This window comes from Mchenga conophoros, linkage group LG22 (assembly GCF_057382185.1).
Source record: "Mchenga conophoros isolate Kocher_MC1m ecotype Shallow Benthic linkage group LG22, M_conophoros_male_GT1.1, whole genome shotgun sequence".
In the NCBI taxonomy this organism is placed as follows: Eukaryota; Metazoa; Chordata; class Actinopteri; order Cichliformes; family Cichlidae; genus Mchenga; species Mchenga conophoros.
The window spans coordinates 20093089-20234565 of record NC_140546.1 but is presented as its reverse complement, the minus strand read 5'-3'; the positions used below and the strand labels follow the sequence as shown (position 1 = coordinate 20234565).

The 141477-nt window shown below is 41.2% G+C and overlaps 10 protein-coding genes and 1 long non-coding RNA gene across 14 annotated transcripts in view; 7 read left to right on the top strand and 4 right to left on the bottom strand.

Annotated features, from left to right (window-relative positions):
- The window catches only part of tinagl1 (tubulointerstitial nephritis antigen-like 1), a 24556-nt gene extending 1542 nt beyond the window's left edge, over positions 1–23014 (top strand). Inside the window, exons 2-12 of the mRNA XM_085262372.1 lie at positions 1244–1554; positions 3293–3359; positions 9275–9367; positions 9460–9574; positions 13108–13234; positions 13429–13579; positions 13665–13851; positions 14774–14819; positions 15613–15736; positions 18533–18578; positions 19437–23014. Of these exons, the coding sequence (XP_085118498.1) occupies positions 1251–1554; positions 3293–3359; positions 9275–9367; positions 9460–9574; positions 13108–13234; positions 13429–13579; positions 13665–13851; positions 14774–14819; positions 15613–15736; positions 18533–18578; positions 19437–19604 (1428 nt within the window). The 5' untranslated portion in view covers positions 1244–1250 and the 3' untranslated portion in view covers positions 19605–23014. The remainder of the gene's footprint in view (positions 1–1243; positions 1555–3292; positions 3360–9274; positions 9368–9459; positions 9575–13107; positions 13235–13428; positions 13580–13664; positions 13852–14773; positions 14820–15612; positions 15737–18532; positions 18579–19436) is intronic.
- Positions 23015–24879: 1865 nt separating this feature from the next.
- On the bottom strand, positions 24880–26852 carry LOC146549364 (lens fiber membrane intrinsic protein-like). 2 transcript variants are annotated; one of them, XM_085262014.1, is made up of 5 exons: positions 26700–26852; positions 25874–26082; positions 25522–25671; positions 25289–25423; positions 24880–25172 (listed from the first exon to the last, which is right to left on the bottom strand). In XM_085262014.1, exons 2-5 carry the CDS (start codon positions 26046–26048, stop codon positions 25111–25113), a joined length of 522 nt encoding a protein of 173 aa, XP_085118140.1. In that variant the 5' UTR covers positions 26049–26082; positions 26700–26852; the 3' UTR covers positions 24880–25110. The 2 variants fall into 2 exon arrangements, with proteins under 2 accessions (XP_085118140.1, XP_085118139.1); XM_085262013.1 differs by lacking the exon at positions 26700–26852 and adding an exon at positions 26515–26648.
- Positions 26853–29153: 2301 nt separating this feature from the next.
- ubqln4 (ubiquilin 4) lies at positions 29154–37750 on the top strand. The gene is made up of 11 exons (XM_085262457.1): positions 29154–29409; positions 30826–30977; positions 31155–31303; positions 31403–31665; positions 31824–31982; positions 32145–32367; positions 32523–32662; positions 33094–33177; positions 34741–34856; positions 34935–35100; positions 36307–37750. The coding sequence occupies exons 1-11, from the start codon at positions 29266–29268 to the stop codon at positions 36457–36459; spliced, it is 1749 nt and encodes a 582-aa protein (XP_085118583.1). The 5' UTR covers positions 29154–29265; the 3' UTR covers positions 36460–37750.
- A 2203-nt stretch (positions 37751–39953) lies between these two features.
- On the top strand, positions 39954–42312 carry LOC146549362 (ras-related protein Rab-25-like). Its single transcript, XM_085262368.1, has 5 exons — positions 39954–40225; positions 40760–40955; positions 41184–41377; positions 41556–41636; positions 41725–42312. The coding sequence occupies exons 1-5, from the start codon at positions 40189–40191 to the stop codon at positions 41847–41849; spliced, it is 633 nt and encodes a 210-aa protein (XP_085118494.1). The 5' UTR covers positions 39954–40188; the 3' UTR covers positions 41850–42312.
- Positions 42313–48579: 6267 nt separating this feature from the next.
- LOC146549360 (zinc finger protein 385D-like) lies at positions 48580–80206 on the top strand. Its single transcript, XM_085263139.1, has 8 exons — positions 48580–48700; positions 50822–50937; positions 69761–69868; positions 70404–70566; positions 72027–72275; positions 72362–72543; positions 74288–74389; positions 74732–80206. The coding sequence occupies exons 1-8, from the start codon at positions 48691–48693 to the stop codon at positions 74972–74974; spliced, it is 1173 nt and encodes a 390-aa protein (XP_085119265.1). The 5' UTR covers positions 48580–48690; the 3' UTR covers positions 74975–80206.
- Positions 55123–60821, bottom strand: LOC146549361 (uncharacterized). The gene is made up of 5 exons (XR_014890517.1): positions 60385–60821; positions 58674–58744; positions 58518–58555; positions 58274–58435; positions 55123–56053 (listed from the first exon to the last, which is right to left on the bottom strand). It is a non-coding gene; the product is annotated as an uncharacterized LOC146549361 (long non-coding RNA).
- Positions 80207–80477: 271 nt separating the features above from the next.
- Positions 80478–84708, top strand: sgo1 (shugoshin 1). 2 transcript variants are annotated; one of them, XM_085263138.1, is made up of 9 exons: positions 80478–80993; positions 81534–81742; positions 81891–81934; positions 82026–82087; positions 82313–83179; positions 83308–83439; positions 83587–83757; positions 84048–84162; positions 84254–84708. In XM_085263138.1, exons 1-9 carry the CDS (start codon positions 80849–80851, stop codon positions 84402–84404), a joined length of 1896 nt encoding a protein of 631 aa, XP_085119264.1. In that variant the 5' UTR covers positions 80478–80848; the 3' UTR covers positions 84405–84708. The 2 variants fall into 2 exon arrangements, with proteins under 2 accessions (XP_085119264.1, XP_085119263.1); XM_085263137.1 differs by having other exon boundaries at positions 80480–80993; positions 83979–84162.
- A 242-nt stretch (positions 84709–84950) lies between these two features.
- kat2b (K(lysine) acetyltransferase 2B) lies at positions 84951–94157 on the bottom strand. The gene is made up of 18 exons (XM_085263135.1): positions 93458–94157; positions 92508–92634; positions 92268–92413; positions 92090–92176; positions 91807–91988; positions 91525–91716; positions 91254–91357; positions 90994–91119; positions 90108–90241; positions 88961–89169; positions 88741–88867; positions 88531–88641; positions 88294–88437; positions 88078–88192; positions 87110–87140; positions 86841–86904; positions 86665–86749; positions 84951–86402 (listed from the first exon to the last, which is right to left on the bottom strand). Exons 1-18 carry the CDS (start codon positions 93656–93658, stop codon positions 86209–86211), a joined length of 2379 nt encoding a protein of 792 aa, XP_085119261.1. The 5' UTR covers positions 93659–94157; the 3' UTR covers positions 84951–86208.
- Positions 94158–94294: 137 nt separating this feature from the next.
- Positions 94295–102171, bottom strand: LOC146549357 (ras-related protein Rab-5A). Of its 2 annotated transcripts, none has more exons than XM_085263140.1 (6): positions 101999–102171; positions 98559–98779; positions 98177–98328; positions 97939–98061; positions 97364–97457; positions 94295–96932 (listed from the first exon to the last, which is right to left on the bottom strand). In XM_085263140.1, exons 2-6 carry the CDS (start codon positions 98722–98724, stop codon positions 96817–96819), a joined length of 651 nt encoding a protein of 216 aa, XP_085119266.1. In that variant the 5' UTR covers positions 98725–98779; positions 101999–102171; the 3' UTR covers positions 94295–96816. The 2 variants fall into 2 exon arrangements, with proteins under 2 accessions (XP_085119266.1, XP_085119268.1); XM_085263142.1 differs by having other exon boundaries at positions 98559–98776.
- A 917-nt stretch (positions 102172–103088) lies between these two features.
- On the top strand, positions 103089–108404 carry otud6b (OTU deubiquitinase 6B). The gene is made up of 8 exons (XM_085262967.1): positions 103089–103351; positions 104478–104626; positions 105987–106088; positions 106329–106529; positions 107019–107139; positions 107231–107292; positions 107403–107509; positions 107772–108404. The coding sequence occupies exons 1-8, from the start codon at positions 103282–103284 to the stop codon at positions 107854–107856; spliced, it is 897 nt and encodes a 298-aa protein (XP_085119093.1). The 5' UTR covers positions 103089–103281; the 3' UTR covers positions 107857–108404.
- A 268-nt stretch (positions 108405–108672) lies between these two features.
- lrrc69 (leucine rich repeat containing 69) lies at positions 108673–111079 on the top strand. The gene is given in 9 exon segments (XM_085262594.1): positions 108673–108877; positions 109011–109137; positions 109274–109343; positions 109480–109639; positions 109642–109720; positions 109975–110072; positions 110162–110251; positions 110253–110342; positions 110530–111079. Coding segments are annotated over 9 exon segments (1017 nt in total). The 5' UTR covers positions 108673–108682; the 3' UTR covers positions 110638–111079.
- The last annotated feature ends 30398 nt before the right edge of the window (positions 111080–141477 follow it).

The following is a 141477-nucleotide window of genomic DNA, read 5'->3' as shown; positions in this document are numbered from 1 at the left end:
ACAGTAATATGGACTAAATCTATAAATACTGTCTCATTTAAGTAAGCAATTGAGCAAAATACTTTCTTATCGCTTAACAATCTAATCTAATATGTGAAAAGAAGCTACAGATGATAAAGAAGAGCCTCTGAAGACAACTGCATTATGATCTCTGCAGAAGTGGGTTTTTTTAGCTTTAGATTGACCTAAAGACATCACCAGCATGATGAGCACACTGGCTGGTGTTTTATTGCACTGCTGCTCAAAGTCTGACACAACAAAACACTTGTGTAAAGGACAAGACCTGCCCATCCCATGCTGCCATATGTTACTGTGTGTGTGTGTGTGTGTGTGTGTGTGTGTGTGTGTGTGTGTGTGTGTGTGTGTGTGTGTGTGTGTGTGTGTGTGTGTGTGCGCGTGTGCGTGCACCAAGTAAAGGCACAGTCATGCAGAAAACAGCAGAGCAAAGGCCTTTTCCAGAGCTGTGCTTTATGTGCACAGGGTCCATTGTGCCGAGAGATCTGATTGGATAATTAATGATGCTGTTTATGTAAGCAGCGGGGGCGAGCCCTCCTCTTGGTCCGACCCTGCAGAGACTCCCCTATCCAGTGACCTGAGACCAACACAAACAAAAAAACAATGCGTGGGATTGTTTGACCTTTAATAATCCCGAGACCTTGAGCAGGGACAAACAAACTAAACGTGGGCATTGAGGATATTACATGTGCATATAGACATGTCAGAGAACCTGCCCATCATGCACCGTTCAACATATTTGATAACATAACTTTTGCCACTGAGACGATGTTCTCCATCACGCTGTGTGTATTTTCATATTTAGCTGCTGTTAGTCTTGGCGGTTTAAAAGGAAAGTTGAGGAAATAAATAGACAATCTCCAAGGATCACATGGGTTTCTATTTAAACCATGTGCTGCCAAGTCTGTTTAAACTTATCTGGTGTGTGTGTGTGTGTGTGTGTGTGTGTGTGTGTGTGTGTGTGTGTGTGTGTGTGTGTGTGTGTGTGTGTGTGTGTGTGTGTGTGTGTGTGTGTGTGTGTGTGTGTCTGCCTCATTGTTTATATGAACTGCTCAGAAGTTGGCAGCAGTAATGCCCAATTCCTCTGCTACACTCTGCTGCTCTTCCCCCTGCAGAGTGGAGCATTTTAAGTGTGTCTTCTTGAGCATCATACAGAGGTATGCCTTGGATAACACTGGCTTTATCCACAACTCTTAAATGTTTAATTTCTGTCGCCTCCCTGTCGCAGGTTTATCATGAAGCTCATCCTGTTGACTGTGACCGTGCTACTCCTGGTGGTGGGAGAAGGCACTGCAGACAGAATCCTTTCCAGAAGGACCAAGAGGGAGCTTGCCAGTCCACTTCATGTTGGCGGCATCAGAGACCCATTCGGCTCCTACTGCCAGAGACGAGGAGGCTGCTGTCCTGGCAGGGACGACCTGTGCACCGTGCCGTACCTGGACACGATCTGCTACTGTGACCTGTTCTGCAACCGCACGGTGTCCGACTGCTGCCCCGACTTCTGGGGTCACTGTCTTGGCGTGCAGCCGCCTTTCATTGGTATGTGAAGGTACAAATGTGTTTTGGGGGGCATCAGAAAGTGTTGCAGCCATGTGTGTGAGCGTGTGGGCATGTCTTTGTTAGTTAAACTCTGTCAGAGAGCTGCAGGAAACCCCACTGACAAGCTCCACGCTGGGCCACGATGGAAAGCAGCGTGACGCCCCTAATATGCTGAAAATGGATTAGAATTGCATACCTGCTTTTAAAAGCTTCAGCTTGTTACTGCATTTATATGAAGTGATCATACCAATGTTTCTTACTTGGACAGAAACCTTTGATCTTTCTAATGTCTCTTTGATTTCTTCTGTGTGATTAATCACAGAGTTACAGGGTAAACAACAGTATTAATATAATGGATTTAATAATAATAATAATAATAATAATAGAAAGTCAAACTATATTTCAGCATACATAATGATTATCTGTACGTTCCCTGTCCCTTAAATCATCTACATATAGCATCTGATTGTATTGCAGATTAAACTCCTGTTCGTTCACCTGTGTTACTGGTTGGTTGACTACATTTGGACTCCCTCACAGTTCTAGCACCATCCTCTCTGCCGAAGTGTGAAATGTGCCAGCAAAGGCAAAGGGCTACCTGAGAGCAGCGTAGGGAACAGTAGGCTTCTTATTAACCGAGACGGTGGGAGGAGGGGTGTGTAGAGGGATGAATGGAGGTCAGGAGAAAGAATGTGGGGTATGCGGCCAGACAATGGGTACAGGACTACAAAGTTAGAGAGGTCGATGCAGGTATGTGGGCCGTGCTCGATAAGGTTTGGCACTCAGGAGGTCCGACGTACAAGCATGTGCACGCAAGCATGTTTGATCACACAGTCAGCGGAGGGAAGCCACTGAAAGACAGCTTGTTATGATAGGTCTTTCCTCTTAACTGCTACTGTTTTTTCACTCGGTCTGCGCTGAAGGAATGCTATACAAAAAATGTCACGGTAACCATTGCATATGTTCAGTCTGCACACATTCCTTCTGTATTAATGTGTAACTTGCCACTTGCCGAAGCTCTGCAGTAATTTGAATTACGATAGACCGGGCGAGACAGCTGTGAGAGCATCAGTCATAGATCACACTGTCAGCACGGGGCCTCACACCAGAGGCCGGGAAAACCTGCTCACACTGTAAATTCTCAGCCAGATTATGCCTTAAATTCCACATGGAGTCCCCTCTGACAGCATCTTCCACTTTACGTAAGCTTGTCACCAAAACACCAACGTTTTAACAGTCGAGTAAGATGGGCCACTTTTGGGGTCGTGACAGCGCAGGGTGTGCAACTCACAAATTTTGTAAAATTTTTGATGTTTAATTATAGATGGAAGTGGGGGCTTTCCATGCTATCTCAGTAGAGTTGGTGCAGTGGGGCGTAAGCTGGTTAAAGCATGACGAGAGCCCGGGAAGCCTGGGAAGGCAGGAAAGAAGCTAACGCCACATTCCTACACAGGATTACTGGCTTAGAGCTCCTTAGACCTCACATATTCTGTGTGTTAATACTAAGACTAGTTGCTGTTAACTTTTACTGTGGTTGCAAGTGAAGGAATGTGGTTACTGTGTTATTAATATCAAGTGTGTATGTGTGCTTTTAAGCCTCCGTGTACAGCATGTGTCTCATTTGTGTCTCAGTGATTGAGACTGTGTGTAGCTTTTGTTGAGATTAGCGATAGGATCTTTATTGTTTAGCCACATCAAACCTGCGTATATTAAATTGCCACTCTTTGTCTTTTCTCAGGCACCTGTGAAAGAAATGGAAACACGTTCTTGACGGGGCAAACATACAAAGAAAATTGCAATTTATGGTATGTACACCCCGCCTTTTCCATGCATTCTTTCTGCCTTTTTAAATCAAGGGTTTTCCCTTTAATTTCCCCCTGAAGTATCTTTAAGTTCGAACATTTTCAGGTTCCCAGTTTGTTTTTTTTACCTGTGTAAACACTAAGCATTATATAAATATGCATCTAATATTTTTTTATAATTTGGAGGGGTATTTTTTTTTATGGATTTGGCTTTACAAAAGCTGAAAAATCTGTTTTTACCATCAAGTTTCTCTGACTCCCTCTCTGACGTACAGCGCTTGGTATTCCTAAAAGCTGTGGGGATTTGCACAGTTTAAAATGAAGCTGTAGGTTGCAAAATGTGCCTTTGCACAGCATGTGTTTCTAACTATGCTGGTGGCTTTGTGGAGTAATGTTCATTATTCATTTTTATATCCTTGTTTTGAGTGAAAATCTTTCGCTGATCACATGATCCTTACTCACATATGAGCTTTAGTCACCTGCACCTGAAACTCTGTCTGCCTCCTTCTGCCCAGCTCTGCGTGCATAATTTTGTTGAGTTTTTTAAATGCCTGTAAGAAATGTGCAGGTATAGATAAGATAAGATGACAGATAAGCCGTGTTAGTTTGTCCAAATAGGAGAAATTACTTTAGGCCTGAAAAATAAAATATCTCAGCTCATTATGATATTTTGTTTAGAGATCATTTCCACTTTAGGATTCCTTGTAATAACTTCTGGTGATTCTCCATCACACCTCCATCATAAACTGTATATAAAAGATGGCTGTAGCCTCTGGGGCTGAAATGTGAATCTGTGTTTTAATGCTGCATTCTGTCTAATGGCCAGCAGGGGGTGACTGCTCTGGCTGCAAATCCGGTTGTTCAGTGATGACGCGACGAATCCTACTTCCGGGTCTAAAGTAGTCTGCGTTTAATATGGCTTTTGTGTTGTTAACATGTTTAATGTTATGTATTTTCTTCTATTTGATCTCAAAAAGCTCCTAAAACAGTCAGTGATCCCTGTTGACCTCCCTCGGCTTTTATTACCACTAATCATTTATTTAAGCTCAGTTTTTAAAACCTTAGGATGTAACTACAGCCCAGCCCATGCAGCAGTATATGAATGACTAACCTCGTATTGTGGATGGATTATCTCAGTTGTTCTCCTGGCTGAAGTTTGGTCCTTTTACAGCATCCTGCCATGTGATTACATTTGTTTCTGACCACCGAGAACACTCACGTTAACTTTTATCCAGTGGAAAAAAGTTAGCTTGTTTATATTATGCTAACATAGCTGTGTCGCTAGCGGTCACGTAGCACATCATTATATACCAGCTAGCCCAACTTCAGTTACCCTACAAACGTCACTGCTGTTTAGTTTTCTGTCTTCATTTATGCTGGAAGTGATAACAGAGCTGTACGTTTTAATTTGTTTCCAAAACCCCGCAGTCAGGACATGCTATATTGTATTTAGATAGAAGCTAGCGAGCTAACTCCCTGCTAACTTCTAACTCCGTTAAATGTCATAAATTCCGTTTTCATGGATGCCTGGATGTTAAACTCAATTGTTACACCTGGTAGAGCAGAACGCTGATCATTTTATTAAAGATGAAAGACTTTAGACAGTTTTTCAACTCTCAGTAATGCCACAGTGATCGTTTGATATATGGACCTGCAGCGGAGTTTAGGTCCAGACACGGCTAGTGACGTCAGACTGAACAACCGGATAGAAGCCCAGTTGTAGAGATGTCTGTCTTGTTGTTCAACTTCAGATTTTACTCTCAATCCCTCGCTTAAAGTGTTACTTGATACCAAAAGCAGTTTATTTTGTAAATTTTGGTCCCATCTGGTGGAAAATAGTAGAAAAAGCAGGGTATTTTTAGGCTACTTGGTCTATTGACACCTCTCAGTCAAACCAAAGGATTTCATGGTGTTCATCTTTTGTATATAGTCTACAAACCACACCTGCTAAGCACTCTGTTACACACTCAGAAATGTATTTATGCCCCAAAATGCTGACTTTAAATAATTTGATAACATGTAAATTTCCCATGTAATTTTGTACGTGAGCACAAAAGATAATTAACTCGATTGCTGTAGCTGAGTGTATACCAAGCATTTTTTCCCTTAATGATTAATTATTTGAATAAATACACCTTTGATTTTATATATTTGAGTTGCATTTTACTCAAAATCATTGCTTTATGTCATGTTTTTGAGGTGTAGATCCTTGTTCTCAAACTTTCTACTGCCTGTCCTCCAAAGGCTTTTCTGTTATTATAAATTATAGGATAGCCTAGTGGTAAGCTTAGACAGCCCTTATGCGAATTATTTTTCTCCCTAGGGAAGAAGAGAGGTTTGCATTTGCCTTTCTACGTGACTTGATAGACTGAATCTGAACTGAAACAGTTTTCCAGTTGAGTTTGAGTCTACTTCAATAGAGATAGAAAACCACTCTGCTTGAATACATTATAATAAGTCTGTACACTGTAATACAGCTCTCTGTAATTGACTCCTTGAGTAAATCTCCTTGGCAGTCCTGCATTATTTTTCCAATTCAGTGTGTTTCTAATTCACTTTACTACCGTGACATGAAGTCAAGAGCTTCTACAAAGAGCATTGTGGATTAACTCTAAGTGACAGGAAAGTATCTCTGTCTCAGTGATTTTCAGCACCCTGAGGGGAACAGAGCCCGTGTGCGACGGCTGCCATTTTTCTGCATGACATAAGCTGCAGTCAAGGAGCTGTGTAGTAGTTCCCAAGAGTCTGGAGGGAGGTTAAGTGAGTGAAAGCAGGAGCAGCGGAAATTGAATTCCGCATCTGTCCTCCACGCTGGTTTCTCACGTCTGTGTCAATTGTTGCTCTTTAAAGTGTGTGTGTGTGTGTGTGTGTGTGTGTGTGTGTGTGTGTGTGTGTGTGTGTGTGTGTGTGTGTGTGTGTGTGTGTGTGTGTGTGTGTGTGTGTGTGTGTCACTCAGTCTTATCACGGGAGCAATTAAGAAAGGAATACAGTTGATGGAAGTTGATAAAGGGCGGGAGTCCTATTTTTATCTTGAGGAAAGACTTGTGGAGGTTGTTTAAAAATAGCCTCTGGTGTTCCAGTTCCTAAAAACCAACAATAATGTCCTAACTCCCCCGTTCGCTCTGAAAACAAGAGAGTCTCGGTATCACGTGCTCTCACACGTGCTTATCAAACCAATACACACAGGAGTTTGAAAATTTGCGCCACAACTTAGGCTCGGACGGATACACGCGGACATGCTTCTCCTACTCCCACTCCCTCCACTTATTAATTTCCCAAATGCGTGTCCTCCCAGCTCTTTCAGAAATCGGCTCTCGCCCTTTTCCCCCTCCCGAGGCTCTCATTAGCAGCGCCCCTGCACTCTCTTATCTGTACCGCCTATGTTTCTTTACTGATTTGAACAGGAAAGGGAAACTGTTCTAATGACTAACTGGTTTAACAGCTGCACTTAATGCACTTTGACATCAGCACCACAATCAGTATAAACGTCATCTGTCTGTGCAGCACAAAATTAATCATCCGCAGATTGGTTTTTAGAACAGACTAAGTGTCGTGTATTCAGCCTGCGCTTATATTTACTGTTGTGAGTGTTAACGTGTAATACAGTATGTGTCAGCTTTTTGTCTTGTTAATGGGATTTCTAGCTAATTTGGTTATTTACAGATCTGCTGCCATCCCGATAACATGTTATCTGTCCCGAAAGATCTGAACCTCGGCGACTTCTCCTTTCAAAGATGGTCTCTGGGGTAGCAGTCTGAAGGAACAGTTGATCTCTAATTTGATTTGGCAGCTGCTTTCGTCTGTTGGCTCGTTATGTCAGATGGGACAACAGCCAATGCCAGCATAGACTTTCTAAGTTTATTTATTTGCTCAGATATTGTAGATGCGCCGTATCTTCAGACACACACACACAAACATGGCTCTGCTCCGACTGATCTGGAAGCATCAATGGCCAGATATGGTGAGATACTACACCTTGTGTTGTCTAGCTGTTATCCATGCTCTCTCAGGCGAGTAGATCTTAAATTGGGACTGTGACGGGGAATGTTAAATATGTCCTCACATCCCTTATATTTTATATTCAGTCCCACTCTGTCCCTCAATCTCCATAAATCAAGCCTATCCCTGTGTGTTTATCGCAGACCTACTGGCACTGTGCTGCTGCATGCCTGTATTCCTGCTGGAGGGTGGAAGAGGTGAAAGGTCACAGTTGCTTTGAACCAATCAAAAGCCATCAGATGGTCCCTGTAGGATGCTGAGCAGAAACACACTGGTGTAACCTTTTAATGTAACATGAACGTGGCACATGTGTCCCAGCAGGAAAGTGAGCCATTTGAGAGGGGAATACCATCCATGGGTTTCTGTGTGACTGAGGAGGTCAAATTCCTCTTCAGTCACACACATCGCATTTGTTTAGTGATGGTCCTGGGTAGTAAAACATTTCATGCACAATTCATGCTAGCTACATAATTATCTGAGAAACACCCCTGTTATTGTTTGGCTCACATCCTCAACACTGCTGCTGATCATGTGACTGTTAAAAACAAAAATATAGTCACTTTATACACAAACTCATTCTTCTTTCTGTTTCAATTTGACTTTAAGATCACATTGTTTCACTTCTGTTGGCTTTACTTACATCCCTCTGTCTTGTTTCACTGTGTCTTATCACCTAATTACCTGTCTGTCTCATACGCTTCCGCTGTTCCCTGCCAGACTAGCAGTTGAACTTTAGCTGCTTTAGCTTTATGTTCCTGGTTTTGTTTTAATGTATATGTCACCTAGGTTTAAATTAAGTGTCTAGATTTTACCGTCTACTCATGTGTGGATCCGTCTGTTTAAAATTGCACAGGCAGTTTATAGTTTTAGCACATTTGATGTATTTTTAAAACTGAGTTTGTCACAAGAACAAAAAAACGAGTAAGCTCAATGTGTTGTATGCTACACAGAGCTATTTATAGCATGTATAAAACAAGGTTTGCACAAAACAGGCAATGGTTCTAAGACATATAAAGTGTGTTTAATATTAATAAGTAGCAATAATACATTTATCATTGAAAATCTGCAATACATTTGAGAATGCGTTTCTTTTTTGTGCTTTTCTATGTTTCATAGGGAAATGTGAAGTTGTTTTCTCCGTTTCATTTATGCAGGATTTGTGCGGGGGTTTTCTGTTTAAAATAATAATCTGAAACATGTCATGTGCATGAAAATATATTAGAAATAACTAAAACACCCACTGGTGCATACTGGATGTACAAGTAAAAAGATAATGCAGAGTGGATCTGTTTAGTGTTATCTCAGCTTTGAGGCAAGTGATTGAAGCGATAACCCAGTGAGAAATACTGCTGACTGAGGTATGATTGGGGTGGAGGGGAGCACACATACAGGAGGGCTACCTGTGCATTGCAAATTGTCAACTATAATACGCGTGATAGCGATGGGGACTGCTTGTGTGTATATATGTGTGTTTGTTTTTTTTAAAGCCTTTCCATTCTGATGTTGTATTACCACACACACAAACACACAAAGGCACACTTCTCGGCAGTGAGTCATCAGAAAGTAAATCCTCTGTTTCTGAGCATCTCCAAAGTAAACATCTGTGTGTCATCGTTAATATCCTGCTCACTTATTTTCCGTTTTGCCGAATAAAAACGGATCTGCATTCTGCAGCCTTAAAAGGCTGAATAATCTAAGCTTTTTATTTTTAACCATCCCACTCCATAATTTCTCCAGCCTTTTCCGGCTGCTAACATTCTTCTTTCAATTTATGTCTTATTTGGGAAATCCACTCAGCCTCTGCTCACTTGCCTTTGTTTAATAGACTTTAGTGACTGTAGCATAAAAATACACATTTTTTCAGGCACTTGTAGTTTCTTTGAATGTCCCCTACTAACTTTTTTTTCTCTCTCCTGTAGCACATGTGGGACTTCTGGACGTTGGGAGTGTGAGCAGAACGCCTGTCTCATTGAGCCGGACATTATCCAAGCTGTCAACAGAGGAAACTATGGGTAAGAAACAAATAAATATAGACACGTACTTACAATACTCTGTTTGTAGTTAAAAACACATATGATTTCTGCCTCTTTCATATTGTTTTTAGGTGGAGGGCAGCTAACCACAGTGAGTTGTATGGCATGACTTTAAACGAAGGCATCCGCTACCGACTGGGCACACAAAGACCATCAAGAACAGTCATGAACATGAATGAGATTCAGGTACAGGACTCTTCGTTCATTGAATCATCAAATCATCGTTAGAAAATAAATATATGGGTGAACTTTCTAAAGGCTTAGATACAAAACTTCACTGATTGGACTCCTTATTTAAATCTCTCACCTGTAGTCTGGCTCTTGTCCTGCCTCTCTCTGCCCTTTCTTCTTTTTCCTCTCTCCTCCAATTAGTTGCAGCAGATTTCCGCCCCTCCCTGAGCCTGGTTCTGCCAGAGGTTTCTTCCTGTTAAAAGGGAGTTTTTCCTTCCCACTTTCACCAGATGCTTGCTCATAGAAGGTTGTGTGATTGCTAGGATTTCTTTCTAATATTGTAGGATCTTTACTTTGCAATATAAAACACATTGAGCTGTTGGCTGAGTTTTACATAAAATTAAATTAAATTCACTTAGGTGCCCTTGATATATCCATACAGGAAGTGTAAGAATATAACTGTACTGGTCGCCACTAGGTGTAACTTCTTAAACTCTGTTTCCACTTAAAAACGACAAAAGGCATAACATACGGATAACATATCATTCATCTCCTGTTTCCACTAATACTACAACTATGGAGAGAAAACCAAAATGATGTCTTTAGATATTTTCAGAATTGTACGATGGAGTGATTTGATAACCAAGTGGTTGGCGTGCATACTCAGGTTCCCTGAGCAGTGACTCGTTGGATTACCGGTTGGCTGGACCATCATGTCTTTCTTCACTCATGAATAGCAGGAAAAAAGTAACATAGAGATTTACATTCATGGGAAATAATATTCAACAGAAATCATTGGTATTGTATACATCTGCTTTTGCTTATTTTTGTATTTAAACACAGACATTTGAAATATTACATAGAAATAGTTTTTAAAATCAGAGTATATGAAATTTGATCAACGCTGAATTTAAAGAACTATTGTTTCTATTCTGTAGTCACGATAGGAACATATGCTGAATTAGTCACAAACTGTTTCCCACTTGTGTGAGTGTATGACATAAAGAGGAGAGATGTGGGTGGAAGCAGGAAGTTTTACAGACAGGTGAGAATAAAAAGAAAAAGTTACTCATATCTTTACTTTTCAACTTTTCTTTTTTTACAAGCTCTTGCACGCTTGAAACCTATTACAAACAAGTGAGCACTGATCAAAACCTGCTTCACTTAATTATGGTGGCCTGCTGGTATGTAACGGCCTCTCTGTTTGGAGACCTCAGCCTGCTCTGTCTTTGTTTACATTTTTACCCCAGAAAGATTACATAAGACGCAACCAAAACATCACATAGAGAAGACGGAAAGGATGGTGGCGGCTTTGAGAATAAAGACAAGACTTCCTCTTGGGTCTGCGCATCCCCACTTTGCCCTGCGTGCATTCATTCCACCTCGAAATTTTGTAACACCCCCTACTCCTTCCGCCGTCAGCGTGTCCCTGCCTGTGCCACAAATCAGATCACAGCCCATTCACAAAACTCTCAGTCTCTCCCCTTTCCTGTTGTTTCTGCAGACTCGTGTCAAATGCACTTAATGCAACATTTTAGATGCCTTTTGGATCAGGTGCTTTTTTTTGCACTTTGACCTGCCAGAGCTCCAAATCTCTGAGCAGCAGCACATTCCTTAAGATAAGATAAGATAACTCTTTATTGTCATTGCACAGTCATACATAGTACAGTAGTACAATGAAATTGGAAAAACTGTCCTACGTCGGCACTACATATAACACAACACGACACGATATGACACATCACAACGTAACAAACAACACAACACAGTATATTAACTTAGTATAAAAAAGAAGAATAAGTGTATGTGTATTACACACTGTTATTATTGCACATTAATTATTATTGCACCTTGTTATAAATATAAATATTATTGTTATCGTTTTAAACATTGTTACCTCCCCCTAAAAAGTCCAGGGAGGTATCCAGTCAGGTCAGCTATTTACATTGATCAGGGCTATTGCCCTGTTGTAAAAGCTGTCCTTGAGTCTATTTGTTCGGGACCTCAGCAGCCTGAACCTCCTGCCAGACGGCAGCAGCTTAAACACCCGGTGTCCTGGGTGTGTGCAGTCCCGTAGGATGCTGCGTGCCCTCTTGAGACAGCGAGTGCTGTACAGGTCCTTCAGGGAGGGAAGAGGATGTCCAATGATTTTTTGGGCCATGTTGATGACCCTCTGGAGTGCCTTTCTGTGTGCTGTGGTGCAGCTGGAGAACCACACACCGATGCAATATGTCAGCACACTTTCAATGGAGCAGCGGTAGAAGACGGTCAGCAGCTCCTTCTTCAGGTCCATTTTTCTGAGGATTCTCAGAAAGTGGAGACGCTGTTGGGCCTTCTTTAAGACCGCAGAGGTGTTAGAGCTCCATTGGAGGTCTGTGTCTATGTGCACACCCAGAAACTTGAAACTGGAGACCCTTTCCACGCACTCCCCGTTGATGCTGACAGGCTGCAGCTCGGACTTCCTCCTTCTGAAGTCAACTACCAGTTCTTTTGTTTTGGTGGTATTGAGGTCCAGGTTGTTGTCTGCACACCAATCTGACAGCCTCTGAACTTCAGCTCTGTATGCAGTCTCATCTCCCCCTGAGATGAGCCCCACCACAGTGGTATCATCTGCAAACTTGATGACTGTGTTGTCTGGGTGGGAACTAACACAGTCATGTGTGTACAGAGTGTACAGTAGGGGACTCAGTACACAGCCTTGTGGAGAGCCGGTGTTGAGGCTGAGGGCTGAGGAAAGATGAGGCCCCACTCTAACTCTCTGTACACGGTCTGAGAGGAAGTCTCTGATCTTAGTGATGTATCAGGTGGCCGTCTGTGCTCTGAATGCTTCACTATTAAGCAGTGGAATGCACCGCGGGCAGCCAGAGTCTTTGTCAGAGAGAGAGAGATGAAGCTATCTGTAGTGTATGTTCATCACATAATACCAGGAGATATGAATAGAGTATCCGACAATAGCTGGCGATTAAATGATGGAGCACGTCTGAGTGAAAGCGCTCTATCAGGGAGACAGTTACACTCTATAACAGAAGTTTACCATCATGATGAAACCCTAATATAACCAAAGAGACTTGTTGTTTCACAAAGAGGAGTGGCTTCAGAGGGTCCTGTCTATTCTGCAACGTTAGAAATGGATTCTGGTTCAAATGGTTGTAAAGAAATCCTCTTTTTTTTTTTTTTTTTTTTTTCTTTTTTTTTAAATGTGGCCTTTGATTAGTAGACTTATGTAATCTGCCCATGATCCAAGCTTGTATTACGAAGCTGCCCACAAGTATTTTAATTGCACCCTTCAGTTTGTGTTCTGCTGTGGCCAAACAGTTGCACTACACTACCTGACACCACATTCAAGCAACCCGTGCTGCTGCACGTAAATGTTAGCCTGTTTTTAAATACCGTTTCCTTTCTTTTCCCTATAAATTCATGTCACACATCTTGGACTGTCAGTTGGTAATAATGACTGTTTTTACTGAGAACTATAAATGTTTTCTTCGTGGGTTGCTGCAAAAGATGGAGTTGAAGCAAGAACGAACAAACTTCTTTCCCTCTTGCAGATGAACATGGATCCTCAGACCGACAATCTGCCGCCCTACTTCAATTCAGCAGAGAAGTGGCCGGGGAAGATTCATGAACCGCTGGATCAGGGCAACTGCGCTGCTTCCTGGGCCTTCTCAACAGCAGGTGCTGTCTTAGGGAAAATGACATCTGTAGGGCTAATGGGGGAACTGTAGGGAAATATCCTTAAAATGTGTCACATGCAAACGTGCATGAACTCTAGGAAATAGAAGTTCTTTAGTTCTCAAGTTTCTTCTTGAAGTGAAGCTTCCACCATGAAATTTTAGTTACGTGTTTATGCGTTTGCTTTGTTGCCACAGCTGTGGCATCAGACAGAATCTCCATCCAGTCTATGGGCCACATGACTCCTCGGCTGTCTCCCCAAAATCTTATTTCCTGTGACACACGCAACCAGGGAGGCTGTGCCGGAGGACGCATAGATGGAGCCTGGTGGTATCTTCGGCGTAGGGGGTAAGCCCCCCTTCATCTCAGACAAAGTTATTACTGCTCGTGAATGAATGATGGGTGACTTACATCTTCCCATCCCTCCCGACAGAGTTGTGACAGAAGACTGTTACCCATATCAACCTCCGCAGCAAACGCCGGCAGAGGTGGGTCGCTGCATGATGCAGAGCCGCTCGGTTGGACGGGGGAAGAGGCAAGCCACGCAGCGATGTCCCAACACGCAAAACTACCACAACGACATCTACCAGTCCACGCCGCCCTACAGGCTCTCATCCAATGTAAGTGAAAGAAAGCTGCACAAGTGTACACAAAAACGTCCACTCTCGCTCACAAAACTACACTGATCAGCCATGGTGTGCCTGGCTCACCTGGGAATGAGTCTGAGATTGTAGAAGGGCAGTGGGATGTGCTTTTTTTTTTTTTTTTTGTTTTGTTTTTTACCCACTTGTTTTCCATATCTCAGGAGGTAGGATTCAGGACTGAGGAGTTAGCTTTGTGTATAAAACTAAATTATAAACTATTCTAGTACGATGACTTAGAAAGGCTGTCTTTGAGAAACACCGCAGTGAGTGAATTACACCAATTTAAAGACAACACTCATTGTCTGTTATCATTTCAGGACCAGCGGGTTAATCCGAAATGAGATTTCCTCCTCATATTAGTGTTTCTACTTTCTGCTCAGAGACAGAAGTGAGTTACATAAGCCCTCATCCTTCAATCGAACAATAAAAACCGTAAAATATCTCTATTTTGGTTGCTAATATGGGTGGATGAATCTAAATGACTTCATGGAGACATTATCTCCGCCCTTTCTGCAATCCATGCACTAGTATCATGTAACATTTGCACAAACTGCCTCCCGAAGCGGTGTCTCCACGCTGCTGCATGGATCTTCTGCAAATCAGACAACCGCTGAGCAGCAGCCAACATGTGGTTTCACCAGAAGCTATCCGTCAGGGCTAAGTGACGGCTAATGCTTCTCAAAATCATTACAGCCTGTTGTTCCTGTCTCTTGATAGCCTGTGAAGTCAATAAGCCAGGCATTAAGACCAAGGGGCCCTGCTGAACTCAATCTTGTTATCTGGCTTTTAACTTCCAGGGGGTTGTTTTCATCCTCTCCGTTTCACTGACATGTAATGATCATTCTGTCTGTCTCACTCTCCTTTGCCTATAAATCGTTCTCTCTATCGTCTCACTTAGGAAAAGGAGATTATGAAGGAGATTATGGATAATGGCCCCGTGCAAGGTAACGCAATGCCTTTCTGTGTGTGTATGTCTTCCTTAAATATGCTTGTATTTTATTGTCAACATTGCTCCCACATGGGTGTGACTTTTCACGAATTAAAACACACACAGCTTGAAGTATCTGACCTAGACTGATGTCATATTTAACCTTTTCATCTGAATGGGTTTTAACCAGAGTTTTAACTCTGACCCCAGTCACCCTGTCAGAAATGAGCGGCCTCCGCGGCTTGCTAGGGTTGATCTAACTTTGCTATATTAGCGCGGCTAGCTGCCTGGAGCCCATCTGGAATGCCTTCAAGTACACTTGAATAAAGGAGTCACATGTCGAAGGATGTGTGCATGTGTGTATGGGAGCGTGTGCCAACTTATTGTTCAACAGTCCAGGGAGGAAGAGTTTTGAGAAAGTCGTGGAGAGCTGCATGAGTGTGTGTGGTCCTTTGTGTGTGTCTGCTGAAGAGATTCTAATAAGAGTGAAAGTTTGCATTATATTCTCAACCAGGGAACACTGCATCTAGTGCTGATACAGCTTTAAAAACTTCTTCTATCCATAAACAGCTGCTGGAAAAACAAAGTCACACATAGCTTAGATGTGCAGCTTACACTGACACACGCACACAAACCTGCTCTGATGTTTGGGTGTGTGACTCAGGGGGGAAATCAGAATTTGTTTGGTGAAATTGCTTAATAGTTTTGGGAAATGGCTAATCAAAGTGCGTGCGTGCGTGCGTGCGTGCGTGCGTACTCATGCAGGTTATTTCCACCTTCTAATTCTCCGTGCTTGTTTGTTCTTGCAGCTATTATGGAGGTCCACGAGGACTTCTTTGTCTATAAGACTGGGATCTACAAACACACAGATGCCAGTTTCACTAAACCACCGCAATACCGTAAACATGGCACACACTCAGTCAGGATCACCGGGTAAGTTACCAGAATACCGAGACAATCCAAAACAGTTCATATTTTTGCCCCCATTTAGTGAACCAACATGCTTTGTCACAACGTGGCTCGGAGACATGCATATACAGACCTGATTGGGCTTAAAATAAACTCACCAGGTTTTAATTTTCTATTTTTATTTTTTTTCTTTACCTGACTCCTGTTTAGACAAAAGCTTTCACCTTTTCTTCATCTTTAACCCGAGTGTGTCTGGTTTAACTGTTGCTACATGCTTAGCAGTGGCCCTATCTCTTCAGAAGTTGTTTAATAAGGATGAATCAGGGTTTTAATTGAGTCCTTGTTGGTACTGGGTTTGATTCAAAGCTCCACTTGCACGTGTGTTTGCGCACAGCCAGCTGTCTGCTTGTGAATAAGCGTTCCCTCCCTTCCAGACTATTGCTCTCGGAGACACACCTTGGCTCCACTCCTTCATCTGCCCCAGACAGTCCCCCCTGCCCCCCCATCTAGTCACTTTAACAACCGCAAATATGCAGGCAGGTAGACGGCTGACGCACCTGGATTGCCTGCCCACACCCACTGCCGTGCGTTTCTCTGGCTCTGTGATGTCTCCATCATCACTCTTCATCTGGCCGTCAGACTGTCCCACTTCCTTTCTTTTACTCCTCTTAACATTTAAGCCAAAATATTCCTCTTATCATTTTAGACTCCAGACAGACTGATACTGTTTTATGGTTTGTTTGTTTTTTTTGTTTTTTTTAAATATTCTGACCTTTAAGATGAATAAACCGCTCTTTGCTTTTAAATATTTTACAGGCTGTAGTTCATCCAGCTCCCTTTGACATATGTCACTGATATATTTGGCTCAGTTTACATTTTTAAACTGTGACAGTGGTTCTGAGTAATTGGTATTTGGTAACATTTGACTGTCAGAGATGGGTAGTAATTGGAACGTTGTCTGATCGATCCCCGGCTCCTCCAGTTTTTATGTGAGATAATAAAACCCCAATTACCGGCTAATTCATCCAATGACGTGTGGGTTTGTGTCATACTGTAGGTAAACATTTACCTGAGTGTCAAAAAACGGCAAACATGCAAGTCCTGCATTATGACAGAAGCAACTTCTCTGCTTTTATCTGATAAGGATAAAACACAAATCTCTTTATTCGAAGCTTTCACTGTCTGTAGTTTTTCTTTCATGCATAAGCACATGTAGGATAAAAAGCAAACAAACAAACAAAAAAACCCCAAACACTTCTCATCCTCCAACCTGTACTTGGCTTATTTAAATCCTATACAGTTTTCTCAGTTTTCTTCAAGTGCATTCGTGTTTGCTTATCACGCTCGTGTTAGAACCACACCCTCTGGAGTGTAATTACTTCTCTGCAGCTTCATTGTCAGTAAACTGTGGAGGTATGCACAGTGTGAGATGATGGTGAGGATGAAGATACAGCCTCCTTCTACAACTACTGTGATTTCTGACTGCTTTGGATGTGGTTTGGCTGGATGGAGGCTTTAGCTGCGGTGCAGGTTTAGAGATGGATGGAGGCTGTGAAAGGCACTGTTTTGAGCTCCAAACCTGCCAGCCACAGGCTTCAGTATGTTTACATAGGCTAAATCCCATAGCTGTGTATTCATTTAAGCCCAGGGCCTGGGAAAGTTTGTGGAGATAGCATTGAGGTCCACTGTGGCGGAAAGAGCATTGTCTGGGGTGCTGATCCTGACTGCACTGGACAGAGAGAGGGGGATCAGTGCCCGAGAGGAGAGGTCAGAGCTGGGATGAGGGGCGCTGGGCAAGGGCGGGGGTACATGGGCACAGGGGCATGTCCATCATTGTCCCCAAGTGAGCAAGTGAGTTGATTGGAAGACCGATAAGAGATCAGCAGTGGTCCGATTCTGTCTGCCTGTCTCTATACCAATAAATATGCACACAAGTAAACACGGGGTCACACACTTGTATACAGGTGTGAACAATGCTCACAAACACCAGCCAGGGTCTACTTTAGACGCTGGCTGGGATGTTGTATTTACACAGCTGCTTTTAATGTGTCTGCTCCTGGTCATTGTGACGTTATAATCCACTTGGGAGAGTAGTGGCCTAATAAAGTCACTCGCTGAATGAAGCCTGGCACAGTTTGCCAGTGTTTTGGTGGCAGGCTACTGAGTTGGCAGGGCCTGAGGCCGTCCAGTGTATTTCCCAGCATTCCTTTACTTTATAAAAGATAACAACCGATTGCGGACCGGGAGTCTCTTTGGAAATGAAAGGCCGGGTGTGGAAAAACAGGATGGGAATTGGCTTTAGGTCTGTTTTGATCATGACGAGCAGAAACTGCAGGGGTTGGCAGCAGCTATGCTAAGACCAAAGTGTATGGCATGGTGGGAATTTATGGACCTTTGCCAGGGTTTCCTGAGAACAAAGCCACAGCCACCAGAGAAGGTAAAGATAAAGTTCAGTGTCCCTGTGGGCTGCTCGTTTTTTGCAGTGTTGGTGCTCTGACGAAGCTGAGGTGCTGTTCCTCTTCCCTGTGACCTACGCCCGATGAAGAGGGGAACTCCGTGTTTCTTTGTATTGGAATGCAAAAGTGCAACAAAATGATGTCCAGCTATAAATACTCAGGATGTTGTTAACAAGGGGAAAGTTGTTTTTTTTTTTTGTTTTTTTTAAACATTTGAACCCTGCATATCTGCTTTTCACTGAGCACATCTGAGGCAAAGTAATGCATTACATGTCTTAAATTATTTTTACAGCTCTAATAAAACGTAGCTATACTTTAATTTTTATGCGCTTTAATTCACTATCATCTCTGATCTGTGCACTAGGTGGGGAGAAGAGAGAAATGTTGATGGAACATCAAGAAAATATTGGGTAAGTTTTCACTTTACATCTTCTTTACCAGTAGTTTGCATGTTCTCCCCGTGCTTGCGTGGGTTCCCTCCGGGTACTCCGGCTTCCTCCCACCGTCCAAAGACATGCAGCTTGTGGGGATAGGTTAATTGGATAATCCAAATTGTCACTAGGTGTGAATGTGCGAATGAATGTGAGTGCGAATGGTTGTCTGTCCCTGTGTGTTGGCCCTGCGACAGACTGGCGACCTGTCCAGGGTGTACCCCGCCTCTCGCCCTATGACAGCTGGGATAGGCTCCAGCGCCCCCCGCGACCCTGAAAAGGACAAGCGGAAGCGAATGGATGGATGGATGGATGGACTTAAAATAAAAATGACTACTTTTAAATCTACTCTCTATCCTCCCACTCTAAAAGGCCGCTGTTTTCTGATTGGCTGCCCCTCTCGTGGCTTCCACAAATTGAGTTCTTATAGTGTTTGCAAGTCCTCATCCCAGCTTGAAATGATCATATAAGGATGTCTGTTTCAGGCTGATGTCAGCTCGACACAAGAGTAGAAAATGAGTTTCAAACTGAGCAGCAGAAAATAAGGAAAAGTGTAATAGGTCCCTTTTAAAAAGATTGACTGAAAAACCCTGCTGCTGTAGCACAGGCAATATGTTTTAACGATTAAACAGTTAAAGCTTCTTTTCAATATGATTAAATTTTAAAAACAGTATCTTAATTACTATAAGTGATTATTCGATATTAAAATAAAAAGTCTGTTGTAAAAAGCTGTTTTTTTCCCCCCCTGATTGGTGAGGTGTAGGGGAAAGTAAATAAAACCTTGTCATCTTTAAGTCTTATTATATTTTACAGTTAGTGTGATCTTATTTCCCCCAGATTGCTGCCAACTCCTGGGGAAAGAACTGGGGTGAAAACGGCTACTTCCGGATCGCTCGTGGGGAAAACGAGTGTGAGATTGAAACATTTGTGATCGGCGCGTGGGGCAGAATCTCAATGGAAGACATGCACAACCACCATCACCACCATCACCGCAGGCACATTTAAAGACACTGCAGATCTTAAAACCCTATTAAAACCTGTATTATTGTCCAAACTACAGTTGGTCTTTCTATGCAGCTGCGTCGCAGGCCATCGCATCCCCTCTACTGGCCATAAAGTGAGCCCTAGTCCTCTTTCGATCGATACAGAACCTTGTTCTCCACCCTCTGTAGCCTTTTAATAGAACGACTGTGTATCTCAAGATTCATGGCACCAAAAACTAAGACAAACTAAGCTAAAGTTCTTTCACTTTGCCTTGCAATCAGGCAACTCAGGTACCTACTGCTCCAAAGACCACACATCCCAGAATCCCCAGTATAATATCTGGTGATCATGTCATATCATGTCTGGCGACGAAGGATGTGATCTTTTTATTCTTCGGTTTTTTCTAACTCAAAACCTGTATTAACCAGACAGGCTTGGAAAAGAGGGAATCTGAGAGCTAAAATACCAGATGTCAAGACACACCCTTCTAAACCATGTAACTCAATAATATATCACTGATGACCTTACTGATATTTACCTGTCAGCTAAACAGAGGTGTAGCTTGACCCGTTCTCTTGTTTTCAGAGAGGGCACTTGTAAAGAGTTAGTAGCTGGAGGCTGTAGGGTTTCTCACACATTCCAGTAAAAAGGTAGAATCTGACACTGGAAACACAAGGTGACTTAAAAGTGTAAGATTACAAGGAAAGTCACAGTTCCTCCTAAAACTATGAAATCTTTTAAAGAAATATCAATGAAACGGGCACAATCCTGGCTCTTTAGTACGCTACTAGCAAGTGCTTAATTCATCATTTATATATTTTTACTCCTCCTTATTATGTCATTTATAAATACAGATGTGTTAACACCATGCACAGACACTGGTAATAAGCATAATTATACTAATGGTCATATCATATATATCTATTATATTTACTATATAAATGGTGAATCAAGCACTTTCTAATACCTTCTTAATCCTGAATAGTGTAACATTATTAAAAAGCGTGACCAAAATGGCAAGTTTTTGAGTTTTGAGCTACTAAGTCAAACTTTGTGGATAATTTGTCTTTTGGGGTTTTTTTTTTTTTTGTGTGGCAGAGATAAAATTAGGTTAAGTCTCTGTGACAGTTATTAAGATTTAAAAAGCCATGCTGCTTTCCCCAGTCCTAATATTTTACTAAATTAAAAACTGATGTCTGCAGAGTTTAAAGATTGTATTACTTAAAAAAAAAAAAAAAAAAAAAAAAACCAGACACAAAAATAAAACAGAGTTGATCACTGCAGAAGAAAATAGGAAGTATGTATAATGTTCTTAATGTACTCTGTTCTGTGTACACTGTTACAGTTTGAGCTAAAGATGTCTTTATTCTTTTGCGGCAGTTACATTTACATTTTTTAACTACTTGTTTTACAATGTACTGTATGTAGAAATTCTCTTAACCCCCTCATGACTCTGTTGCTTTTCTTCTTCTGCATTCTTGAAACTGAACACGGTGAGTAGCTTGAGCGACGTGCGATAATGCTGCTAAAGGCCAGTCTGCGCTGCGCTGTTTGTGTTTAGCTTCGTGCATCTGATAGGTAATAAACATATGAAGCCACTTCAGAGTAACACTGTAACACGGATTCAAAGCTGTATGACTTTATGTTCTCATTATTTGTTGTGACTTTTTTTTTTTTTTTTTTTTTATTGTTTTCTGCTGGAACTGTAAGATCAAACTGAGCTAGCTCCATTTGAAATATATGTTTTTCTTTTCAGTTTCATTGTTATCATAGGCTCACTTGAAAAGCAAAGCACAGCGTGTTATTACCGCATGCCTGAAATTACACCCTGGTTTGCTTCAGTAACAATTTCAAAAGGATTTTTCATTTTTTACATCGTCACGTCTTGTGATCTTTAAGGCCTTTCCGTTGATTCCTTCAGGCGTGAACTGGCGGATGAATATAAAAGCAAAGAGAAATGTCTGGATGCTCAAGCAATGTGCAATGTGGTGGAGAGGGTAGAGATTAGCAGTCAATTGCGTGTTCCTCGTTCATTGTAAAAAAACAACAACAAAACAATCCCCCCACAAAGAATCGTTGCTTTCCAGAAAGGATCAAGAGACATGAGCTGCACAGGAGGTTGACAGTAAATAAAAATACACCAAAAACAGTATGAAACTGGGCTTCTTGTCCTGGGGTGGAAGTGATTATGTCATTAACACAAAGAAGGATCAATCAAGTCTACATTTTTGCTTGTGGACAAATCCTTTACACGGGAGGAAGGATTGATTTAATAAAAGCCGCTAGCTGCTAAATTGTTATATATAGGTGTGTTGTAGTCCTCGCTACCTGTCAGTAACAGGTCTCAGTGTGAAAAGGTGCATATCAGTGGCTTGATTATAAAAAAAGAAACAAAAAAGCAGAGAGAGCAGTGGAATTTGACCAAAGCTGGATTTTTTTTTTTTCTTTTTCTGTTGACCAGAAACCTGTCGTCATGCTCGTTTTCCTGCATTACTTTCACTTAGTGGTTCTTTGGATTAGTTGTTAGCTTTAACCAAAATGCAATAGATGACACTGAATATATAGAAAACATAAAATATTAAAAACCCTCTTATCACATGAAGATGTTCAAAACGTTAACGTTGTGATTTTGTTGATATATTATCAAGGTTCATGTGGGACCAATTACAGTTGCAGAAGGTTCACTGCAAACTCCAAATGTGTGCCACAGAAACTGATCCTACTTTTAACCAAAATGCTTTCTCCAATTACACGAGCAGCAGACTTTCACTCAGAAAATGTGTATTTAGTGTAAAATGAACCATTTCATATTCACTGCTGTGTAGACTTTTATTTATACAAGTTGTTTAAATTATATAGTTTTTTCTTCTTTATTTGCCTGTGAAATGTTTCATTATTTCTTTGTCTCGTGTTGTGTTCACTTACATAATAAAGTCTTTCTAAAACCACGTCCATGTAACTTGCCCCTGAAATATCACAGTGTAATAAAAATAGATGCATTCAGGGACCGAGAAGCGATCAAAAACACGTCTCGTTTCATACTTGCTGTGCACGCGTGACTATAAGCTGATGGTGAAAGTAATGAGTGAGCAGCAATAGCAGGAACCTGGCACAGGGTGTTTAGGATGAATCTCCACACGATGTGCCGGGGTGGGACGAGGACAGTTTTTATAAGGTCGCGCTGTGTCAGCGTACTCTTCCATCTCCGAGGGCAATAACTAATCAGTCGGTGGACGACCCGGGCAAAGAGACGTTTGGCTCTTGCTCATATGCTCCATCTTGTTTAATTTGAAGCCAAAATCCACAGAACATTAAAAAAAAAAAATTCAGAATAATATATGACTGTGTATTTTAATGTTTTGGTTTTTTTGTTATCTAAAAAGCTTTTTTGTCTAATGGCCCAATAAAAACCGGAATGTCTGTTTATACTACATTTGTTTCACATGTTAATATAAAGTTTTACTGTTGGTTAGACAATTGCCATCATTAAAGAGACATGACCATTAATGAATCAATGTTTCTGATCCAATAATCTAATGGATAAGATTTTGCATTAAACCTACATACATTTTGGGTACATATAAAGTACATTTTGATCTTGACCTTCATGCTATATATATTTTTTTTTAAGTATTATGACTTTTAGTTAAGTGGAGGGTCTGAATACTTCTTTCACCACTTAAAAAAATGATGATTCAGTACAAATAGACATTTCAAGCTCTTGTGTAGCGTCACTTTTCATGTAATGTGGCTAGACATTAATTTACAAATGTGCTCACTATTTTGCATGCCACTTTTCTGCACTGCTTTTTTTAAAAATCAAATATTCTGATTACCTGTTGGACCCCCTTGCCTTGTTCTTGATACCTCTTTGTGCCAAAACCAAAAAAAAAGTCTTCAAAATCCCCCAACAGACTGACAGCACAAGGATGGCGTGTTTGATGTGAGAAAAATAACACGTCTGCAAAGTCAGATTTACTAGAGATGTTGTCACATAAATCATCAGGTTGTGTCAGTGAAACCTAAAACCTTCCAGGTGCTCTCAGTGACAGCAGCAAACATTTATGAGCAGACCTCTTAGAAGGGCGACCTCCCCTGCATTTTTGTGTTTCCACCGTGTGTAGTTGCCAGTTAATAACCTTTTCATTTGATAATAAACCTCTCTTGATTCTGGTTACAAATCAAAAACAAAACACTAATGTTAACCTTAAATCTTAAATGTGTGTACAGATAGATGAATAAAAATATGTCAGTACCCTTTACTCTGTTACTTTGTTTCACTCTGCTGCTATAAAAATGTCTTATTGCAGGACTGTATTAAGTCCTTAAAATAAAAACAAAATTGAAAAAATTGCCAAGTCATACCACAGACTGTAAACCCAGACTCTGGTGAAAGGTTCACAGAGGGTTATGAAAGAATCTGGAGAAAAGCACACAATATTACAAAGCTTCTCTCTCTACAGCAGCCACGGGTGACCAAGTATGGAAACTTGGACCAAGGGACCTGTCCACCGACTGTTTACATTTCTCCCATTGTTTCTGCGTCATTGAGTAGCCAAGCATTCATTACCTGAACAGCTCCTGCTCTCTTCCTTTCAGCTGATTCGAGAAGTGGATGAGTACCAAGAAAAAGACGGAAGCAGTTAGTAAAGATAAAGGCAGTAAAACAATCGCTTGCTGTGGACCCTGCCCTGATGTGTGCCCCGGTCTGGGAGCTTGGCGTTCCTCTCAAAATCTATTCTGCTGTTTGTAGCCTGTTTGACACACAAACACAAACAATCTCCCTCTAGTTTTCCATGAGCTGTCAAGCCTTAAGGGGATGTCAAAAATCAAAGGCAAAGCTCTGCCTTTAAACAACAGCCCAAAAAAGATCATATATTTTTCTATTACTTTGGGGAAATCTTTGTCAGCTGTATTGAATCTGATAGCTTCAGGGGGAACCCCGAGACAAGAATATTCCCCACAGAGGTTTGATGTGCTGTTCTTTGCTTTGTGGATTAATATTTTTGCATTACATACATTCCTCCAGTAGAGTTTGCTTATTAATAAAAAGTATTTCCATTAGTCTGCGGTGCTGAAAGTTAAAGGAGTGACTGTATAAAAATCTGATCTACAAAAACGACAACCTTACCAGGTATTTAATCCCTGATTTGATGTTTAATATAGTGGCCCTACATTCCTCATCAAATCTGACTAAGATAGGACTTCCGTGGTGTTTTAGTGCTGCCATCTCCTGGTGAGATTTCCACACAAAACTTAAGCCAGTAACAAATTACACTAGTAAAAACAGCATCAGTCATGTTATAGCTTTATTAGTTTCGTTTGTCCTCTATATTGTTACTGTGACTAAAAGAAAGTCTGTACTGCAGTGACTTTTTAAAAACATGCTAAACAGACCATCAAAGACCTCCAGCATCGGTATAAGACATAATCTCTTCAGTAGATCAGTCAAGGCCACCTTTCTGCCTTTCGTGTATTCGAAGAGGCAGCATGTCTTTATTTTCTCAAACAAGCTGCCTGTCTCGCTCTAGCGTGGTCCGGTTCCTCTCCTGCATTCACACATTCTGTAGGCACATATGTAGAAAATACCTGCAACAGGCCGAGATGAGGCTTTGATCATCAAATATATTCAAATGGTCGGATTTTAGGTATTTAATGGTAACTTAAGCAGTTATTGACTTTTGCAACTGGATGTCCTTTCTCACCTGCAAAGAAGGTCATGAGCATCGCCACCCAGCCGAGTATATATGACCAAGAGAAACGCCAGTCACCGAATCGCTTTCCCAGGAAGTTGATTGTCACCCCAGTGTAGATGGCCATCGCCAGGAGAACAAAGAAAGCTGAGAGGGCGATTGGGATGCACATGTCAGTGATTCTAGTGCCATTATTACTGTTTCTGTTGGTGTGTTTTTGCCGACTCAAAAGAAAGACAACTCACTTGAGACGAAAAACATGATTCCTGCGGCAAAGGAGCGGTTGAACCTTTCAAAGGAGGAAAAGTGCGCAAAGGACATGATGCCAGCAATGATGCCTGCAAAGCACGACATCCCTGAAAGGATCATGAAGGCCCTGGTGGCATTCCAGTAAGCTGGGTGAAAACAGACAGAAATGAACAAGGCATGTATGACAGGATTGTTTTGATTGTTGAGCCAAAGAAATTCAATTGATTTTATTTCACAGCCATGTCAATATCCAAAAATGAAAAACAGACATATAAATGTACACACTCCTTTGATTTGTTACAAATACTGTGGTGGTCCAATGGGCTGAAGACACCCTGGATCTCTTACCTATGCTGTCGGTCTGCATGTAGCACTTGTTGGACATGCAGTACCTCCAGAGACCCTGGTGGGCATAATTTCCAGAGAGTCGATACTGCATCCAGTAGTCCGTGGCAGTGGAGACCACTAACAGGATATTACCCACTATGGCACAGAACAGACCCCCTCCCATGAAGCTGTACATTTTGAGCAGAGATAATGGGGCCGCTGTAGAGCACCTGTAAAAACAGAAAACGATAGACATTTTTCTTACACTGTAAAAGCCCGTTTGATCAAAACCTGCAAAGAAAAGGTTAAATATGTCACAGCTGAAACAAACACCTGCAGTGTGTTTCTGCCTTTGCTCTGTGCATATGTGATAGTAGAACATTACCCAACCTAAAATACGTTAAACAGAAAATTAAATGTTCACGATCATTCAAATTATCCCAAAACTACACAAAGGCGACAGGAAAAAAAGGGGAAAGGGAGCTAATTATGAATTTTTTAGCCCAGTTTGAAAACAGCACATAAAGCCAACCAATCCACAACAAGTACACTGGAACAACATGAATCTGATTGAAAATATTACTCTATATACAATCTTAGAACAATCACATTTTTAGCTGTCTTTTACAGAAATCCAGCATTTGATTAGCAGTTAACATTACCTGTTCTTTAGAGGAAACATTACTGTGACTTGAACAAGCAAAATATGTGTAACAGCTACTCTGTGTGATGCCGCAGTTTGTTTCTCATGTTACGCCGGTTCTTCTTCAGCAGTAAGTGACCATGAACGCAAACGTGACACTGGAGGATAAACACTCAAAAATAGCAGTTAAATCTGATCCCTTACCTCGTTTCTGGAAATGCACCTTTCTCTACTGCCCGCCTTCCAGAGGTAGATAGAGTAAATACGAACAGGCAGAGGGGGAGAAGAGAGAGCAGGCTGGAAAGAGAGCGAGAGAGTCAGAGACAATACTACAACTGTAAAGTTGTCCCCTCTGATTTTTTGTTGAGGAAAGCAAAATCTTTTGCTGCCATGAGTCTCGCTTAGTGAGATACACTTGAATGAAACACCACAGGGGCCACGGTGCAAATGACACGCGTGTGCGTGTGTGTGTGTTTGTGCGTGTGTGTGTGCGCAGTCTCTGGCATTCGTGTGCCCTTAGAGAAGGGGTGTTCCTTTTGGGGGGTTTTGTTTGTTTGTAAATGGCTTGCTCTAGAACTGGGGATGTGCATAGGTATGCAGGACTGTCAGTGTCAATGCAACATGCTGAAGCAAACACTTTTCTTTCAGCTCTTACCCCCTGTGGCAGCATGTACAGACACATATAGAGGCAGCGCTCTATACAAGCCGTATCTCTGTCACAATTTAAACCTGATACAGTATATGTTCAGATCACGAGCTCTACCCTGCAGACAAGGTTATAAAGGAGATTTTTAACTAGTCTGAAACATTTTAAAAACAACTTATATGGTTCACAAAATGAAATAGGAAAAAACACACCACACACTTGGATGTTTGGTCACTGTGAAAATACTCACTGACGTAGGGAATTTCTGTACTCTCACTATAAACCTTATCACACCCACACACCCTTATCCTAAACCTACCTATGACGAACCTATGATGCTTTTTAGAAAATCTGTCCACTTTTTCTAGATACAGTTACATGTATATTGGAAAAGGGGTACATACATGAAAATCATCTATGCTTAGTCGATTGAGATTCAGATCACTTTATTAATGCCAAAAAAGGACTATTTGTTTGCATCTTACGGACACAACCTGCTCACACAACCTAGTCCTTAAACACAAACACTGTTGCATGTCAAGGCAGAGATCAACAAAGAATGAGGTCATGGGAAAAGAATTAAAATAAATACATTAAACATAAAATAAATAAACAGGACAAGTATCTAAAAATGAACAATCATAGAAAAAAATAATCTAAATGGACCCTGTCAGTGTTGAGTAATCTAATAGCCGCGGGAGTGAAGGATTTAAAGTATACATTTGATCCACTCTGGGGTACACAGAAATGGTGACCTAGGAGGAACTTCCTGAAATCAGATGAAAAATATGTTAATAATTTTTATTGCCTGCTTCATTATCTGATTTCCCAAAGAGTGAGCACAGATGTCTCTGCTTGGCCCCTGTGACTTTGAAGCAGGTGTTAACAATACTGCTGACAGAGTTCATATCCTTAATAGACAAAACACTAAACCAACAGATAAAGGAAATGTTAAAGGACTTTACCTAAAATAAATAAATAAAAAACACTGCATAAAGGTTCATCACAAGGGTTAATTAATTAACAAAAACCTATAGTACTGTGCAAAAGTATCGATCACCCTATCGTGTCTTTATATTTTGCTTCCAGAGAGCCAGACCTTCCTGTAAATTTATAAGTGGTCTTGAGCAATAATTCTACAGGCTTTCTGGAGGCCTTTCTAACTTATTCTTTGAACGTTGATGGTTTTTTCTCTCATTTTCAGTCCAGCCATAGTGCCTGGCCATTTTTTAAGCCACCTAACACTGACCTATGAATCATTAAAGCTTAAAGAGGCACCTAAACTCACGAGAGTAATCGCTGTTTTGTCTACACTTAATAGATACCTTACATATTATTTTAGGCACAGGCTATCACAAAAACACATGATTGTTTTACATTTCTATAGCTGAATCCGTGAAAAGGGCCAAAGATGACACAATTTGATCGGCATAAGACAGCAGTTTTGCAATAAAAAGTTGATTACCAAAGAGCTAAACTGCTGAAAACACAGCAGATGATGGATGAAAGTCACGTCCTTAAGGGACAGGAAAAAATCCAGTAAAGCCCTGATACAGAACCTGAGAGATGCATCTGGACCTTCACTTGATTTGTTTACTATTACTTTTCCTATTTACAAAGTTTGTTTTTTTCCGTATATATTGTATTTCCATGGACGAATATGGCTCAGCACTGTACTTTTAAAAACAGAACGTTTTGTTTCTACATGCTTTAAGTTTAAATAAATTTTGTTTTGTTTTTGTAAAGTTTGAATAGAGAAAATCGATAAATGTATGAAAGCTTGGGTGGCTTATCTCTCACCTAATACCTAAATAAATAAATAAGAATACGCCGGTCTAAAATAAAGAATGTATGTAAGATACCCGATGTGCTGCCAAAAGCCTGATTATAGTGCAGACATGTTTTAGAAAATCATTTCCGATTTTGTTTATTTGGGGGGTGGGGATGTTAATCACACGTGTGAAACATCCGTTTCCTCTGGTGATACATGTGATGACCAATGATGACCAGGCAGAGACAGCGTACATACGGGAGCTTGTGAAATTCGTTCTGGAAAGAGGTTTTGACCTCTCATGATCCGGAAGCCGACGCCAAGACCCGAGCTGTTCCATCGGCGGAGTAAAGATGGCTGACCAAGGCGCCGCAGATCCTGGTAATAACAACAATAATAAACCTGAAGCCTCCGAGGGAACTATTATAAAGGTCACAGTGAAAACTCCTAAAGACAAAGAAGAAATCGCCATCGCAGAAGATGCCTCTGTTACTCAGGTTGGTTGGGTTTTGCTGGTGGGGAGCTAGCTGCTGCGCCTCTAACGTCATGCCTCTGCCCACAAGTTCAGCTAGGAAGCTAACGAGCTAGCCCTGTTAGCATTTGTCGTCACTCTAGCCGGCAACCAGGGGCTTTGTGAAATTAAAGGGGCTGTGTGTAGCGGAAATGTTGCCGCTTAGGGTAACAAATGTTCGGTGATATTAACGTTGGTGACATCCAATCGAGGAATATGACCACACAATAGATGAAATTGCGAACCGGTTAGCCTGCTAAGTGTTAGCACTTAGCAAGTTAGCCAGCCAACTTGCTAGCAGAGCCATTAGCTAACTATGTAGCCAAACAAGTGTCAGCTGACGCTTTAGTTATGCCACTACCACAAGTAGGAACCGATATAACCGATAGTTGATGTAACCACGACAGGGGTTTCGGATTTACAACATACTTTAATTTTCTGTTTCAGCCCGACGGCTTTAGCGAAAGCTAAACTTTGCTTTCCCTCTAGAACATTCTCAGTGCTGCCCCTGAGTCATTGGGCTTTCTTGGGAATATACAGTTTCTCAGTGTTACTGTTGGCTTGGCGACGTGGGGCACTGAAAGCATAACGCAGTCTTTTTAATCACAATAAAAGGATAATTTCTTCAGATGTGTTTGTTATGGCTGCGTTGCCACTGAATGGTTGTGGTTTCACTGTTCATACATGCTAGCCATGTTCTTTAATCTGTTCATGCACACGGGCCTGTGTTTGTTTGGTGTACATAACATTTAGTGCAATGACCAGGTTACATGTATAAGTATTAAATTGTTTAAGTTGCATTGTATAATCATGCGTATTTACTTGTGTAGATTCTGTGCTGCTTTTACACAGAGGTTGCTAGGCCCCTGTGAACGAAACGATAGTAGTCAACAATTCTGGGCCATTATTAAACCATGGTACTGATTCCTTTTTTAAATTCTTCTTTTACAGAAAGCGGTCTTAAAGCTTTTCATGTTTTATCAAACAGAGTAAAGTTGATGAAAAGTAACAGGTAGACATTGACCATTCTGATTTTCTAAAGGGCTGATTGCAGTCAGGAAGGCCGATTATAGGGTGCTAGTGATTTCTTTTTCCTTTGTCCTTAAAATACTCATCAAAAGTGTACTTTATCAATGTAATTTTCACAAAGTGTTGAAAGACTAGTGGTAATCTGATAGATTTAGAGTGCATGGTCCCAGATAATGGGATATTTAGAAATGGCATCTGTAATGCCAGAGGTTTGCATCAAAACAGAACCAGATAATAGCAGCATGTCACGTGAGTAATCATCTCTTCCTTTATATTGTAATTTTCATTTCCAGTTTCTGTCTCCATCTCTTCTCTTTTTGTAAGACATTTTCTGGTTCACTTCTTATGTTTTTACTTTTTTCTTGTCTTTTAGTTTAAAGAAGAGATCTCGAGGCGATTCAAAGCCAAACAGGACCAGCTGGTTCTGATTTTTGCAGGGAAAATCTTAAAAGATGGCGACAGCCTCAGCCAACATGGCATCAAAGATGGCCTGACAGTGCACTTGGTCATAAAAACAGCACACAAGTAAGTCAACAAACATGCTGATTCAACCAAATGCTTCGTGTCTGTCTTCAAAAAGGATTCATTAGATTTACAGTTCAGTCTTTTTTGTGCATTTGGATTCATGTTTCTCTTCAAAGCACAAGGCGTTCACAGCATTACTAAGTTTGTCTTTTCCCCCCCAAAAAATCATCTCTGTAGGGCGGCAGATGGTGGTAGCACATCAGCCTCTAGCTCAACATCCACCCAAGCAGGCAGTACCTCCACTTCAAATCCAGGCACCAACCCCTCAACCACAACAGGTTCTACTGGCTCAGCCCCACCACCCACACAGACGCCCAACATACTGAGTAAGTGCAACTTTGTGTAATTTTATACAGGCAAACACCTTTCACTGTTTGAGAAATGCGGTGTGTTTAACCAGCACTCTCCAATCTTTCCTCCTTCAGCTGGCTTCGGTGACCTGGGTGGTCTAGCTGGACTGGGCATGGGCTCGGCTAACTTCATGGAGCTGCAGCAGCAGATGCAGAGGCAGCTTATGTCCAATCCAGAGATGCTTTCTCAAATTATGGAGAACCCGCTGGTGCAGAACATGATGTCAAACCCAGACTTGATGAGACAGATGATTATGGCTAATCCTCAGATGCAACAGTTGATGGAACGCAACCCTGAGATCTCCCACATGCTCAACAACCCTGAGCTTATGAGACAGGTAAACAGAACTAAGAAGGGCTGAATGTGTCATTCAGGTAGCACAATATTAGATTCCCACTATATTATCTGCCTTTTTTTTAAATGATTTTACAAGCTCTGTTTAAAATGATACCTTGATTCAGTTGTTTCCTTTCCTGTTCTTATAACACCTCACAGACCATGGAGCTGGCCAGGAACCCAGCCATGATGCAAGAAATGATGCGCAACCAGGACCGGGCTTTGAGCAACTTGGAGAGCATCCCAGGAGGATACAATGCTTTGCGGAGGATGTACACAGACATCCAGGAGCCCATGTTTAGCGCTGCCAGAGAACAGGTATCTGTGAGGAATACTTGCTGACAAATGTTTTGTTTTTGTGCACTGTTGGTGCTTGTTGAACTTCTCACTCATTCTGTAGTATTTGTTGTCTCTTTTTTGTCAGCATTGCATAGCTAGTAGTATTCTGACAGTTGTGTTTCCAAATGTGCCTCCTTGTAGTTTGGTAGCAACCCATTCTCAGCTCTGGGAGGGAGCTCCGAGTCTGGTGCCCAGCCATCACGGACAGAGAACCGAGAGCCCCTACCAAATCCATGGGGGCCACCAACTTCTTCTAACCCTTCTGAAAGTGGAGGGGGCAGCACGGGGAGCAGTAGTACCACCGCAGGCACCACCCCAAGTGTGTCGAACCCTCTGGGCATCAATCCTGGCAGTCTGGGAAATGGTAAGCCAGAGCGAGCCTGAATTCCTTAAATTTAATATTATCTAACTATCAAATTATTTATTTGTAAATAATACTTTGATGTAGTGAATTATGTATACATTACTTTTTTTTTGAATTTCTTGTCTATATTTTCTATTGTTTTCTTTTTATTGTAGGCATGTTTAACAGCCCAGGCATGCAGAGTCTACTGCAGCAGATCTCTGAAAACCCTCAGCTGATGCAGAACATGCTGTCTGCTCCCTACATGCGCAGCATGATGCAGTCACTGGCTCAAAACCCAGAGTTGGCCTCCCAGGTAAGCTTAAAGATGGATACACACACACATTTAAACATACATATAATGCACAGCCATGCAGAAAACAATTAGATTAAAATATTTTTCTGTTCAGAATGTGCATCAGACAGGTGCACATGTTTATACATAGACAAGTGGATCATAATGAACAACTCGGTTTAAATGTACTGTCAGTATCAGGTTAGCCACTGGCATTAAGACAATACAGAGATTGTCTTTTAAGCTCATATTTAGACCAGAGCAGCTTCATGATAAAGTGCTGCTGAGTGATACTAAAGACATATTGATTAGGTTACAGCATCAGTTTGAAAGCTGTGGTGAGGTGCTAAAATGAATTTACTTAAATCTTTCTATTATTTTAGTGAGTAAGCAGCATAGCCTGATGTGGAATGATCATTTTGCTTGACTGTATTTCCCTTTTTCTCTACCAGGTTTTGATGAATAACCCCTTGTTTGCTGGAAACCAACAACTGCAGGAACAGTTCAGAGCTCAGCTGCCTATCTTTCTGCAGCAGGTACAGCATATTTGTTTAGTTTAGTACCGCAGTTCTAGATTTGCATGTTTTCTATAAAAGACTGTAACAAAGAATGGAGCTGATTAGATCTGCAGGGTGGCATAATGAGCCTCAGTCTATGTATCTGCCGAGGGTACATGATGAATTATATCATTAAATAATATCTATTTAATACCTGATTTAGAAGTTAAAATACATTAAACACATTGAAATATGAGGAAATTACGTGTTTCATTTTTAATTAGAAGTGAATTTGGCAGTAGTATATCAAATGATCACCCAGAAGGGTGGAAGTGACTGTCGGTTTCATAGTTAACAGACTCCATCTGGGCAACCAAACCACAAGACAACAGCACACAAACGGCTCCCTCACAGGTGCTGCTGCGCTCACTTAGAGCAGTGCTGGCAAATGTCCCAGGTTCTTTAAATAAAACTGAAATCTGAATATTAGAAGAATCTCCTGAATAGTCGTTATTTGTTAGTTGAGTCGCTTTCCCACTTGAGTCAGTTTTTGGATAATTGCATCAATACAGTTTCTACTGTTCTTCTTTCTCACATGTACCACACAACATGTCACAAATTTACAGCAAAGTGTCAGCTTTCAAACTATTGGCAGTACTTCACAGGGTTCACTTGAGGGAACTACTGGACCTAGCATGCAGGAAATATTTGCTAACAGTAAATGTAGCAGAATATTACCTGTGGTGCTGACACAGCAGCACCATTTGACATAGCATGAACTTTGTACTAGGTAGCTGGAAAATGTTTGATGTAATTGCGTCTGACTTTTAGTCTGTGAAGGTTCTCAGTCATCCAGGTCATCGTAGTCAAAGGGGCTTGCAAAGAAAAGCGTCTGGACTTCTTTAAGTTGCTTGAAGACATTTCACCTGTCATCCGAGAAGCTTCTTCAGTTCTAAGGTCAAATGGTGGGGAGTCCCAGATTTAAACCTAGTGGGAGAATATCCCCCCACAGAGGAACAAAAGGACCCCCTGATGATCCTCTAATCGCCTGAGCTACATCTATGTCCACTGTGAGCGACCATCTTTGAACAGAGGCAGTGGTTTACGACACCAACTGTCTGCCATCTATAATCCAGCTTTGAGTTCCCTCCCCAGACGCCTGAACGCCCACTCACATCCTGGGCCATCTGACCTCAGGAATTCGCATGATAAGGTGGGGCCAGGTTTCACAAAGAGCTCACCCGAAACTCTGGCTGATTGGGACCCACACCCATTTTCACACCTTGGCTCAGGCGATTAGAGGATCATCAGGGGTCCTTTTGTCCCTCTGTGGGGGGTTACTCCCACTGGGTTTAAATCTGGGACTCCCCACCATTTGACCTTAGAACTGAAGAAGCTTCTCGGATGAGAGGTGAAACGTCTTCAAGCAACAAGAAGTCCAGACGCTTTTCTTTGCAAGCTCCTTTGAGTCTGACTTTTAGGTTGTCCAATGCACCTCTGTCAGCTGAACAAACCTGCAGTGCATGTGTGAAAACAGCTGTAACGCTCACACAATTTAGACTGCTAATCCTGTGACAATTTCAATGAACTGTTGGGTTGCAGATGCAGAACCCAGAAGCTCTGTCAGTGATGACCAATCCACGGGCCATGCAAGCTCTGATGCAGATCCAGCAGGGCCTACAGACACTGCAGACAGAAGCACCAGGCCTCATGCCCAGGTATGCTAACACACATTTAAACATCGTTCATTTTTGAGGTGGATATACTCTCTGCTGTTAATTTTTCTTTCATCCTAGTTTGATGCCAGGTGGAATTCCTGGAATACCCACAGGAGGGGCCATGCCCACAGAGAACCCTGCATCCTCACCCAGCAGTGCTGGAACAAACATTGCCCAGCAGCAGCTGATGCATCAGATGCTCCAGATGTTTGCTGGAGGAGGAGGTGGAGGCGGAAGCGCAACGGTACACATGCATAGGAATTACAGTACTGTGTCTTGAGCCACATTTCTTTTTATATTTTGGTGGTAAAATAGGACATAGTTCCAGTGTTTTATTGAAACATGGAAAAGTATAAAAACTGAGATTTTTTTTCAGTTTTAACAAGGTTTAAAGTCAACATTTGGGTTCACTATCTTTATTCTTCAACATAGTCTGAACTCTCTTAGGCAGCTGTTTTGTCATGTCTTCGGGAATAGATCTCTAGGCTTCTTGAAGGACATTTAAAGCTCTTCTATGGATGTTTGCTGCCTTTTGTTCCATCCTCTGTCAAGATCATCTCACACTGGATTTTGACATACCTCAGCCTTTTCTCACTGTTTGTCCTCCTTATGAAATGGCTTCTTGACAGCCGCCTTCCGTTTAGACCATATAAGTGAGCGATCCACTGAAGGACCAGATGTACCTTGCTGGTCCTGTGTCAGGTCTTTGCTGGAGTTTTTCCTTTGTCTTAAAGGTAAAGTCTGTAAAATATCACTAGATGTCAGTAGATTGCAAATTGCAGTTAACTGAATTCAATTTTTCTTACCCCTCTTAATTCAAGTGTGTAATCATAGGTACAGTGAGCACTGGGGTACACACTACACTTTAAAATATTTGAATAATGTCAACACTTAGAAATGAATAACGAATAAACTTTGTAAAAGGTGTCCACAGCGTGGTGATGAGTCGCTGAAGCGTACTTCTGGCAAATGACAGCAATAGTGTGATGAGTTGAGGATATCCTGAACTTTTTTGTCATCAAGTGCTGCTTTGTTTCACTGGTCTCTAGCTCTCTAGTCACATACATAAACATAACTAGGTGGAACACTTGAGTTAGGTTGTTATCTTTGGGTGGATGATTTATCAGCCTGTGTTAAGTGGTCAAATAACATTCCTGTGAAAATGGTCAGGTAAAAGGACTGGACTGAAATGAGTGGAAAATCAGCCAAAGAAAAACATTGAAAGGCCTTCAAAAAGCCTTCTTGAGGACGCTTTTTAAAAGGACAGAAAAGTGGCTAAGCAAAATATAAAGAAATGGTGGCTCAAGACTTTTGCACAATACTGTACAATTTGTGAACATGTGTGCTCTCAGATGAAATGACTGCTTTACAGAAAAAAAGGGGGGGGAATGGACATGGTCACAGTATGGTACTAGTATAATTTGTCTCGCATCTCATTTTGTCGTTGTAGACCCAGACCCCAGAGGTTCGGTTCCAGTCCCAGCTGGACCAGCTTAATGCTATGGGCTTCATCAACCGCGAGGCCAACCTGCAGGCGCTCATAGCTACTGGAGGAGACATCAATGCTGCAATCGAGAGACTTCTGGGCTCACAGCCCTCGTAAAGACATACAGTACCTAGTGATACACAGACATGCGCATACATACCTAACTCACAAAAACACCCAGCATCTACAGAGAACCAAAATAAATTTCAGTGTATTGTCCCCAACTTAACGGAACGAACGTGGGCAGGATCTATAAGACCTTCACTCTACATCTGTTCTCAGATCATGCCCCATTTCCCATACTTTCACTCTTTGCCACCATCCAACCAGATCTCTGTCAAGAGTGCTGCCGTAGAGTTGGACTGAACCACTCTTACCGTAAAGGGTATTCTGGTGCAGAGAATAAGAGTGAAAATCTCTCCTGGAAAGGGATTCCCTACCATTTTCACTATATATTGTTTTCTTCATGTAAAACTGGAGTAGAGTGCTACAGGTTAACATTTTCATGATACAAATTGAACCCACGTGATGTGATTGGCATCTGGCTCTTTTTCCTACATGGCTACTGTGAGGTTTGCTGGTATTTAACTAGCAAATTGATAAATGAAGATTTTCTGATTACAGGTGGCAAACCTGAGTGTTAGCAGGAAGGTAGCTTGTCCACGCAGATGATCCACCTTATTTCCTCCTTTCCTTGTTCTAAAGATTCTACTTAAATGGCTGTCGTTCCCCAACAGCTTTCACTATTTATTGCAAGCTCTTAATAACATGACATAATACGTCATTCAAGATAAAAGTGCCCACTCACAGGTGCAGTGGCTTTTCCCCACTGAGGCACCATTGCTGTGCCTGCTGTCTTCCACTGCCCTATCATCAGTGAATTGCCTCACTCAGTGGGTTATTGAGGACCCTGCCCCAACTAAGAAAATTTCACGCACCATCCAGAACTTTAGCCATAATCAGATATCACATCGCAGCGTCTCTGAAGCAGAGGGCGCAGTTAGAATGAATAAGAATGAAACAAGTTTTCCTTTCGTTTTAATCTTATTCTTCATTTTAATTTCTCTTTCAAGGTGCAGTTAGTACCTAGAGGTGATTTGTCTCATCAAAATAAAATGGAAATCAAATGATTAACGAAAAATGAACGATGGAATGGCTTTACAAACAACTCTGGTACAGTGGCATCATAAATTTCTCAAATCAAGCCTAGGTTGTTTTATTTTATTTTTTTCCTTTTGAAATTCTCAGCAATGTAGTTGTGGTAACCTTGGCAACTGCTGCTATAGCTTTGCTTTGTCTGTTGACCTCAGCTGGAAAAAAAGAAAATCCATCTCCGAATTGAACATGTTGGAACTAACTTTTAACAGTACTGTACTAAAAAAATAAAACATGATTTAAAAACAGCCCACACATGTGTCAGTTGATTATGAAAGTTAATTTGTATGAAGTCATTGAACTTTGTTTCTGTTTTTTTGTTAAATGTGAAATGTTGAAATCTGTAAGATTAAATCTACTTTTGGAGGGTTTTTTTATTTTTTTTGTTTTTAAACACAGTTGGCCATCCTTTAAGGTTTTAGTTTGGTACCACTAATTGGATGATATTTTAAATATTTTAATTTTAAATACCTTGGAAGCTTGCAGAAAAGTACACAGATTACTATTAATGATGCTTAAAAGTTCCAGGAAGTGTTTTCATCTCTGATATTAATTTAGTCAGTTAAAATCAATATTTTCACTATTTGTAAGGAAATGTCTTGTCAAAAATGAACTTACTGTATATTATTTTTATCTTTTCTATTGATTCAAATATTGTAGACAAACATGTCACTATAACAATAACACGCTATCTTCTTAGAGTGCTGAGTTATGAATTACTGTGTGAGCCTGAACTGTGTTTCCTGGTTTGTATTCATATAGGATCGATTGTAGCTGTGTTCTGCTAATCACGATAATTAAAATATACTTTAAAAAAACGTAAAGGAACATTTTGAACACATCAGATCTATGAAGAAAAAAAAAGGAAATGCTTGATATCTACATTGATATAGACTGGGTAATTGGTTAGGAATGAAAGGATGCCAGATATTTTAAAGGAAATAGTAATTATTAGCCTACAGGTGGCTAAATTTAAACAAGTGAAAAAAAGATGTGGCAGACTAGTCAATTTGACCAAAGCTTCAGTTTATCAGGTATGCATACTGCAAATGCAATGTCAGGGTAGGCTCCTAATGAGACTGGATGGTCTCCTCTCGGATCTAGATCTGGGCATCCATGATCTGGAGAATGAGGTGCAACCTGATGGTGTCAGACGGACTGAAATAATAATAATAATGATGATAATAATGTCCAAGAGGTGTTTTATTGGATTTGGGTCAAGAAAATGTGGGTGGGGTCACTGATACCAGTTCATACATCCCAGAGGCGATCGTGGCTCAAGAGTTGGGAGTTCGCCTTGTAATTGGAAGGTTGCCGGTTCGAGCCCCGGCTTGGTCGTTGTGTCCTTGGGCAAGACTTCACCTACCGCCTACTGGTGTTGGCCAGAAGGGCCGATGGCGCGATATGGCAGCCTCGCTTCTGTCAGTCTGCCCCAGGGCAGCTGTGGCTACAACTGTAGCTTGCCTCCATCAGTGTGTGAATGGGTGGATGACTGGGTGTGTAAAGCGCTTTGGGGTCCCTAGGCGGGACTAGTAAAAAGTGCTATACAAATACAGGCCATTTCCCATTTCCTGTGTACTCTCGCCACATGAGGCCAAGTATTGTGCACCAGGAGAAATCCAGGACCCACTGCATCAGTGTAGGGTCAGATGGCAGGTCCAAGGACTTTCTCCTGATACCTAATGGCAGTCAGCCTTTGTCCCTCCATGAATATGCCTCCCTAGAACATCACTGACCCACCACCAAACTGGTCGTGCTAAACATTGTTACAGGAAACAAAGTTTGTCACAGCTTCTCCAGCTGGTCTGTCAGGGTGAACCTGCTCTGATCTGTGATAAGCACAATTCACGAGTGGTGTACTTGGCAATTCTGGTTTTCTACACTAAATGCCAGCTGGGCTCCGGCTCCGCAGTCCATAGAGAACCCTCAGTCACCCTCATGAAGTCTGTTTCTGATCGTTCGGTCAGAGATATTTACACTGTCAAATGCAAAACTAGATGAGGGACAACTGTCACTGTTGCCTCTCTAGTGCATCTGTTGTTAATCTCATCAACACTAAAGCAGCTGAAACTGAATAACAATCCCCGCTGCTACTTAACTGATCAGTTAAATATCCCAGAAGTTTAACTGACTTATTGCTATATGCTTATTAAATTCTGTTTAAGCAGTGTGTTACATAATAGTTAGTACACTATAAAGCACTCTTAACTCCAAGTTTAATGATCAGAAAGGTGGGGAATGATGACGTGTGTTTGCACACAGAAACCACCTTTTAAGTGAGGTCACACCACAAATGATCAGAATCAGTGCGTGAATAGAGCAGCAGAGGGTGGAGACGCTTCATGACTACCTGCCAGTGGTTCTACCTGTTCCACCTGCTCTCCTCCCTCCAGCCCCTCCTTTGGGTGTCAGCTGATGAGAGCTCAGGACTGCCTGCCCTCAATCTGAAGCTACCCACTATGCGTAGATAAAGAAGCAAGCAGCTCAACCAGTTCCCTTTTTTCTTTCCATTCTTTTCTTCACCTTTGCTCTCTCTCCACATCGGAGAGAGAGACTCAGGACTGAGGCTGGATTTTTTTTCTTTCTTTCTGTTTTTCTTTCTTTTTTAAACTCTACTTTGGGAGCTAATATTTAAAGTGCCTTCAGGATATTTACTTAGCAAAGCAGGAACCGTTCGCCTCTGAGTGCAGCATGGGGTCTGATGATTCGTACAATTTTGTCTTTAAAGGTGAGTCATGTTTGCTTAAGCTGTGATTGTGTAGGAAGACATGAATGTCTTTTTCTCTGTGTATTATTGCGTATTTGTAGACAATGAAGCTGGCAGGTACAACTCCGGCTGTAGCTGCCTGCTGCTATTTCCAAGGAAGTGAATAGAGCAGGGAAAGTAGGAAGTGATCGCTCTGTATCCATTCGGCTGTAAACCATTTAACCTTTGACCTATTGTAGAAACATATAATCTACACGTTATAATCTTACAAAGAGCCTCATGAGCATGTGCATGTTCCTTATTAAAATAAACTTCCATCCATTCCAAAGTGAAATCAGCCCCAGGGGAGATGTGCCACGTCTGTGTGGTGTCATAGTGTCTAGTATCTTTTGAGGGTGACAGAAAGTCTGGATATAAAAGAATATGTTTCAGCAAGTTACCATGAGATAGGTTTATCCTTGATTTGTTCTAATACTCAGTGTTATTGGTATCTAGTTTTTTAATCAAATAAAGGATTAAGAGCCACTTCAATACCTGTTGTGTGTGTTTGTTTAGTGGTTTTGATCGGAGAGTCTGGCGTAGGAAAGAGCAACCTTCTGTCTCGCTTCACCAAGAATGAGTTCGCCCATGACAGCCGTACCACCATCGGTGTCGAGTTCAGCACACGGACCGTGCAGATTGATAACCTCACCATCAAAGCTCAAATCTGGGACACGGCTGGCCTGGAGCGCTACAGAGCTATCACCTCAGCGTGGGTACACACACATAAGCACACACACCATTTACGAATGAGTAACAGACACAATTGAGGTGGGAATTATGAGATTATCAGTGTTGGCTCACACATGTTTGCCAGTTTAAGTAACACTGATTGCACTGTGTTTAATTAACGGTCACACCTCTTTCATGCACAACACCTACTTAAAGGAATTGTTTCCTGTTTGAATGTAACACCCAGCCCATGTGTGTTCCTCCTCAGGTATTACAGGGGAGCAGTTGGAGCGCTGCTGGTCTATGACATTAGCAAGCACTTGACCTATGAGAGCGCAGAGAGATGGCTGAAGGAGCTGTACGACCACGCAGACCCTCATATTGTGGTCATGCTGGTGGGAAACAAAAGCGATCTGGACACTCTCAGGACTGTACCCACAGATGAGGCCAGAGACTTTGCAGGTAAGTTAAGTAGTGTTGTATAGTTATTTCTTTAATGTTGTTTTGGAATATTTCTAATATATGAGACTGATTTTATTTCTATGTTTTGCAAAAATTCTCATAAATGGTGTTTTCACTGCTAAATACATTTTGCTCTGTATTAATGTTTTTTTGTTTTTCAAACCCCGGTGCGATTCAGAAAAGAAAGGTCTGATGTTCATGGAGACATCAGCGTTGGGCTCCACCAATGTTGAAGCAGCTTTCAGTGAAGTTCTCACAGGTAAAAGTGCCCAGAAAGAGCATTCACACCCTCACTTGGACTTGTGTCTGTGTTGATTGCCAATCTTCTTCGTCTCCGTTTTCTCCAGCGATCCATAAGAAGGTGGCCAGCAGAGAGGTGACCCGTGGCTCCATCAGTGCTGTGACCCTCTCCAGCCCCCTTGGGCCAAGCAGCGAGGCACAGGAGGAGCGCAAAGGCTGCTGCAGGAGCTAATAACAGACTGCGGCACCTCCCCAGAAAGATCTGCTGTGTACATACTGAAGCATCACCATGCTTGACTGTCATTCAAGCGAGGCTTCTGCTTGACACTGAGCTCTCAGTGTTCAGGCGTCTTTCAGTATACCATCTGTACAGTATCTAATTTACTGAATAAGTGTTGCAAATGGTAATTCACTTTCATGTTTTATACATATTTCTTTTGATGGCTGACGGGCAATTTCTGCATTAGATGACATTTTTTCCTTTATGTTTCTAGAAATACTTTGTAATTTTTTATTGCTTTTATAAAGGAATCCAGAGGGAACGTCTTGGAATAAGTTATTTATGCTTCTTCTATTTGCTTGTACTTGCAACAAAAAGTCATGAAACATCTCCATGAGACTCGAGCTATGTGGAAATAGGAGATAAAAGGAGGTGAAATAAATAAAGTTATAGTGTTAACACACTAGCTGAATAAGACTGGTCCAGTTTGAATCAATTCATATGCTGTTAGATAAGTTAATCTTTAAAAAATTGTATTGGTGGAGTTAAATGAGGGATGGTATTCCTACATCATCATAGTTAATGCTATTTTAGGACCAATCACATGTGTTGTCAGATATATGACTTTTGGGGGGTGGGACTGAAGTGGGGTAAGTTTGTCTTCACTGCTTTCTGACAAACACTGAAGTAGAAGTAAGGTAATAAAAAGAGCATCAAAATCAATGTAAGGAGCAGGTTGTCCTACTTGAAACCAAAAGTCACTGTTGATTTGTTCAATAAACTGGTGTGAGATGATTAGAGTTTTGTGACATGGTGCATTATCCTGCTGGAGGAAGGCGTCAGACGATGGGTAAGCTGTGGTCATGAAGGGGTGGGCATGGTCAGGAACAGTACTCCTGCAGGCTGTGGTGTTTAAACAATGCTCAGTTGGTGATAAGGGTCTCAAAGTGTGCCAAGAGAATATCCCCCACACCAGAGTTATTAAAGTTTTGTGTTTTCTAAGTAGTTTTATTTAATTTTTTGTTGTTTATTTTAGTTTCAGCTAGGTTACAGAGTGTACTTTCTTGTTTCAGTTTAGATTTTATTGTTGGAAAAGATTTAGTTTTAGTTTAGTTTTCATTAGTTTCAGTGTTAGTTTTAGTCTTTTATGGTTATTATTGTCTGAGGCAAGATATTGGTATTCCAATAACAACACAATGCTTTGAAAGCAGATGACTAACAGTCTTGTAAACATCTCACAAGTCTCAATAAACACATTTATCATGTGTCATCAGGCAGGTTAATAATACATTTTTGCTTAATTAACAGGTACCAAAGGTAAGAACATTTCCTTTCTCTATATATGTGTTATTTTAGTTAGTTAGTTTTCCCAGGTCACAAAATGTTTCAGTTTTTAGCCTATTTTAAATTAACTTTAATAACCTTGCACCACAACATTGCAGGATGGAGCCATGCAAATTTTGATCCTACCATCTGACTGACGCAGCAGAAATCAAGACTTGTCAGATCAGGCAAGGTTTTTCAATTTTCTGTTGTCTAATTTTTGTCTGTGTGAGTTTTAGGCTCAGTTTCCTGTTCTTAGTTGACAGAAGTGGCACCAAGTGTGGTCTTCTGCTGCTGTAGCCCATCTGCTTCATTGTTTTATGCATTTCTGCTTGGTTGTAATGAGTGGTTATTTGAGTTACTATTACATCCTATCAGCTTGAAGCAGTCTGGCCATTCTTCTCTGCCATCAACAAGACATTTGCACCAAGAGACCTGCTGCTCACTGGATATTTTCTCGCTGTAATTCCATTTTCTGTGAATCCTAGAAATGGTTGTGTAGGAAAATCCAGTAGATCAGCATTTTCAGAAATAGACCAGTATGAATTATGTCCATTGATTTTCTAATCATTTCAGGGTGCTCTAGATTATATTAGTTGTCACGAAGCAAGAGGCAGGGTACACCTTGGACAATCTGTCAGCCTGTCCCAGGGTAATGCAGAGATATAGATAAAATAATTCACTCTCACGTTCTATGGTTAATTTAGGACCCCCGGTTAACCTAAACTCATGGATGTCTTTGGACTGCAGGAGGAACCTGGAGTGCTTGGCGAGATTAATATAATATACAAAACTCCAGGTTTGAGGTATAGGTCAAGTAGTAGTTTTTCCCCAAGTGGCAGAGAGATGGTGTCACACCAGCACGATTGGTTTTCAGATCTTGCCCAATGATAGTCCTGAGATGGTCTTTGAAGGTGCTATGTCTCCTCTCAACCTGTAGATGGCACTGCCGATGTTACAAGTTGAAACCACAGCCCGAGGGTACTATAGTGAAATACATTTGTTCCCCCTCTCATTCATTTCGTAACGCCTACATGTCTCATACTCCTGTCTCATCTCTTACTATGCATCACATTTACGTTCATTATATTAAGTTAGCAACCTTTGCTGCCTATGATGTGGGGTATTAATTTACATTTTCCCCAGACTTGGTAATTTTATGTCAACGTGTCCACTCGCAGAAGATCTCCAGACTATGGATGTAATTGTACAAGCTCATATGGCACAACTGAGTGAATATAAATCTACAGCGGTGGTAGTTAATGACATTCTGGACAGATAGTGCTCTATCTCTGGTTCACAGATGTGCATGAGGAGCCTTTGCTGTGGTATGAGCGTGCGTGTGTGCTGCGTGCATGCTGTGTCCCCAAGCAAGACTTCTCTGCCGGAGATGATTTTGCTACAGTGAAATGACCACAAATGCTTTTATTAAGCTTCTCTCGTGAAAATATGATAGGAAGGCTCTGCACCAGGCAGTAAATGTTTAATTATACCTTGTGAATGGGGATATTTTATAGGCTGAGGAAAGACATCTGGTGTAATAATCCACACAGGCTGAGCAAGCTGCACAGGTTGAAAGCCTGGTCACCAAACCTGTAAATTTTGCTTCATCCCATGCCTATAAGGAAGGTTTATACTTACTAAATCTCTTTTAAAAAAGAAATAAAAAAAAAAAAAATACAGGTTCCTTTATTTTTTCTGAATGAAGAGGGCTGAACAGTGAAGCAGCATTTCCTTCTGCTGATTGTTCCAATTTTTTCCTAGTGTGTCAGTGTGTTTCTGACCCAACCTTGAAAGTAAGGCTCTCATCATGGTTGGAAAGAAATGGATTTAGCACAAACATGTGGTGGCTATTACTCGCATGCTACTAGACATGTGTAAGTTGTAAAAAGTGTGTCTTAAACCAGGACTCGTATATATGCTAAAGTGATAAGTGCAATGGCACCTCTGACCCCAACATGGATCTGTTTATCTCCGGCTTACGATGCCCCCCTCTCCATCCCTGCAGCACTTTGTTTCGCAGGGAAATCTTGGAGTTTTAAGTCGGAGCATCAAATCTGTACGGTTTGGGTTGCAAACTATGTTTTTCTTATGACCTTTAACTCTCATTTCTGTTGCCTTGCAGTTTCTCTTCTGCTCTCCAAATCCCGCTTTCGCAAATTGTGTCTCTCACTTGGTTTCTGCCTGTCCAGAGCTCATTTTCACTTGTTTATATCCGCTTCCTGTATTTGTTTGTTTATACGCATGATCAGCAGTGATATAAGTCCTACAATCATAACACAATCCCACTCATATTTACATTTCATCTAAAGAGAAAACAAAACAGAACAAAAACCCCCAGCTGTCCTCTGTAGCCATTTTTAAAAATGGATTTTTTTCACTTCCTCACATCTAAAGTACTCCAAACACACACACGCATGCACATGACTTGAAAAATAAATTGTCAGCTTTTGAATCAAGAAAAGCAGCAATGCTTGCAGTAGAGTGACAGCAGTTTTTTTTTTTAATGTTTATTCAGCAGGATGAATTCAGCAGGATGAACTCATTAAGGAAGACTTTTAGTTATCTTTGGGGGGGAGATTCAAATACAGAAATGCATGCTAGTTTGCTGTTGTGCAGGTGGCAGACAAGGTCATGCACTAATCAGAGGTTTAGCCCTTTAGTGCCTCCACATGTACAAGTGCCATTCAGCAAGACTGAACCTGAATGAGCAAAAGAAGAGATAAAGTGGTTTGAATGCATGTCACCCACTTACATGCTTTTCACTGAATAGCAGCATCATGTGGGCATGCTTAAAAACGCATTAAATACATAACTTGCACCTGTTGCAGATTTTTTTTCGCGCCTTACTGTGTGGGTTCACAGCTACAAATGTGCACGACGTGAAAACAACGTCTGGGCGTGAGTGTGTGTGACAGCCTACATTCCTGCATCATCCCGCATCTGTCAGCAAAGAGCACACACTGATATTTCCACATCAGCTGACATCATCGCATAAATAGAATCCAAGTCAATGCCGCTGATTGCCATGGTGATGTTGTTATGGCGACCAATCAAAAAGAGAGGTGAGCTGATGGGTGCCTGTGTGTGCTCTCAAAAAAATATAAAATAAAAAGGCGCAGTGGAGGAAAAGAAAGCTGAAAATGGGCAGAGAGGTGGGTTACTGCCTCGAGTTCATCGCAAGCAAACTGTTAAAGAGTGCTTTCATCGATCTCTGTTGAAGACCGGAGGTGTTTTAGTCTCGGCTCGGCTTATCGTGGAATTAAAACGTCCTATAATTCAGTTCTCTAGATTAGTGTTTGCACATTTGTCTGCCCCCTCGTGCTTGGCTGTATCGCCTCCCCATATACTCGAGTCAATTAACTCCTTTAAAAGCCTCTAATTTCATAACGGAGCCCGTTGTGCTTGGCTGTCTGTGCTCAAGGCCCAGCTGGGGTCACAAGATTCCTTTCCAGCATGCAATTAAACAGGTTGACAGCCACAAACGAGGCTGAAAGCCTCAGCATCGGTCCACTTAACATAATATTACATACCTCAGTTGCCATGACAGCCTCAGTGTTTGTCTGTGAGTCAGTGATGCTAAACAGCTGCAGGTGTAAAGCTATTATTTCTATTATTAATTATTTATCGATCTGCTATTTGTGGGCTGCTTCGAGCTGAGTCCAGAAACAAAGTAAAGTAGGAGTGCCATTAACAGATTAGCTCTGCTGTCACAGGTGAGCTTTCTGCCTGCTCTCAAGTTTGAATTTTTGCTTTAAGTGATGACATCTGGAGAGTGGGAAGCAGGCAAGGCTGTTCTGGCACATTAGCACAATAAAGTCTTCTATCCTCAGTCATAACACCTGACTTTTGTGTAGTTTTGCTGCTCTGACCACAGCTCCACTGATCCATTTTCTTCAAGGTGGCCTGACAAAAGTTTGGCGCCAATATTTCAGAGGTGATTTCTCACCCTGGCACCACTCCTACACTGGAGGAGAAGAAGCCACGTGGCTAAAACTAGAATGTGAAACCACGGGCTTCCAAATGTGTGACACTGAGATGAAGCAAAACTTTTCAGCCATCTCCAGCAAAAGAATGGGACAGGCAATAACAGCTAGCGCACATAGCCCCCTAAAAGCCCTCGGCTCTTTCTCAGGGGAGCACAAAACGCCTGGCAGCGCGGCGAGTGACAAAAGGGGCGTGAAATTGAGTTTATGAGTAGATGTTTCCATGTCTGTATTTTCCTCCTCCTCAGCTTTTGTTCCATGTGGCTCATGAATGGAGGCGCAGTCCACATGAAATGGCTCAGGCTGGAGATACGCCCCGAGTGTAAAGACACCGCATTTATTTGCGAACAAGCACATCACACACTATTTTGTTCCACTGAATAAACACTACTGAATGACTCCGAGTGAGGCCTGTTGCGTGCCACGCTTTTGTATTATTTATGTTCACTTAATGCCTGGTTTGTGTGGCTTCTTTTTGCTTCACTTGTTAATCACACATTTGTGTGTGCCTGTCTGTTTATTACCAATTAAAATAGCCTGTGAGCACACAAAGTCTCTCTCTCTCTCTCTCTCTCTCTCTCTCTTTCTCTCTCTGTGTGTGTGTGTGTGTGTGTGTAGTTTCAGGACAGCACTTGTTGAACTGACAGCCTTCCTGAGATAAGTCTCCCTAGAGTTTTTGGATTGTGGGAAAACACATGTTGTTGTCCACTTTATTGGCACAGGGAGAAAACATGTTTGGGCTCGAGGACAAGAAAGTCAGTCTGCCAAAAGATACAGTACATCTGAGCTCTCCAAGCATTTGCGGGTGCATGCAAGTCAGAAAGACAGACAGGAGCGATCCATGTTCTTTTTAAGGATGAATGATTATAGAATTTGCAAGCTCACATTAAAGTGTGCTTGCACGTATGTGTGGCAGACTGTGATGTTTTCACCTACTGTATGTGTCCGTGTGCAGTTTCCTCTCTATGGAGCGAAAGGATGCATCTAAAAATACCATAGGCCCGAGAGGAAAAGGAGGATGGGAAAGCACTTACCAAAGCAATAAGTGGAACACAGGTCTCTCCTTTCCTTTCCCGTGCGCACCTTTCCCATGCACTTTTATTGTGGATGTGTCAACTAGAAGTTCAAATTAAACCTAAATAATTTCTGTTGTTCCAACGAGTTAAAAATGTGCCTGTTGGTTTGTGGATGCTGGCACTGAGGGTGCAGTGGTGTGTGTGGGGGTTACACAAATCCTGGGTGGTAATGTGTACCAATTAAGGTAATTTCCGGGTATTTGCCAAATTAAAACCAGACTTCTGGGAGATGTAGATACACGGACAGATTTCTACACGGATTGTGTAAAGATGAGGAGGAGGGGTGAGTAGTTGAGGAGGAGGAGGAGGAGGAGGGAATCCAGATGGGAAGGAGCAGCATCGGCGCCGCAGGAAAGAAGGAGAGAGAGGGAGAGAGACTGGAGCAGAAGACACGAAGCCTCATCTCTGCTCGGAGATGAAAGACACTTTTATCACACACTGAACAATCGGATCTCACTTGGTGCCGCAATGTATTTTGGTATGTAAACGAAGCTTTTTATTATTATTATTGTTGTTTTACATTAGTTTTTTAATAGGCTGGTAATAAGCGGAGTCACCTGTTGCTATGTTGGATTGGACGTGAGCTTCGTGAAGTCAGTCACCTGCACAGCGGTATAGACAGAGGGACTCAGCGCACAGGTTATATCACGGTGTTTTTGACTTTAAAGTCCGTTTACGCAAAAATAAGTATCGAAAATATTAGTCTATGCATAAAAGAGATGCAAAAATATAGTAACAGCATGCTGAGAGAAGACAGAAGCTACTTTACTGCGTTTCTTAGATTTCATAACTTGCATTTTAAACGGGTTTCACGATTGGGCTGTTTGATTGCTTTTGATCGTTGCCTGCAAGTTATTGATTGTCACTCCGCTGCTCTTAACAGACTGCAGTCTGTCACGTGTTTCTCAAAGGCATAATAACTTCTTTAAAGTAATCCATCCCAAAAGCAAATCAGATCAATCGCGCAACGTTGCGTGCGCGCACTCACACGTGCACCCTACAAGACTTTAGTCAGTTAATCAGAGTAATGGCAGAGCGGATGGGTGTGTTATGATTGTGATTGCGATGATTACACACGGTCCTAAATCAAACTGTAATCAAGCTGAGAGAACATGCAAACTATAGAAAATAAGGCTCTATAATCACTCAGCACAACAAACAAGACCCTTATCAGCCATGGCCTCAACATACTCGTGCACTGTTTTTCAGGTTGCATGTGCACTTATGTACGTGCTTGGCATATATTTGAGTTTGTTTTTGATTAGACCCCCCCCCCCCCCGTCACCAAAAAGTGTTTTGAAAGGGCTGATTGCTTGCTCGTATGTGTAAAAAAAAAACCCTCTAAAATGATTTATTTGAGTAAATAATTTTAAAAGCAAAAAAAACAAAAAAAACAAAACAAAAAAAAAAAACAATGACAAAGAAAAATGAAACTGGGAAGGTTGTCAAGAAAATAATAGGCCGCATTTGTACCCAGCATAATTACAGCATACAATGCATCCCCCCAGCAAGAGGTAGAAGAATCCTGCATAGCCTTTATTTAGTCAAAGAAGAAAAGTATGAAAAGTACAGTTTTACTCAAATTCTGCAGTTTTCTCTCTCTCTCTCTTTTTAAATTTCTTTTTGCTACCCAAATTTAAGGCAAGTATCTCAAAATTTTGAATAAGTTAGATAAAGTTAATTTCTCAGTTTTGAGTTCTTTTCTTCAGATGGTTAGTTCTTGAAAATTTGAGCTAAATGAGCTAAATTTTTCACTTATGGATGACAAAAACAAAACATGTACAAGGGTTCAGTATCTTACACAAGGACACTTTGACATCCATTTCAATTCAATCTAGCACTAAATCACAACAACAGTTGCCTCAAAGCACATTTCATTGTCAGGACCCAACCATAATACAGAGAAAACTCCAGCAATCAGACCACCCTCTGTGAGCAAGCACTTGGTAACAGTGGGAAGGAAAAACTCCCTTTTAACAGGAAGAAACCTCCGGCAGAACCAGGTTCAGGGACGGGTGGCCATCTGCTGTTGCTAGAATGGAGATACTGACCACTGAGCCACTCTAAGAACTTAGGAAGTTGTACTTGATTACAGTTTACAGCAAAGTGGGTGTTTCAAAGCAACATAAGATGATTTATAGCTGTTCAGACAGAAGCTGTGCCTGTTTAAGTAATTTCCAGGATCTGTGAGTGAGAGAAGACCACTAGGATCAAATATTGGTATATTTTTTTCCAGTTAGAAAGCCCATGAAAGCAAATTTCATGTTTTGGGCTACAATATAGCTGGACTGATCCCAAATGCACTCAAATTGGCTCAACATCTTATTTGAATTGAAAACATTAACACAAATGATGAAAAGCATTTTATGTAATAAGGTTTAAATTCAAATAAGACAAGACAAAGATGTAAGAAAGCATAAAAAATGTATCAAAACACTGCAACCAGAGAAGTTTTTGAGCACAGAATGGTTCGCTCTGGTCTATTAGCTTTTATCATCATCATCATCATCATCTCAAAGGTACCACCTCATCGCCATCGAGTCATTGCTCCATATGTTTATCTATCTGCCTGTCTCCTTCCTCCTGTGATGTCTCTCAGGTAATGTGTGCCACAGCACTCTGCCGCCGCTGGCTCGTCCCACGCTGGGCAGGACCCAGCCCTCTCCTGACCCGAAAGCCCTCCTCCCCCTCCACCTGCTGCCTGGATTCACTGACGTGAGTACTGTCAGTCATCGTAGCTGTCATGGCAACAAAGCTCTCACCACCTGCACTCTCATGCCTTTTATTATTATTATTATTATTATTATCAAAAGCAAAATTGTTCATTTTACCATACCAATGTTTTGCCTCAAGCGGAGGAGTTAATTTCGTGGAATAGTCTGCCTGCATGAAGTAAAATTTCAATGCACAGATGTATGAGCACGCTGCCTACACCTTTCCAAATATATCATCCCTAATGCAGAGAGCTGTGACATTTCCACACAACCTGGGGGGTGTGGAGCTGAATCCTTGGTATTCCTCCTGCAGAGCTTTTCTTAGAGCTGTCTGCCCCGGTGTTTGTGAAAGGTGAAGGTGGAGAGAACCAAGGCAGGCCAAGTCTAAGCCCAGAGGACTGTAGATGTGTCAGGCTGAGGGTTGATGTATGGTTTACACGGAAATCGTGTGATATCTCTTCGTATAATCCAAGGTGTTAAATGCCTTGGCTGTGTCTATAAGAGTATGCTCATAACTCCATTGAGTCTGACCAAATAACTGCTCGGAAGCAGAGCTGACAATTGTGCTTTTGTTCCTCCCTCGTCTTTACTCTTCTTTCCCATGATATGCTGTCAGATGTTTAGAAGATGTCTCAGAAGAGACACGTGAGGGTTCAAAAAGAGTGTATTTGCTAGCCTTTTGTGGCCTCTCACAGTGTAGCAGTTATTTTGCATGTGTGAGGGATTGTGTGTAGCGTCCGTCTCTTTGTCAAAAAGCCCATCTGCCACCCAGGGAGACACTGCTCTAGGTCTCGGCCCTCTTGCCTCCCATTTCACCTCGCTTTCATCCACCCCTTCCACTTTCTGTGTTGCTTGTGCTCCAACGCCCTCTTCACTTCAGCTCTCTCTTCATATGTATTTTCCACTTTGTCCCCTGCTGTCATCTTTCCTCTCGCTCATCCTCTTGTGCGCTTTTTCTCCCTTTTGCAGCTTTCAGATCCACTTCACCTTCCTTTGAACTCCTCTGTTCACTACTAAATGTAAGGCACATAATAAGAAACTTAATATTACAATATTTGTTGCTATTGCTGGGTGACCTTAATATAGCACGGACAGAAAAATGTTTTTAAATATCTCACTCATACTCTCCCTGCTGTCTTTTCCCTGTTTGTCTCTTTCTGTCATTTCTTTGATTTTACCCCATGTTCAACACATCTCCCAGTTGGCAGCCACAGAAATAGTGTAACACCTGTAAAAAGTGACTGAGCGCTACATTGTTCACTACTCTTAATGCTGAATGAGTAATGTTGGAGATTTAACTCCTTTTTTGGAAAACAAGGTTAGAGAAAGAGTATTGGCTAAAAACTTAAAATCCAGCATATCTCCACACTAAAAGCCCTCTTTGCCACCTCTGTAAACTTGAAATCTGCAATTAGCTACAGGCTATTATCTCAGTTAATTGCTAATCATTATCTCTGTAAAGTTAAAGAAAATAGCGACAGTGTCAAAAACCCACATATAGTAATTTTACTGTCAGAAATGACGAGGAAAGCAGTGAATGCCCTCACTGATGATAAGAGAATTTGATATGTGGTTAAAATATTAGCTTCTCATTACATTTTAGCATTTACATTAGCTAATTAGCTTGCCATTATGTCAACAGTTCAGTCATAACTGGCAGCCAATGTTTTTAATCGCTAATCTATTTAACAGATATTAATAGTGCTTAGTGATGTTTTGACAAAACTCTTGCTTGTTTCTTCGTCCTTGTTTCGCTTATAATTTCAACTGTTTAGCTATTTTTTTAGCTTATAATTGATAACTTTTGATTCATAATGTTAGCTAGCTCCTCAACTGTTTAACTTTTCATTTTGTTTATTCCACTAACAGTTTATTATGTTATGCATTTTTTAATCTATACTGTTAAGTTACTAGAAACATTAAAAGAGAGTAGAAGTTGAGGGACTGTAGTTAGTAGCTAGTAGCTTCAATAGTTCATCCATATTGTGCGCTAACAGTTTCCAGAGTGAGGTCCTTTAAACAAATGTTTTGTTCGTTAGAAATATTTTTCAGACTCATCTATTCTTAATGTAACCATTCACACCGACCATGTAATTTCACTGGATGTTTTGTAGCATTTATTTTTCCAAATCTGACCAATCACTGCATTTGGCAATATGTGCGCTCATAACTCAAATTAATACCAGTACTGAATGTATTTGAGATGGAAATATTAAAATATTCTATTATACCACAGACACACTGCTAGATGCTGCTCCAGGTCAATCATTCTCTGAAATTATTTCTCTCCTTCCTCAAACTCTGCCCCAACTCTGCCAACAAGAGCTCAAATGGCCCCACTGAGATCCTGAAATATGTATGAAAGCAGTCGTGGTAAAGCTTCAACTCCTGGATCAAACCATAAAATTCTCCCTGCTGCTGTCTTTTTGTGAGAATTAGATGAACCCAGAATCTTAGTTTCTTACTTTCCTTGTTTAGAAACATCATGACCAATTCATCATTGCTTGATGGTCACTTCATTTTTTTCACTGTTTTTCGAGGCTGAATTGTGCGTATACGTTACACGGCTTGGATTGGAATTTTGGATTGGAAAATTTTAGCTTTAATTTTAGCTACCTCTACAATCTATTATCATTTGTTATGGAAGCTTGTTTCTGCCACTGGGAAAAAAAATAATTGACATACAGAGATAATTTTAAATTTCTGAATATCTCAAAATTTCAACTTGCTCACTATCTCAAAATGTAACAAAAATCTAGATGTTAAGTTGAAATTCGAAGGTACAAACCTTAAATTTTGACTTTGGACAACAAACTAAAATTTTCTTCAGTGGCAGAAACAAACTAACATAATTTATAAATGAAGTTTGGATATCTTTTTCTAATACTTATGTGTTAATTTTAGTTTTTCTTCTCAAATCTGTTCAGATGTACTTTAAAAAAAAAAATTCAGAGCATTTTAATTTCTCTTTTGTCATTTTAGTTGAACTAATCCTGCTGTACTCCCTTTGGGTTATGCAGACATAATCTCATTTGTGAATCGCTGAACTCTTTCGGTTTTGCTGTCTTTATTAAATAAATGAAACCTCTGAGGTCCCCATATCCTTCAGTTGCTTTTGAGTGTTTGGAATGAGCTGAACGAAAATAAAATATCGTCTAGAACGTATTTTGTCAGAGAATTGTCTTGCTCCTCTGAATCGAACCTGTGGGTGTGAAGTAAGTGGGCACGCAGCTGAACCCTGACGGCCTGTGTTTTCGTCTGAAATGTGTCTCTTTATGTGTGGGTTCTTCGTGTGTGTGTATTTGTGTGTAAGCAGTGCATTCACTTGTGTGCTTTGGCCTCCATTAAACTCTGCACAGGAGTTTGTTTGGTGCCCACATGTGCGTTGTCATGACTACAGGGTTGCAGGCATGTGTGCGGATGCTTGTCGTGATTCAGGGACCTCTGCTTTTAAAACTTGGACTTCAGAAGCTTGGTTGGCTCGCATTCTTTTTATTTCTTTCGTTTTGGAAACAAAAAAACCCAGATATTGTTTCCAAGAATAAAATAATTGAAATGACAAAGAGCCCAAAAGCAGCAGCTCATTCGTCAGAACTCACTCCCTTTAGGTGTTTGACGTCAGACATTCACACATACCTGTCATGCTGGTACACAGTGTAAATCCAGGAGCATTCATCATTATAAAGTTACACTGTAAAACCTGACAAGTTAAGTTAACTCAAATGATTTGGGGAAACCGATTGCACCAATTGATTCAAGTTTTATAACTTAAACAGTTTGGGGTTATTTAAGTACTTTATTAGAGTCCCAAGAACCCAAAGCAAATATGATAATGTAACTCAAATGCATTATGTTTATTTACTCATTGTATTTAGTATGTTTCAACTTAAACCATTAAATTTCTTGTACTAAGATGCTGTATTTATTCAAACTTATTTAAAGTGTTACATGCTCATATTCAAATTAAGTTAAATTAACTTAAATAGTTGTATTTAAACAACTTAATCCAATTGGGGAAACCGATTGCACCAAATGGTTCAAGTACTATTAACACAAAACCAAGCTATTATTCTTTCCATTCAGTTTTTATTAACTTTAACTGCAGAGAAAATACAGAATGAATACAACCATACTTTCAGTCATAACCTATGACTGCTAAAGGCATCAAATAACAAATAATTAGGCATTTTAAAACTTGCACTTTTAGGGAATTTTGAATGTTTTTTGTAGCATTTTGAAAATCGATTAAATGTACAAAACACAAATTTAGTCATGTAGACCTGATACATAGGTGTACATCATAAAAAAACAATAGTCTAGAGGCAATTAGAGCCATAACAATCACAATTTTAAGTAACATTTAGTATAATAATGAAATCACATGCACTACAGCAATGCAACTATAGAAAACAGCTGAACTAAGGATGTCACTAACAAAAAGTATTCTCAAAGGTATTTGTGGCTTCGCAACAGTTTTGCCCAGACCTCGAGTGAACTGGCACTCATCACACAATTAAAAAATAAAGCATGAAAGTATACTGTACATATTGACTAATTATCAGTTATCTCGCAAAAGATTTCCATGTAACTAAAATATGTTTTTAGAAATAAGCTTAAGATTACACACTATGTGAAGATTTTTTTCAATCACAAACAAAACGTCAAATATGGATTTTCTCCTTATTCTTAGCTTTCTCCACATTGCCTTTTAGAAAGCTAATTACCCAGAACAAATAAAACTATTGAAGCCATTCACAGATAACTGAAAAAGCACGAATATAGTGACCAGTGAAAAACAAACATCATCTGCACAAGCTCATTTTTTAGTGTCTGCAATTTTGGTTTTAGTTGCTTTCTCTCATCGTCTAGCTTCAGCAACACTACTTGAATGAACTCAAAAAAGCCAGTATACTTCATAGGATAGCTCAGATGCAGAGCATAGATTAGCCCAAACAAAGACACCAGGGCATCAGTCCATGAGTGATGAGTCATAACAAACTGATCTTCAAGTTCTATGAACACTTGGCGTGGTGAGAAAGGAACTCCTCCAGGCACCTCCTCTTCATCGACATCAGCAACCAGAGCAATTCTATGGCTTCATAGAACTCAATTTCACCCTAAGATATAATACAGAGTGCACAATTATTCATCTGTAATATCTCTGTTAAAAGCATAAATACAAATGTTCAGGCACCTTTCTTCAGTTTTTCAAATTCTATATATCATAACATGTTTTAAGTTGACAGTGAAGGTTCATTTTTCATTCATCCAGGTAGTCAAATCAAGGATGAAAGAAGTTTATAAGTCATTCAACTTCACGTCTTCAACTTTCAACCCAAGTCCAGATGACTTATAAACTCCTTTCAACCTTTTTTAAATTCAAATGTGCAAATTATTGTAATACCAAAGTACCTTGCATGTTTTGAAAATCTCTGAGGTACATTGGTAGGCCGGCCAGAACTGCTGTTCTAGTTGCATAGATGTCGTTTGTGTCCTTATATATATATATATATATATATATATTAGGGGTGCAACGATACACAAAATTCACGGTTCGGTTCGATACTTTGGTGTCACGGTTCGATATTTTTTCCATACAAAAAAATGTTCATGCCTTTTTAATTTGTCATTTATTAAAATTATAAATATATATTTTAACTCAAAGGTACAGTTTTTAAATTTAACCCTAACCCTTGTGCGTGTTTTTTATTTTGACAGCGAATGCACACCTGCGGACCACTTATGTGCAGCCCTGGTTATTTAGCTCATCATATTGCAGCCACAGAAATTCTTTTGTCCATGAAACCATAAAGCTGCACTTTCTTTTTGCCTTATAGTCTGATTTGTCATAACTTCTCCGTTTTGTGGTAAGCTTTTCTTTGGCTGTCACTTCTTCACCCTGACCTGTCTTATTTGGCTCAGCAGAACTAAAATGCTTTTACACGCTCACTCACATAAGCTCAGCGATTCTCTGCGCGATCAACCTCTCACATGTTTAAGCTTGCTGCGGGAGATTTCACTTGTCATGTTTGCATAGTAAGCTAACGATTAATAAGACGATGTCAGAGGAATTGGTGCACAAATTATCATCACTCACAGATCAGTGCTGTCGCTCTCTATACACAGTTCGCGCGATTGCAAAGTGAAAGCAAAAAAACAAGCGCAAATTCAAACGCGATTTCAATATGTCACATATTGACAGTGGCTCACCGATGCCAATGACATAATTACCCAGCTACATTTCTGAAAGAATGCAGAAGCATTGACATATATTTTTCCTACAATAGCCCGATGGGCAGGGAAGAGATAGATTTTGGTAGCCCGACTGGAAAAATCGCTAGCCCCGGGACGTCGGGCTAGCGATATTGCGAGCCCTGTATCTGATTGAGGAATCACTCATCTTTGGAAAAGAGAGTTTATTACAGAGAAATGTCTCTTTCCAAAATAAAAGCTATACTATCCGCTTCTTCTGGGCTATATTCTCAGCAGCATAAGGAGAATCATGTGCTAACAGCTGTCTAAATGACTCGGCTAAAGTTAGTAGCATGCTTGCTTTTTTTGTCTGCTTCCACTTGTCTTTGCACTAGGATGATGTCGGCGTAAATGTGCAGTCATATTCGTCGTGTTCCCACTAGTGCTTTCAGGTTAATCTCGTTGAAATGACCTTAACGCCACAACACGGCAAATCTCCGTTAAAGAGCTACCGCCGATCGCCCCGTGCATGGGGCTAGACGGCCAACACGTTAACGAGCTAACTGCGCTAACACACTAGTTCCCACCCATGTAATTGAGCATTGCATGGCACATCCAACATACTGTTTTACTTTAGTCCATGACTCGCTTACCTTCAGGGTCATACGTCACATGAAAACCAAAATAATTCCAAACGCCAGATCTGAATGACGTTCAATTTGCCTGTTGCAAGTAGAGCTTAACTTCTGTCTCGCTAGCTTGCCCTGCGCTCTTCCTTCTGACTATGCTGTCTGTGTTGAGCGCTCAGTGGATCTGCGCTCGACAGTGCAGCCTAGGCGGAGTAGTCGAACACAGATTCACTGAGCGCTCAACACAGACAGCATCGTCAGAAGGAAAATTGATAAAATAAATTACAAATGTTGTATTGTTCGATACATATGCATACCGAACCGAAAGCACTGTATCGAACGGTTCAATATCGATACGAATATCGTTGCACCCCTAATATATATATATATATATATAAATATATATATATATATATATATATATATATATATATATATATATATAAATAAATAAACAAACACATAACAATGGCAACTGCCAAGCAAGCAGAATAATAATTAGTATCTTTTAAATACCTGTTTTCCATATGCCGACAAAAGCTGCTCCATCCTTTCACCGACCCGTCCAGTTTTCCTCTTTTTGTAAAGTCCAGTCAGCCGAGGAGCATAATCATCCAGCGCAGCATAAAACACATGTGGCAGATTCTGATTGGTGATCCGATGAAATTCAAAGTAGAGCTGAAGAGAATTCCAAAAATATTATAAGCAAAACACAGCATACTATATGAGCAGCAAATGTTATATACATAGTTGTACTTACCTGTGTCTCATGAAAGAGTGCTGGCCATGGTCCCTCACCTGGCAAAATTTGAGGTTATTGGATGAGGGCGATTAACTTTGTCAGAATGTTGGTATGGAAAGTGCAGAATTGCTCTGTTTAAGTCTTCTAAGTTAAAATATCTCTTAGAAATCAAACCTTTAAACAATGTGCCAACTCCACTGAAATGACACCTTCAAACAGGTCGTGTAGGAAGTCAGGTGGGAAGCCTGTGACAGGATGAAAGAAAGAGAGATGGTCAGAAGGAACACAGGTGTTTTTAACACCATAGTTTTCCTTAATGTCATCATTCTGAAGCTCTTGCACAATAATTATCATGAGCATCTTTTGTTCTCATTACATAATTCCCTGTAACAGCATTTTCTGTTTGCATTTCTGTTTGGGTGGCATGACAAAACCTACAGAAATATGTAGACCTGAAACTCTCATTGAAACCAGCAAGTCCATGGGCAGAAGGTTGTCTGCCACAACAGAGTAGACAGTGCCTTTAAGACATTCACCAAGAGTCTCAATGTAGGCACCTACTTCTTCAAGAGTTTTCAGATCATTTAAGAGTGGTGACAGCATTTCCTTACACCCAAACTGGCGTACATCATTGGAACTGCACAGCAGAGCAAGCTGGGTGCAGTGTAGAGCAGAACAAGATTTAACTGGAAAGTTTTCCAGTGTCCAATAAACTGCAAAGACTTTATGTATTTTCTTTGAGGTACCAAGTGGGTTTGTGATCAAAATCATCCACATAAAGTATCATTGACAATTTCTGTCCCTCTTGTGACAGTAGAACATTTTCCTGGTAGTAGGATCCATCACAAAATGACATGAAATGTCCAGGAATCTGTGTGGGTGCTTGTTTAATTTCTTCAAGCACATCATTTTTTTTCAACAACAATTGCAAAGATGTGAGAATAGGCACATACATATAAGTGTTCTTTGACGATTCAATTAAATACTCCACAGGTTTGACATATGGAAAATTTGCTTCGTAATATGATTTCCTCCTCTTTGCTGTAGATAGTGGTCCTTCAGATGTGACACATTTATGTAAAACATTACTATCAGAAACTGCCTGACAAATCTCATCCACCAGTTTGTCCGTATATGTACAGTTGTGCTTTTTCAGTATATCTACAACTGATTTTCTAACCAAAGGTTGTGATAACAAAAACAACTGATCAATATGCTCAATAATCTCCTGTGTTGCTCTCTGGGACACATGGAGAAGGGTCTGCATTTTCAAGAAAAATCCAGCCAGATTGTATTGCAACTGCTCTTCTAAACCCTCAATTCCACTGATTTCACTGGTGGATGCCACTTGATTGTCATCTGATGACTCTATTGAATCAAGCTGCATGTCATCTTTTTGTTCTACATTTATAACACTTTGCACAATGCCTTCATCGTAACTTGTTGAATTTTGGTGGTCTCTGCATTTGTGGGCATTGAAGGTTGAGTAGACATTGGTTTTAAAATTGCAGTTCTTGAAAGGACATGGAACAGTTTCTTTTCGTTTTAAATGCCCCCTCAGATGGATAAACATTTGGCTTTCAATAAATGGCTGCTTAAAATTACACATAGAGCAACAAAATCCATAATTATTCAAATCTGGATAAGAACTGTCTTTTCTTTGCGTGGGAGTGTGCATTGTTGACATGTGTATCTTTAATGAATTAAATGTATTAAATGTACACATGCATGTGTTGTAGAGACAGGGTAAGGGTGAAATTGTGGAGTACTGACCATGGTTGAGCCGATAATGCTTCAACAACATGACTTTTATGGCAGTAGAAAAACTAGACAAACTACACAACTTGCAATTCCACATTTTGATACCAAATCGTTTTAAAATCACCTTTACTGGTTGTCTTTAGTGCAGTGCTGGATGATCTCTCGGCATGCTACTGCTCCTTCAATCGTCAGACTGTAATAACACAAAAGCCATGAGGACAGAAAGCTAGCAGAACAGTTTTTACTTTTACTTCACTTAAAAACAGTCAATCTGAATAACACAAGCTTGGAAAACAGTAAGATTTATTCTTGCACTACAGTTCATTTTCAATTCAGGTTGGTCAACTACTCTATACGTTATAAAATAATAAAGCAATTTTACACAAGTGAAGTACACAATAGGCTAACCCTTGGAAAGTACAGAGTCAGAAACGTTTAGGTTTGGTGCAGTGCAGCTTTGAAAAGGTAAATTATTTCGCGACTAAAATGCCACTAACCATCATATTCAAAATTTGTGAAGGCGAACTTGTCCGTTAAACTCTTAAAATTAACACTAAATAAATTTTCTACTATTGAAAATAGCCAGCCTCCAATTCGAGACTTGCAGTCAAGCCAGCCTCCAGTTTGTTTTACGTTCCCTGTGTATTCAAAGTATTACGGGAATGGATGTGGAAACCGGATTTCAAAATAAAAGCCAACTTCGAGTGAATTAACAGATATGTTAAGAACATAATAACATATAATTTAGGCTTTTTTTTTTTTACAAACTCTAATGTTAGATCTATATGACACAGCCTTGTACCCTAATTGTGCCCTGTCACTATCAAGGCCATCTTATTTTGGATTTCAAAGTAAAAGCCCTGTGAATCTTCATTTTTGAACTACTCTTTCAATGACTTAATAATGCTCTTGAAAGCAAAAGTCGTATTTCCAAATACTATTTGAACTTTATATCAACACTTTCCAACCACAGTCTTTTTACAGTGATACCATATCAATATCAAGTCAGTCTGATTTTGCCTTTCATAGTAATGGCCCTTTGAAATTGTCCATAATTGACTTAATCTTCTAACGATTCAAAATGCTCTAAAATGAAAAATTCTTGTTTCCACAGGGTAATTCCACCTTAGATCAACAGTATACAGCCCCACAGTGATACCATATCAATGTCAAGTCATTCTGATTTTGCCTTCCAAAGTAAAAGCCTTTTCAAATTGTCCACAATTGACCTAACTTTCAGTGATTTCAAAATGCTCTAAAATGGAAATTTCCTGTTTCCACAGGGTAATTCCACTTTAGATCAACAGTATACAGCCCCACAGTGATACCATATCAATGTCAAGTCATTCTGATTTTGCCTTCCAAAGTAAAAGCCTTTTCAAATTGTCCACAATTGACCTAACTTTCAGTGATTTCAAAATGCTCTAAAATGGAAATTTCCTGTTTCCACAGGGTAATTCCACCTTAGATCAACAGTATACAGCCCCACAGTGATACCATATCAATATCAAGTCATTCTGATTATGCCTTCCAAAATAAATGCCCTTTCAAATTGAGCATATACGGCCTACTTTTTTGACGATTTCAAAATGTTCTTAAACAGAATTTTGCTGTTTCCACAGGATAATTTCACTTTAGTTCAACAGTATACAACCTCACGATGTTACCATATCAATATCAAGTCATTCTGATTTTGCTTTCAAAAATAAAAGCATTTTCAAACTGCCCATATCTGACTTGATCCTGGAACAATTTCAAAATGCTCTAAAATGGAAAATTCCTGTTTCCACAGGGTAATTCCACCTTAGATCAACAGTATACAGCCCCACAGTGATACCATATCAATATCAAGTCATTCTGATTATGCCTTCCAAAATAAATGCCCTTTCAAATTGAGCATATATACGACCTACTTTTTTAACGATTTCAAAATGTTCTTAAAAAGAATTTTGCTGTTTCCACAGGATAATTTCACTTTAGGTCAACAGTATACAACCTCACGATGTTACCATATCAATATCAAGTCATTCTGATTATGCCTTCCAAAATAAAAGACTTTTCAAATTGCCAAGATACGACCTACTCTTTTAAAGATTTCAAAATGCTCTAAAAGTGAAAATTGCTGTTTCCACAGGATAATTTCACTTTAGTTCAACAGTATACAACCTCACGATGTTACCACATCAATATCAAGTCATTCTGATTTTGCTTTCAAAAATAAAAGCATTTTCAAAATGCCCATATCTGACTTGATCCTGGAACAATTTCAAAATGCTCTAAAATGGAAATTTCCTGTTTCCACAGGGTAATTCCACTTTAGATCAACAGTATACAGCCCCACAGTGATACCATATCAATATCAAGTCATTCTGATTATGCCTTCCAAAATAAAAGACTTTTTAAATTGTCCATAATTGACCTAACTTTCAGTGATTTCAAAATGCTCTAAAATGGAAATTTCCTGTTTCCACAGGGTAATTCCACTTTAGATCAACAGTATACAGCCCCACAGTGATACCATATTAATATCAAGTCATTCTGATTTTGCCTTCCAAAGTAAAAGCCTTTTCAAATTGTCCACAATTGACCTAACTTTCAGTGATTTCAAAATGCTCTAAAATGGAAATTTCGTGTTTCCACAGGATAATTCTACTCCAGATCAACAGTATACAGCCCCACAGTGATACCATATTAATATCAAGTCATTCTGATTTTGCCTTCCAAAATAAAAGACTTTTCAAATTGCCAAGATACAACCTACTCTTTTAAAGATTTCAAAATGCTCTAAAAGTGAAAATTGCTGTTTCCACAGGATAATTTCACTTTAGGTCAACAGTATACAACCTCACGATGTTACCATATCAATTTCAAGTAATTCTGATTATGCCTTCCAAAATAATGGCCTGTTGAAAATGCCCATAATTTACCTAACTTTCAGTGATTTCAGAATGCTCTAAAAAGGAAGATTTCAGTTTCCACAGGGTAATTCCACTTTAGATCAACAGTATACAACCTCACGATGTTACCATGTCAATTTCAAGTCAGTCTGATTTTGCTTTTCAAAATAAAAGCTTTTTAAATTTGCCCATATATCACTTACTCTTGGAGCGAATTCAAAATGCTCTAAGATGGAAAATTGCTGTTTCCACAGCATAATTCCACTTTAGATCAATAGTATCCAACCCCACAGTGATACCATATCAATATCAAATCAGTCTGATGTTGCCTTCCAAAATAAAAGACTTTTCAAATTGCCGATATACGACCTACTCTTTTAAAGACTACAAAATGCCAGCAAAAAAAAGAATACCCTATATCGAGAATTCATAAAAAAGAGAACAATAGAAACTGAAATGAAGTATAAAACTTACAAAAATAAATTAACTAATATAATGAGATCCTGTAAAAGAGAGTATTACATTAAAAGGTTAGAACACAATAAAGATAACACAAGAGATATATGGAATGTATTAAACAGAATAATCAAAAATGAATCAAGGAATAATGATTACCCTGGGTACTTTATAGAAGGGACAAGAAGTATTAATAACATGGAGGAGATAGTAAATGGCTTTAATGAATTCTTCGTAAACATAGGGCCAAAACTGGCAGAAGAAATAAAGGTTGATGGAATAGAAAGGGACACTGGTGAAAATATTGAAAGGAATAGTAGCTCAATGTTTTTAAGAGCAGTGGAAGAGAAAGAGATTTATGACATGGTTAGAGGACTTAAGAACAAAACCAGTACAGACTGGAATGATATTGATATGGTAACGGTAAAGACAGTTATTGATGGTATCGTAAAACCATTAAAATATATATTCAACTTGTCGTTTCAAAAAGGAGTTTTTCCACAAAAAATGAAAGTTGCTAAAGTTATTCCCATTTACAAAACCGGTGAAAGACATCATTTTACAAACTATAGACCAGTGTCAATACTCTCCCAGTTCTCTAAGATACTGGAAAAACTCTTCATAAAAAGATTTGACAGTTTTGTGGAAAAATATGAATTAATGACAGATAGTCAGTATGGGTTCAGAAACAACAGATCAACAGCTTTGGCACTGATAGATTTAATGGAAAAGATAACGGAATGTATGGATAATAAGAGGTATGCGCTCAGAGTTTTCTTAGATCTAAAGAAGGCGTTTGATACTGTTAATCATGAAATTCTATTAAAAAAACTGGAAAAGTACGGGTTTAGGGGAGTGGTTTTGGAATGGTTAAAAAGCTATGTAGGGAATAGGCAACAATATGTACAAATAAATGAATATAAATCTAATTTGATGGATATAGCTTGTGGAGTACCTCAAGGTTCAGTACTGGGTCCAAAAATGTTTATTATGTACTTAAATGATATCTGCAGAGTATCGGAGAATTTAAAGTTTGTAATATTTGCAGATGACACAAATATACTGTGTTCAGGTGGGGAATTGCCACAGGTTTTGGAAATGATCACACAGGAATTAACGATATTAAAGAAGTGGTTTGATATAAATAAATTATCATTGAATCTCGATAAAACCAAATTTATGTTGTTTGGAAACCAAAAGAAAAACATCGAAGTAGAAATATGTGTTGACAATGTATATTTAGAAAGAGTAAATGAAATAAAATTTCTTGGGGTGATCATTGACCACAAGCTCTGTTGGAAGCCACACATTACTTATGTTCGGGGGAAATTGGCACGGGGCATTGCCGTCCTGGGAAAAGCAAAGCATATGTTGGATCAGAAAGCACTGCACATTTTATACTGTGCTTTACTACTGCCATATATGAGCTACTGTGTAGAGGTCTGGGGAAACACATACAAAAGTAACACACAAACAATAACTATAATACAGAAAAGGGCCATTAGATTAATAAATAATGTAGGGTACAGGGACCATACAAATGCACTCTTTGTCAAAATGCAAGCTATTAAATTCCAAGACTTGGTGAAGCTTAAAACAGCGCAAATAATGTATAAAGTCAGAAATAAATTGCTTCCCAAAGAAATCTGTAAATTGTTCATAGAAAGAGAAGGTGGGTATAACTTAAGAGGGAAATGGAATTTAAAAATACAAAGTGCTAGAACAACTTTAAGAACTATGTCAATCTCAATTTCAGGAGTTAAATTATGGAACAGTCTAACAGAAGAAATAAAAGACAGTCAAAACATAAAACAGTTTAAAGTAAAATATAAAAACCTAATTTTAAATAAGTATAAGAATGAAGAAAACGGGGTTAACCCAGGATGGTAATGTTGCTGGTAATGGTGTTGCGGTTCTTTTTTGGTTGTTTTTTTGTTTTTTTGTTTTGTTTTGGTTTGTTGTTTTTCCATAACTTGTGTATCTGCAAATATACACATTCTGTATTTTTCATATGAAAGAAACTATACTGTGGTGGGGCTTGCTAATTTCTTGTTTTTGATTTATGTATGTTATGTTTTGTTTTACTTCATATGTTTATATGTTTCATATGTTGTTTGTTTAATTTAAGACAAAAAAAAAAAATTAAATGAATGAGAGGTAAAACTTGAGGGGGTAGGGACAAATAAGTAAATACTTCAGCCTACTCCTTTTCAAACAAATAATGGAATGATATTTTGTAATGATTGTGAAGGCACATGTTTGAAATGTTTGAAATAAAAATGAACTGAACTGAACTGAACTGATATTGATATGGTATCACTGTAAAAAGACTGTGGTTGGAAAGTGTTGATATAAAGTTCAAATAGTATTTGGAAATACGACTTTTGCTTTTAAGAGCATTATTAAGTCATTGAAAGAGTAGTTCAAAAATGAAGATTCACAGGGCTTTTACTTTGAAATCAAAAATAAGATGGCCTTGATAGTGACAGGGCACAATTAGGGTACAAGGCTGTGTCATATAGATCTAACATTAGAGTTTGTAAAAAAAAAAAAGCCTAAATTATATGTTATTATGTTCTTAACATATCTGTTAATTCACTCGAAGTTGGCTTTTATTTTGAAATCCGGTTTCCACATCCATTCCCGTAATACTTTGAATACACAGGGAACGTAAAACAAACTGGAGGCTGGCTTGACTGCAAGTCTCGAATTGGAGGCTGGCTTGACACCAGTTATTTTCACTGTGTCAAAAGTAGGCTACATTTGAACTTGATAAAGGTCAGAGTCAGAAAAGCGTAAACACTGATTTTACCAAAGGTTTTGTGGCATGCAGTTTGCAAAAATCAGACTACTTACCAACTATTGATTGAAACAAGCCACCAACCGTTAATTTTTTAAATTGTGAAGGCAGACTCCATACAGCGCTAGGCGGGAATTGTGTGCTGGCAAGCTAAGTTACGAGCTACTACAACAAAGTAGTCTGATAAATTACAACGAAGTACAACTAAAACAAAGCAGTCTGATAAATGTACGTTTTGTATGCTAGAAGTAAGCATTAACAAAAAAACATAAAAATAACTTTATCTTGTACTTTCCACTCTCTTGACGAGGCTCCTGTCTCATGGCCGACAAGTCCAGGCAAAACACTGGGGCTGTGGATGATGACTAATACAAATGAATTAGCACAACTTAAACAGTTTAAAGCAACAGTACTTAAAACGTTACAAAAACATAATGTGTACTTATTACAATAAAGTTATTATATCATATGTATACTTTTGGGTCTACCTAACACACTTCATGAAAGTTACTTTAACTATTTTTCAGAACTGAGTAAGAACAACTTACTTCTTTTAGTAAGATGCACTGTTGGGTTTTACAGTGTAGAAGTCTGCTTTACTTCACTTGGCCATATGTTTCAGCCATAACTGACTCCCTGGAGCAGAGCATGTCTGACATGCTGACACCCTGTGTGCGAGGAGGTTTCTGGAGGGAATATGCTGGATATAATTGATGCTGTGTGGTGGATGTGATGCCTTTATTTAGTGTACAATCCACTGAATGTACTGCTTTCCTTTCTCTTCATGAGCTCACAGTGGCAGATTTGTTTCTGCATGTGATATATGTATTTGTGCGAGTGTTTGTGCAAAACAAAACTGAAGAGGCAATGAGTAAGAAGGGCAAACTGACTTTGCTGCAGGTGCTAGTCCATCGTAGTGCCGAGTGGGAGTGGAGGGTAAGAGGGTGACTCCACGGGGAGCCGGGAAGGTGACTTTGATCAGACGCAGGCGAAGGGAGAGGGTTCAGAGGTAAGCAGATGGAGGGGTGAAGTGAGGAACGTGTGATGGAAGGTCAGGAGGAGATACAGGAACCTTGGGGCTGTGGAGCAAGGAGGGAGCGAGCGGGCTGTTAGCTGATGTTAAACTGTTCGATCTCATTCACAGAAACATAAAAAAGATGTCAAAAAATACTCTCACATAAAGATGTTTGTCACACGTTACATGACAGATTTAGTCCTTTGCTTTGTTTCTTAAATTTCTACGACTTTTTGCATTTTACACATGATACACGTGATATATGTTTGTTTTTATGTAAGGTTGCTGGAGTTTTCTATAGACAAACAGCTGCAGGGAAACAGGGAGATAAGAGACTTGCGACTGCACAGATACATTCCAGTGTAGCAGCCCAGAGTGATGATCAAAGAAAAGTAGTGAGAACACACACACACAGACACGCACACCCAATGTTGAGTTTTTCACTTTTGAAGAACGTGTTCAGGTTTGGCTCTAAAGAAACAAGGTACATCTCCACTGCAGTGCTATACTGAGGGTTCTCTGGGGTTAGAGGACTAGCTGGCTGACCCATAAGAATGCATAAATTTTTACTTTTACCACTAACCAGATTTCCATAAAACCCCCACTCCACACTCCCCACTCCCCGCCCACTTTGGCTGCTTATATGGCCTCCTACATTTCATCTCAGGTAATAGTCTTGTTTTGCTCCACAAAGGCCAGTTGGGTTTTATTACACTGAGTAGTTTTGCTCATTACAGTTTCCAGCAATGTCCAGCAGTGCACAGTGTTGTGTGGTCAGATAATGGTATTGTGTTCACGCATATATGCAAAGGCATGGACAGGTTTACTGCCTCTCTCTTACACGCATAAATAAAAGTAGTCTGGGGGGGTGAAAAAGTCTGAAACTTCATTAGCTGATCTGCAGTACGAGGCAACACAAACATGATTATGCTGCACGCAATTTAAAGCTATTTAACTTAGTTTTCTTAATATGGTAATGGTTTCTCGCTGTTCAGTTGGAAAGACCATTTGCACGTTTGGTGTTATGAAGTCTTCCTGGAACAGGGCTGTGTGAGTAAAACTCTCACCCCTGCAGGTTTTAAAGGTGCCTGTAAAAGGTTTTGTGTTTTCTCTGTTATGGATAGCAAAGGCTGTGGCACATGGCTTCAAGGTGGTCTGAGTGGACTGCAACAGTGATGTGCAGAAAGAAGGGCGGGGCCATTTTACCACTGTGCAGCATCCCTTTTTATTTTAACAGTCTGTAAATGTCTGGGAACTGAGGAGAGTAGCTGCTGTTCAACAGTCCTCTGTGGGGTTTTTTTGTCCATCCATCCATCCATCCATCCATCCATCCATCCATCCATCCACCCTCCACTTCAGAAATTGTACAGAGATTTCTTCAGATTCTCTGAATCTTTTGATGATATTGTGCAATGTAGATAATGTGGTATTCAATCCCTTCACAATTTTACGTTGAGTAACACTGTTCTGAAATTACTCCTCAATTTGTAGACACATCTTTCAGCAGGTTGGTGCACCGCAGCCCAGTTTTAGAGATTAGAAACTTTGCATCACTAAGATATCTCATGTTACTGCCTTATTGCCAGTTAACCCAATTACTAGCAAAAAGTTCCTCCAGCTGTTTCATTTTAGCACCACCTACTTTTCCAGCCTTTTCTTGCTCCTGTGCCAACTGTTTTGAGATCTGTTGCTATATTTTTCATGAAATACCAAATGTCTCAGTTTAACATTTGATGTGTTTTCTATATTGTGGTGTGAATAAAATACGTTAAACACAGTGCACTGAATTTTTCAGGATTGGCTTTGCTCTTCAGAGTGCTTATGGCCACAAGGGCAAAAAGCTTTACCACACGTGACCATTTGGAACATGTGGAGAAAACCTGTGGGCAGCAGACAAGTGCGTTATGCTGCAGAGTGGTGTGACAGGTTTCATATAAACATTTTGAATCCTGTTCTATCCCATGAAAACAGTTCAGTGTCAGTGTAATTAATCCCAGCTGAAATGACCAAACAGACGGCACTGTGAAAGCTTTTCTAAGTCACGTTACATCATGTCAGTCAAGATGATATGTTGGTATTTGTCTCGGGCAAGCCGAGGCAGCAGAGAGCACGTGGTTTGCTGTGTTGTTGATTTCACTGATAGATGTGTGAACATCAATATTGTTATGTTTATGGGCACCAACACCCTTAGTAGGTCCTAAAAGATAAAATTACCTGCTGATAGCATGACATTTAAAGAGGAGATCACTTTTTACTACCTAACTCAGTCAAGTCTGTTAGAGCATAATCCAAAACCAGTTCAGACATAACTTTTCACTTTTCCTTGTTGCAGATGGATCATATACATAAAGCTCTGATTGGCCCAGGCTTCGGGCTAACGTCACACTTAATAAGAAAGCCCAGTTCCTGCGGCGTCTGTCGTCTTAGATTCAACTCTGAGGTGGGCGATGCTGTGTGGGAAACACATGCTTTGTCAGTAGTTTTTTGTCTTTCAAGGTGCGCTTGTTTTTCTCACACACACCCTTACATGACAGTTGAACCACAGAGAAGACCTGCCCTTACACATGGCTGTCTTACTGGTTTTGAAGGTTTAAAGCTTTCTTACTTAATTACTGGGTCAAATGTGAACTCCCCTGATATTTGATCTTGGTAGAAAATTCTGTATCATTTTGTATTATTTGTGCCATAGCATGACTCATAAGAAAGCAACTCAACAACTGCAAAGTACTGTCACGTATTGTACGGAAATCTTTGTAAAAATGTGGAAAAAGTGCACATAGTGCTGCACTTATTTACTTTAACGACTTACCACTTGATTACTTACTACACTGGCAAAAGTAAGCAAGTCAGAGAATGATAGCTTTCTGCAGTTTTTCCATTCATATTCAAGTCATGCATTGTTGTGTAAAGTAAAGATAGCCACTTTACTGCATGAAGCAAAATCTTTTTTTTTTCTTTTGCTGTTGGGCATCAAGGCTCAGGCGTCCTCCCATTATACCGGCACGAAGCATGCGAAAAAGCTGTTAGCTCTGGACGCCCCAGATTCAAAGATCAGGACCTGTGAACCGGTCTCCAAGGAAACTGCAGTCCTGTTGTCATCGTGCTCACGGCCCTCCAGCTCTGACACAACATCAGGAGGTGAGTGCATTTCTGCAACCATGCATGCACACATGTGCACAGACATCACGCGCATGACACCGTTAGCCATATGAATGCACGGCTCAGACCTTCTTTTTCTAGTCACGACCTTAACTCTTTGATGTGATAAACCACCTGCTGCTTTGGGTTGCACGGTGAAGTGATTCAAGGTTGGGCATTATCCTCTGCTTCTTCTTCGTGTCTACATTTTCTGACCTCATTCAGTGGTCTCCTGAGATCAAAAGAGCATTGAAAATGCGTTGAATATGATCTGTGGGTAGCTCTCCTCCACTATGTATGAGTGTACGTTTGCTCAAGGGCCTTGGGCACATGTGCGTCTGCAGGCATGCAAGTGTGGCGGCGTGTCAAAGCACAGACTGCTTTCCAGCGTTTGTTTATATTTGTGCCAGTGCTGATGTGCTACTTTTGCACATGCGTGGGCGTTTAAGGATTGAAAATAATGCATTTTGCCACAGCTAAAGAAGAAAGAGGTTGAAGAAATATTCTTGACAACGCCGACAGGAGAGTTTGTTTTCGAGAAAGTGAGAGGGTGAATGATCATTTCAAGAGTTTCGAGGAAGTGGATGAGAAGCAGGAGCGCTCTCTGAAGATTACTTTAGTGAGAGAGTGGGGAATCAGTGGTAACAAACAGACACCCACTCAGTGAGGCAGAGCTAATAATCATTGTTATTAACAGAGAGTGAATCCTTAAATCTGCACACGCTCCTCTGTGGGAAAGTGGGCACCACAAAAGATAACAGAGTCAAATCATCTCTATACAAAAGTGTCCGTTTAAGTGCCGCGAGGCAGAAACTCAGGAGAAATCATTGATTATTAGTGTGATTAGAGAGGTTGATGGAGCTCATAATCATGTGTAGCCTGCTGAGCTTTTATCTTTCTCTTATCATAAAGAATTCAGGAATTTCAAAGAAGTGGAAAAATCTTCACGTTTGTCTTCCTTAGTGCTCATTCTTGCCAACAGGATTTTCCCTAATGCATTTTTTTTGGGGGGGGGGGGGCTTTGAAGCTTCAGCAGTAATCAACAGAAAAAATTCAAAGTTTCCCATCTGAATTTAATACCCCAACACTGTCTGACAAAATCACCACACGCGTAAGTTTAAAAGCTTTAAGGTGCTGCTGCGCTGTGCCGCTCTGTGAACAGAGCACAGAGCGAGGGAGAGCGAGCCGTGGAGAGCAAGACCTCGTAGACTGAGATTCTTCACTGACCATAAAAGTTGATAAATGTGTACTAAATCTAGAAATTATGTTGCTAAGATGGCTACAGTGTCTTAACTAAATCACCACAAATCCATTTATTTCTTCAGTCTACAGAAAAAAAATACACATTCCAGCAAGCACATTCAAATATCACAGTTAAGAACTGAATATCTACCCAGACGATGAATATCCAAACAGTCAAATATTAAAGTATAACCTTACTTTCCCCTCCTTTGTTTTAGAGCCTTCATCGCTGAACCCTACCTCAGAAATGGCACCATCAACCAGTGGCTCCACTGAAACTGTGAAAGCACCTTCTGACCCTTCCTTGTCACCCATTTCAAGGACAACAGAGAAAGAGGCACCAAAAGATGGAGAGGCAGAAGCTCCAGGAGAGGAGACCGAAGAAGCAAAAGCTATTCGTCTTCTGTACTGCTCTCTCTGCAAGGTGGCTGTCAACTCAGCCTCCCAGCTTCAGGCCCACAACAGTGGTGAGAGGCAGTCGCTGCCACGGCCAGACTTTGCCCACATGAAGCGTGTTTCTATACTTTGTTGATCTGACTTTATATCTGCTCAGGCACCAAGCACAAGACCATGCTCGAGGCCAGAAGTGGCGATGGAGCCATCAAATCCTTCCCCAGGATGGGGGTCAAAGGCAAGATGGCTGCACCATCTGAGTCATCGACAGGACTCCAGAATAAAACTTTCCACTGTGAGATCTGCGACGTGCACGTCAACTCTGAGACTCAGCTCAAACAGGTGATCCGTGCAATAAGTTTTTTATTTCATATTTATATCCTGTTCATAGCCTGTACATAGCTTGTACTCACTACAGCCTGTACATACTTATAGTTATAGAATATTCATAACATACTTCATACCGTGTACATTATAACATACCATAATAGACCTATTTCTGTAATATACTTACATATCTATATTATTGCTAATATATATTGTAATATATCTATATCATGGCTAAAGCACTTCTGTGTTTGACATTATATAGAATCTTAAAATGTTTTACCATGAAAGGTGGTTTATAGATTTTTAATACAAACATCAATTAATTACAATTACAACATGATTAATACAAAAAACTTTGTATATATATGTTAATATTCCGCTGCATTTGCTTTTACCTAAAAAAGAAAAAACAGAGATGCTTCATGAAAAACTACTCACATGATGAGAAATATACATGCACTTTGCTAGGTACTCCTTGCTAGTACCAGATTAGACTCGCTTTGTGTTTGGACCTGAATTGAATCTTCATGGCATAGATTCATAAAGCTGCAGGAACCATTTTGGTCAGGTGCATAGTTGCTGCAGATTTTTCAGCTACACATCCATGATGCTAATTTCCCTTTCTACCACATCCCAAAAGTGTGCTTTTAGATTTTGATCTGGTGACTGTGGAGGTTGTTTGAGTACATTAAACTCTTGTCATGTCCAAGAAACCAGTTTGAGATGATTTGAGCTCCGCATACCTAAATGCACACAGTTGCTGCCATGCGATTGGCTGATTAGATATTTATCTTAACGCACATTGCAATGCACAAGTGTCTGGTGGTCATTACAGGAATCACATGATATAATGTACAGCAAAACTTCAATTGTATGGTTTGAGGAAGAAAGCAAATTTATTTAATTAGATTTATCCAAGAAGTGATCCCTTGTTTTTCGCAGTCACACCATGCAATGACCTTATTTTATTGCACACTGATTGCCAGTAGTTGTTTTGTTCCTGCCCTCGGGGAGTGACCAATGGAAGGTAACATAAGAAAACTGACTGTTGCACTAACTTACTGGTTAGTTCCTCTTGTGCATGTAAAGTTATTAAAAGGTCAGCTGTCACACAGATTTGCTATTCAAAGAGTTCAGGAAGTACAAAACCACCGAGATCCATCGTCACTTTATCCATCATGCATTAAAGACGGGAAACTCAGGGCCATGCAAATTTTATTCTCAATCACAGTGTGAACGGCTCACACCTGTCGCTGCAGGTGAGTTAAAATCACAGATCCCTCAAGATAAAGAGCACAAAGCTACTAAGCCTTTGCTATTTCACTGAGCATTTGAATATGATGTTAGCATCTCTGTTCGTGATGTGAATGCATAGCGTTGGTCTTCACCGCCGACTGTTTAAAAGTTAACTTTGGCCAGGTGCTCATGAATATTTAGCAGCTTGCTGCTGATTGTGTGGCGCGTTGGCCACAGCCATCTGTTTGTGCTTGTCAGTCAAATTTTAAAAGATTTCCTAACCCGCCCCTCATAAATATTTGGAGTCTCAAATTCAGAGTCAACAAAATACAAACAGTCTGCCTGAATTGCCAAAAATAGGAGCTTTGATTCCTGCTTGCCTTTAATTTCTTTTTCACATTATTCAGATTACCAAGCATCATCTTCTTCTTTCACCCATGCCATCTTTCTGCTGCAGCCCGTGTCTGTGTGGGTTTATTTTGCTGCGTGCTTATCTACGTGTCTCTTTCCTCGACTCCAGCACATCAGCAGCAGGAGACACAAGGATAGAGCGGCAGGTAAACCAGCCAAGCCTAAATTCAGCCCCTACACCCTCACCCAGCGTCACCAGAGTTTCCAGGCAGTGAGTACCATGTTATTGCTTGACTTACTTTCACCCCCTCATCATTGTGTTTTATGTACATGAGTTGATCCTCATGGGCTTCTTCCAGGAAGCTCCACTCCCTACTGCCAGTGAAACAAATAGTCAGCAATAGCTCAAGGATAATAAATTTTCTGAATTCTAACCCCTTGACATGATGAGTTGGACAAAAGGGCAGGATTTCACTGGAACAGAGAGTGGATTATTAATAAAAATGCCTGGTGATAAATGGAACAGCTTGTACTTTCCTACTTTAAACTGTTTCATTTCCCAGGAAAAACAATCAACTTGATACTACTTTGTCTGCCTGTCTTTCATCCTCAGATAAGGCTGACTTTACAAAAGAACCAAGATCTGACCAAGCCTCTGGCGTCTTGTGTCCTCCAGCGTCAGCTCTCTGTTGCCGCCGCTGCTGCCATGGCATCTTTGCCCCCATTCCCTCTCCCACCTGCATCAAACTCGAACCCCGCCCTGTTTCACAGTCAATCCCTCCCCCAGGCCCTGCTTCATCCGGCACCCGGACCCATCTGCACAACGCACACATCTGTTCTGTTTTCCCCCTACTGACCCGGCCGATGTCTCTATTGCTTCTGAACTACAGCTAAAAGCAGACATGAGGCCCGAACAAGATGTGATATAAGCCAGTGCCCTTTGTACTTCACATGCCAACAGACACCATGGGTGTCACGGACCAGAGTGGGTCAGATTGAGGTAGCAGATGGGCGAAAACAGAGTATTTTGAAATGTGAGAGAGTGTGTGAATGCTACCGGGTGCGTGGACAGACGTATTCATCACAGAAGTGCAAGTTTTTGCTTTATATTGTAGCACTTTTGCTAATAATCTTTGACGCATTAAAGAAATTCCCTCTCTCGAAATATATATATATATATATGTGTGTGTATATATATATATATATAAAACAAAGATGCAGGATAGCGAACTTCCATGATGAATATATCTGTGTGTGTTTGTACGTGCACACGAATGCTATTCAGAGCATGCTTAATTATTACTTTCCAATTTAATAAAAAATTCCTGGGGACGCTCACATCAATTGCACAATGTTCCTACTTTTCTTTCTGTCTGAGGCTTAATGCATTCTCACGAGGTTATTGTGAAAATGCTCCAAAAATGTGCAATTTATCAAATAAATAAGTGCAATAACGATTCAAGTTCATGTCTTTGTCGGATGGAAATTTTAAGCATCAAAAAGATGAGAGCGTACCCAAGACAAAAAACATTTGACTTTCTCATTTCAACTCCTTGTGTACGTGTCTCCGTGTATGTGCCGGAATTGTTGACGCAGCCAGGTGTCGCCTCCTCTCCAGATCATAAATCTCAGTATCTGACTACGACTTAAGCTCAGTTAATCTCCTTTGATACTTAGCAGCACACAGAAAAATTTTCCTAGGTTTTTTTTGTTTCAGGTAAAAAGGACACATCCATGGCAGGATGTCTCCGAAGGCCCCTCCACATATCCTCCAGCTTCAATCTCTGAGATAAATCAGTGCAGGAATGTTACCGATGTTATTGTCTGTCTTTCTGATAAGGTTTACTACACTGCAGCTGCAAGCAATGTGGTCAGTTTGGTGCACTTAGTATGGATACAGTGAGTGTGTGTGCTGCAAGAGTACCCCTCGTCATATTTTCTTTCATCAGACACCAAACTGGATTAATTTGTTGGATGTTTTACTTCTGTCTCCTGCAGTTGCTCCAAAGCAAATAACCTTACCGGCCAGTTTGGAGAGTTATCATCCAATATGTCACTGCCTCCTGATTCTTCCCATTGTCACGGCAGTTAATATTATTATAAATTGCCTGGGTGATGACTGTGAACATCTGTGTGGGGGATACTCAATTCTCCACACGCTATTGGAATTCAGACCTCCACTGGCCCCCTAACTGCCTGGCTCACTCCCTGGCCAGCCTTCACCGCCTTTTCTCCTTCACCTTTTGCCATCTTTCTTTGGTTATCTCACATGTTCACGTCTATGTTCTCCACCAGCTTTCTGGCAGGTGCACGTGCACACATAAACATATGTCAACAGTACAAAAGCCTGACTTGGCATCCAGGGAATTTTTTATTCTGTGCTACCTGGAACGACTACAAAAGTACAATGCAGAGCTATGCATGCCATGTGAAGGCTGCTTGCTGTTCACGTTCATAAAAAGGCTATAATAAGCTCTTGGCGTGTGAACGCAACCTTTTGACACATTTCAACTCAGTTCAAATAAGTAAGAACAAAGGAGGTTGTGTATACAATGAGTATGAGTGACAGGAATCACCATTCAAGCTTAAAATACTTACGTTTTTCTTATTATTGTATTAGACCAGAGTTTGTTGAAAGAAGAGAAGCATACCTTGGTAAATTCACTGATTTGCTTCATAGCCTTTGAATCATAGAAGAAGACCAATCCTACTCTCATCTCTGTATGGAGGTGCCAGTATAGTTGTGTCTCCATCACACAATTCACCATTTTATGGGGTTATCGTGGATGTTTATCAGGACTCTGTGAAGGGAAATGTCTCACTTGGCAACAAAAACACACCTTGCACACAACACCTATTAAACAAAGTGCAGTTTTGACGCTTGAGCTTTTGCAACTCATTAAACAACTGAGACCAACAAATGGGCTAATTGGTGAAGTTTAGAGACACAAGGATTTATTTGTGTAACAAAACCAACCGCACAGTCTACATGAAAGTGGACCTGTTGTTCTCGTTTCTAGCGCCGTATTTCAATTCTTGCATTCAACCAGAGAAACTTTGATCAAAAAAAATAAAAAATAAAAAATCCTGATTTGTGTTGTAAAAGCTCTGGATGCACACACCTCATTCACCTGCTATGTCAAACAAAACTTTTTAAGTTCTTATTACTTTAAGGCCACAGTTTTAATTGATTGGCTGCCCCTCTCAGTCAGAAGATTTAAACAGCAGGTGAGTGTGGTCTCTCTACTCAGAGGGTTAGTTAGCAGCCCTTCTCTATGACATCATGTAGTGCCAAGAGTAAAACAAGAGATTTAGGGGTGTTGCAGGGAATACTTACACACACACTGATCACATTATTTAAAAGACTGACCCTGTAACACTACAGATATGACTGGCCCACTTGAACATGGCATTTTCAGGGATCTGAATTTTCTTTTTTTCACCTATTATAAAAAAAAGAATTACGACAGGCCTGTTCAGAGACCTCATGGTATTTGACCAGGTGGTTAACAGCAATCTGTGGGCTTTAAATCCAGTCAAAGTATTGCACATCTAAAGGCTGGCACTCCTACACCACAAGACCTTTGCAAGCTGCCCTGTGGGAGCAATGTCTCTCCAGCTCGAGTGGGCAGACAAAAGGTGAGCAGGCTGAGAGGGCGCTGCAGCATAAGCACCATCTGTCTGGGTCAGCATACCTCCATGGCAATCTAGTGAGCACAAGTTAAAAGTTCAGATAAAGCCTTCAATTTGGCCTCTTGCTTAAGATGCATCTGTGGCTGTTGCAGCCCCAGACAGGATATGTTAGGTCCTTGCAAGGCTTTCCGGTCCTGTGGAGGCAGTGCAGCAGTATGGCATGGCGCAGCAGATCAGTAAAGGGAACGGATGTTGGCTGTGAAGTTAATGTCTCGGCAGGGTGTTCAAGAGCAGGCTGTAAGGCATAATGGCCAAGGTGCAACCCACTGAGAGCTGATTGTGTGTCTGGGGCCCGGTCCTGCTGTCGTCTGTGTTCAATGGGATGTGAGTGTGAAGGAGTGCTGCTGCAGTTATGTTTGTTAGTAGTGCAGCAGCTGGTTTTGCATCCATAGAAGGAAAACTGCTGGAATCCTTCTGCATTGCTGAAAGAAAGAAAGAAAGAAAGAAAGAAAGAAAGAAAGAAAGAAAGAAAGAAAGAAAGAAAGAAAGAAAGAAAGAAAGAAAGAAAGAAAGAAAGAAAGAAAGAAAGAGGCCACCTACTCCACCAGTATCGGATCAGTCTGAGGCCTATAAAACAACCTCTACTAAACCTCTACAAAGTTTAATTTTAGGCTTTGATTACACAACCTATGTTATGATTTCATTACCATAAATTGTGATTATGGCACCATAAGCACATTTTCCATATTAAAAAATGGGACTTTGTATTTTTGGCCCCAGTAGAGGCGAGCTCACAGATTAGAGTTAATACTTTTCATCTGGTAGAAAAGCAGATGATGGTTTCATTGGCCAGTCAGGATGTCTGGACACGGATGTAGGAGCTAGAGATCTGAGTGGACAGAGATGAGTTTATGATCTCTTTATAACCGTATTACGTCACAAAAGGTTGACAGACTCCTACTGGCTACTGTTATACTAAAAAAGGCAACCTATTCGTGTGTGTTGATGTCTCGTCTTGCTTTTTATTATCTTTATTGTACCCTAATTTCACAGTCAGCCACAGCACTCACTCTATTTTTATTTTAATCACTTCCTCCTATCCCTTTTCCTCTACCTGTGATAATAAATTTCTCTCCAGGCAGCTGACATGCGGGTAGCGAGGAGCTGCATGAAAAGACTGTGTGATGGATTTGTCCATTAAAGCAAGCTGAGCTAAAACCCGCGGAGTCCCTCTGGCTGTCTATCCGTCTGACTTTATACGTTTCTCTCTCTTTTTCTTTTGCTCTTTAATGCAGTCAGACTCTCTAAAAAAACACACACACGCACAAACACCACTGAGTATTTCCCCTGCTGTGAGGCAACAGCTGTAACATTTGCTTTCTTTTAGCAAGAATAATACACCTTTTAAGTAAACACCAATGAGTCACCACAGGACTGTAAGGCTTACACACACTCACTCAGTTCCACCCCAACACTAAAATGGCATCAGCTACATTCTTTCAAAATAAGTGTAATTTATTTTGTTTGTAATTAAACTTGATTGCTACATGTCCTCATGCAGGTAATGTTGAAATAATCCCGCTTAGAATTCACAAAGAACATTTGTGAGAAAGGTCAGCTAAACGGAGGACTATTAATGATCCATGGTCTTGTCCAATATCAGGTGCCTGTTTACAGCTGAGCCAACTTTTCTGAAGTCATTTTTTTTAGTGGGTGACAGTGACAACACCCAAACCTTACCAAACCTTCGCTCTAGTCTCGGTTTGCTTGGCTGGCATCCTCCTCACTTGCAGAAGGTCCAAATGAATTAGCTGCAGTGCAATGCCAGAAAGGTCCAGGTTTCCTCCCCATCCCATGCCAAGCAAGACATCCCCTGTGTGGCTTGGAAAATTAAATCAGCTCATGACTATGTAATACCAAGTAATCCAGTATTTATGGAACATTTATTGAGCAAAACCTGGGTTAATGATGGGTACTTATGGGTGCAGGGTGACTGTGAGAGAGGCAGATCTCTATGTGTGCATGTGTGTGTGAGAGAGAGACAGTGTGCATAAAGGTATGCACTTATTATGGGCCTCATGTCACAGAGAAGAAGACAGGAGTCTGTATACTGGAAGAGACTGTCAAAAGACCTGCTAGCTCAATAAAAAAAATACATTGATCTAATCATTGACTGTCTTTCTTAGCTGCTGTACAATCGTACACTGAAAAAGCCACCGCAGTTTCAGGAAAAACTCAAAATAACATGACTCAAACACTGCTTGCCAGAGGGTTTAGGATGAACACAGTTATCAGCTCCATCCACATGCAGCTGAGCACTCTACTGAGCTCTGAATGCTCTTATCTTCAGCAGTCAATTAGGCTATAAATGCTCATTTTGGTTGAATGAGCCTGATCCTTAATGGGTCTTAATCTAATTCCTACTTGTGAAAAAACAGACGTTTACTATGGCTCTATTTCCCAGTTGTGGATGTTTTTTTTCTTTGCTTTGTTTCCAGCTGACAGGGATGATATGGGTGAAAAGGGACAGCTTGAAGCGGCAGGGATTATAATTAGATAATTGTACTTGTGTGCGGTAGTCTCCTGTTTAGTCTCAATGGAGCAGAATATGCAGACGAATAATGAATACTAAATAAATTACGTCTCCTCTGCGAGGAAACGCGGTTTGTTTTCTATTATACATTAGCGCCATCTAGCGGACGGCCGTTTCATGCGGAGGAAGTGACGTCGTCTGAAATTCTTACCAATCAGCAGTCGAAGTTCTCAATTCGAACGGCAACTCTCGGAGGACGGAGGCTGCGATTAAAAAAATTATTATTTTGTTTCCTCATTTTAAGCGCTAAATGTGTTTTTTGCTCGAGTGGTATCATATAAACGGATTGTGTTGGTGATTTAAATATTTATTCCGGTAGGTTTCATTTGGTGCTGTTTTCGAATACAATGCCAGACTGCAGTTAGTGAAAAGTGCGTTGACAAACGTTAACGGCTAGCTCGCACATTAGCTTCCTCGTTTGTTTTGCTCCGATATACCGTTTTGCTACTGCGTTAAGCTTTTGAACTGCACACTGAACTTCGCCGTAATAACCGATCCCGAGTCATGGTGAGAGAACGGACCCAGAAGAAGTCCTTCCAGCAAAGTCTGGAGGACATCAAGGAGAAAATGAAGGAGAAGAGGAACAAACGTCTGGCCAGTGCCTCAGCCCCCAGCGGGGGCCGGTCAAGGATGATGAACAAAACAAGTGGTAAGTAAATAATCTTTTGTCAATTCTGCCCACCCCCCAATAAAGTTACCTAATAGAATAGAAAAAATTTGTTGTTATTGAAATAACGAGATTGGGAATGCCTCTCCAGTTTGCTGCATCCATGTTAAACCCACATTCTTGCATTTACTAATCCATGAAGTTACTGAAACACACTATAAGATTGTTTAAAAAAAGGTAGTTGGAACATAAAGCTCCTGGGTCAGCTGATTTCCAATCTGCAGGTGAAGATTTCTGGCATGGGGGATAAGTATAATAAATAAACAGAATGTAAATATAAATTAATTGTGGTAATAGAAATAGAATCTGTGAAACCCAAGTTTTTAATGAGTGTCTGCCTGAGGGCTGCAACTCAAACAGATTGTGGCCAGGCTGAGAGCTGTCGTTTACAGCTGTGTTAATGGCCTTCAGTAGAGCTTTTTTGTCAGCAGCTGAGCAGCCAGCATACCACACTGTGAGATGGTGTGTTAATATTCTGATAATGATGCTGACATTTACTGGATTCCGTTTTTCTTTTCTCAGGAAGTACCTCCACGCACACCATCCTGATGGGTGTGCAGGTGAACAACAAGGCGCTGGCTGTGGCCTTGCAGGCTGAAAAGGAGAAAGTGAGGCAGGCTAATGCAGTGATCCTGCAGCTGAAAAGAGAGCAGCAGGCACTCTTCCTTCACCTGCTTCTGCTCAAGAGAAAGCTGAAAGAACAGGAGGCTCTGCAGGCGAATGCTTCAGAGGTACGCACTGTCAGCTGTCAGATTTTTTTTTATTTAATTTTTTAAATTAGGAATGTCCTAAGTTATTAGTAGACCATATGAATTATTTTGAGACACTGCACTTTGAATGTAAAAGAAAATGTATGAATTATTTATTTGCTTCGTTTAGACTAAACCTTCTACTGATGCCAAGCACAACATGCATTCAGTTAGGTAAGGTTTTAAAACTTAATGACTTACATAAAAAATGTTATATGCCTTAAACTGAGTGAAATATTGAGATTTGCTTCCTCTTAAATTACAGAAGAAAGCGGACCAGCCAGAACCTGGACCACATCATCTGTGAATCTTCACCAGTTTGTGCAGGTATGCATAAAAATACTTCAATATCCCAGATTTTTTGTTATGTATTATCCATGACTGTTAACTTATTAACCAAATATATTACTTATTGGAGGTCTTTCTTTTAATATAGTAACTTTGGACATTGTCTCAATCTTATTCTTCTGACATTTGCATCTATCTTAATCCTACAGTCAAGACATTGAAATTATTTAATGTGTGTGTGCGTGTTCGTTTGTTTCTTCATAGACCCTCAGCTCTCTAACAAGAATGGGGATCCTCAGTGTGAAAAACAGGTGACCTTGCCATCTACAGTAGGAGTGCGGCGTCAGCGTACAGATAAAAACAGGAGGAGGTCTGAACGTTTGCAAGAACAGAGGATTCTGGGTGAGGAAGGTCCAGTTCCTGGCTTTGGGTCTTGGATCCCAAGTCCTATTCGCAGTGACAGTGAAAATCTCAGTCAAATGCAAAAATTAGAAGAACAAGAGATGGCAGATCCAGGTTTCGCTGAGGAGTTACAGCACTCTACTCCTGAACCAGTGCCACCCAAAAAAAGCAGACAACAGGTCGCCAGGAAGCAGACACAGCAACAGCAGCTGTCCTCCAAACCAGAACAGGTTTCAAGAAAACTCGAGAGAGGGCGCAAACCAGAGCGTGCCCCATTAAAGAAACCATGGGAGAATACCAAACCCAGAACCAGGTCAAAGAGTCGGGACCGATCAGCCACACGGGCCAAAACGGCACCTCCAGCACAGGGCAATAAACTCAACACTTCACTGGGATTTAATGACACATTTGACTTTGACTGTGAAGAGACCGTCCACATCACGCCATTCAGGGCCAAGGCTGAGGATAATCAGCGAATTACACCCTTGAGTGAGGAGGCTCAAGAAACAGGACAGGCCCAGGCTGAAACTTCACCTGTGATTTCCAAGCACAGTGAATCCAGCTCTTCATCTCCATCTTCTGAATCAGAAGACAGCCTTTATGTTCCTCACAAGACCAGACAGAGACCAGCTTCCCCTAACAAGACCAAGGGCATCACCACTCGAAGAGGCCGGCTCTCCAGCGCAGTCAGAAAGACGGAAAACATCCCTCCGAAACCAGAGATCACTGGTAAGCATTTAGATTTGTTTTTAATCTCAGCTTTTGTTTAATTTTTTATTTGTTGTTGGTCTCTTTTTTTCTTTAACATTTGATAATTGAAGACGTTCTGGTATTTTATTGAATTTTGTTTTTTGTAGTCTTCAGAGATGAAGAGGCAAGTCCCAAGACTACAGGCTCTGAAGAGGCAGCAGGTCGCCTCGATCAGTCACCTGATTTTAGCTATTCTAACAGCCCTGACCCTGTAAAGATAGAACATGATAATTATCAAGGTAGGTGTTTAATTTGTGCCATTAAAAAACGAATTAAACAAAAAACATAATAAACATAAACAAAAAAGTATGAAATGGTAATTAAACTCTGTGTGTGTGTGTGTGTGTGTGTGTGTGTGTGTGTGTTTGTTTGTTCTGGTGCTTCAGAGGCTCGTGGAGAAGGAATGGAGAATGATTGTTTGCTTCCTGTCAGCCCTCTGATTGAAGCTGAGATGATGAGAATAGACAATGTCCTGTCCAATTTTGGAGATTCCTCCGGTGAAGCTCCACCACTTTTACCCCACCAAACTCCAAAGAGGCTCAAATCATGCAAGAAACGTAAGCTGTTACAGGATTCAATCCAAAACTGCATGTCCAGTTTACACATCACTGTGAAAGTGTTCTCTTTCTGATAAATAACCTTTTGTTGCCAACATCTTTGAGCACAAGGGGCTGGCTGATTCACCTTTTTGTTGTGTTGCACTGGTGTATGCGTGTGAATTTACCCGTTTCCTTTTTCCTCTTTCTCACGGGTCACGTTTTCCTTCACGTTCCTGCAGGTGGGCTTGGTGTAAGGCCAGCAGGGCGGGGCTTGAGTCTGTGTGATGTGACCAATCTGTCCCCTGCAGCCTATCGTAAATTTTCCTGTGGAGGCTCGTCTGATTCTCGATGCTCCACCCCCGTTCCTATCCGCAAGCGGCGCTGCACCATGGCGGTCAACTACAAGGAGCCCTCGTTGCACGCGTAAGCTCACAAACGCTCTCTACTGCACGTGGTTTACTGTGTTTTTATTTTCTTTGTTACTGCAAGAAAACTCAACATTTCTCCTCAATAGGAAACTTCGGCGGGGAGATAAGTTCACAGATGTGCAGTTCCTCCGCTCTCCAATTTTCAAGCAGAAGCCTGGCAGGAGGTCTGTGCAGAATTCAAGGAGCGTGCATCAGCCGTTTGAAAAGTACAATGAGTCTTTTGTTGGGTGTCGCTGAAAGTTGTTGCCTGACTTTGAAGTGATTTTTAATTTAGTTTTTTTTTCTTGTATTACTGTCAGTGAGATTTCTTTGTGATAAAGAACAACTGTGATAATTTTTATATATTTCTTTATGTTTATGTCTCTTAAGCTTTCATTTCTGTTATTTGTCTTTAGGTGAATGTAGTATTAGCCTTCTCAGATTTCCTAATTTTGCCATTTCCCAATTTTAAATTGTTTATTATGAATTCTTTAAGAAGTTTGTTTGTAATTCTGCTTATGTTTCTTCTACTGTATGATAATAAACTTCATATAAGCGTTTACACATCATTGTGACAGGTTAATATCTGAACACAACAAATTTGGGCTTAACTCAATGAGGTCTGGACATCAGTTTTAGTGTTGTGTAGTTGCAAAGGAACACTGGCCATGCAAACCATTTATAGTCTGGTTCTCATCAAAGCCCTGTTTCGTTATTTTGGGCCTGAGAAGCTCAGCTGTGTTTGCAGCTGAACCCAATTAAGGCTAGCAAGGTCTTTGTGTAGGAAAAAGTGCACACATGCAATTAGCCTCACTTCTGTTTTATTCAGTCTATAAAATAGGCTAATGCTATGTCACTGTAGAAAGCATGAAATTATCTCTCCAGACATTACAAAAGGTATTTTTTTTTCTAAAGCTTGAAAAGTACAAACACCTTTTTTACAAAACAGTAAAAGTACATAGTATTGCACAATCTTTTCGTTTATCTCCAAAGTATAAAGTTATCAATCTCCATCTGCCGGACAAAAATAAGAAATAATAAATTAAGAACTTGCCTTAAGTATCATTCTTCTAAATTACAGCACATAAATAAGAATATACTCTAGATAATTAAATTAGTCCTTAGTCAACAGTGTAATTTCTATGTAAAACAAATTCTAAAGGAAAGGAGATGCTCTCATTCATGTTAACTAATACTTGGAAAAATAAAAGTGCATTTTGATAGTCAAATTGCCCTACGTGACACGATAAAAGCAAAAGATTGGGGTTTTTTTGTTGTCCTTTTTCAGTTCTGGGAAAGAAAATATATGTTATATACACATTTAAAATGTACAGTGGGGTATAAGTGCATTAAAATCTGTACAAATTTAAAGTATGTATTCCTCTTTTGGCAGGATGAACTCTTCACAGACAAACTTTGACTTCATTAACGTCATGCGTGCTCACAAGAGTAGAGTTTTACAGACAGGAAAACTTGGACTCTCAGTCCCTTTTCTCACAGGTAACACTAATCTACCGCGCATGCGGCAATTCCTCATGACATCTCTACCTGAGTCAACTGAGAGGAGGAGGCAGACACAGAAAAGGCAGTATGAAAACAAAGATTAAGTAAGATGGGTGGTTAATCTCTGATCAGCTGTCATGATACAGTGCTTTCAGCACACAAACAACACCTGCTCTGCTTAATGTTTTACTACTGCTCTTCTTTTCTTTCCATGGGCCTCTGAGACACATGGTCAAATACAAAAACTACAATGCTTTTGTCTGGAAACGGAAACAGTCTTACAGTTCTTAAATGAGGCCTTCCCCTTGTGACCCATCTTTCAGGGTATTCTAAGCTACTGATTTATGGTCTAGGCCAGCAAGCATCAAACATTACAAAAGTGTTCATCCAAGACCCGTTTGCACCTTTTACATTAAGATATGTTTCTGAAACCTATCTACTCCAGAATCAGTAGTCGTGTCCTTTGCTTTGCTTGTCTTTTGCATTGTCTAAAACAATAGTTCATTGTCCCAGGACACCCTCATCCTTGTGCAGGTGAAGACAAATCTCTTCCTCTGGTTTACTTCTCAATTAGGCCCGCCTCTTTGATCTTAGTGTAGAAGAACTTCTCCAGTAGGTTCGCACACTTGTAGTACTCGCTCTCTGGAGGGTTGTATTCACGACAGTTTGTGAAAATTCGCTGCATGTCGGCCATAAAAAGCTTCCGTGTCGTGTAGTACCGGCTCTTTAGACGCTCGCTCATTGTCTTGAGGTCTGTAAAAATGTGAAATTTCAATTATGATACCTTTCAGTGGTTGGATGAGTATAGCATTTAACAAATAAACCCCACTTAGTTCATGCTTTAATGCCAGCTGAATAACAACAGTAAAAGATGTGGACTTTAATTAGAAATGATCTGCTGTCGTACCGCAAAACAATGTACAACTATGCAATGACTAGTGCAGACAATTAGTAATACACAAACTGTAACTCATCTCCTCCCCTTTAAGACAACTGTGCTTGTTAACACACGTACCCATGGGGAAGCGTATGACTTGGTAGTACCCAGGTGCTTCTGTTTTTTTCACAGGCTCCATAAAAGGCCAGGCATTCTGGTGACTCTAAAACACATAAAGCAGTCCTTTAAGAAAACTGTTTGTCTGTGTATGTGTGTGTCAGATGTAGACCACATTATACGTGTCTATCCCTCACCTTCACATGTTGGAGGATAGTTTTCAGAGTGCTATACAGTTGATCGGGGTCTTTCAGTTCTTTCCTGAAGAGTGAAAAATGGTAGAAAAAACGATATAAAACTGAGGCTAGCGAAGTGCTATTTCCAGATGTGCATGCGTGTTATTATTGCCTGCAAATTTTTGTCATAAATGAAGGCCAGAGACAATGTCTGACTGTATCATTGTTGACAAAAATGATCAAATATATAATGTGAATACATTAGCCAAATCATTAGTGGAGCATCTTACCCTTTGCCCACAGGCTTCCAGCCAGTTTCACCTGTTGATATAAATAAACTAATATTACACTCATACACCAGAATGGAGTCATTCTCTAGTCACTAGAGGAAGAATAGGTCAGCAACTTCCGTGTAACCACAAAAAAATGCTGGCTGGCGAATGATTGTGCAGAATTTTTTTTGGAAGTAGTTGGATGACCAATTAGTTACGCAGAGGTTGAGCGTGTTGCACTCTAAACCTGGCAAAAGTCTGCAACGAATTCCCATTTAATTGGAAAAAAGATAGACTCTAAACAACTTGCAGTCAGTCTTTGCAATAGCAGACATGATGCTGACTCAGTCTTATTGCTGATTTCTCACTGTCCTGACACACCAATGTTTCTATAGAGATGTTAGCTGACTGGAAGTGGTTTACAATCTGGTTCCCTTCTTCAAAGCAACCACTTCAAAGGCAGGCACATAGCGAGCTGAGTGCAATAATTTTGGTTGCCCTGCAGTCTCCAACCACTGTTTTTCTTGTGTGACATTGCAATTACTGCTTGTCTTGTTGCCACAAAACAAATTCAAAAAATTCATCATAATTCTTGCATTCACGTGCAACCTGCTCTAGTCCTTGGCTGGTAGCCATACATACGGAAAATAACCACCCATCCAGATTTCATAGAGAACAGCCTTTAAATCCGAAAAGTATTTGATTAATTAGCTTTTAGTTCTGCCTAACCTGTCACTCCGAGGAAATTAACAAGGTTGATGGTGATTATAGAGGTAGATGTACGATAAAGCCCATAAAAACCCAGTAGATAATATAACCAATAAGTTGGACAGCTTAATTGCACAGGATGTATGTGGTAAGTGGCCTACTTTCCTCAGCATTAATGCTGTAATGGCAATCATTACTTTTTAATGCCAATAATCTTGTAATGTATCAAGCTACTTTTAAAAGCCAAGGTTACCCAACACTGAAAAAGAATAACATACGTATGCCAGGAATGCTCTCAATGGGAATCTGCCGGACTCCATCCTTAAAACAGGACAGCCCTGGATAGACTTTTCTGATCTGAGCCTGTTTCCTCTCAATCAGCTTCTTGATTATCTGAAGGCAACAAATGAGAAAAAAATCTTAGTTGAGGGGACAGAAAGAAGCATTTAGATCAATAAAATATTAAAGAGTTCATTTAAAAGTCACCCACACACCTCTTTCTGCTTCTTGATGATGACAGAGAACTCTGTGTAGGGGATGCTGGGGTTGAGCTCACAGCCCATGAGTGTGGCTCCTTCATAATCCTTGATGTAGCCCACATACTTGGACTTGGGAACCTTTATGTCTTTTGAGAAACCCTGATAAGGAGGAAGTAATAATTTATCCTGGAGCTGCCATGCACTGCCTCTATTTATTATATTATTGTTACTAATGGCCGTTATTAATGTTACCTGTTTCTTAAAGTACCCAATGGCGTATTCATCAGCGTAAGTGAGAAAATTGAGGATTTCATGCTTTATGTGATATTCTTTCAGGTGGTTCATCAAATGTGTTCCATAACCCTGCAACCACACAGTCAGACCAGGAAAGGGTTAGAGCCGGCCATCCAGATATCACTGAATACCCACCAAGCTGAGAAATAAAGCTGGGCACGCTCTCACCTTGACCTGCTCATTGGAGGTGACGGCACAGAAGACAATCTCTGTGAAGCCTTGCGATGGAAACATCCGGAAACAGATCCCTCCGATCACTCTCCCGTCCTTGATCAGGGACAGCGTTTTGTGTTTCCTACCAGAAAAAAAGATGAATTTTACAGAGGGAATCTGCTTCTCTATAACCCTCTGAACTTAAGGTGGGACGATGAGGCAGAGTTACACTCACGGATCGAACACCAGCCGCGTGATGTACTCCTTGGGCATGCGGGGAAGCTGATGGGAGAACACGTTCTGAAGGCCGACGAGCCACATCAAGATCCTCTTGTTGGGCTTCTGGTTTAGGGAGTTCCCAATGACGTGGAATTCAATCACGCCCCTGCGCTCCTCCAGGCGGGCGGCTTCGTCACGTGCAGAGTGAGCTGATAGCAGGCTAGTCTGCACAGACAGGAAGGTATCAAATAAATCATGGTCCAAAATTTGCTGTGATGTGCAGAGGACTTGAACATTTTGTGCAGGGACAATTAACCTACGACTAAAAAAAATAAATGAAGTGCTATACAGACACATTATGGCAGCTTGGAAGGAGATTAAGACCAATTACCATGAGATCTGACACTGACAGGAAAATGATTAGGCTGGAAGGATGAGAAGATTTACAATTATCTAATGACTTTAATTCTTTTTACTCTTGTTATAAAGTGTCAGCCTGGAAAATCTGATAGAGGCTGTGGGTCTGGATGGTATCTGTGAAGATTACATAACTGCCCTTTGCAAATCTGCAGTGCCTTCTTATTTCTCTTAAAAATCCAAGACTTGAGTCAGATTGAAAAGCATCGCAGGTGATGCCAGTTTCAAAATAAACTAGGAGTAACCCCAAAACAATTGAAGAAGAGAGCACGGGCCATTTCCGTTTATCTTCACTTGATTTACAGATGTGAGACGTCTTGACTGACAGAAAGGTTTCAAGAAAACAGCTGTGTATCAGAAGCTGGAGTGATATGCGCTGGTGTGTCTTCTCACTTTTACTTTTTGTCACATACAGCAACAGTGTAAAAAGGGCCGTTATCTTATCCCACTCATAGATGACACCGCGCCGCAGTGATTGGCTCAGATTTCATATGAAGCTCGCGATTAAGTTTTCGACATGGCAAAGATAACATAACAGGGAGCGTTATACAAGAAGAGGAAGTGGAAATCATCAGGCCTCACAAGCACTCGGATACAGTTTCTGACAAACAGCTTATAAGTGGGCTATAATTATAGAAATGATAGAATTTTAGCCCAAATTACTACTTATCATACTTATCATATGAAGATTAAATTTACTTCCAACTAATTGGGCTCCATGCTGTGACTAAACAATAATGGGTTACCTCTGGAATGGCAGCAGGATCAGCGATAGTCGCCATGACTTCATTGATGAGGTCCATGGGGATGTCACCAACCACCCTGGGTCTCTTGTTTTCCTCATGGGAAAGGGGCTCAGAAGGTTTACGCTTTTCTCCAGCTGGGGAGTGTACACAGAGGAAAGCTCTCATTACTCAAGGGGCTTTATGTTGTAAGGTAAAAACAATATTAGAGAAAAAACCCCAACAATCAGACGACCCCCTCTGAGCAAGCACTTGGCAACAGTGGGATAGAAAAACTCCCTTTTAGCAGGAAGAAAGCTCCAACAGAACCAGGCTGTGGGAGAGGCAGCCATCTGTTGTTACTGGCGTTAGAGGGAAAAAGAAGAAAGCAGGTGGAGACAGAAATCCTGGAAACTGGTTCTACAGAATGAGATGTTTGAAAGCTGAAGCCTCTGCCTCCCATTCTACTTTTAAATATCCTAGGACCCACAAGTTAATCTGCAGTCTGAGAGCAAAGTGCTCTGTTGGGGTGATGTGGTACTGTTGGTATGGTTGGTAAACAAGTGACGGACATCTGAAGTCTACTATCTTCAGTCTTCATTTTAAACCTATATGTACTTTGTTTGTTAGAAGCAGCTCTGGGGTTTACTTCACCTTCATGTGATGACAGATCTTAGAGGCAGCATTTAAAACAGGGTTACACTAAAAGCATAAAAATCTCCAAAACTAGAAACGATCTTAAAGGACGGCTGACTTGAGTCATTTCGCTGTAAAGTAGAAACCGTTCCACTTTTAAATGTGTAAAACAAGGCTGACTTTACTCAGGTCCACACTTTTTGTTGTTGTACTGTTACGCAATAAGTTGGCTTAACTGAAACCTCGTGAGTAATAACAGGCTTGTCAGCAATACCTGGGTTTGGCTCCAGTACAGAAGCTGCCTTCCTGGCAGGACTGACACTGCCGCAGGTGGACGGGTCCACTGACACGGGACTGGTGCTGTAGTACAGCGGCCTGGCCACTGAAGCAGCACTTATAACTACACAAAAAAAAAAAAAAAAAAACCACAGAGGAAATTGAATTTATTCAGTCATAGGCTTTAACCTTTTCATAAAAAAAACAAGTGTCATCTTGAGAGGCATTTCGGCGAGGGTGTGTGGGAGGGCGTGTCACCTGTGTGGATAGGAATCTGCCCTCCCGCTGCCCCTGCCAAGAAGTCTTGGCTCCAGATTGGAGAGTTATGACTGTAAACCTCCTCCTCCAGCATTGACAAGAACCTGAGCAGAGAAATCACAACAACTACTTAACTATATTAAAACAAGCAGTCAACTTTACATAAGTGGCTACGGTCTGGTTTCATACTGAGGATGTGAAGCACATCCCAGAGTGTAGCTACTTGAAGGCCTGTGTGGCTAACTGCATGTGAGCCTTCTGTATCTCTTACTTGGGAAAGTGTGTAAGAATGAGTGTGCGTTTCTCAGGAGGGAGCTTGTCCTTCTCCTGTCTGGCCTGCTCCAGCAGCTGTTTCCTCATCACAGTGAAGACAGAACGCAAAAGCGTCCGCCCAAAGATCTGAGTGGTCTCGTAGCGGGGCAGGCTGTCACAGAACTGAGGAACATTGCAGTAGCAGAGCCATCTGGAACAAGCATATCCCATAATTATCTTACAGCTTGTAACTGTACTGGTGCAGGAAAGGCAGGCACAAGATATCTGTCTACTCTGCTACCTAGTGTAGTTGACTTTGTATCCAGCTGCGTCGTCATTGGGCACCCTTTGGCGTCTTTGAGAGGGTGTTTCCAACTGCCAGTAGTTGATCTGGTTGAGAAACATCTTAGCCAGCTCCATAATGGTTTGGCGTTCTTTAGATGGCAGGTGGCTGAATTTGTACTGGACAAAATTGTTCACCCCCTATTTCAGAAACGTGGAGTAAAAGAAAGAACAAATACATCAAAAGTAAGATAAAGATCAGAGGATGAAAGAGTCTGTGCAGTGGAGACTTATTTCTCTACCTGCTCGATGCTGGGCTTTTCAAACGGCGGACTCTCCTGTGCTTCTAACATTGGTTTACCCATCTGTAGGATGGACTTCCTCAGCAGCTGACAATGGAAAAAGATGGCGTTTGTTTAAAGCGAGCGAGATCTGAAAACTCTACCTTGCTTCAAATCGAGTGTAAAGCAATAAAATTACTTTGAAGAGGGAAAAGTAGACTTGTTTAGTGTCAGCATCCTCCTCTTTGTGAATGCACGTGTACAGATACTCCACATCCAGAACAATACCAAGAAGCCTGTTCATTTCCTCCTCTGAAACATTTTCTAGATGGGTCACATGATCACCTGGAAGGAAGAAATAAGCCAATGAAATTCATCTAGCTTACCCTTCTTGGTATTATTTTCTGATGCAGCTTCTCTGGTGGGCATGCCGACTTACCCAAAGTGTGAGAGCAGCTCCGACAGGGCTCCTGGAGGTTGACTGCGTTGGACTGCTGCTCTGTTTGAGGAGGTGTAGGAGGGGGGTTCTGACTTTTCCAGCCATTACACTTACAGGCTCCTTCAGCCTGCGATAAATAGAGGTTAAATGAGTACAAGCAGGCACAAAGACGATATTAAAAGCAGCAAATGAGCAATAAATGGGGGCAGATTACATAGAACAATTAAGGAAAACCATTCAACTTGTTAAGTTTTGCTTTTTTATTACATAAATATCTTAAAAGCTTTTCCAGGCTCTCTCAGGTTAAACGAGAGATGTTATGCCCGACTTTCTACAGTAACAGGGGGCGGGGACATGATCAGCTGAAGGTGCTGTTCTGAGCATGCGCCCTGAAACAACAACAAACTCCGCCCCCGCCAGCAGCTGTCACCCTGTCAAAACAAAGACCCCGTCCCTCTCTGCGGATCATACGCTGCATAAGCCCAATAAACTCCTCTCTGTTTACCCCCCCCTGCTATGACGGTCTCGTGCACGACCACACACACGCACACAAACACACACGCGTATCCAGACCTTGTGCACACAGCCAGCTACTCCCAAAACCAGCGTCAAGCCAATGTTTACGTTCACCAACCCCCCACCTTGACAGAAGCAGTAACACTGTAACAGGCTGCAGCTGCAAGGCCCCTGCTGAAAAGTCCAGATGTAAAAAAAGCCCCTCCAAAACACTTAATGTGTCAGGATTTTATTTTTTTAGTATTACCTCTTTAGTAACTGGTTCATGCATGCAAAAGAAAAAACACAAGAAACTCAAGTGCGGCAATGGCTTCCTTTGCTGTGCTTGCATTTTGAAAACTATTGCAACCAAGCCCAGGAAATGCAGCACACTTTAAGTATGAGCCCCGAAAACTACCCCGCTTTAAAGCCCTGCTTTTGCAGATGTGGCATACTTTGCAGGATGAATACACTCCGAGTTTTTCCAGTTTCTTGGGCCGAGGCGAGGAGCGTAGTTGTGCCTTCTTCACGGCGATACGTGCGGATCCTCTAGCGGCGCCTGAGCCCTCCGTGCCTCCGGCTCCAGGAGCGGCCGGAACCAGGCCCGCGGCTCCGATGGCCGGCGAACCTTGCTGAATCCCAGCGCTGTCGGCCATGATTCCCACCGAAACCCGAAGGGACCGCCAGCCCGGGGAATATTCGCTGCGCCGTCCGCTCTATTCCACAAACGGAGGATCAGACATGGCGCTCATCCTTATTTTCAATTTCTCGCTGTAGGCCCATTTTCCTCCGCTAGGGGACCTTCATGGGATAGGCCAACTCCACAACAATTCAAAGAGGAGAGGTCACAAAATGCAACCATTTATAGCAAAATTTCAAGGTCAAACGTGGTGGGAGCGGGGAAAAAAAGCGGATCCATACTTTCAGTCAGGCACAGGTGACTTCCAAGACTATACTGAAAAATTACTGAAATTAATAGCAACACCATTTAGAAATATATTTATAGACCCTTAAAAATATTTTCACATCATATCAGTGAACATGTGGAAATGTCTTAAGTATGCTCACCCAAACAACAACAATAAAAAAAAGGTTAAAGTTCAGGATTGATGATGATTAGAAGCTTTCATCAGTTTCATGATGAGTATGAGGGAAGTAAAAGTGTGGGTCATAACCTCCAGAGGACAAAACAAACATATAGAGTAGTAGACAAAAAGTAAAAAAAATAAAATAAAAAAAGCTATTGAGGCCCAGAGGTAATAAAGGCACGCACACACATGCACACCGCCTGATTACAATAATAAATGATCAAATTTATTTCAGTATTTATTTGGTCATTACATAACAGTACTGTAAAATGCTTGCATTTAAATGTTTCTGGCTGCAAATAAGTGTTCACTGCAAAACAAAAAAAATTAAAAAAAAATTACAATTTGCATCCTTATTATGTGTTAAATCATCTATTCATAAACCGCCATTGTGCCAGCTGATAGTTGTTTTACTGTTCCTACAATTATCGTCACAATGTTAGCGAGATGTAGTAGGACAGACAGAGGAAAGCTCAAAAACTGTGCAGCGTGGTGTCCGACTCCTCTGGAGTTTTACAACCTGTGCCTCTGAAAGCTCACGTCTACTTACAGGGAGGAGTAGGAGGAGGAATAGTTCTGGACAAGGCATAGACAAGAAAAAAATGGAGAAGTGTAAAGTAAAGAGATAATCTTAAAAAACAAAAAAACAAAACATGTTTGGATATATTTTTTATGACAGAAATATACAAGACAGATGACTAAATAAATGCAATTTCATTTTTTTGTTGTTGTTAATAAACACTAGATACATTTATAAAGACCACCACTGATTATAATTTAACCATTTATATGTGTAAAAAAAAAAAAAAAAAAGACAAAGAAAAAAAGGAACAGCAACAAAACTCCAAACCCAGATTGTAGCTGTTTTTTTTCCCCTTCCTGCTAACTGTACACTTTTTTATGATTATCTAGACAACTCCCTAGCAAGCATTAGTCCTGTCACTGGTAAATTGAAAAAGGTAGACTACACTGCAACACCTTATTTACAGTATATTATTTATATATTTATATTTATATATTTATATATATATATATATATATTTATATATCACACTGGCTGAAATCATGACAAGATATATTCATGAACATCATTAGTGCAAGGCATGAGTAAGACAGACCTGTAAAAAGAGTTATTTACTAAAAGTACTCTGTATGTGTGTGTGCATGTGTGTGTAACAATTAGGGGGGTTGTGTGTCGGTGGGACAGAGTGTGTGCTTGACAAAGGTGTGGATGATGTGTAACAGACTGTGTGTATGTTCATGTACAGTGATGTTTAGGTCTTACAGGGAATAGGGGAAGGTGGGGAGGGAGACGACAAGTCAGTGGCGTGTGTGTGTTTAATTGTGGAAATGTGTGTTAAAAAAAAAAAGCCAAAAACAACAAAACACACGGATAAATGCGTGTGAATAAGTCGAAGGATGTAATCTGTCACCAGACAGCAAACCCGGGCCGGGCTTTGTACAGAATGACACACCGCCGTGTCTAAAGCACTTTCTAATCAAGAGAAGATGTCAAACATTTATGATTCCGATATTAATTAAGAAGCAACTTTACATATTGCAACTCCCCACTCACTGCTATCACCTTCGATTTACCCCCAGTGCAAACCCAGCAGTCGAGCAACATTGACACAATGGAAAAAGTAACCGCACAAGAATAAATCGTTGAAAAACAGAAACCCAAGAGACCGCAGTATGACAACAAAAGGGTGGTCTACACAAGGTTTATGGACGGACACATCATGAAGTGGGCAGTTGGTGACACTGACGTGTACCGTAGAGGCCTCTGCGCTGTGTTTATAGACACAAGGGGATTTGCTGCGCAGCACTGGTCCTTGCAGACAACTCACAGAGTAAATACTGTGAAACATTGCACAATGCCACGAAGGACAGCTAGGAGCAGGCACGGGCCCAGAATGGAGACAAGGTGGTGTGAGAAGCTATGCACTAGTGCTACGTTGGGTTTAATGGAGGGAGTGGGGTTATAAGGACCAACTATTCTCCCCCCCCTCCCAGCTACGAGATAAAGGGCCCTAGAAACAACAAGAGAGACAGAATCTACAATTTCTCTCTGCCCCCTCCACCTTTCCTCTTTCTGAGATTAACAAGAACACACTCCTCCAACCAACTTTTTCTGCTCTACTGCAGATTGAATGTGTAACTCTTTAACTTTTAGGCCGCCTAAATATGCTAGCATGTGCATCCACAAGTTTGACAAAATTACAGTAAACAATAATCAACAAAGTTATAAAAAAATTGAACAAAAACAGAAGACTGGTATTAGAAATGCAACATTAAAGACTTAAGCTATCCCAGAAAAGAGAAGTGATCACTTCCTCCAGATGAAACTCATGTCTACACGGTGTAAAGATGATGACAACGCAAGGAAGGGTGCTCTAATGTTTCTAATACCTGCGATCACTGATCTATCAATAATACGATAGATGTAACAAGCTCGATGGCAGAAAGTAAGACAAAGTGGTTAGGAGGCTTCCCCGGGTAGCAGCAGAACCATAATGGAGGAAAAGAGGCAGAACCGCAAAGAAAGATCAGTGTGATGGCAATGAATTTGTTAAAAGTGGACGAGTGGGGTGGCGAGTGCAGGGCATATTTTCTTGTTTCAGAGAGTAGGTGACACATTGCATTAGTAACTGCAGTGGCATTTGGGGCATTGACCACATTAGTTACTGCCATACAGGTTGGTAGGGAGGAGGGTGTTCTTCATGTTAGTTACTGCAGCATGGAGCCTTGGCTGGCTGGGCAGCTTCTGTCAGGTCCACTCCCCGGCTGCGCCCAGTGTTTGCTCCTGCAGTCTGAGGCTCATTTTTTGGCAATCTCTTTGCTGGAAGAAATCAAAACAAACAAACAAACAAACAAACAAACAAATAAATAATACAACGATTTTCAGAAAAGAGAAGCTACAAATGATAAAAAAAAAAATCATTAACAAACACATCAATCATGCTAGTTTGACCTTGTCCTCCAGTTAATTTTTAACTTGCATTTTAAGCAGGAACTGAAACCTCTTAGGAATTTGTGATTGTCCAAGCCTAACAGCAGCTTTGTAAACCTTGTGTACTTTTCAGCAGAAGAAAACTGGAGCTACAGTAGAAAGCCCAGGGTAGCAGAGAACATGCAAACTCCACACAGAAGGAGCCCTAAACTGGGCTTCAAGCCATCACCTTCTTGCTATGAGGGAACAGTTCTAACTCCGAATAATAGAAATATGCAGAAAAACAAATATCTACAAATTGAGTCCTAAAAGTTACCCACCAATGGCCATAAATATCTCATTCACATTCATAGACGTCTTGGCCGATGTCTCCATGAAAAGTAAGCTGTTGTCATCTGCGTATGATTGGGCGTCCTGTTGACACAGTGTAAACAAACGAATTTTTAATACATCCTCCAACACGCATTTCTTCAGGCATAAGAGAAACACAATTAGGGGATAATTAAAAACGGAAGTCATGGCTCTAGAATACAGCGTCTGCTAGGAACGTGATCACCCATCCACCTATTTTCCTCCCCTCATCCAACTCAGTTTTGCGGTGGGATTGGAGACGGGTTGCCAACCTGTCGCAGGGCTAACAGAGAGGTACAGACAGCCATTCACACCATAGTCACACCTATGAGAGATTTAGAATCACCAATTAAATAACTGTACTAACTACATGTGCTCGGACTGTGGGAGGAAGCTGGAGTACACGGAGATAAACCACGCAGACACAGGGAGAACATGCAAACTCCACACATAAAGGTCACAGAAAAATTAGATTAAAAAATAATAATAATAATTGTAAAATCATGAAAGCCTAAGACACAGTCTAAGGTTTGTCTAGACTGACCTGGAAGTCCACAGCTCTTTTGTTAGCCAGGTCAGCTTTGTTTCCTGACAGAGCGATGACTATATTAGGGCTAGCTTGTCGTTGTAGCTCCTTCACCCAGTTCTTGGCCCGTGCAAAGGACTCCTGAAATAAAAATGAAGACACGGTACCACTTGTCAACATCTAATGCTACTTTCATGTTTTAACTTGCTCTACAAGTGCTCTGGAAGGCCTGGGTCTTAGTCGAGGATGAACGTGCCTCGTTTGTGATGTCGTAGACCACAATGGCAGCTTGTGCTCCTCTGTAATACATTGGTGCCAAACTGTGGTAACGCTCCTGGCCTGCAGTGTCCCAGATTTCAAATTTCACTGTTGTATCATCAAGACACACTGTTTGGGTTAGGAAGGCCGCTGTGGAGATAGGAAGAGACGAGTCATTTTTGCGTGATCATTAACGACACCAAAACTATATCTTTACGAGGTCATATAAACAGCTGATAAATGTGTCAACACAAAAGCATCAGTATTCTGAATGGGGACTTCTCAGGAAAACAAACTAACAAAACAAACAACAACAACAAAAAAAAACAACAGAACTGCCAGGTTGTCAGAAACATCCTGATTTGATGACATGACCTTACCTCCTATTGTGCTTTCCTGGAATTCATGGAACTGGCCCTTGACAAAGCGAAGCACTAAGCTGGACTTCCCCACAGCCGATTCACCCAACAGCACCAGCTTAAACTGACAGATCTTATTCCCTGCATTTGGTCCATTGGGTCTCGTAGCTCCTCCTCGATTGGCCATGACCTAGTCAGATCCCAGGTGTCCTGTGTGCCGAACCTCACTGTCGGGACTTCTGCTGCAGGAAGCACGAGAACAAACATGTTCACAGAGTAAAAACAGATATTAAACTCTAAGAGATTTGTAATTTCTTTTCCCTTCAAATGCAGTTTAACAAGTCATAACAGGAACGGAACAGTTATTTTTGTATAGATTACAGTCTGACATTTAAGACAAATGAGCATTACTCATATATTCAAATCATGCAACAAATTTATAAATATAAGATCAGCTTCCTCTGAAAATCATTATAAAATTACAAATCTTATGAAAACTAGAATCCGACTAATGAATAGGATACTAGAAAAAAGTAACTAAATTAGGCAATCTTTTGACATTTTGACTGGGACATAAAGGTCAATGAAAGTTCCTCAGAGCAGACTACAGACTACATCTCTTACTCATACTTGCACACATCAAAGTCAAGCATGCACCCACTGGTATCACTTCAATTTGTTGTGAATTAAGAAGGTTTTCACACACAGAGTGTTTCAAAGAAACAGGTGGTTTTCACACTGCAGTTTAGGCAACATGAAGAAATTTATGTGATCAATAAATTCAAATATAATTCATATACAGTGCATTGAAAATGATAGCCTGTATCAATTAGCTATCTTTTTTATCTGCAAATTATGGCTGTAAATGCAATTTTAGAACGCTAATAACTGAATTATTCTGTGAACATTTCAAGTCAGTAAAAATAACATGCGAGCATTTCAAACACACAAAGGCCTGTTCTGAATGCATGTGCAATTTTTGACAGGGGATGCAGAAATTTCAGACACTTCTTCATGAATGTAACTTACAGTAACACCAGGAAAAGGAAGCCTTGTCATGAACTACAACAGTGATTCATGGCAAACTCGAAAGAGAGCCGGGGAAAGACCCACCCACATTACACAAGTGTGGTACAACTGCGAGAACCATTGCATGCATGCATACCATGCGTGCATGTAGTGCTTACTAACTTATTTGGGAATGAACAGCTCAGAATTTCTAAAAAACACAGACGGCTGTTGTAAGGAGATAATCACGGCTTATGTCTGGCCTCACAGGGTGAATTTAGTGGAATCTTGTGCCTGACCAAAAACTGGCCTTTCGCCTCGCATCAAACTCACATATATGGTGCAGTGCAATAAAGCACAAAGCAACCTTTGTTAACCACACAAGTCACACTCTGTTGAGGAGAGGCATTAATCTGTGGTGGCTGTAGCCTCAATGGCAGTTTATGAAGATGTTGTACTGAATTATAGTATACTGTAAGGTAGCAGTACGTAATAGCATACGACACATTTGAGTGTCTGTGGCTGTGGCTTGAAAGGTTGATGGATAGATTCCCCGGCTACTCTAGACTGCATGCTGAAGTATCCTTGGGGAAAGCACTGAACCCTGAGTCGCCTGCAATCCATGCATTGTGAGCTAGAGTGCATGCAAATGATAGAAAAGGCGCTATGGTAAAGAAAAAAAAGCACTTGTATGCATTTATGTGTGATGGGATGAACGAGTAGCTGTGACTGCTCCAAGAAGAAAAGTGCTACTTAATTATATAAGTTAAGAGTTAACATGTGCTTATAATCTGCAAGATAACTAAGAGGATACAGCTATGAATGTACTCTGAACAAAATTGCAAAAATAGGCAAGTCAGTCTATAAAGTAACTGTGCCAGGACTGCTTAAATGCAAATGCAACAGAGCAAATAAAAAAAAATGTTTGCCATTACAAATGTGCGATTCACTTTTTATCTCCATATTTTTGCCTCCAAATCACTGTCATCATCACCCTAACTTCTTCTTTCAGTGTCCCCTTCTTTCCTAAAAACTACAGTCGACTGGGACTTTGTGGTTATTGCCCCTAAGCGCATGGGGACTGGTTCAACAACTGATGATTTTAGATCAGCTCTAATGACATACCTGTTTTAGCTGCTTTTAGTTTAGCCTCAGGTCCGTCAGTGTTTGGTCAAACACACTGTAAATGTTTTGTACTACTGTTTTACTTGACTGTTTAGCATTGGTAGAATGCAGCTGTTTTCTGATTTCTTTTCTTAAATATTATATTTTATTATGTTCCCTGTTTATGTAAGCTCCATGTTTGTAATTGGGTTCTTGAGACGTGGATTACAAAATGAGTGTGCCTGTACTGCACTTATGGTCAACTCCAGTCATTTCAAAATGAGCTCTATAAATAGCATTTACTTTTTTCACACACACTATAAACCTGTGCGTCACTAGCCCACATCTGTGGCAAACCGTTCTTACTTGTGTCGCAACACTAAAGGCTGAAGGCATTCATATAACAGAGTTTATTAAGGTAAAGATAACAGCCACCAGATTTCTGGGTCTATTTCAAATAAAGAGCTTTGGGGAAACGAGTCAATAAATTGACCGGCGAGGTCATGCCAAAACATTTCAACCTTATCTCAATCGACTTATCCTTGAGACGAAGTCTTGAAGACGCGCAGCAAGAAAACAAACAAGCTCCAGGAACTGGAATGAGAACAGTGACTGTATTTACCCACACTCATGACACGATTTGTCAACAAACGCTGCGCATTACATGACTACGACGTGCATATTTGGCTTGAACCCTCGATACTTAGTTGACTATAAACACACTCGCTCTATGTTAGCAGTGGCTATCGGTCTGTTTTGATGTTAGAGGGGGCCGCCATTTTCCCCAAAGTGTTTTTGTTCTCTAGCTTGTTAGCGTTTATGCTGTTAGCAAAGCTTAGCATTCCTAGCTGTCTGGTGTCATTAGTCTCCCGACTGCTGTAAGGACATAAAAACAACACGACAGCTATCTGCATAAAACTAACGCCATTGTTTTTTTCTTTCGAATTGAAACCCTGATTGCCGGTGCTGTTTAGCTAATGTTGATTCAAGGGGAATAGCTGAGCCCCTCAATTAACAAACACTAACGTTAGCTTGCTGTCACTGTTAGCATTACACCCACTGAACCCAGTCCACCTATTAGCTAAGTCACTGTAAGCCTGCCATGCTACCTGCTATACAAGACATTATAAGCTTTTTGCTATTGGTATACAAGAGAACAAGCGGACTCGACAGGACAAAGGCCCGCATTTCTGCATCCCCCATGCCACCAAACACCATCGACATTAGCTGCACTTAGCTAGCGACATAGCTAGCTAACGAAGTCACCGATGACAACTAAACAAACGGCGGCGTCATGTCACCGAGCCAGCTGCAAACCACAACTCGTAGATTCGTGACAAGTACGTTACCCGAGAGCCAGGCGATGTACAACTTTAAATAGCACCGCTGCAGTTCGCACACAGAACCCGGGACACTGTGATGAGCTGGTGTCAGGGGAGGGGGGGACCGAGAAAACAATTTCAACAATCCTGTCACGTCTCCTCCTTTCTTTCTTCTCGCAACTTCCCCTTAGAACCAAAACACAAACAAGCTCTTCCGCTCCCCGTGCCACGTCACACGACACGCCCGCTAACAGGCAAAATTTGATTGACTGTATATTATGATCAGCTCTCGATATCTGTTTTTAATGAGATACAAATAAAATCAGACATTAATAATAATAAAAATTACAAATAATATTTTCATGCGTATTGGATCATACTGGATAATTTAACAAAAGGAAATCAGACACAGCTGATATTTAGATAGACAGACTCGGTACAATATAGATACCTTTTTCTATGGGTTAAAGATGACCTTGTCACGAGGACAAAGGCATTTAAATAGTCACATACATTTTTTCCCCTTTAAATTGAAATTAATATTTACAGACAAGTATTGTTATACCCTTTTGAAAAGAAGCATGCAATCTATTTTAAACCCACTGGATCTTCTTGGCGTTTCTTCTTCTTTCATCTGCTCCCTTTAGTAGATCATCTGCCTCCATTTCACCCTACTTCTAGCATCCTCCTCTGTCACAAAGGCCCTCTGTATTCACTCCTTCACTGCATCCACAAATGTCCTTTCAGGTCTTCCTCTTCTCCTCCCTCCCGGTAGGTCCACATACCTTGTTCAGTATAACCACAAACCCTCATATTCAAAATATTTGTTTTCTTTCTGTCTCAGAGGGTTATTGTTATTCCCCAGGTTGCAAACCAGTGGTAAAGATCTAAAAACAAGATACGAAGAAAGAGGAAACACTTTTTCCTGTCCACTCTTAGATGAAGATGAGATTAAATGAACACGACGTGTCTAGAAAATATATTTATTTAAAATATATTTAATAAAATGTATTAAAATAAAGAACGTAGTCCCGAGACAGCCTGGAAATGTAGTACACAACATACCGAGAGGTGGCGGTATAGAGACAATCTCGGAGTTTATCTTTGGCGAAGAAGAAGAAGCCCCACCCTCTCTTCCGGATAAGGCCATATCAGCACGTTTTATTTATCGTTCACTGTATTTGTGTGCTTTTATCTTGTGCTAATGATGAGCTACATTTTATAACAAGTCATTAATAACACATATGGTAGTCAGGTTCATGTACCTCGTAAGCACTGTTAGTGGTTGACCTTAACAGCAGCATCCAGTCATGGAGGAGGTGGAGACACCAGAGGAGCTCCTGGCAAAGCAGCACCGCAAGGAGAAGAAAGATCTGCAGGGTAGCTACTTTTAACAGTGCTCTTTTGTTTGGTGGGCTAACATCTCAGCCTTTGCTGGTAGCTGGTTAGCGTGCCCGTGTGTTGTTTATGTGTCGGAGTGTTTAGTCTTACTTTAGCCGCTATTAAGTGACCATCAAGTAAATAAATAATGGTCACCGCAGACGTTTCTGTGGTTACTATTGTGAGGCAACTGCCAGCCTTATCGCGTGGTTTGTTTTGCTTTTAGAGTAATAAACCTCTAATACACAGATCACTGTTGGGAGAAACGTTTAAGGATTTGATGACTTTAGCCCAGGGGGTGTCCAACATAAGGCACGAGGGCCGGATTCGGTCTGACAAACACACCAATCCGGCCCCACCGGCTTTGGAAAATGTGATTTGTATTTTAATAAGCTTTATAGTTTTTCCGAATGAAAAAGATCTTCACCATGGCATTTCATACTACATCCAAGTAATTAGGTAATAGATAAGTAATTAAACAACAGAAAAGAAATAAAAATAGAATTTTGTCAATTAACAAAGCTTTCTGTTTTAAAGGAAAAGTCTTGCAAGTTAGCCACCAGAAATGCTTCTGTAATTTTACACCTTTGTTTCCTACGGTTTAAACCCAAAGAGTCATTTTGAAAGATTTATTTCATTTGCTACTGCAGTATTTCTTTATCATGTAGAAAAACTGAGATATTTTTTGAAATTGCACTTCTTTGTCTTATTTTTAGATGTCTCAAGGATTCAATTTGTGGTTTAACTGCTTTACACTGGCTGAAAGAAGGTGTTTCACTGGTCTGGCTCACTTACTATGAAAGTTGGCTGTATGTAGCTCATGATGTAAAATGAGTTGCTGCTTTAGCTGACCACTGATATCAAAACATTTCTTTCACATGCCACATGTTGCAAAATAATTAATAATGTCTGATAATGTAAAATCAGCTGTTTGTGCAGTTGGTGTAGACAGGTGCAGAAACATTTTAATCTTTTTTTTTAGGTGCATTAGTGCTATCTATGACAGTGTATCCTTCACTATGTTGGCAGTTTTGTGCATGTATAACTTTTCTAACCAGTATGCAGCATCATCTGTATTGTTGTGTTGTACTGTTTTGTTTGATGGTCTGCTTTGTGTCATTTTCAGCTAAAGTCCAGGGCATGAAAAATGCAGTCCCCAAAAATGACAAGAAGAGGAGGAAACAGCTGACAGAAGAGATCTCCAAACTTGAGGCTGACCTGAGTCAGAAACATGAGGAGGAATTCAGGCAGCTCAAAGCAACAGCTGACACAAAGGTGACTTATTATGTTTACATGGTCGACAAATCGGGTAGAGTTTGATTAGTAATTAATGTAGAAGCACTCTTTCATAATGGGGTAACAAGTGTAAGATGGAAAGGGAAAGAACACAGCTGTTAAAAGGTTTTTGTATGTGTTCAGTATACATTCAGTATGTAAATGATTCTAGTCTTTGTGCTGTATCAGCTGCAGTTTACAATAGGGCTGGGTATCGTCACTGATTTCTAGGTCAGTGACGATATTGATTCGATCCACGATTCGATTCAATTCGATTTAAATCTGGGAAGTTTTGCCTCAGACAGTTAGAAATATTATAATTCAGATCAGTACATTTACATATTTTTTACATATTTTTGTATCTATATAAAGGAAGCTGACACACGCAAGACTTTATCAAAGGTGTAAACATCACAGCAGATGCCTTTGTGTCAAAGTAGCTGAAGATAAAACACAGAAAAACATGAAGGTGGTTTTGCTGGCCTGGGATTTTATAAAAATATTCTGCAGTACATCAAAAACGAAAGAAAACCATTAATCAACATATGACAGCGGTTTTATTAGAGACACGGCTAAACGTTTTGCATTTTGCACAATTTAAAAAAGTTTACATTTGTTCAGAAGTCTGTTGAACAGCAGAAATGAGGCTTTCTTTTCGGAAGTAAGTAAAAGGAAAAAAAACAGCGGCCAACAGCGCTGTAAACAACGGTAGACTTGTGCGTAACAAGCAAGCGAATAATGCAGAAAACAGATTTTTAGATGGGAAACTGTTCTTGAAGTATACAGAGAGAGTGAGAGTTGTGCATGAAGTGTGATTTTTATCGTGGTGGAAGCAAAACAGCAAAAGTCAGAGGGAATTCATGACGATGTTTATGTGGAGCTTAGTTTGGATCTTCTTTTGCTGCTGGTTCGGTCAATATTGTTTGGAGAGAGATAAAACTAACAGCTTTAGAATCAGCCCAAAAAGGGCGTAAACACAAAGCGTGGACCCGCCGAAACATCGGAATCAGCGAGCTGTCGGCTTTCAGCCCCGACCATGTCCGTGCCGTCGGGTGAGAAAGGCGACATCTCACTGATTCTGATCTGCGGGTCCGCGCTTTGTTTTTACGTCTTTGTGCAGAATCCATGTTCCTGCTCTCATTTACTGTTTTAAATGTTTGGTGGTTGTTGAAATTTTGTGAGGTTTAACCTGAGATTCTGGCGTTTCTGGGAAAAAAAATTAATATAAAAAAATTGATTCAGGATTTTAATGAATCGATATCACGTTATCCAAGCCAGAATCGATTTTAATCGATAAATCGATTATCAAAACCCAACCCTAGTTTACGACATAACCATTTCTCTCTTTACTCAATATTAGAAGGTGGAAGAGGTCATAAATGGAGTGGAGACTGTAAAGGTGGAAGATGGAGAACAAGAGGAGGCGAAACAGCCGCGAGTAACCAAAGCCCAGAAGAGAAGGGTGAGGTGCAACTTTAAAGACTTGTGTGTTGTCGAACCTTTATGCATTTACATTTTAGGTTTTCCTGAAGAAGAACACTTAGAACTCATAGTCAATCGTCCTTGTTTACCACAGTTCACATTCATGATGTCTCTGCTTTAGAGAGGTCTCTGATGATCAGTTCTGCCTGCTAGATATAAGTTGGAGTCTAATAAATCACCCGTATTTACCTGCTTTTGACCTTTAAATGATTTCGTATAGGACAAAAGGGCTGCACAGGAGAAGGAGAGGGAGATCAGGATAGCAGAGGCTGAGGTGCAGAACCTGCAGGGTGTGAGACATCAGGAGGGTTTAAAGCTGGTCCAAAAACTCGCCCAGCAAAAGCTTCAGATCAAGGAGATCTCCTCTGATGGCCACTGCATGTACCGTGCTATTGAAGATCAGCTGACACGGCGATCAAAGGTACATGTTGTTATAGAGGCATCTTCCGCAGCATGTCTTTTGTCCTGTCGTCCTTCTCTCACCCAACTGGTCATGGCAGATGGTCGCCCTTCCTGAGCCCTGGCCCTCTAAAGCCTGGAGGTTTCTTCCTGTTAAAATGGAATTTTTCCTTCCCACTGTCGCCAAAGTGCTTGCTCATAGGGAGTCATATGATTGTTGGGTTCTTCTCTGTATGCGTTATTGTAGGGTCCACCTTACAATATCAATTGTCTTGAGGCGACTGTTGTTGTGATTTGGTGCTGTATAAACAAAATTGAATTGAATAATAACTGTAGCTGTAGTTTATATACTGAGTCAGGAATTACATAAGAAATTGAGCATTGCTGACAATCTTTGACACCTTCCGTGTTTGGAGTCTGTACAGCTTGTCATACAGAAAATGACTCAATGAGAAACTGTCAAGTTTAGACACACAGAACACATTTTCTACTGCATTCTGTTCTGTTTTAGCTCCAATTACCCACAAGTGTGAAGGAACTGCGATCCCGCACTGCCGAGCACATGAGAGGCCATCCTGACGACTTCCTGCCTTTCCTCACCAACCCAAGCACAGGTGACATGTACACAACAGGTGAGACCATCTGTGTTTTTGGTAATGAAAGTAAAACTTTCACTGCTATATTTGTTAATATTCAATTGACATGTTTGTCTTTTGCTTCCAGATGAGTTTGAGAAATACTGCAGTGATGTGGAGCACACATCAGCTTGGGGTGGACAACTGGAAGTGAGTTCCTCCTTAACTGTCATATACTGTACTATACACAGTGAAGTGTTTTGTTGTACTTTTCAATTCATTTTAATAATGGATTTTTTTTAATTTTTCAAATTTTGCAGCTTCGAGCTTTGACGCAAGTTCTTCATTTGCCGATCGAGGTGATCCAGGCGGACTCTCCTACCATAAAAATTGGGGAGGAATATGACGGCGAACCCATCACACTTGTGTAAGAATGTTTCCAAATATGTTTTTTGCTCAGAGTACAACACTGTCAGTAAAAATGTGCAAATGAATGTAGTTGTAGTAAACATTTAAACATTTTAAATTTGCAATCACAAATTTACAAACACATTTTTCACTACTGCCAGTCTAAATCCAATCTGACTGTTTGGATTTTCGTGTAACTGCATGTCAAAGCTAGGAAACTGATATACTGCGTTATTTTTTCCTCCTATACAATAACCTTTTCTCTGTCTCTTTGCTTGTAGCTATATGCGGCATGCTTATGGTCTAGGAGAGCACTACAATTCTGTGGAACAGCTAAAGGACCCAGTCAATGCTGAGGACAGCTGAGAGAGAGTTAACATAAGGCTGTTGGCGTAATGCAGAGAGTGTTCAAACTTCTAACACAAAGCACCCTAAAATATGACATATTTGAAGGGAGACCCCTGGTCAAGCGAGACATTGCTGAGCTCAACAGAGAATGCTTCTGTTTTCACATCGGTTAAATGTCTGTGTTGAAGTCAGATACGGAGAGTGAAACCTAAATGAATACATAACTTCTAATGTATAAACGATAACATTGTGTTAATCATGATAATGATAATAAAAAAACACAATTGAACAGAATGTGTGAAAAGATTTTACATGGGTCACCCCTGGCTAATCCTAATGATTACAGGGTTACCTTTTAGCTCATTTTCAGAGGCATCGCTGAATCTTTTTTTTTTTAAAGAAAAAAAATACAGTTCCACTCATGCAGTTGAGGATTCAGGAGCTGCTTATCATGTGTGACTACCAACCAAATGTGGACAACGAGTGGTTGTTTTCAGTGTTGTTTGGCTGAAATGAGCTGTTAAACGTGTAAATGATACCAAGTTACATAAATGCATACAATACCATGAGTGTGTGTGTGTGTCACAGCTTTATTCTGAATGTTTCTAATGAGCATCCTTGTATTCCTCATAGGCACCACAATTTATATACCATGCATTAAAAATGAAAAACCCTCACTGTCATGGTAAAACTGGCCATTATAATCAATCCACCCATATTTAACAGTTTAATATCCAGCTGTGTCCACCAGAGGTCGCAGCTGCTCCGGATCAGATCTTTGACTTGTCAAAGAGCGTGCTGTTGCCACGGTAACTCCACAGAACGTTACGATAGGCGTAAAGAAATGGCTAAAAGGGAATCGGCGGCTAGAAAGTGGGTGATAAGGGTTTTATATGCCGGAGCAGCCTCTTTAAATTTAAGCTCGACGCACATAAAGGAAGTTCCCAAGTGCGTTTCCAGACTCACAAACCTGTCAGTCCTCCTGTTAAACAACAACTCCATCACAGGCCTTCCCACTGAGCTGCTCTCCTTACATCAAGTGAGTCTTCTCGCTTCGTTTGTTTGCTCGCAGCTTATCTATTTGCTGGAAAATTGCCAAGGTGCCACTTGAAATGTTTTACACATCACGCAGATTTGTGATTAAATACTTTTCCTCCTGCAACGCCCGAAAGCTGGCTGAGCTGAATTTAGGAAATAATGCCTTGAAGGAGTTTCCCGCTGTTCTGGGCCATCTGGAGTCCTTGAAAAAGCGGTACCTGTTCAGAAACCAAATTACTGTAGTGCCACCTGATGTGATAGGTAGGCTCTTACTGGTTTTGTATGATTAATACAAAGCTCCAGTCATCTGTGTGTGTGTGTGTGTGTGTGTGTGTGTGTGTGTGTGTGTGTGTGTGTGTGTGTGTGTGTGTGTCTGTGCAATATTCATGTTTTACAGGTGGCTTCAAGAACCTTGTCCTCAATCTGAACCACAACCAGATTCACAGACTTCCGCCAGGGATTAAAAGGTGCGTTATGACTCCCTATATCTGCAATTATAGGTTCTGAAGTCAACAAATCATTTAATGACAGTTTAATTCTGATACACGTGTGCACACATTGTGAAAATGCTGCATGTAAACCCCCCCTCCTCTCAAATTCAAGTCTGACTATGCTTGAACACCTCAGCGTGCTGGACAATAAGCTGGAGGAAGTTCCTGCAAAGCTTGGTCATCTCACTCGCTTGTCTGAGATAAACCTAAACTTCAACAAGCTGTCCTGGCTTCCTCGGCAGCTGTACCAGTGCAAAGAGCTGACAAAGCTGTTTTTGCAGCCAGAAACTACTTGACCAGCCTACCAGAGGAGGGTTCTCATAAAATCCCACACCAGTTACCTGTTGAGTTTTCCATGTTTTTTCTTTTCTTTTCTTTTCTTTTCTTTTCTTTTCTTTTCTTTTCTTTTCTTTTCTTTTCTTTTCTTTTCTTGTTTTAGTCAGCCAATCAAGAGTTTTAGGAAAATCAGTAATTTGATTGGCCACTCACACGATCTAAATTTCCCTGAAGTTAATTTTTGACTGAAAATAGTGTTCCTATACTGATAAGGTAGCTTTTAAGATATTTGTGTCAAGCTGTATCTCTGCTTCTACTTTTGTACTGTGAAATAACTTGGCCGTAACGGAACTGCACTGTGAAGGGAACAGGTTTGTGCAGTGTGAGCTCATGACTTCGGTGCAGTATGCTGAAGTACTTATATTAAAGGTAAATGTCAGTCTTTTAAAAAAAATAGATATTTTGCTCCTTTAATGCTGGCTTTGTTTCCATATCACTGTTTCCTTTTGTACCAGTAGGAAGTGGTTGTTAGGTTTGTATTGCGGGAGGACAGAAACAGGTTCTCTCTAATCCATGTGATGCTTCCCCACTATCCAAATCTAAAGACGTCTGCTGGATACCGCCAGTTCTTGTGCGGTCTGCTGCAGCCCCTTCCTCACCACCTGGTTGCATTGTGTGCATTATGTAAATCTAAAGAAGGTGAATCCATTGTTTTTTCCCCTATTCTAGCCCTCAGAGGTCCCTCATAATAGCCCTCATAATTTCAACAACATAATTCTGTGACACCTGCTAAAGCAGATATACATTAGTATGCAATACGGCTGAAAAATGCTACATACATAATGACTGAAGTAGGTAAATGAGCTCTGTTGCCTTTGTGTTACAGGAGATGAAAATGAGGAGTATGCTCACTATTCTAGTGCGTGCCCTTCTCTGTTCATACAGGTGCTTTAACACAGAAGGACACGCCTACTTTGGTGTTGCTACAAGATAAATACAAGTTTATTTAAAGATACAGTCTTCTTTTTCATCTCATACATTTTGTTTCATCTCTTAAACTGAAGGCACAAAATGTTTCAATGAATATCAAAGTGATGTGTGTAGGTCTGGAAGCATACATGGATTCATTCCTCAGTGATTTTGTCCTTTAAATTTATTTGACATTTCACTCTGTAGCCACTAGATGGCAGCAAATGAACATTGATGGGACCCTCGTTTCAATGGGGCTCTAAAATGCAGGCTTTATGCCAGCTACAACGATGTAAAATCCTTGAAAACAGATAAAACAACACAATTTTTAAAAAAAAACAACTTTATTTACAAATACTTGAACATAAAACCTTTGTGAGAGAATACCTGTCACACCTGTTTTTCTCAGTAAAGAGATAATTCTGTGGAGTCCTTCACTGGGTTTAACCCGCGCAAAATCTATATGAAGACCCGTTTACATTTAGCAATGGAATATTTTATTTTTCTGTCTGTATCCACCTTGGCACATCCTTTTCCCATCAGCGCTGATCAAACTGCACAGCTATAGCTGCCCCATCTCTATCGGCTTCTACAGAAAGTGGCATCTGTTCCAACCTGCCAGACAAGAGAAAGATAGAGAGAGGGAGGGAGGGCTAGAGAGAACTTCATTTCTAGCAAATTAATTTCCCATCCACGCCTCCAGAGCTTACTAGCTCGTTCGCTAGCTGCTGCGGCCGCTGCTGCGTGTGTCTGCTGAGTCGGAGCCTCATGCATAATGCATCAGGTTTAATTGCAAACCCAGAAACTAATGACTTTGGACTGGTTAACAGCAGGGGAGCCATACATCTCGAGCAAACTGAATGAAAAATCAGCTCAGAGGAGAGAAAAAAAGGAGCCTAGCCCCTAATTGATGAATAATTGAAGCGGCGAGCTACAGGGCATAATTGTGACATTTTGTTTCAATCAATTTCCAAGTGGTGTGGGCGAAAGTGCACTTAAAGGAAAAAAGCAATGACAATGAATGAGAATGAAAGGGAGAGATGGAGAGCGCGGACGGTGATGGAAATGGACGTTGTGTCTTCAGTCATTGTTACGAAATTTGCTGGAGCAAAAAGGCAGGACTGGACCAAACGCTTTTATCTCTCTCCCGCTCTCTCTTTATAGGTTTATCTGTCAGACCCCTGCTTTGCTGTAGTTGGGTTGCTTTTAAAAAAATCTCAGCTAATGGATCCGTATTCTTGAGTCATTTTCACGTACCACATCCGTTTTAAAAAGAAAGAAAGAAATGTGAAGTTGCTCGAGTGGACATGCTTTTATTTCCTTTTTCAGTCAACCTAATTAGTTTATTGGGAGAGTACGAGGGCCAGGTCACAGAACTGAACACCACGCAAGTCAGTCTTGAACTATCGTGTAAGGCCACAACGCCTCCTGATTTTATTACTGCGCTGTGATCTCAGCTACACTTACATGCAAAATGATCACTCAGAGAGAAAGTTAGGTGCAGCACAAGGTCTTTTACCTTTTCTCTCCCACAGCGCACTGCTGCTCTCTGTCGCTCTCTGAAGCCTTACTGGCCCGACCAGTGGGCGCAATAGAGAGAGGAAGAGTGCTGTTCCTCTTCCAGGAGACACTGCTACTACACTATGGAGCTAGTATTAGGTTAGGGCTACGAAACTAAAACTATTGACCAGCTTTATATCATTATTTACATCTTCACAATGGACAAAAATCTATGTATATATTTGAGTACTTTATAAGGCCACAACTGATAAATAGGTCATTGCAGCTGGCATCATACTAATGGGTGAAAGGGCAACAGTGTGTGCCTTCTTGCAGGCAGCAGATGTTGGGTCCTGCAGCAGTGCAGCAGCAGCCGCACTCGCTCAGTGGCCTCAGGACTTGTCTGTTAGTGGGTCTGGTGTCTGGTCTCTGGTGTCAAGCTTTATGCGTGTCTTTGCACGTACAAACACACACATACACACACACACACACACACACACACATCCCTTTAACGCACTACAGAGGAGCAGACACGCTCACTTCACTCGCTCTGCACCGATGGCACATCATCACAATATTTTTTCCCCACATAGCGTTGTTTTCATCATGTTGTTTCACAAAACGCATAGTCACACACACACCCCCACCCGTGTGCACATGCATTCCTTTTCCATATCACTGAGCTCTTCCTTATGATTGCCACATACAGAGTGTGCTGCATGTTTCTTAACATCACGCGCAGCATGATTGACGTGTATGGAAATGAGGAGGTTACATCCTCAAAGGAGATACCATACGGATGGGAGCAGCACACTGATGAGAGGCATCTACAAAAGGCGCTTGTAAATTCCTGACATGCCTAACATATGTTAATGAGCCATTCTCTCGCTCTGATATAATTACTGCGAGGGGATATTGCCTTTGGTGAAAATATCCGTCTCGCATGGCATGGCTACCTCATGGGGGTGAAAAAAAAAGTAAAGAATGATAAAGTAGCGGGGGCATAAATTCTCATTTACCATGCTTGGAGGTAAAGAGAGTGATGTTGGCAAATTCACTCAGGATGATATATTGGGGACAAGGCACCTTAGGTTCATTACATACTTCCTTTGTTAAAGCGCCTTCTGTAGTCTTGCATCGTTTGTTTGGAGGTATTTAGTCTGTCTTGTCATTTGGAGCATTTACTTTGGATGTTTGAGCTTACATTGTATCTTGGGGCCAGAAAGACAAGTGATATGTAAACTGAAATATAAGATTAGATACTAATTGTTTATTTGGTGTTAAAGCTCAATACATCACTACTATTATCCCTTCTGTATATGAATCCCCACCTTTTAGTATCTTAAATATATTATGCTTAAACTGGACATATTATGCTTTCGCTTAGTTTCTGTCATATTGTTACAATGGTGGATGCTCATATTAAACATAGCCAATAATAAGTGTTTGTACCAGTAATCAGACTCCTTTAAATGCTCAGTTTCAGATTTGTTTTTTCTTCTCTCGGCTCTCTCTGGCTTCAGAGTTTATATCCTTAATCTTATCTTCTCAGGGATAGAAGCCCCTCCCACCTGCCGTTGAAGCCTTCTGTTTGCTAGGGGCAGCCAATCAGAATAAAGTTGGTTTTAAATGGTGCTAAAGTGTGATGCTTTTTTAATTGAGGGGATGCATCTAGGTCCAATGGAATTTAAACAAGACTTTTAACTGTGAGTCATGCAAAGCTCCTTTGACAGTGTCCAACATTCAAAATGTGGAACTGGAAATGACCATAATAGCTCCCTTTAAAGCAAAGGATTTCCAGCTCACTCCAGAAACAAACACCACGATGTGATATGCCCCGTCATTCGGTCATTTTCAGAGATCCAGCAAAGCCAAGATTGTGGTCTTTGCCAGAATTATTTGACAATAGCTCACGTGGATTCCTCATCTTCTCTCCTTGGGGCAGCAGCACAGGGTCTATTGAAATGTGTAGCACTGATTGCTGAAGTAGGGGTCTTGTGAATGGAGAGAGGGGAACAACAGGCATTCGATAGCGAGCGGTGGACCGGTGTCATAGCCAGGGGTGTGCACCACTCCAATCACTAGATTCTATTGTTGTGCATTGCTGCCCATGACAGATCTTGGTATCGAGCCACTGGCAGAGTACCAGAGCATTGTCTGGTTGACAGCTGCCCCAACAATCCTGTTGTGTTACTAATGAGTACGGGCACTAGGGGGCAGTGTGATTCTCTGCTGGCTCTCGACCAGATGGGAGAGAGATGCACTGATGCACACAGCACACTGAGATATGCCTGACGAGTCTAAGAGATAGAGCAGTTAATAAAAGCAAGAACAATGAGCTGTTATTGGAATTCAAAGCTTTATTGGAATCTACGCATCAAATCAAAACATTCAAAGACATGTTTGACTTTTAAATCTTATCAGTGCGACCAAAGATTCCTTGGTGAAAAGGGAGAAAGTTTCATTGCATTCATTGTTGCATAGCAATAGGAAAAAAATGGCAAAGACACCAGATGTACAAGACAATAACTGTATAATCTCTTTATCCAAATCGACACAATGCAACAAAAGAAGTTCCCTTATACAGGCGAGAAAGTAAAAAGTAATAATGTAGACGAGCTAGACTTGAAGTGCACCCGACTGTCAAGAAATGCTGCAAAACAAAGCCATCCAGGCTTCTTACTACTCTTTTGTTTTTTCTCTTCTTTCTCTCACCATAGAATATTGTAAATGCACAGAAGCAAGTAAACTGTCTGTCCTTGGAGGTTACAAGGAAGTGATACCATTACTGAACCGTTCCTCATTAGAGGGGGTGTAAGACAAGAACCCAGCCGTCAGGCCAGCTCCCTGTCTCTGGCAGTTCTGGGTCACCACCAGCCACACTGCAAAAAACCCCAAAAACAACCACCATTACCAGACTGCATTTGCTGCAGAAATCAGACAGAAATGCTGCAGCAACATCAAAAGAAAAAATAAATCTTTAATCTTGAGTGTCTTTGAATCTCTTCAAAAGTTTCCTCGGGTTTGGTAACAGGGAGCGTGGAGAGGGATAAAGATTGTGTGTTTCTGTTTGTTCGGGATGGTGATTGTTTTTATGTTTGGGGAGCAAACAACATGGGAAAATGAGGCTGAAAGAGATGTTGATGCTGCATTGTATCTTTTGATCTTACTTACTCAATAGCTATCAGAAGTAGCATCTATGTGATGTGTTTTTATGTTTATTTTGATGCAATTTTCCAAGATTTAATCACCTTATACTTTCTAATGTATTGTCACTATCGGATTTCATTATTCAAAACAAATGAATTCAGCCTGTCAGATCCACCTTGACGAGCATGCTGAGTCGACCCGAGGACGTCTATCAGTTCCAGAGCCGCTCCACTTTGTCACCAGTGTGACTGACAGCGCGCAATCTGAAAACCCGGCTTTGAGGTCATGTGATGGCCACTGAAGCATACCCACAAGAGCGGAGCGGCAAGCGGGTGGGACACCAGGTAGAAGCATCTGCTCTGGGTTTTTCTAGAACACACACTGCCTGTGGCGCTGCAGGCTTGGCTGGCCAAACATCTGTCTGCAGTGTGCAGGCCGGCTGGATGAGCAGACCCACAACCCAGCCAGCCAAATGAACGTCCTGCACACATGAACGTCCTTCAGGAATATGTGGGTTAATGTCTTCGTTATCTCAGCCGTACGTTACTCGTTCCTGTCGGGGTATCACTTTTTCCAAAGCTGCTGTTGGTGTTTGTTTTTCGTTCTGCAGCGATCCCTCAAGAGAAAGACCACATCCTCTGAAGTTGCTTGTTTGTTAACGCTTCATTTCTTGTGAAGCAAATTTATTCTCCCAACATCACATGGCTCAGAGTACCGTTGCCGCCAGTGAACTCTATCCGTGCCTATTTAAACCAAATATTTGCCTTTGTTTTAACAGTAAGATGCCATGTATATTCTTAACATTGAAGAATTTTACATAGTCATGAAAATGGTTGCTCAGTTTGTATTTTCTATCCCTCTGAACAATATGTTTTGTATTTCCAGCAAACCTGATGTTGTAAATACGGGTATTACATGAATGAATTTTCTCAGCACAGCGAATAGATGCTGACTCTCTGCGCGAAAAAATTCTGGGGATTGTACTGTGTTGTGCAAAAGCTTTAGGCATCAAAGTAAAGTCCGCATTTTTTCAAAAGACATAGCCCTACCGTTAATAGTTATTCATATATTCATACAAATTGCAGTAAATTCTCAAACTAACTTTAAATAACTCGTGTTTTTAAGATAAGCAGGTTCTATACTATCCTAAACTGAGTCAGTGTTTTTGAGGTCTGGGCTAAATGATTCCTTGAATTTAAACTCTTTGTAATTATGCCTGCTTTTAAAATATCCATACAGCACTGAAGATGGCTAAAATTCTGCACGACATCATATTGAACAAGCCTACAGTCCTTCAAGCACATTAGGCACGATGCTGCTTTTGAGCTAAATGCTAGCATCAGAACGCTAATGCTACAGTCACAAAAGGGAAAACAGTTGGGAGACTCAACAAGACCTAAATGACTGTAACTGTGTGCAATGACCTTGAGATCTCATAGCCTTTGAAATGGTCCATTCAGCAATGAGGAACAGGTCTGCAGCCACTCGCAGGAACTTGCCATCTTCAAAGCAACTTTGGTGAGTCGAGATGGTGATAAAACTGCAACAAGGTGGAGTTAGTTTGCTTTCAGTTTGCAGTTGAATGGGGTTAAGATAGCAGTTACTTTTCATCTGTTTTGTTGCCATCTGCGTAGACATAAATTCACATCAGCTACTTACATCCAGAATTCAACCAACCAGTCATTTGCTAATCTCTCTGAGAGTTACTGCAGGCAAGTCTGTTTGCCTTGCAGTCCAAAGAGGTTGCACAGAGCTTTGAGCGTGCAACACTCTCAACCGTCTGCACAAACAACTGGTCATTGCAACTACTCTCCTAGCAAAGCAATTCAACAATTTAACCATGGAATTTCCTAGTCACAGGGAGCCGTCCTATTTTTAGTCCCGTGTGACTTAGTACATGCTCATGATGACAATTAGCATCCTTACATTTGCTTTTTTGTTACTCATTCCATAAACCACAGCTAAAAGGGATGCGATTTCTGATGATTTTATTAAGAATCATAACAAATTACGATTTTGACCTGATGATGCCTCTAAATGGTGAGATAACTGATCATCTGAGTCAGTATAGGATTCCTCTTCCAAGGATCAAAGCTGTAAGAAAAATCATGAAGTCAATCCAGTAGTTATTGATGTACTTTAATATAGACAAAAGTGGACTGAATAGCCTCCAACTGACTGACAAACATCAGCCACCTGTTTTAAATATCAAAATCTTTTTTTTAAATGGTTCGAACTCCACGTTTGTCTTTTATATACAATCTCAATGGGCTTGAAATTCATAGGTTACTGAAGTGTAGAGTTTAGTACTTCTGTGCTCAGAATAGGACCTGCTGTGAAACAAGAGGCAGGCATCGTAACCTTGCCAGGATAATTGAAGAAACTTTGCAGTCACTATCATGTCAATCAAGCATTCATGTGCTGTCTCCCTGTGAAGCGGGCTAAACATTTCCAAGATAATTAGGAGGGAGTACAATTTGACAAAAAAGCAACCATTAAATGTGGTTTTAATGAATCCAAAACATTCTTTACAGGACACTGCTTTTGTGTAATTAGCACGCATGTTGAATTCCTGGAAAAAAAGGTGGTAATGCCCACAAGAGAAGCTCCGGTTACTTTTAAATTTGCAGCATTTGCAGGGGGAATTGTAGTCTATTTAATAATAATAACAAAAATGATAATAATTTAAAAAGTACATTTTTCTGTTGCTGTATTATTTCACTTTCAAACAACAAACGCCATGTGCCGTCACGGCACAACACTTCACACAGCTCAGACCAACAGAAAAGAGCAGCATGATGCACCTCGCCCCCTTGTCCCCTTCTAATCCAGCCTTGCCGACAACAGATGGCCGTCTCTCCCACAATGCCATGCGGTCGCAGATGTCAACAGAAGAGGTGACAAACACTCTGCAGGTGTCTGTCCCTCTGTGTCCGCAGTGCGCGCGCGCGTTTGTTTGTGTGCGTACATCAGGGGACAAAGAGCATCTTTCTTGCTGGGAGAGGAGTGTGTAATTGATAGCAGAGGACAACCTGCAGGAAGGAAGTGCCATCATATGCTAAATGGATGGGTAGGCACAGTCTGGCACGAACTGTTGGGACAGATGTGATAGAAGTAGACATTTGTCATTATGGAATCTTATAGGAGTGTGTGCAGCGTCTTCTAAAATCACTGAGATCTGTGTGGTCGCTGATATTTAACAGCTCACAGAGAGAGACGTATTCTTTATAAATCCTACATTATACATCAAATTGCAAACATATCCAATATTTCATGCTTTAGTGTTGGAGCACTTTTAACTGCACTGTGCAATCTGTTCCCTTTCCGTGTGCGCTGGCCAGACCAGGTGTGGTGGTTGGCAGGGGCTAGCAGAGCCAGGTGAGCAAGCTGCTGGCCAGGTGCCCTCCAGAAGCTCACTAGACTGACCAGATACCAGATGGCTTTGGAGCACCAGCAAGCTGGCAAGTACAACGATACGCACACACACGAGAGCATGCGTAGGCGCTCATGCAAGCGGACCTTCTCGCACATATTTTACATACGCACGCACACAGGCGCTCTGATGTGTGCTATAAAAAGTCGAGCATTAGGAAACACTGCAGCCCTCCAGCGAGTTTGGATGTGAAATGCTTAATGTGCTTTTACTGTAGTTCTCTCCCAGCGGCCAAGGTGGAACTCATGCACAACAAGGCGATATACAAGTCTCTGCACCTCGGAGCTCACATAAATGTCAATCACAAAGTCTAAAGCTGGACTGCATTAGGAAGAATTTTGTGGTGTATAAAGACTTTTTGGCGTGCGACTTGAGCAACTAATGGAAACTTTTGCTGCACTTTAAAGGGGTATCATATTTTCTAAATACGGGTCTGCTAAGCATTCACATGTTTGTATATAGTACGCTACACTGTGTGAATAATGATCGAACATGGGTTGAGGTTTGCTTTTTTCCTTTGATCTGCTGTACCCACAAAATTCTTTGCAAAAACGAGTCTTTCCAAGCTTCTTGAGGATTATATTTCCACATTGTACTTTCACTTACATCCTTCTACAGAGCCACTTGATCACTTTAGCTACCACGAGACCTGCCCTTTGATCAAGCGATGGTTCCTAAAGAATTAGAGACACTATGCAGGCATTTGTTGCTTAATTTAAAAGTTAACAATTTCATATTGATTTTTTCCCTTCTGCTTTATTATTTAACCTGATTGACACTGCTTATATTTGTATACTTCATCATATATAACTTTGCTTTGGGTTAAGGGGTTGTTTGACTTCCAGATCCAGCCTTATTTTAATTCCTAATTTCTCCTCTCAAACTGTATTGTTTTAACATTTTATAGATGAATAGAATATTTAGAATGTAACAAGGTTTCTCGTCTTATTTTTCCTTTTTTTAAAACTTTTGATGTTAATATCCAGTGATTTCCTGTTATCTGCCTGCTGAGGTGCAATTCAGAATCTACAGTTAACAAAGGGCTCTTACAAAGGTAATTTTACAACAATTTAAATAGTCAGTCAGGGTTAAAGTGACATGTTATTGCAGTAAAGGTCAAGTTAAAACAGATTTCACACCAGGTTGAGTCAGATCATTTCCAGTGTAGAGTTTTAAAACTTTAATATATTCCATTTACTCTTTCACCTTGCCAGTAGGTCCTCCGTATCTGACAAGACCTGCCAGCTTTTGAAGCTAATAACACAGCAATGCTTCTATAGGTTAATACAGCCTCAAGAACCTGTTTAAACGACAGATTTCATCCTCATAACAGCTTCTACTTTCATGTGTTAACACAGCAGCGCCTGAGACCTGAATACGGCTGGTTTTAAAACATGCATGCATTTTAATGCTCAGCCTCTGAATAGAAACAATGACAGTAGTTTCTTCTGCATAGCTGACGGTTCATAAGCTGCACTTTTGGGCCTGTGCTGGAGAAGACGAATCGGCCATCTGTAAATATTTATTCAGCATCTCTATAATTAAACAGAGCCAATGCATCATGTCAGGCATACATGTCTGATGATACCGGCTCACACACAGTGCTGAATAATACAGTGGGGAACAGCTTGGTCAAACATTTGTTGTAGATCCAAGAGAGAGACAGCGAGACTGAGACGGACGGAGTGATGAAGTGACGAAGAATAGATGCGTCCAGCCTATTAGACTAGTAAATAGTTGATTGATGAATTCAAGATGACATTTGTGGTGTGATAGTGAAAAGGAAATAAACAGATGAAGTCATAGATACAAGACGTTACAGTGGAGAATAGCTGGGTGGTAGCAAGAAAATATGATGTCAGAGGAGGAAGACAGACAGGCAGAGTGGGGAGGTCAAGGAAATAAGCTCACAGCGGTCTGTCAGTAGCTGTTCAAACTATTTGAACCAAAATTTTGGATTCATCACTCCATTAGATCTGTTGCCACTGATTTTAAGCCCAGGACTTGTGTAATTTGGCCTGCTTCAGCCTTTTCTCCCACTTTCCATTCATCAGAAATAGTCTCTTGACAGCCACCCATCCACTGAGACCATTTCTGATGAAGCTTCTGTGAACAGTAGATCAACTGAAGGGTCAGATGCATCTCTCAGATCGTGTGTCAGGTTGTTACTGGATTTTTTTCCTCTTATTTCTTCAAGAGAAGACTTTCAGATACTGTTCACATGCTGGAGATACCTTTTTAGGGCTGCCACATTTTCTTTTCCACTTGTCCAGTTTCCTCACATTTTTTATGGAAACATTGCACACATATACCATGTTTTTGGCTACTACCTCTTTGGGAATCACATTGTTGGTGCAAAAACACTATTTTACATCTGCCAAAGTATGTTATCTTTGGCATTTTTCACAGATTGGGCTAAAAAAATTGGGATATGTGTGTGTTTTTGTGAAGCCTGCTTGCAACAAAGTGCCTAAAGGTCCAGTATCTGGACCTTATTAAAGTATCTGTTATGTGTAGCACAGCAATGGTTCATCCTTTGACTTAGATGCTTTTTTTTTTATGCTGGAATGATTTACAGGTGAGTGTTAAGTGGTCTAACAAACAAAAAGACATTCTGCTAAAATGGTCAAGTGAAAGGACTTATATCACCTTTAATGTTTTTAAAGATATTTTTATTTCTTTTTGGTGACTTTTGGTAAAAAGCCCAAATCTTAGCAACAGGCAATGATGATTTTAGACATTAGCAGATCCTTAAATTTAATATTCTCACAGAGACATTTGTATAAAAGCTGTGTCCTCCTCCAAAATGCAAACAGTGCTCAGAACCCAGTGACAGTAAAAGAGGAACTTGTCCTTGGTCACACGAGCAGGAGACAGTCACCTTCAGCTGTGCTTTCAGTAGTGGAAGTACTGGAGGTTGAGGTGAGGGTGCTGCTGGATAGAGCATGCAGGAGGTAGCACACATGCTCCACCACTTAAGCGCTTTTAATTCACCAGACAGCTCTCAGGTATCCTTACATGGGCACAATCAGACATCGCGTCGACTATACCATCACTAAACTACTTAGTGTCTGATTAAATCACACAGACATTCGCATTCTCACACACACCTCTACTGGATGATGTCCAAAGTTTAGGGCTGTAAGGCACGTGTGAAAACAGCTTCAAGTAGCTCATTAAATCCCCTTAACTCGATTTCTCACTGAGCTAAGTATAAAAAAAAACAGTCTCTGCAGCTTAACAGACATGGACCTGTTAAGCTGCAAACGCCTTACATTGCTTACTCATTCAACAAAAAAATAGTGACACAAGCCACAGGAGTCCTTTTGCTTGCTTTCCATCAAATACAAGGCCAGCTCTGGTTTGACTTCACATCTCCTGAGAAAAAAATATGAATAAAGACTCTTTGGTGTACGTAGGAGTGATGTTCCTGTTTTTTTTAAGTGATGTTCTTCATTACTGAGTGTTGCTTGTTGACTCTCAGTACAACTGGAAGTCAACTGATTACAAATTGATATATAAAATAAAGAAACAGTATTTCATATAACATTAAGAAATCATAGGAAGAATACAGTTTAGTATCATTTGCTTTATTCTGTACTACCAACTGCAGACCTATGGGGAATCTGGTGCAAACAGCACACACAGACTAGGGAGCACTGTAAAGCCAGATCTATGAAAATTAGTTTTATAAACAATTTAGTAACATTAATGTAAGATGTAGATTAATAGAGGGGAAATCAAAAGTTGGGTTTTGCTGCACACGGGCTCAGCTTTTAGCTATAGTCTTTCTAGTAGATCCATAGCACATCAAAAGCATGATTTACTGGCATAATAAGATATAACCTCAGTACAGGTATATAAATGGTTTAATTCACAATTTGAAAGAAAAAAATTGGTGTTTTTTTTCCATAAAACTAAATATGCAAATAAGCATAGATTCAAATTGACCATGCCACAAATCTAAGACCCCATTAGAAGATGTTTAGTTTCTTTCAGCCGACTGTGTTTCTCCTCCATTTGTTGCCTGTGCAAGCCTCTAAGTACGTCCCTGCCTGTGTGCAGTTTGTTTATTAGTATGCCAGTTGTGCCTGGATTCAAATCCATATGGGAGCTGCCATTTCTGATCATAGACATTTCACGCAGATATAGAGCAACGTTTCAACCTCTCCGGGTCCCTTGACAACAAACCACGGACAATCTTCATCCATCTTCCTTCCATCTCAAACCAATCAAATTTGTGTGCCATGGGAGAGCAAAGAAGTCCCATGTACATTTCAACAAAATATCTCAGCCAATCTGCATTGCAAAACTTGGAGGAATGTGACATTTAGAATGAAAAATTGATTTTGCAAACAAGCCGTTCAGGAATAAATTGCTTTTAATTAAGATGTTGGCTTGACATTCCTGCAGTGCCGCTATCACATTTTAATATTTTTATTAATACATGGCATTGGAAATAATTAATTTTGTATTGTCCACAGAGACAGCCTCATTAAGTATTTCACTATTAGTACTCTATTGGCTCTGTTATGGTTTTTCAACTTTTTGTCAACTTTGGAACAATTTTATGATATCCTAAAATCTTAAAAGAGCCTCTGTCAACTTTAAATTGTATTTAATCAACAACATCTTCCTTTTTTAGTTTTCTTTTGGTTCAGGTTTATAACATTCTCCGTTGAGTCACAGCAAAGTCGGCCTGACTGCATTTCAGATGCATTGTTTGATAGCCTGAAGCTTTGCCTTCTCAGTTGTTCTTGGAGAATTATGTGCAATATGTAGCAAACTGTAATGAACAGGTGATTTTTGTGCATTTGCTATAAATAGCTGGGACAAACACTTTTAATTGCGAGGCAGTTGCACAAGTTACCTCACAAGAAGCAACTTGCCTCCAAAAATTGTGGACTCATGTAAACCGACTACAGTCACTCTCCGAAAAAGTAGTCAAGGGTTGCAAATAACTGCTGCCTAATTTATAAACACAGACAAATTGCCAACATGTTACACTCAGAGTCAGTGCGATGATGACTCCAAGTCGTCTGTGATGTATTTGCAATAGGGGTCTCTATTGAACTGGTTGCCAGCTGTTTATATTCCTGCATAAAAGCAGGGTTGCTTAGCACCCATGTCATTCTGCTACCAGGGAAGGCAAGGCAAGGCAAGGCAAGTTTATTTGTATAGCACAATTCAACAACAAGGTGATTCAAAGTGCTTTACAGAGACATTAGAAACAAAAACAAATAAAAAGCATGATTTAAAATTGATTAAACAAACCTATATTTGAACTTTTTTAACAGTCTATTTAGACTGCTGCTTTGTTTCACTGTGGATCTGAATCAATGCACTCAGCAGACTTGCAGAGGAGGTACTTTGTTTTGTGATGCTTAAAAGTTTCCCAACTGACCTTAAAAAGCGTTTCAATACAGTAAACATTCATAGTTTTCAGACTGAATGTCTTTTGCATCCATTATTGTAGCAACCCGTGTTGCCACAATTCTCGGGCTTATAAACCTTGAGACCTTCACTCGAATTTAAAAGTTCTAGGAGTTCATATTTTTTAAAAACATTTCTTTCATCTGTGGTATCTCAGAGGTTCATACAGATCAATAAATTACATTTCTTCTTTTCCCTAACCTTTGCATGTATGCTGGTTGATGCCAAACCACATCTCACTCTTGGGTTTTATTATTTTTACATCTTACCTCCCGCTTTCAGGCTCGAAATAAATACAGACATTTTTTAATGCAATAACATGGTGTTCTTAAGTTTCCTTTGGTAGACATAGTTGTGATTTTTATTTAGGATTAAATAACACTGATTACAGGGGCAATCGAACAACACAAAACTACATCTCTGTCATTCAGTTTTACCCACAAACCATCGCCCATCATGTCCTTTGGCTTTCTGGAAGTGAACACACACTCACACATGTGTGCACACACCACATGTGCCCCCTTACAGAGATTGATGGCATGCATTGCTGCCTCTCTTCTAGGCTAGCATCCAGGTGCATAACAGCTGTGGAAGCCATGGAGAGTGTGCTGGGAAAGGAGAGTTGGGGACTCAGTAGACCAGGGATGGGTGGATGGAAGTGGGGCCAGGGGATGTAAAGGGTGCTTATGGCTTCTTCCTGTCCATTGCAACAGAACTACTAATCTTCACTGTTGCTGTGGTGGTGAGCTCAATTTCATCACACCCTCTTGGTCACAGCTGCTTCTCCCTCCGAGCGTAAACTTTGCTCTGTGCTCTCTACTGTCTCCGTTGACGGACAAGAGTTGAAAGGAGAAAGCAGCATGGCGATTCGCACAAAAGAAAGACAACAAAAAAGAAGCGGTAAAGCTCAAAAGAAATGTGTTGCATAAGCAGTGCTTCATTTGGGCTTCAGAGAGATACATCGCAGGCACTCAAAGGCACGGTGGCTTACTGTTCAACTGTCAGTCACTTTCACAACACGGTAAAAGGCTCAGAACAATGCAACCAATGTTTAACCACAAATTCTCAAGTCTCAAGCCTCAGAAAAAGGTTGATCGCACTTGTTCTAGCAGCAGGCACCTTTCAGATAAATATACTGCCATCACCTTTAAATCACAGTAATGGATACGTCTCCCTACTGCTGTTCGCAATTAAGAAAAATAAAGTTTAAATACGCTGAATAATGTCAAGAGTTGATGTAACTTGAATAATGTCAAGTTTCTTCAGCTTGAGGTCGCAGACAGCCACGATTGATTAGTTATTATGACATTTGTTGATTATTTTCTAGCCACTTTAAAAAAAATAGTGTTAACCATTTTTATTAATTTGAGGCATTTTAACAAATCTATATATATATATAGATTTGGCGGGGTACATATGTACCCCGCCTCTCGCCCTATGACAGCTGGGATAGGCTCCAGCGCCCCCCGCGACCCTGAAAAGGATAAGCGGAAGCGAATGGATGGATGGATATATATATATATATTTTATCTCTTAGCAACAAAATTCTTTAAATGCCATGTCGATGTCGCTGGGAAAAACAATGTAAACTATCTTATGGTTTATAATACATTTGATAGATTCAGCCGTCGGACAAAAACATCACAAGCAATGATGAAACTAATAATTAGTAGGGCTACTCTTGTGAGTGTCATTGTCTGTGTATTTTCTTAGATATGCAGGGAACTCTGTCAAGGTCAGGACTCCACACAGAACAATTAATCACTGAGCCAACCTGGAGGATAAAACATGGTTTCCTAGCGCTCCATATGTTGCAGGGTTTATACAAGGCTTCACACTGTGTATATAGGTGAGGTCTGTGGAATTTTTGAATGGGGATGGATTCACTGAGCAGGAAACAGTGGGGTTCGAGATGACTGATGGGCTGTGATGTCCCACTGAGTGTCGCGGTGAACTTTCTGGATGTGATTTGGCTCAGTGGGCTTAGATTATAACCAAATGGGCTGAAGACAAGATACAACATAGCAGAAATGCTCCAGAGGTACCACAAGATTTGTTTTAACTTCCAGATATGATTTTTTATTTATTTATTTTGCTGGTTCATGAAACAGTGAAATAAAGGGCATGCGCCCAAGACTACCCGAACTGAAAAAAACAACTTTCGATATCAGTATGCATGTCTGATGCTGACACATCCACTAAGACCACACAAAGAAGCCTTTCCACACACACTTGGAACTGCATCATGTGTATGTGTGGGTACTGTATCCCAGCATGCTATCCATCATGTGGTAAAGCCACAGTAGGCAGTATACTGTGTGTTTGGCCTCGACTCGTCGTTCAGCCCTCATTAGCCATCAATCACCTCCTCTCTACTGGCTGCCTGCATGGGAAGAGACCTCCTGACTTCACATCCTAGCAAGATCTTCAGTTTGGCACTTAAAACACCCGCCCACACACACACAGCCACACGTGCAAACAGTAAAAACACATACTCGCTCATTCTCAAGAAGACAATGTCAAAGAGTTTCAGAGAAATGTTTGCTTACTGAGAGCAGGTGGAAGGTCTGCATGTTCCTAAAGTTAAATAGCTTGTTTGTCCTGTTTATCTTTTGGAAATGTCACGGAAAGTCCATGGATACTATAAAATCTGCAAAAGGTTAAGATCTTTCCTTTTAAAAATTATTTCAAGCTGATTTTGAACATGAAGCCAGTTTGACTACCAAGGCCTCCTTTGACTGCCGCTTTATTCACAAAGCACCCCTATGGCTTCTACTTCCCACAGGAGGTGGAGCTTGTGTGGCTTGTTTGGGCTAAGCCCAGCTAGGTACAATGGGCAGGCTGCCATTTGCTCACCGTTAATCATGTCCTCCATAATCCAGGATCCAGCGTGGGTTTGATGTCCCTGTTCCCAGTGAATTTGCTTGGTTTCTAGAATTTTTCTTCTTTTGAAAATTGTAGTTTGTGGGAAACCTTTGGAATAAAAACCCTAATAATTAAATGATAAGGTTTTTCTTTTTGGTCTGAGGAGCAGTGAGCTCAAGATTGCTCTTGGGTTCAAGTTCAAAGCTTTGACAAAGGGTGGCTTGCCCGCTGGATTAGAGATAAGTTAATGCTTCAATTAGAAAAGCTAGGTTGTTCTTGTTCACATGTGGAGGAAGAGTGAAGAAGAGATCTAGAGCATCTGGGTTTATTCTTGGAGATCAGGTGAAGAGCTTGGTTATTTGGATGGATCTCAAACTTGAGCCAAAGAAGAGCTCATTAAATTGGTTCAGGTATCTGACAGGGATGCTTGGTGGACACCAAATAGGTGATTCTCAGGGCATGTGGAGAATTTAGAACGGGAATCTTGGGTATCTTATTATCACCAGAGCCAGGTGAGATGTGAGGCCATCTCCGGTGTAGTCTGTTGTACAGGAATGTATGTCCAAATTTCATTGTTTACATATCTTAGATTCTCTATATTCCTTAGAAAAAACTTGTTTTTTTTAACTGACCAGAACTTTGTTTTCAGCATTTGTATGACTGAAAATGGGCTAAAAGCAGTTACTATATGTTCACTGTATGATCTGTTCAAGCTGCCTACCTGTGCACTGAATCAGCATGTGTGTATGAACTGAATGTACATCTACATCTGTGTGAAACAACTGTGTTTGTTTGAACCAGAACAACCACATGGTGGATTACAGGATGCTGTCACGGTTAAGGGTGAGATTGCAGGAGGTGGGATGGAGTGTAAAGAAATGAAAAGGAAAGAGTTTTTTTTTTTCATTGACTACTTGTGTTGAGTTTTCACTGTTCCCTGGGGACATAAGAGGCTTTGTGTATTTTTTCTACTTCACCTGCTGGGCAGTGTATGGAGGCCATTACTTAACATTGATAGCTGCAATTGCTTTTGTCCTCCACAGCTGAATACACTGTAGCGTTGAGGAGATGTAAGGCTGTGCGTTCCCTGCGCACAGCAAGATACAGAGTGTCTGTGGAACTGGTGTTTGATTTTGTCTTTTACTGCAAGGACTTTCTCTGTCCCATTCTGCTGGATCACCTAAACATAATGCAGGCTTTGCTTAACCAAAGTGGTTTGCAGCTCACAGTGCTCAACACAATACTCACAGGTTTGGAGTTATTTGCTTTCACTGAGTCATAAATCATTTTGAACTTTTGCGATTTGGGCATTATTACCAAACCCTGCTGATAAAAGGAGAGCATTTCAGCGTCATATCCTTTACCCTTTAGACTTCCCCGCGCTTCCTCGTCCTCTCTCTGCGTCTCTGATTCCTCAACTCCTATCTCTTCCACCAGCTCTGCTCATCTATCTCTGGCCCCTGTCTCTTTTGCGATTTTTCTTTCCCTCTCCGCTGTTTTGCCTTGTGTGTGTGTTTGAGAGCGAGCGAGCGGCAGACAGACACAGAGAGAGACAGACAGAGAGAGGCCTGACACATGGGCCCAGTTCCTTAATAATGTCATTCGTTGTGAACGCTATTAGCAGATTACCCTTGGCCCAGGGCAGCCTAGCCATGTGCAGGAACTAGATAACCTTGTGTTCGGTAATTTAATATCAACACTTCCCCTCTTTTCTTACCACACTTTACAACACACAAATACCCTGCTTGTCCCCTCCGGTCCTATTTCTTGAACAGAGAGGGAGGGAGGGAGGGAGAGAGGTGTGTGTGTGTGTGTCGGGGGAGGGGAGGGGGGAGATGGGGATTATACGATAGTGACTTCTTGAAGATTCCTTTCCTCCACTGAGAAGTGTGTCAAATCGCCCCTTGTCCATGGGTGTGAGAAAATACATAAACAGGCTTATAGTGAAAATTCCATCAGATTTAATGCAGTGAATTTAGCTCAGCACAGCATCAAAGTAGCCACCCATTTTTTAAAGGCCTCAGATGGGGGTAATGTCACCCCCCTCTCTTAATTTTTCTTCCTCCTGGTCTATCATAGATGTAATATTTACCACATATCAGGCCAATGTGAAAAGCACAGAGGAAATTTCCTGTCGCACAGTTTGATTTTGTGAGGAGTGGGTGAGTTCAGGGACGTACAGGAGGGGAGAGATCTACCACTTAAAGGAACGAGCCGTTCCAGAATCAAATCCCACGCTCCATCCCCCACGAGCTGATTCACAATCCTGCATTAGCGGCTATATCACACTTCGTCCTGCTGCTAGTCTTTCTCCCTCCGCCCGTGAACCAAGCAGGGGCGAGAGGGCCAGGCGGCACAGCCCTATCACTCACCGGCACTCTCTCACACCGGCATTACCACGCCTTTATCTCATCTCCTGCAGCCCGCCACGGCCGGTCGCCTCCCGGTCCTCCAGGCTACTTTACTAATAACCTACTCCTTATCAGTCACTGTGCACCTCTGCCTGTGATCAAAGAGCCAATTAATGGAGCGGGGAAAGGTGAAGCATTCAAATAATGGAGACAGCTGTTTTTCTCTGTTTGAGAAAATCCATTTTGTATTGTTATCGGCTCCAAGCAGCTCCCCCCCCCAACTAGCGCTTAATTCAAGTTGCTGACTGCTTCTGCCTGGCTTGATAAGAGAGAGTGAGAAAAGACAGGGAAAGAGCCAGAGGAAGATGAGGGTGGGTGGTGGGTGGAAGAAGAAAAGAGCTCTGGTCACAATGAACTTTGTGTAGAAGAATGTGGCAGGAATATCACAGCAGTCCAACTCATCCCTGAGCTTTATCAACTCCAAAGTGGTTGAACACAGAGATAAGGATAGGGGACGAGGTCGTAAAAAAGGAAGAGCTTCCAGAGCTGACGAGCTGCTTTGTGGCTTCACTGTCATTTGTTTTGAATGGGACCTGATTCCAGCTCTTTGACGTCCGGCAGTATCGTGCCGTGCAAAAACCTGAGGTTAGCTCAGGGTTAATTGCACTAGTGTTAGAGCAGCACATAACAAAATCTCCACCAAAGGCTCATACGGTAACTTCTTTGTTGTAATGTATATCCTTCTACTTTAGTTTTAACACTTCACTGAGCCCTGTCACTATGTTTGGTGACATTTTAATGCATAGCAGAGGGGGCTGTTACACCAGCTGTTTGATTAGTCTTTCAAGAAGATGAGATGCTCTGTCTCCCACACTGGATAATCACTGCAGCTCGTTTCTTACACTGTATTAATAAACACATAGATATACAGGTCACATATTAATGGGATGATAATCAATGCTTACAAGGCCACAAATTGGCTCCAGCTGGTTTTGATTACTGTTTGTCCTCTTTTAAACATCACAGCGAGCCCCAACACTTGGCCACCCGAGGCTGTGTGGCGCCCTGAAAATTAATCATTTCGTTTTCTTACCTACTTGTGCTCATTTGTCACTTGCAGCAGCTGCTCTTTGTTCTTCCAAGAGTCTGATGCAGGCGGAGATAATATGTTTAATTTAGAGTCAGTAAAATTTTTACCACATGTCTTACTGTCTAAGGGCAGAGTTACTTATTGCACCTGTTTCTGACCAGTTCACATCAGCACCTCAGTCCTCCCATCCATTTTCTTAACTGCTTATTCAACGGGAGTAGCAAGGGAGCTGGAGCCTACGCTAGCAGACGCCGGTCCATCACAGGGCCGACACGGACAGCCCAGCAACCACTCATGTTCACATCCACACCTACGAGTCATCAGTTACCAGCTCCAATAAATCAAACTTGTTGCTTAAAAACACAAAATTGTTGAAGCTTTTTCTGTTTCATACTTGTTAAACAAAGCACAATATGATTTCTCACATCAGTCAGAGTCTGTCATTTAAGATAGGGCTAGAATTACTGCCTTGACTTTATTCTGTTTTGTGTCTTTTTAGACTTTATTCTAAAAATAAAAATACGTTTGTGGTTAAAGTGAGAATCCAAAGGTTTGCTTTTAACATTTTATTGCTTTTCTTGCTCTGGAGCTGAATTGGGAGGAACCCGTGCTGAAAGATATAACACACATTTCTGTTGGCAACAGTGTTAATAAATGAGAGAGGAAGAGTGGAGAAAAAGCAAAATCAGTACCCAGTTATGTTTACACATAACATTTGCCTTCATTAAAGCAAGAATGTTATATTTAAACTAGTGCATGTAGACTGATTTAAAGATTTATTACATTGCAAATGCTTAAGATGTTATTTTTTTTTTAGCCTGCAGCTTCTAATAACAAAATCTTTGGCTTTACATACTTATGAAACTAAATTATTGACTGCAGTTTCTACTTTTGCTTTTGGGCTAAGGCCAAGCAAACCAGGAGAACGTTCTTACCAGGATGCCCTGAATCTGCAGGTCAGAATCTTCAGTGTCAGTCCAACTGTAAATATGGTCACAGCCCTATGTGGTGCTTTATAAAACAAATCACTGTGATGCCCTACAAAGTTCACTTTTTGAATATTAAAAGTTTTTCATTTGTATGAATTTTTTCCCATCATAATTGGCCTATAAATTTTTCAGTTATGGCCACGTGAAATCACACTAACCTTGACCTTTTACCACCAAAATTTAATCAGCCCACCTTTAAGTGGACATATCTACCACATTTTAAGACATGTTCTTGAGGTGTTGCTGCCATATCTCATTCATGAATCGGGCTAAAGTCTAAATCATTTTCTTTAAGATCACAACGAACTCTCTGATCATTTCATCCTGAAATCCATGTAAACATTTGTTCCCATTTTCAAGAAATTCCTGAAATATGGTGTTAACGCAAGAATGCAAAGAAGGAATACCCCAAAAACACAATGCCATGAGTCGTGAATGTTATACAGACAGATAATGACATGGACATCACTATCACACACATTATAAGAAAGGTTTTTGATAATATATATTGTATTTATGATCAAGAAGTAAAACAGTATGCTGTTTCAGTACAACAATCAACATTTACTGTAGAAACTCTTCAGGATGGTTACTCTCCGTTAAAGTAAGAAAAACCCGCAATGGTCACTGAAATAAGTTCCATCTTTTCTAGGAGAACCATCATTTTTTTTCAGGCCATTTTCCTTAGTTTACAAAAAAAAAAAAGATTCTGTTGGACCACAATTTATAAGAAATGTCTAATTTGCTGTATTTCTCTGTGTAGCATGTTTAGGCTGCGTGATGTCTTTTATTTTGAAAATTGGATAGGTTCTACTTTGCCCGACTTCCTGTTCTCCTCATTTGCACTGTGCAAATTGAGGTTGCGTGTGTGAAAATGAACACTGAAGCTATTTTAAGTGACCACTGACCTTATTTTGGATGCCTCAGAAATGCACTTGAGAGTATGTGGTGGCATTGTCTTGAGTGGGTGCAATCAGCAAAGGGCACCGTTAAGTTGTGACTGTGGCGTCTAGTAAATAAAATGAACCAACGTGTGAAATATTATAATAGCAAGCTACCAAATAAAAGATCATAACAAAAAATATTTACAGACTTATATCATGTCACAATTAAGTAGGAACAAGCTGTTGTTTTCTATGTACATTTTAAAGACACAGTAAAAGAAATGTGCCCCTTATTAACCACCGAAAAGCCATCTGTGTGGAGAAATGAAGAAGTCACTTTTGGGGTTTCGCTACAGAGAACTTAGAAATAACTATTTTTCCACTTTGCACTCCTGGGATTTCCACTTTAAAAACGACAGCTGAACAAATTAAAAGTTAACAAAATAGCAAAATAGGTTTTAAACTGCAATTAATTGCTTATATTTTAATACAAGCCCTGACACTCAAATCTGTTCATGTTTCAGCTTGTCAGGCACTCAAAGATGCAAAACACGCAATAAACTAAGAAAACTCGAGGCACAAGACGTGACTTGGGCAGACTGAATGGGTGAAGTACTGACAGAAGATATACACTGGCAGGTGTATTACTTCTAGACCTCCACTCCACATTTTAGCAGCGTGTAAAGCACACCTTGAGCTAAAGTTGGCTGTGTATGAACTTTAGACGCAATGTTATAATAGGACAGGAACGGCTGCCTTATAGTTCTAATATGACTCAAGATATGCTGAATATGACCTAACGGTATCCTTCTCATCCTTCTCATCTGTTGCAGCAGTGCAGCAGTGTCTTCTCAAAGAGCCAGTCGCCCTCCTAAAGACCCCAGCATACTCGTGCACCGCTCGTATCATCACACAGCCATGTCCAAGCTTTTTTTTCACTAGTCTAATCTTTTCAGACGGGTGCAACATCTCCCTCTGTATAATCGGTGAATCTTTGAACTTCTGTACTCCGACATGATTCTACACTTCTGTCTTCAACCCTGCTGTGGCTAAAAACCCAGCTGGGTTACAAAATCAAGAAGTGCACGACCTGTGGAAACAGCAGTGGACAGGAATTTAATTTGTTGTATGGTGCTGTTTGTTAGGAACTACACAACAGGAATACAATGGATCTAAATGTCTGCTTCTTTCAAATGTCAACGGTCTACTTCTTACTCCAAGATAAGGTCATCATTATGGAGACCAGCTGTTTTAACTAGAGATGGACCGATTCGATATTACGTAACGGTATCGGTCCGATACTGACCTAAATTACTGGATCGGATATCGGAGAAAAATAAAAAATGTAATCCGATCCATTAAATATCACGAAAGCACCTCACAAAACTTGCAACACGCTGTAACTCACCTCAGAACGTTAGCACGTCGGAGCAGTATGCATCACGTGATAGAGCGGCTGTGGCATGCGGGACCTGTCGGTGGTCTGGATAGCATGTGGAGCTTCACTAGCAACCCAGCATTTCATCTCCGACAAAGTTATCCCCGAGAGAAGTAAAGCAAGTGTGTAAGTCCATCTCTGAATGTAAAGCATTCCTGCGTTAAGCTTAACAAGCGACTGCCTCTCCTGCTGCTACTTCAATCATAAAACTGCTTAATGATCAGCTGATCGGCTTTTCTGTTGCGAGTCCGTCTCTTTTGTTTGTTTTTGGCCCACTTTGCACCAGAAAGAGGAAACCAGCGGCTGAACAACAGCAGCACGTTTAAGCTTGATAAGCTGTTGTTAGAATGTATTTAATATTAGTTTCTACTCGAGGATCTTTTTCTACGTAGCTGACGGCTGGTAACTGTGCAGGGGCGGATCTAGCAAAGTTTAGCCAGGGGGGCCGATAGGGCATTAACAGGGAAAGGGGGGCACAAAAACATACTTTTCTTTCTTATTCTCATTTAAAATGTCGAGCTTTTAATAAATAATTATCTGACACCCAAAGTTTTAATTTGATGTAAAATGAATAGAAGTCAATTACTGTATATAGTAACTATTAAGTCTAATATATATACCCTAGTAAGCTATAGTACTTTTTCCTTTGGGAAGGTACCATCTGTGCAGTCTGCAATTTTGTTGAAGAAAGATGTTGAATCTATTTAATATTTCTTGAAAAATAATTGATTTCTGTGCATTTTTTTTCACACTGCATCAAATTAAGGTTGATTACGTCGATTAAGCATCATGAGGTGGAGTGTGAGGGGTGGTTCCCTATTTTTTATTTATTTATTTTTGTTGCTGGGAATTGGAACCCTATTAGTTAGGTTGCTTAATATTTACGCTAAGTACTCTTTAAAATACCAGAATAGGGAGGATGGTGTAGGTTTAAGTTTATTAGATTGATCAGTATTGCTGAACTATGAAACATTTTTTTTGCATACAGGTATAACAGAATAGCTTTAGTGTAGTTGTTGTTTTAAACTTGAGTATGAACTTATACAAAATGCAGCAAGATATTTAAAAAAACAGTTTTGTTGATTAAAAAACACTATATCGGATTCATATCGGTATCGGCAGATATCCAAATTTATGATATCGGTATCGGACATTAAAAAGTGGTATCGTGCCATCTCTAGTTTTAACAACAACAAACAATGCTTGTTAAAGCTGGCTTTAAGGAGATGTCCACACAGGACGGCTACAAGGCACAATCCCGCCCTCCGTTTGGCAAATCCGAACACGCCGCCATCTTCGTCATGCCAAAATACAAACAAAGGCTGAAACAGGAAGTTCCGGTTCAGAGGAAGATCGCGCGCTGGACTGATCAATTGGTGGCCGCGTTAAAGGACGCACTCGATGACGCAGACTGGGGCATGTTCAGAAACAGCTCCGATGATGATGTCAATGTGTTTACAGAAGCGGTTGTGGGATTCATCGGGAAACGAGCGGATGATACCGTGGAGACAAAGACTATCACAACGTTTCCCAACCAGAAGCCGTGGATGGATAAAACCATCCGCGACGCTCTGAGATCCCGCACCGCTGCCTACAACACGGGACTCACGACGGGGGACATGGACCCGTACAAAGCCACGTCATATAACGTGCGGAGGGCGGTGAAAGAGGCGAAGTAGCGCTACGGGAGGAAACTAGAGTCACAACTCCAACAGAGTGACTCTAGGAGCCTGTGGCGGGGACTAAGGACAATAACGGACTATAAAGCACCAACAACCGGTATGACGAATGCGGCCGTGACTCTGGCAGACGAGCTGAACACTTTCTATGCTCGCTTCGAGGCTGCAGCTAAGGACTCCAACAATGCTAGTGCTAGCGGCGCTAACGGCTGCGGACAGGAAGATACTGCCAGCACCGGAAACGTGCTCGTCATCTCCGAGCATGAAGTAAGGAGAGCCTTTATGAGAGTGAACACCAGGAAAGCAGCAGGACCAGACGGCATCCCAGGTCGTATCCTCAGAGACTGTGCATACCAGCTAGCTCCTGTGTTCACTGAGATATTCAACATCTCTTTATCTCAGTCGGTGATCCCCACATGCTTCAAAGAGTCCATCATTGTTCCTGTCCCGAAGAAACCCCACCCTGCTTCTCTCAATGACTATCGCCTTGTAGCCCTCACCTCAGTAGTGATGAAGTGCTTTGAACGCCTGGTCAGAGACTTCATCATTTCTTCACTACCAGACACACTGGACCCACTACAGTTCGCTTACCGTCCAAATCGTTCCACAGACGATGCCATCTCTCATGTCCTCCACACATCACTCACTCACTTGGACACTAGAAGGGGGAATTATGTTAAAATGCTCTTCATAGACTACAGCTCTGCATTTAACACCATAATTCCCTCCACACTCACCACCAAGCTGGAGCATCTGGGACTCAGCTCATCTATGTGTCAGTGGATCTCCAACTTCCTAACTGGCAGACCACAGGCAGTAAGGATGGGCGGACATGTCTCAGCCTCCACCACTCTCAGCACTGGAGCCCCCCAGGGGTGTGTTCTGAGCCCCCTGCTGTAGTCTCTGTACACATATGACTGTGTGGCCACTACCAGCTCCACCACCATCATCAAGTTTGCTGACGACACCGTCGTGGTGGGCCTGATCTCTGATAACAACGAGACGGCCTACCTGAAGGAGATTAGGAATCTGGAGAACTGGTGCCAGAGGAACAACCTCCTTCTAAACGTCAGTAAGACAAAGGAGCTGATAGTGGACTTCAGCACTAAGCAGGAGAGGAACTACCAAACCCCTGTCATCAACGAGTGCCCAGTGGAGAGAGTGGACAGCTTCAAATACCTCGGAGTTCACATCACACAGGACCTGTCATGGTCCTGTCACATCAACACCGTGGTGAAAAAGGCCCGTCAGCGTCTCTACCACCTCAGACGCTTGAGAGACTTCCAACTGCCCTCCAAGGTGCTCAGGAACTTTTACTCGTGCACCATAGAGAGCATCCTGGCGGGAAACATCTTAACCTGGTTCGGGAACAGCACCATGCAGGACAGACGAGCTCTACAGAGGGTTGTGCGATCAGCTGAGCGCACCATCCGTTCCGAGCTCCCTGACCTGCACTCAATCTACAGCAGGCAGTGCTGGACCAAGGCCAGGAAGATCGTGAAGGACCTCAGCCATCCCAACAATGGACTGTTCTGTCTGTTGAGGTCAGGAAAGCGATTCCGCTCCCTAAAGACCAACACAGAGAGACTGAGGAGGAGCTTCTTCCCGCAGGCGATACGGTCTCTCAATCACACCACCACACAGTACTGACCCACACATATAGTTCTTACACACACACTGGACATTCTGGACATTGTTTTCACTTCATCACTTAAATCACTTTAAGCATATTTGCACTGCACAAGACATAATGTGGATTGCACAACACTGGTCACTATATTCTTCATTTCCAGTTAATACTTGTACAGCTGCTGTTATTGTGTGTGTATATATATATATTTATTTATATTTCTTCATACATTCTTATATAGTTCTATACTGCGTATTGTGTATTTTGTTGTACAGTTATTTTATTTTCAACTTTAATTTATATATTTTATCTTATTCTTTCCCAGTTAAATTTACCCTTCATTCTAATTTGTGTTGTACAGTTATTTCATTTTTTATATTTTATATTCTTATATTTTATTCCTTCCTAGCAGTGTTGGTCAAGTTACTTGAGGCAAGTAATCAGTAACTAATTACTGATTACTTCCCCAAAAAGTAATCCCGTTACTTTACTGATTACTTATTTTCAAAAGTAATTAATTACTTAGTTACTTAGTTACTTTTTAAAAACACGATTTACAACCTGAATAGGTGATAAAGCGATAGATCTTTCAGCCCAATTCTACTTTTTCTGCATAATCCATCATACAAAATGTAATCAAATGGAAAAGTCTCTTTTTTTTAACTTGTTTTATCAGTTTTAATCTTTTAACTTTATGCATCAAGCAAAAATTTAATTATATGCAACATTCTGATTTGAATAAATTAGTTTAACATTTAAACCTATTTTCTACACATTCCAGCACATGAAATAAAATATTTTTTGTGTTTACACTCACTCTTTCAAATAGATGCAAGTAAAACACAGCAGAAAATAAATAAAGACTCAGCGGTCCTGTTGCTCTATTTTCACCTGTAAAGCAGGACTGTGGTAGGCGGAGGTTTACTCTGGTGCAGGTGTGCCGCGGTCAGTTGAAGAATCCGCGAGTTTCTCTGTGAGTTTCCCATTACGTGGTAGCGCACTCGGTGCTTGCTTGGAAGTTTAGGGGGTTTTTTTCGTTGTAAAAAGTTTTCCTCCCACGCACAACGGACACTAATGTTTTTGTCAATTTTATGGAGTCAAACTCAAAATAAGGTCAGTACTTTCACGCTTTAAACGCTGCACGCTCATACTCTCTCCCACAATTGATATATGATCCACTGTTGATCTGCACACAGCTGTTGCCACTAACAGCGCACTCGCTTACGTCACTGTCATGAGACATTCTCGCAAAAAAATCACGGTTTTAGTAACGCAGTAACGCAGCGTTCCTACGGGAAAGTAACGGTAATCTAATTACCGATTTTGCAATAGTAATCCCTTACTTTACTCGTTATTTGAAAAAAGTAATCAGATTACAGTAACGTGTTACTGCCCATCTCTGCTTCCTAGTTAAATTTACACTTTTTAATTTCCATCCATCCATCCATCTTCATCCGCTTGGTCCGGGGCCGGGTCGCAGGGGCAGCAGCCTAAGCAAAGAGGCCCAGACCTCCCTCTCCCCAGCCACCTCCTCCAGCTTATCCGGGGGAATACCAAGGCGTTCCCAGGCCAGCTGAGAGATATAATCTCTCCAGCGTGTCCTGGGTCTGCCCCGGGGCCTCCTCCCGGTGGGACATGCCTGGAACACCTCACCCAGGAGGCGCCCAGGGGGCATCCTTGTCAGATGCCCGAACCACCTCAGCTGGCTCCTTTCGATGTGGAGCAGCAGCTGCTCTACTCTGAGCCCCTCCCGGATGGCCGAACTTCTTACCCTATCTCTAAGGGAGAGGCCAGCCACCCTTCGGAGGAAGCTCATTTCTGCCGCTTGTATCCGCGATCTCGTTCTTTCGGTCACTACCCACAGCTCGTGGCCATAGGTGAGGGTAGGGACGTAGATCGACCGGTAAATTGAGAGCTTCGCTTTTACACTCAGCTCCCTCTTCACCATGACGGACCGGTGCAGCGTCCGCATTACTGCAGCTGCAGCCCCAATCCGTCTGTCGATCTCCGGCTCCCTTCTCCCATCACTCGCGAACAAGACCCCGAGATACTTGAACTCCTCCACTTGGGGCAGGAACTCATCCCCGACCCGGAGTGGGCACTCCACCCTTTTCCGGCTGAGAACCATGGCCTCGGATTTGGAGGTGCTGATCCTCATTCCCGCTGCTTCACACTCGGCTGCGAACCGTTCCAGTGCGAGCTGGAGGCCCTCACCCGATGAAGCCAACAGAACCACATCATCTGCAAAAATCAGAGATGAGATTCTGAGGCCACCAAAGTGAAAGCCCTCCGCCACTTGGCTGCGCCTAGAAATCCTGTCCATAAAAATTATGAACAGAACCGGAGACAAAGGGCAGCCCTGGCGGAGCCCATCACCCACCAGGAACGAGTCCGACTTATTGCCGGCAATGCGAACCAAGCTCTTGCAACAGTTGTATAGGGATCGAATGGCCCGTAGCAATGGGCCAGACACCCCATATTCCCGCAACACCTCCCACAGGACACCCCGAGGGACACGGTCGAATGCCTTCTCCAAGTCCACAAAACACATGTAGACTGGTTGGGCAAACTCCCATGCACCCTCAAGTATCCTGGAGAGGATAAAGAGCTGGTCCAGTGTTCCGCGACCAGGACGAAAACTGCATTGTTCCTCCTGTATCCGAGGTTCGACTAACGGACGAACTCTCCTTTCCAGCACCCTGGCATAGACTTTCCCAGGGAGGCTGAGGAGTGTGATCCCCCTGTAGTTGGAACACACCCTCCGGTCCCCTTTCTTAAAGATGGGGACCACCACCCCGGTCTGCCAGTCCACAGGTACTGCCCCTGATCTCCACGCAACATTGCAGAGGCGTGTCAACCAGGACAGCCCTACAACGTCCAGAGCCTTCAGGAACTCGGGGCGGACCTCATCAACACCAGGGGCTCTGCCACCAAGGAGTTGTTTAACTGCCTCAGTGACCTCGCCCCCGGAAATTGGCGGGTCATTCCCCTCATCCCCAGACTCTGCTTCCTCCTCGGAAGACGTGTCAGTGGGATTAAGGAGGTCCTCGAAGTATTCCTTCCACCGCCTGACAATTTTCTCAGTCGACGTCAGCAGCGCTCTGCCAGCACTATACACAGTGCAGGTAGAGCACCGCTTTCCCCTCCTGAGACGTCTGACGGTTTGCCAGAATCTCTTCGAGGCAGTCCGAAAGTCTTTTTCCATGGCCTCTCCGAACTCCTCCCACACCCGAGTTTTTGCTTCAGCCACTGCCCGAGCCGCATTCCGCTTGGCCTGTCGATACCTGTCGGCTGCCTCCGGAGTCCCACAGGCTAACCAAGCCCGATAGGACTCCTTCTTCAGCCTGGTGGCTCCCTTCACCTCTGGTGTCCACCATTTGGTTCGGGGATTACCACCACGGCAGGCACCAACCACCTTGCGGCCGCAGCTCAATGCAGCAGCTTCGGCAATGGAGACGCTGAACATGGTCCATTCGGACTCAATGTCCCCAGTCTCCCTCGGAATGCTGTTGAAGCTCTGCCGGAGGTGTGCATTGAAGATCTCGCGGACTGGGGCCTCTGATAGACGTTCCCAGTACACCCTCACTACGCGTTTAGGTGCACCAGGTCTGTCCAGCGTCTTCCCCCGCCACCCGATCCAACTCACCACCAGGTGGTGATCAGTTGACAGCTCAGCCCCTCTCTTTACCCGAGTGTCCAGAACATATGGTCGCAGATCTGCTGATACGATTACAAAATCGATCATCAACCTACGACCTAGAGCGTCCTGGTGCCACGTGCACTTATGGACACTCTTATGTTCGAACAGGGTGTTCGTTATGGCCAAACTGTGATTAGCACAGAAGTCCAATAACAGAGCACCGCTCGGGTTCAGATCAGGGAGGCCGTTCCTCCCAATCACGCCCCTCCAGGTCTCGCTGTCGTTACCCACGTGAGCATTGAAGTCTCCCAGCAGGACAACAGAGTCTCCAGGTGGAGCACCCTCCAGCACCCCCCCCCCCCCCCCCCCAGGGACTCTAAGAAGGCTGGGTACTCTGAACTGCCACTCGGCGCATAAGCGCAGATGACAGTCAGGACCCGTTCCCCGACCCTAAGGCGCAGGGAACAAACCCTCTCGTCCACCGGGAAAAACCCCAACGTACCGGCAGCAAGCCGAGGGGATATTAGGATACCCACCCCAGCCCGCCGCCTCTCACCAGGGGCAACTCCAGACTGAGACAGAGTCCAGCCCCTCTCCAGGAGACTGGTTCCAGAGCCCAAGCCATGTGTAGAGGTGAGCCCGACTATATCTAGCCGGTACCTCTCAACCTCACGCACTAACTCAGGCTCCTTCCCCACCAGAGAGGTGACATTCCATGTCCCTATTGCCAGTCTTGGCAGCCGGGGGTCAGTCCTCCAGGGCCTCCGCTCCTGGCCGCCACTC

Coding starts and splice junctions, on each gene's coding strand:
- sgo1 (XM_085263137.1), top strand. CDS start 80,849: ATGGTGAGAGAACGGACCCAGAAGAAGTCCTTCCAGCAAAGTCTGGAG. Junction 81,935..82,025: donor CACAACATGCATTCAGTTAG/GTAAGGTTTTAA, acceptor CTTAAATTACAG/AAGAAAGCGGACCAGCCAGA. Junction 82,088..82,312: donor ATCTTCACCAGTTTGTGCAG/GTATGCATAAAA, acceptor GTTTCTTCATAG/ACCCTCAGCTCTCTAACAAG.
- kat2b (XM_085263135.1), bottom strand. CDS start 93,658: ATGGCCGACAGCGCTGGGATTCAGCAAGGTTCGCCGGCCATCGGAGCC. Junction 91,358..91,524: donor ATTCTTACACACTTTCCCAA/GTAAGAGATACA, acceptor TTCTCTGCTCAG/GTTCTTGTCAATGCTGGAGG. Junction 87,141..88,077: donor TGAGAGCATTCCTGGCATAC/GTATGTTATTCT, acceptor TTATATCAACAG/GTGAAACTGGCTGGAAGCCT.
- LOC146549364 (XM_085262013.1), bottom strand. CDS start 26,534: ATGTTTCCTCTAAAGAACAG. Junction 26,083..26,514: donor ATGTTTCCTCTAAAGAACAG/GTAATGTTAACT, acceptor CTGTTTTTACAG/GTGCTCTACAGCGGCCCCAT. Junction 25,173..25,288: donor GCTCATGACCTTCTTTGCAG/GTGAGAAAGGAC, acceptor GGCCTGTTGCAG/GTATTTTCTACATATGTGCC.
- LOC146549362 (XM_085262368.1), top strand. CDS start 40,189: ATGGGGTCTGATGATTCGTACAATTTTGTCTTTAAAG. Junction 40,956..41,183: donor TACAGAGCTATCACCTCAGC/GTGGGTACACAC, acceptor GTTCCTCCTCAG/GTATTACAGGGGAGCAGTTG. Junction 41,637..41,724: donor TTTCAGTGAAGTTCTCACAG/GTAAAAGTGCCC, acceptor CGTTTTCTCCAG/CGATCCATAAGAAGGTGGCC.
- ubqln4 (XM_085262457.1), top strand. CDS start 29,266: ATGGCTGACCAAGGCGCCGCAGATCCTGGTAATAACAACAATAATAAA. Junction 31,304..31,402: donor ACAGACGCCCAACATACTGA/GTAAGTGCAACT, acceptor TTCCTCCTTCAG/CTGGCTTCGGTGACCTGGGT. Junction 31,983..32,144: donor TTAGCGCTGCCAGAGAACAG/GTATCTGTGAGG, acceptor GCCTCCTTGTAG/TTTGGTAGCAACCCATTCTC.
- LOC146549357 (XM_085263140.1), bottom strand. CDS start 98,724: ATGGCCAATCGAGGAGGAGCTACGAGACCCAATGGACCAAATGCAGGG. Junction 98,329..98,558: donor CCAGGAAAGCACAATAGGAG/GTAAGGTCATGT, acceptor CTATCTCCACAG/CGGCCTTCCTAACCCAAACA. Junction 96,933..97,363: donor TGAGATATTTATGGCCATTG/GTGGGTAACTTT, acceptor GATTTCTTCCAG/CAAAGAGATTGCCAAAAAAT.
- otud6b (XM_085262967.1), top strand. CDS start 103,282: ATGGAGGAGGTGGAGACACCAGAGGAGCTCCTGGCAAAGCAGCACCGC. Junction 104,627..105,986: donor AAGCAACAGCTGACACAAAG/GTGACTTATTAT, acceptor ACTCAATATTAG/AAGGTGGAAGAGGTCATAAA. Junction 107,510..107,771: donor GGCGAACCCATCACACTTGT/GTAAGAATGTTT, acceptor CTTTGCTTGTAG/CTATATGCGGCATGCTTATG.
- LOC146549360 (XM_085263139.1), top strand. Junction 50,938..69,760: donor TGCTGCCTGGATTCACTGAC/GTGAGTACTGTC, acceptor TCCTTGTTGCAG/ATGGATCATATACATAAAGC. Junction 70,567..72,026: donor CTCTGACACAACATCAGGAG/GTGAGTGCATTT, acceptor CCTTTGTTTTAG/AGCCTTCATCGCTGAACCCT.